Raw genomic sequence first — 118,927 nt, forward strand, 5'->3', positions numbered from 1 at the left:
TTAGTATCCAAGGCTCTGTCAAAAAATAGATGCTAGAGAAAAATGCCTGTTGTTTACTCCTTCCCCCCCCCACATTGAAACGCAAGGATAATAGCACATGAGGTAAGAATGCTGGTCTGCCTCGTTTAGGCTCGCAAGCAACGAGGTGCACAGTCTGCCAAGCCCTCTAGTTTACGAATAAGCTCAAAAGCCTGAACTGCCCTCTAAATTTGTTGGAAAAATGTGAGGTTAGACTCATTCAAAGGACGGGATGGGAGAAATCAGGACACACTGAGGAAAAAGTAGTGCAATAAGGCATTATTGTGAAATTCAGAGTGTGTAATTTTCCATGCGGTGACAATTTCCCTTGCCGTACAGCAACTGGAATGGCTGCTCTCAGGAGGTAGTTTTTGGCTAAAAGCCACGAATTTCAAGTCCCTTGTAATCCTAGCTTCCAAACAGCCTGCTGTTATCAATTAGCCCGCAAACAAAGTTAGTGTTTCATCTTGTCTTTTCTCTCTTTTTCAAGCTCCTTACAAATTGATATTTTCAACTGGCTGCAGCTGGCTCTAGATCCAACCTGTGGTCTATCCACTCACCTTTGGGGCACCTGTAGCTTGCGCATTGTCCTGGGGAAACAGATCTTTTCAATGTCATTAACTGAAGACTCAGGTAAAATCCTGAAATAATAATTTTTTTATTATTTTTTTTTTACAGCTTTCACTGAATCTTATTTTCTAAACAAGAAGTACAGAATATGGCTTTCTGTACCCTGCATTTTCTTAGGCTGAGAAACAGAGGTTGCCCAAGATTTTCCGATATTTCTTTACATGAGTAAAGCTATATAGTATAGCTCTAGTATAGTGTATAGTATAGCTATAGACTGCAAAGTTCCTTACTGCCTATGAAGGATGATGACAATGTGCAATTCAGAAATCATTTAACAAAGTCTAGCCTGTTTGCTTATTGTTGAAAGGATACCAAAGCTCAGGGATTCCTGGAAAGCAAGCTGAAGCTTTTCTGGTGAATAGGACGTTCACCAGTCACAAATAATGTTGTCCCAGTCACCCCAAGCATAAGATTTTCATCAGACTGCCAGAGGATTAGGTTTCCCTTGATCCAAGGATGGAGGCTGCTGCAGAATAAAAGCCCCTGACCATTTCCTGAGCCAGTCCCCTACAGTTCAGATACCTTACAATTCAGCTATAGACTATGTCTGTTTGCTTCCTACTCTCTCTCAAACAATACCAGACTCTGGCTGAGGACAATTTGGGGTCTTTTACTGGCAGAACAGTGGTTTGACTGAACAGCTCCAGTTGCATAGTTATATGCTATAAATTAAAAGGAGTAATTGTTACAATTGCACAGCCGTTTCATGCTTCAGAAATACCTAAGACAAGTGATAATAGCAGTAACCCAGGAAAAATATGTTATTTTCATTGCCATTACATTTCTTTGTATAGCATTTCCACTTTAAGTGCACAGGACTTTAATACAAAAGTACTAATACTTGGATATCTACCTCGGGCATGGATTAAGCCTGTCTCAACCGCAGACAAAACTGCATTCTGCCTGTGTCCTAGCTGAACAATGCTGGCGGGCATTGAGAGAGCACAGAGTGACTGCTGAAGTCCTCAAAGGGATGAATGAAGCGATCTGTAATGAACAGAGCTGTTCCAGCCTCAGCAGTAGACAGAGAACGATTCCTACAAGGGGAAAAAAAAGCTTTATCCAGTTCCAAGATAAACAGCATGGCAGCACTGCAAGGGGGCAAACTGAGATTATTTTCTTCCTAGAGGTTTTCCTTGAGAAAGGACATGCCTATAGTATTCTAAACCATTCTGGAGTTTTTAGGAGAGCATTTGATCGCTCCTGCAAATGTTCAGATTGCAAATAAATTCCTTCTGCAGAAATCATGCTAGCACCTGCCTGCAGCCCCTGAGCAAGGCGAGCAGGGCAGGCCCAGGGGTGGCAGGGATGTTCAGCCTGAGAGTCCAGATCACCAGACAAGTTTGCGGTGATGAGGCAGGTCCAAGGTCAAGGTGGGAAGTCAATCCACAGCTCAGGGTCAGGATCAGGTCTGGTGAAAGTAGCCAGGGACAGACACAGCCCAGTAATCTCCAGGCAGACCCATGGGCCAGGGCAGGGGGGGTCGGTGTGTTAGTGCCCTCAAAGCTGTGACATAGTCCACCTTATTTTAGGTAAAGAATAGAGAAAGAGATGCCATTCATGGTGTGTGCAACAGCCTAATGGCTAAATAACTCACCCAGAAATGTGTCTCTCCCCTTTTTAACCCACTCCCTCACAAGTTGGAAGTAGGAACTCTTTTACTCTCTACAAGCAAAACTCTCATTGTGCAGCAAAAGGTGCAAGATGTATTGAGCCAGAAGATGACTAAACAAGTACAGAATACTCTAGGCCATCAATTAAAGACTGGAACCAAAGACTGCTTAATGCAAAGACCATAACCAGTCCTGACAAAGGTATAGCAGACTGTATCAGCCAGCAGACAAGGGTGATTTGGGGCACCAAGCTGTGTAGCTCTTTATAGGTTATATGTAATAAGCCTATGCTCCTAAAACATAGCCAAGCTAAATGATGTGACTCTCTCAACCCTGCCAGCTTTCTGATCTCATTTTTGATGTTCTCTAGACTTTCTCCCACTACTTTTCTGCCTATGAGTCAATTGTAAACCTAGGCATTTTTTCCTAGAGGGTGAAAGCAAGAAACAGTAGTTTTCTCCAGAGCTGGATCTAGTCAAACACTTCTTTCAAAAGACTGCAAACAAAAAGGGTTGATTTGTCTTCAAGCCGTAAGGGGAAATTCTGACTCCTGAACTGAAGTAAAATGCATCCAGTATCAGAGGCATGCACTCCAAAATAAGGTAATTTCATATTGGAAACTAGGTCACCACATTGTCTAAAAATTGTCTCCTCCAGAAGGGTCTGTGAATTTATAAATGAAAATCTAAGGAGGAGCAATCTTTCTCCCAAGCACTCTTAAATGCTTATCTCTGCAGAGAAATGTGATCCCATGGACAACTGTATTGAAATTATTAACCTTGGCCTCTTTCTCCTATAACTAAGCTTCCTCCCCCCCACCTTTTGGGGGTAGGGGGGACGACTTAGAGTACTTTTACTTAGTATCCTAGTGTGTGTGGTATACAATGCATTTCATTTTCACTGTGATGCACTTGCCACGAGGGGGAGCACATTGCCACGGTTACTATTTAGCATTACTATGCACTTGACCTAGAGATTTTGAAGCCAGGAGGCTCTGCTCCCAGTTCCAGATCGGGATGGCGCTAAAAGTAGCAGACAGCAACCCAAAGGAAAAGTTCAGCTTGCCTTGAGCGCAGAGTGAGTATGGGCTATAGGGCAAAACAGGTTAATAGGGAATTAGGGAAGTGGGAAGATGCATTTGCCAGTAAATACGAGGGGCAATTATCAGCTTTTCCTGGCAGTCCTGCCTTGCCACAATTTGTTAAGACAGGTTTTAAATTTTTCTGTGCTCAGAGCTGCGCCGATCAGGTGCCAGCTCCCCAGTTAGCAGCAGATTCATATATTTTCTCATCAACTTTGTTCCATGATGATATGTTGTGAGAGGATGCTGATATACATACAAAGAAAGGAGACGACAGAAGCCCTAATGGCAGGATGAGACACAAGACAAAGATAATGCCAAGAGAGAAGCGATCAAGCCTGCTTCTCTAACTAGTGCTAACAGCTGTCTCCAAAGACCTCCCACGTGTTTCTAACTTGTCCATTTGCACCACTCCTTTCTCTTCCTTTTAACATCTGAATCTCTCCCCTTCATATCAAGATACACATCTATATCACAATTTGCTTTCACAAAAGGTCCAGTGATGCAGGATATGTGGGATTAGTTCCTTTCTCCACCACAGTCATCTTATAAAAATAAATGTCTCAACTCACATATAGTCAAACCATTTGCAAGCAGATGTTGAGACTTCTCTCCCTATAACAGGGATAGCATTTTCCCACCTCCCAAAAGGAATATGAAGATCAATGCATGGAAAAGATGTGTGAGATTAGCAGATATTGCCGTCATGGACTTACAGAAACTTCTAATCACTGCTTAATTTTTCTCTTCCCCTGTAGATCTCTTACCTTAAAACCCCTCATACTGGCAAACTGAAGTTTGTAGTCTGCACACAAAAATGTTTAAGAGTCTTCTGGTTCAGCTTGACCGTATTTAGCACTGATTTAACGGAACCACTCATCCTCAAAAGCCAGAACATCACACCATATTTAACAAAAGTGACCACTGTTTCTGAGTGCCTGATTTCAGACACCCCCTGCCTGCCTTTCTGTAGGTTTTCTTTAAAAGCCATGCAAACCTACCCTGTCCCCATGGTAGTTCTACTAGTGGGAAACATGTTAAGAGTTTGTGTAGAGACAACAGCAATTAAATTGTTTTTAGCAGATTCAGACGCCATTGCAAGAATTGCAGGACACTCCCTGGTGCATGCAGCTGATCAGCCAAAATCAGCCACAACATACTGATGGAAGAGAACAAAATAGTCAGTATGAACAAAGCAACAATGCCTCGACCTTGCTTCTAAAATCTGAAGTCATATTTAAGAACTGGCTTATCAAGACAGTGTTCCTTTTCCAGGAATCTTCTGCTCAGGAGTTGCCTTTTTGAAGACAACGAAGCAAAGGAAATTATACACCACAGATTTTCCAAGTCATACTTTCATTAAGAAAAAGTGGAAGACAAGCTTTGATTCCTGTGACCAGTCCCAGCCACACTGACACTGGGCAGTTGATCCGTGCCAAAGTAACATGCACTCCAGTCTGCACTGGGGATGCCCTGGTAGCAGGGCTAGAAGGAAGGAAGACTGGAGCTGGAGGGAATCAGATCTGCCTGGTGCTGGGGGAGAGCAGAGAGAAAAGGAGGTAACAAGATCCCTGAGACTGACAGAGAAAGGTTATGGCAACGTAGACTTAAGAGCATGACGGAGGAAAACAACCACCCAAGGAGAACCCTGCTAAGAAAGAAGAAACCGCACTGGGACATCATAGAGCTGAGCCTGGATTTCTCTCTCCGGCTGCAACAAGCAGATGAGTGGAGAAGAGCTGCTTGAGCTGGATGAAGAGGGCAACATGAGAGGGCTGTAATGGATGCTGATCAAGGCCTGAAGGGCATCATGACCTAGGGTAGGGCCAGGGCTTTTGTACAGCTCCCTGGAAGAGCCACCTACTAAGGTTTTGTTGCCATTTTCTCTGTTACTCTTGGCACAAGTTTGAAAGATCTGCAAGGAATTAGCTGGGATCTCTTGTCCTGTGCTGCACATATGATACCGGGTGTACTTGTACTAAGAAATAACCATTGATTTTCATAGAGGGAGGCTCGCACAGAAGCACCCCAACCACTTACAGGCCAAGTACATGTGTTTGAATGTTCAAGATGAGACTAGTTATATATTGCAATTGAAATGAATAAAGCTCACCCTGAAAGTAAGTAGATGATCTATACTTATTGAGACTAGGTGCTTATTTAGCACCTGTTTAGTAACCAGAACTTGAGTACTATCAACACTTAATGTTTCCAAAGGTTAAGTCTTTAAAATACAGTTTTAAAGAGAGTAGTAGGGATATTCATTCGTATAGTTATAAATACTTCATCCAATCATATCACAGAACATTGGTTAGACACCCCAAGAAATGAGAAGAATTTTCAAGTAAGCTGTAGCAAAGAATTAAAGAAAGATGTTAGCAAGTTCTGAAACAGGATAGGCAAACTGTGTTAGAAGATGTGACAATTCCTTCAGTTGTTGACCTCAGATCCACTACGTAGAACATTACCTAGATCTGAAGACCACTAGTTTGAAGTATATAGAACAAAGAGGAAAGATTATTTCTCTCTTCTGTAGAAAGCATAGAACCAACAGAAGACAGATGAATTAATAACAGCTGTAAACAGAAAAATCAGAAAGCCAGTCACAGCAAGAGCAGTAAGATCCAATCACCCTAAGAGCAACGATCAGTAGCTTAAGATCAGTGAATGTGATCAATAATGAAGTATTAACTAGTAAATGAGATGGAATAAGACTTGTTGCAAGAACTGGAACAGCCTATAATAGATAGCTTATAAAAATGGATTATGTGCAACTTAGACAAGCTTACTCAATAGGTAAATTAATCAAACTTAAGAGATAACCCCCAGCAATTGTTACTGTTTTCTTGTGTGGTAATATCTCAGTAACATCAGCTTGTAACTAAGAGCAATGGCAGCTGATGATAGTGGCATATGAGTTTATATGTAAAAGAATGTCAATCTCTTAGAAAAGTTGCTGAAAACATAGGCAAACAATCAAGACAGTTGACAAATGAAAGTCCAGTGAGTTTCTAGTCTTGGAAAACCACAACAAAGTCATAACCCCAGCAAAACCTGAGCTGGTCATAAGGCTCAGCCCATTATTAGCCCGTGGCACTACAGATAATGAAAGTGTGTAGTGCTAGATCTCAGCTGCAACAGCCATATCAGCCCAGATCTAGCCATTAGTGAAGGGCAGATATTTCTAGATTGTGAAACCCTCACAGTCAGTTCCTGGGCCAGTGTCATTGCTGATGCTTGTAGAATGATACATAACAATACATTCTCCACCCATAAGAGTATAACACCTGCAATTATTGATGAGACAAAAATATGTATTAGAACACTGTATAGAAATGTTATGAGTTAAAGAGCAGCAAGATGAAATCCATTTTTGTAATGTAAGGTTATTAGCATAGTATGATGCTAGTAAAGCAACACTTCACAATGAGACTTAAGTAGATGTAAAGCCCGACTTGCTATAACTTTAAGGTACAGATCTCTGCTTTCATTGTGCAGCATTGCAGTCATTGCACCATATTTAATATCCCAAGCCGCCAGAGTTGCAGAACAAGAAAGAGAAAATTCAGTCATTCTACAACATGACCAAAGTAAGTTGAAGTCACAGCTGAAGTTAGTCTACAACCGCTCAGCACTGGCAAAAATTCTTTTTGATACCCCCCCGACAGCTAACACATTTTTCCAGTCTGTACTTCATCCTCTATTAGTTCTTCTGCCTTTACAAGTGCTACGAGTAATGTCCTTGATATAGCTTGTTCACTAAGTCAAGAGACTTACAGCTCCATGCCCTGAGAACAAAGCAGTGTTACCCTCCTGTGTGAGCCATGGTAGCAGGAAATGACAAGATTTAGGCACAAATACTGCTACCAGAACACCAAACTCTGCTGGTGACAGCAATCACTAGGCAGGGGTGTAACTAGAGGCTTAAACTAGATACTGGATCCCAACATGAAGCATAATAATGCCATCAAAGATCAAAAGATATCAAGACCAAGGAAGAGAACTGGAGCCCATGCCTCAGTTTTGTGAAATTCAGCCATCTGAGATGCATGCCCCAGTTTGCCAAAGCACAGCTTTGCCTCCTTAGTCCATTTTTACTGAAAAAAAAAAAAAAATTGTTGTTGACTGTAAGCAAGCAAGTATAAAAGCTAGGGCCATGCAAGCCAAGAAAAGTAAAAATGAAGACAGAAGTGAAATTGCTTATAGGAACAGATAATAGCTCAAGACTCAAGAAGAAATTACTGACATGAAAAGGTAGAAAGCCCTGAAGGATAAAAGCAGTGTCAACAGATAAGAGCTCAGCAAGACTGGGGATCTGCCCACACGAAGGTGCTGCAGTGGTTGACATTTCCCTATCGGACTAATGACTGCCTAGCCAGCAATCTCCTTGGGACTGGTGAGCAGATGCTACTTTGCCTAGCAGTATGCTGGTCCCAGCCAGTTACTGCAGCATTAGACAATAAATAATTGCTGCGGACTCCTAAGGTCTGTACGACTCTGCTAGCAGGTCTCCATGCACAGTAAATACAATTCACCTACAATGTTTAGGCTTACAAGCTCTAGGTATGCCTAGAAAATTTAGACTTCACCTGGAAGACTGGGATCTCAAAGTTGGATTTAAAGGCTTCCACTCCACCTATCTCGCCCTCCTCTTTTATCCTTCATGCAACATATCTTAGACACCACTAAGTGTAAGTGGAGTCTTGCCACTTCAAAGGATTTTCCACTTTCCACTACTTCAAAGGATTAAGGAGCAGGGGCTTAAATTCAATTTTAATTGGAAGCTTTTCATCATCCACTTTATTTTATAAATCTAAAATAAATGGAGGACACAACTCATCAGAAAGAGCATGACTGCTGCAAGTTTAAACCTGCCAGATAAGGCACTGGAGGCAAAGAGGGAGGACAACTTATGTTGTTGCAAAACTGCCACAACCACCTTGTGTTAAGAAAGCTGAGAAAGAAGTTACACATAAAATAATTTATTTTTTCCTGCAATCCAGCATGCCATTCCAAACTATTTTGCCTTGCTTGGGCACACAGTGGCTTTTTACCATAAGTGGCAAACTGGTACACAAAAATTACTAAATATTTTGTAATCTACCAGGGTGGAAAGTGAGGGTAGAATAAATCATATACTGTCCAAATTACAAGTGAGCAGGCTGCAATTATCTGTGTTTAACACTGGACTTCATATTAGATTATAACCCCTTCTGCTTTTGACCATTTGTGAAAACTCCTAATTCACTGTTAATTCAGGGTTTCCCTGAGATCTGAGTCCAGAACACCAAGCAGAGATTAGTCCCCAACCATTACTACATCCAGCCTTTTAAAATAAACAAACACACGCATACATTTTAACTTGACATGGAGTAGAAAATAAAAGGGAGCTTAGATAAAGAGTGATTGCATTGGAAACAGCAAGGCATTCACTGTCTCTACTTAGGTTCTCTTTATTTGCTGCCTTCTTTGTGAATCTTTGGGTTATATTCAAATCATAGCTGAGCAAGAGAGCTTGAAAATAAAGGCAAGGACTAGAGGGCTGATTTTTTAAATTCAAAAATAAGATTGTAACATATTTGTATGATTATAGATGCTGCAACTTTAGGAAATTACTAAATGTTGTGATTATCATGACTGTTTGTGTTAGTAAATGAAAATCTAGCAGCAAGCACAGCTTACCTAGCATAAACTTAATAAAAGACTTGTTGATTATATTTGAAGTTAAATTACATGGAAATTACTGAAGTGAGGTGACAAATTTAAATGTGTATTCACACTGTATCTAAACCGCATTTTTTAACTGTGATTGCCTCTAAGCATCTTTAACAAACATCTCGTGCTACAATCTAAAATGGTATAATCATGGCAGCTCCACAGAGGGCAATAGAGTGTATAACTGTTCAGATAAATTTAGGCACAGTCCCAGTAAGTGATCATGATAAAAGTAGGATCACCTACCTGTTTTGCATTTGGGCTGAGCTGAACAGAGCACTGACTGTTTGCCTTTGTCTCCTTCAATGAGACTTCCACACCTCTTGCCTTGTGCAGGACCTTATTGATTTTAATGAAAGTCAGGAAAAAAAAAAATCAACAGGTGTTTGTTTTTTTTCTTTTCAAAAGATTAACTCAAAATGGACTGCAATCTAATCAAGTAAAGCTCGAAGTCTAAATTCTGGTCTTTCATTATCTGAATTCTGTGGAAAGAGAAATATAACTGGAGCACTGATAACATTAGCAACATGACCAGAGTTGCACAAGTTGCACTTACAGTGTTGCACTTGTCAAGGGACTGAAAATCAAAGCTGAAGGTCCTTGATTGCTGCTGATTAACTCAGAGAGACCACTAGCCTATTCATCCTGTAAGTTCTCAAATGTCAATGAGGAATACAAGGTGGAAAGTGGTTTTCAAAGTAGCTTAAATCAAACCTTTAAAGGCTTACAAGATTGATGACAACTGATATGTTGTTACACACAGAAGCCAGACAGATAACGACATACAGAGGCAACCACATTCTGTCTAGAAATGCCCAAGGTGTTAAACTCATACATACCATTGGCCTAACCAAAAGAAGTAATGTCTTAAGCATTGCATTCAACTCCTTAACAGCAGATCACACTTAAGAAAAAGTAAAATCTTAAGGGTTGGATTTAACTCTTTAACAGCGGACTATATGTGGATTCCCAACATTACTAGCTCCCTCCACTTCATCTGAAATATATGAAGTGTTTCCTCAGTTCAGATACAGCCTACCTTACCTACTTCCCTCAAATATTCTAATCTGCATGTTAATAAATTTTTACTCTTGTGGTTTCAAGTTCTCATTAGATGCTTAAAGATTAATAAAAAATTAGCATGAAACAGAACACTGTCTCCCATAATCAAACCAATGCTCAGTTCTCTGGGGTGTGCTGATTGTACTGCTAGGTCACAAGAGCATGTTGGTAGTGGTGGATTGAAGCACTACTTTGAGAAGTGCTGGTGGGGAAAAATTGTGCCTCTTAACAGCTATGGAAAGGAAGGAAATAATTCTATAGCTGTGCAGCTTACTTCTTTGTGTGTGGCTGAGCAGAAGCATAGATCCAAGAAGCATGAGAGAGACATGGCCTTCCCTTCACATCTCTCTGGAGAAGTAGGCCCTAATGTGCTATAACAGAGTAGATCATCTGCTCTTGTTTTTGCTGTGGGCCTTATATAAGCATTCAAAGCGAGGAGAGGGCTGTGGGGAGGGCCAAAAAACTTTTAGGATAGATCTAGCATTGGCTGTCAAAAAATAAAAAAAACAACCTGTCATGCATGTTCTAGCACAAATAAAAATCTTTTAATTGGGATGCAGCCCTGAAGCAAACTGTTGTTGCCAGACTTAACACTGATTCCCTTTTGCAGGAACTGTTGTTGCCACGTTCATAAAATGGAAGGGAATGAAAAGAAAAAGGCCTGAAATGGGACTGACACTCCAAAGTTCAGAGAGCAAAACAGTGGTTCACACTCTTTATTTAATTGTATGCAATAGTAGAACACCGTTTCACCTCATTGGCTGTCAGAATGTCACAGCTTCTTACTGACAGTATTCTTTTATTTAAAAGTTGATAAGGGCAATCAGAAGAAGTGAATTAATAAAAAAGGATTAAAAAGTACCCTGAGAACCTCTCTTTCATTTTCCCACACCCACACAACTTGCAACTTTAGTTGTAGGGTTAGGAAGCTTACATCATCATCCCATACGTTGAGCAAATTTTGTATGCTGCAATATCAAACTTTGAGCACATGTCCCACAGCTGACATGTAAAGCTGTTATAATGAACATTTTTATGAGCGGTACATACCTACTTTGCTTTGCTCATTCATGTGCATGGTTGACGTAGAAAAGCATTTCTGATTCAGCAAATTGGAGCTTCATAATGGTGTGTTGAAATCTCAGCAGGCCCTGATGGAGCAGCAAGATAGGACAATCTGAAACTGGTTGACTCTGCTCACCCTGAAAAAACAGGGACAATACAGGGAATTTTAGTTTGAAATCACTGTTTTTATGGCATAGCTTGCTGGTTTTAGGTAAGCTCCTACTGTGATGTAGTAGCTAAGAGTGTGCATTCTCTGAATGCACAGTCAGGAAGAAACACACGGAAACAAAGAGATGATTTTTTTCGTATATACTATTACTGTGTTGGTTGTTTTTTTTAGTGTGTGTGTGTGTGTGTGTGTGTGTGTGTGTGTGTGTGTAGCTCTAGTGCCCACTTCAACAAATTTTAAAAGGCTGAAACAAATCCTTTTTCAGCCTCAGGAGGAACTGCAGCCTGGAAAATCCATTTCTATTTTAACAGGCTGAAGTGGCTCAGGCTATTTCACAAGTTCAAGAGGAGTATAAGAAGGTCAGACTTTGGCATTCCAGCACAAGGGTGGGATTTTTAAAGGTCCTAGTAGGTCAATGGGAAGGGGATGAGTAATTCCTCAGAACAGTTACCCTTTAAATCATTGTCAGTCATTGTCTCAGGTCCCAGAGTTGTCATTATTTTCCTTCCCGCATTAGATACGACACCGTGCATCCAGTCCATAGCTGAAAATAGAATAGACATTATCATTAATCCTTATTGAAACTGATTTTATATCCTTCTTCAGGCATCCACTTTTGGATACTGGGCTAGCTGGAACATTGCTCTGATCTAACACGGTCTCTCATATGCCACCTCCTGCTTTTTTGATATGCCTATTTAGAAGGTAAGAATCAGATTTCTAGCTATTTAGGCACCTAAATAGCAGGACTGACTCATAAATATCTTTTAAGATATAACTCTAAATTCTCTGGGCCCTGAACTGACCCAAAGACTGACTCATATGTGCATATGCTTATATGTGTATATGCTTAGGGCCTAATATGTGTATATGCTGGAAGCCTAATAAATTTATAAAGAATATATTTAATGTATTGAAAACCTAAACAGCTAAGAGTGTATATTGACTATGGAAAGATCTCCTCTAGCCAGACCCTTCACTGCAGAAGTTGAAGGAATTACTCAAGATCGGTGTAACAAGCATAAACCAATATGTTATGCCTTATATTATGTAGCAGTGAGAAATAAGTCACTTAAAATCAGCTACCATATGTTAAGCTGTAAAATGCTTTACATTAAATGCATTGATGCTAGCAGTGCTGTTTTACAAATGCATCTGCCTTTATTACACAGAATTTCCAGAATGTCTAGTATGGAGGTTGTTTTCTGTCTGTGGCCATGTAGACACAGGTAGACCTGTCTCTGTGACATTGATGTAACAGGTTGTAAGTGCACAGGCAAACCCATGTAAGCAAGCCTTAGTTACATACTGAATGGTGTGCAGTCGCCACGCACAACTCTGCTCACACAAGTGGCATTATGAGTCAGAAGATAGATTACGATCACGTAGGCTTCTGTGTGCGATAAGTCTTGCAGAGCATATGGGCTTTATTTGCGTAATTAGCTTGCTCTTACTCAATGTTCTTCATGCTGTATTGGTAGAAAACTGCATACATCAGCATACCATTTTTGGCACAAGAACTGTGCTGCAGTGATAAGTAGATAATCCTAAACTGCCCAACAGTTTTAATACTAGATACTTAAACTGAAGCAGGGTGAAGCTATTCTCCCAGTTGGACATGTAGAGAACCAGTCTGAGACACCCTCTGGTATCATATGACATGAGGAACAAAGTTCCTGTTCCAGCTTTTCCTTACACAAGGACTTACACAGGCTCCTTAGTGCTCATTTGCCCAGTCTCACACATTTCGTAAGACAGAAATGTTTGATGCCGCTGCTCTCCTGTCAATTTTGATAAAGAGCAGGCAACATGAGCTTACAGGTGAGAGAGCGTACGATCAACAGTAATCATACAAGGGTGGCTTCCGCAGGAAACCAGACTTAGAAAACAAGTCTAAGATTAATTCACACTGGAGTGTGATGCTGGAGGTTTGTGTTGGGTTTCTTAGGTATTACATGCAATAAACAAAACCAGGAGGAAAGGAATAGCATTTTACAGATCTTCCCTTATTTTTCTTTTTCTAATGTAAGTAGTCTGAATCTCTCCTAACCCATTTTAGATCAGAATAACCTCAGAATAAACTCTAGCGGAGACACCCTTGAATCAATAAACTTGATTGACTGGCAAAAAGAGATAGTTTGGATCACTGTATATGTCTCCAACTGAACATACTAATGTTTCCACATACCACTTACAAAACCAAAACCTCAACTATCGATAAAGAACATACTACATGATTTAAACAATTAGTACTTGATCTATGAGAAATCATCAATGATAATGTTTCTAGTGAGTTCCAAGGGAACAGGACTGAATCTCATGTTATTCAGTATTTTCATTAATGATCTAGAAGGAAGCATAACAACCCTGCTGACAAAATATACAGATAGTATGAGTACTAATTGAGTGAAAAATGTATTCAAGGTTAGAGCAGTCAGCAGAGAGAGATTTAGATCCCCACGGTACCTAAACCACCCCAAAAGTTTGTATTTTCACATATATGTATATGTATTTTCAAAAGTTAAGTGATACTTTCAAAAAGAAGGAATGCAGGCCATATCAATAGGGAGAGGGATTATATCTTGGAAAGCAGTGACTTAGAGGAATAGTTGCTGTGCCTAGACAACAGACGAGCTCCTGAATGCTATGCTGTGGCAAAAAGCCTAGTCTGAATTTAGGAGGCAAAACAGAAGAGTGATGAGTAGTGGCAGACATGTGACTTCACCAGTGCATGTGGCGAAGCTAACACTGAATACAGAAGAACCTAAAAATTTAGATATTATATGGTAACAACAACAGCAGAGCAAATAGCAACAGAGCAAAGGTGCACAAGGCAATCTAGGTAGTCCCTTAGAGTTTTAAACACTTTGAAGATATGCAGTATACACCACCTTCAAGCTCAGAAACTTGAATCAAGATTAACATGGCTCAAAAATGAGCCCTTTCATGTAAGGTCCACTGAAGGAAAACCAAAAAGAAGGACTTCTACCTGCCATTGAATTGAAACAACTGAAGTTTAACCCAAAATTTATGTCACAGATTTGGGGGTTTACCTAATGCTTCCTAAGAAGTTGGTAGAAAGATTCTGATAAAGTTTGAAGGCCACGGGGTAAATCTAGAAACTGAAATTCAAGTATGATTACAGAGCATGGTGGCAGTCTGCCTTTACTACTTCTGCTTACCTGCCAGAGTGATCTCCTGTGATTCTTCCCCAAAGGAGAGCCAATGCACTTAAATGAGCTAGTGCAAGTAATAGAACCAGTGAAGCTATTAGAGCCAACTCTGTGTGTGTACATATATGTGTATATATTTAAATATATATAAAGAGTACCAACTTCAAACAAATTTTCTGTGTTAAGAAGCAAAGTTTTATTGTTTATTTATTATTTTATTAACTATCCAGGCATGGATAATCTACCACTTCCCTTGGTGAAATGAACAGTGTTAAAATACATTTGCATCGCCTCACTTAGGGCGTTTCTCTTTAGAGGCATCAGCTTCTATTCTATCTAGTTCTATTCTACACAGAATCTTCATAAAAATTAGGAATACCTTAACTACAAAGACATCTGACATAACAAAGTATTAGTGTGGACATTTTAGACTTTATTGCCAGGAAGAGGTTGCTGAAAAATCATAACTGTAGCTTGAACCAGGTGGCAAGTGGGGGGTGTACTACCTAAGCTGCAACCTACTGCTAATGGCACTTCACAAATTTTTCAAAATTCCATGCAAGGAACAGAAAGTTCCAGTTGTAACTGGAAAGAATGAGAATCAAGTGAAATATTCTTTAGTGACTTCACTGGCCATTAAACTGAATCTGGTGACGTATGCTCTGAAGATGATGGGATGTATATCCTCAGCCATAACAGACATGTTGTCTTTCTGATAAGATACAAATATCCTTAAGAGACCAAGGGTCCAAATGAAGACTATCGTCACAGCTCATCAAAAAAGAATACTTGTAGCATAGTGATATAATTCGTCTTCCGATACTAACCTGCCACAGTGGAAACCTCCAACCCATGGAGGATATGGAAGGTACTCTGGGAAATGCTCTTCAGTGTTTAAATGGAAGCAGCAGGAATTCATTAAGCCAGCTACCATGTGGATCTGTTTTGCTGATCGAGATTCAGCCCAAGTCTAAAAATAAGTAACAGACTCTTCCTTGTTAGGAATTGCCTCATGATTTCTTATCAGGTTGCCCAGCATTGCCCTTTGGGTAACTGTGTTGTCATAGTAAATTATCTTTCTTATTTCTATATTGTTATTATTACATTTCATTATTACTGCCAGAATTCTGAAAGTATATATATTTCCATCATCTTATCCTCTTCATAATCCTACCTAGTTTCTTCAGAAAAGAAAATTTGGGGTAGGGGAAGTGGGGGTTGGACTTAAAATGGCCTAAATACTACTGTAACTGTTTGGTTCATTCATTAAAACAAATCATTTGCTGGTTATTAATCCCTGCCAAACAGAGTATTGCAAGCTGAGTGTGTCTTGCTCTGAAGTCCAGAAAGTTCAGTCATACAGGCACCTTCCGAAATGCAAGTGTTGTCTCCTTTTTCACCTTTACTATAGCAGTATTTGTTGGTTTCTTTGACATGCAAAATCCCAGTAGTGAAAGTAGGTTTTAATTTGCAAGAACCAGACAAATTCATTTACTCTTTATTGCCATTTGCGTAACTTGTTAAAATCATAGTAAAGTGCTGAAGACATAAAAGCTGTCTGCACTCACAGATCTTGAAGCAAGCATATCTGACTTTATCTTTAGTTTACATACATTAAGCATAGAGATTATACTATTCTCCAGAAGCGCATTTGGCAAGACCCCATGCACTTCTTCAATGCAATAGTACTGCTAGTCCTGAAGGAAGGTCTAAGTTGCATAACATATCATGTTAATGTACAGTCACCACACCAGCCTCTTCATCACTTTTCTGCCCTGCGTCTGTGCAACTACTCAAACTCAACAGTTCATTAAGGAGCCCAGTACTGGCTCTTTAAGATGCTGCATGGCAAAGTTAGCATGTTCGGCACCAAATGGGTCGTTCAGAAGGAAGGGATTACAGGGCTGGCTTCATTCAAAGAAAAACTTGTAGCTGACTTTAGCAGCGCTGCATAAGAGGAGATTCCAAACACCATAACAGAGGTTTCCAAATGGCTTTTAAAACAGCATCAAAAGAGCTATCACTTTCTGCTGCACAAGCTTCTGTAGTCTTTCCATTAATCTCTGCTTCTCACTCAGAACCTGTCCTGCACTTCTGCATATAACTATTCATCCTCTAATATTCAAAGTACATTGTTGTCTTATTCTAGGTGATAGTAATGAGTACAGAGAGGGCACAGGAGAGATGCTACCCTCATTTTAAATTACTCCTTCCTCATATCAGAGATCTGTCATGGAGCTTCTCAGGCTCTGCCATGTGTGCACAGGATGTGTCTTGATAGAAATCTCCTCAAAAAGGATACCAAAAAAACAACATTTGAACAACTGGCTTGGTCCTGGCACACCATTTCCTGGTACCTTGTGGAGCCTGAACAAGAACAGGTTCTTTGTTCTTCTTTCAGAAGTACAACTTAAGGGTAATGGCTTAGATACCATAGCAGGCTTATGGATGTGGTTCTGAAGGATGGAAATTGCTTTTGCAATTATCAGCAACCACTGAATCTAAGGTGTAGAAAGTGTCTCAAATGGGAAGAGTATTCCTGCCCAAGAAGTATTCTAAGAACTAGACTAGAAATACCAAAAGAGAGAGGACAGTTCTGTTAATATATAATTCTTTGTTGCACTATGGTACAACTTGCAAGGAGAGGGGAATATATGACTATCTAGTCCATAGGTGGGTGAGAGCTGGGGAATATGGCTTTGAATCACTTTTGCAAGGGAGAGAATTGACCCTCTGCAATCACACTGCCATAACTGCTGCACTATACTATGAAAAAATGTGGAGGAGCTCTTCCAGCTCCATTTTAGAAAGAAAGGGAACATAAAAATTCTGAGAAGCACAGTGCTGCCAGTATGCCAGGAGAGCTCTGAGCATGCCTATGGCATCAGCCCCCTCTGGAAACATGGTAAACAGGAATAACTAACTTGCCCCACCCACGGTGGGTGATAAAATGAAAATTGCTCAGAGGCAGTTCTGTACATGCACAGAGGCATAACTCAGAGAGCTTTAGAATAACAGCAAAACACACCTATTGAGCCAGATGTAGGCAATGCCTGAAGAAAAGACATTTTAGATGCTAAATTGGAATATAGTCATCGATGTCCTCAAAGGCTTCTTTGTAGAGATCCTCTATTTCTGGTCCCATAATAGATATTTATTAAATATACATTGTAACTTCCTTCATGTTGGACAAAAACCAAGTTGTCTTCCAGTCAATTATTGAAGAGTCTATAAAATAACACTGAAGACTTCTAATAATTTTTTGTGGGGGTGGGTGGGAAGAGGAATCAGTGAACAAATCTCATATGGGAATCATTTTATCCTTTGGTGGGAGGAGAGAAGGTGGGTGCTGAGCTGCAGTCCTGCCACACAGAGCAAGACATCAGTAGAAAAAGGACTTGTTCCTCCCATTTCTAAATTCCTTCAGTCACCTTCCATCCAAACCATCTTATCAAATTACCTCCCTAAATCTAGAGCCTGAGTGACCAGCAAAAGCAAAGATGCCTATTTAGGAGAGGGAATGTAACCATTTATACTGCCCTTCATAACGAAATAAGCTTTGCTTAGCCAAGCTTAACCTTATCCCCAAAGTTTTGCACTCCTTTTTGTTCTGTGTAGTATATTTGCTGCAGCTTCATTGACACTATTTATCTGTACAAACAGCCACCAAGCCAGCATCCTTGAAATCTTCCAGAGAATTTAAAGAAAAGAAAGTTTGGAGTCTAACTAATCATGAGGAGATAAGAAATATTCACTAACTGAAGGCAAGAAAGAGATTGATGGAAATGCATTTGGAAAAGAATTAAAGGAGGTGATGATTAAAAAAAACATCAAGAAAGAGTTTGAGGGGAAAAGCAGAGAAGTGAAAGGGAAATACAAGAGTTGCATACTAAGAAAAGTAAGTGAGCAGAATAGAAGAGAGAACAGATTTACAACATTCTTCCTCCTTTTACTATAGCAGATTGTTTATAGTTATTACTACAATTGCCTAAACAGTATGTCACATAGATAAAAGGTTCGATGATGGAGGCAGAAAGACAGGCTCAGTGTCCATTATCAATTTGAGAGAGAAGCTGCTTGTGAGAAGTGACCCTGTTTAGTCAACTGGAAGAAGAGATGATGGAAACTTAAGAGACTTAGAAGTTGGAGTGGAAAGAGAAGGAATAAGTAGTTCAGCTCTCCCCACACATCACTTTTAAGAGTCCTTCTGGAATACTGCATTTTGCTCTGGTCACTTTAAAACTAGAGAGATTTCCAGACACATGACCTGAATCTTTACCTTTCTAATTGTTTACTCTTAGCTGCAAGATCTTTGAAATGGAGCATCCAGGAGACTGGCTTTGGTTTGATTTTTCTTCAAAACTATATTTTACAAGAGGTTGGGCTTTTGATTATGTTTCTTCTCAAGAGCCCCTGGTTTCTTTGACATTCTGGCCATTCAGAAAAGCAATGCCTGGAAACAAATATTTTTGTTATGAGATTTTTCTCATGCAATTCTAATTTTGGAGAGAAACTAGCCTTAATTCAAATATGAAAATCTTTATAGGACTCTTTACAAGAAGATTGATTTTTCAAAAAAAGGAAAATGCTTACAAATAGCATCTGTGCAATGATTAAGTACAGGTGAACTTCATAGTTCAGTCTTCTATCTCCCAGGAGAGTCTCCAGCTCCAGAGGTGGTAGCTTTAAGAGATGACTGATATGCTTAAACAGTTATTGATACAGAGACTGGAATTCAGGTTTGCCCATTCCCACATGACAGTCTGCGTGACTACAGCAAGGAAGCATCCTCATGCCTATTTTCTGTTTCTGGATCAATTTTCAGAATATAGTACACAAAATATAACAGGAAGGTACTACACTTTGCATCAGCGACAGTGTGTTAGGTACAGTCGCAGCACATGTAATGGGTAGGATTCCTCAGACAACAAGGGAGCACCTTTCGCAAAATCTAATAGAGCATAGAGAAGACAGACCAACCTTTGGGTTCTTCAGCACCTACGTACAGCAGACAGTAGTTCAGTTTCACTTAAGTATTTCCATAACAAAATCTTACTGGCCTATAAAAGCCATTTATAAATGCCTCACCAAAATGCCTCAAGATGCATCATCCCTGTTGGTATGGCTGCCAGAATGGTCAGTTAGAAGCACTGAAACTTCTTATGCCAACAATATCCTGGAGTGGCACATCTTGTAGCACCTTCACTGAACAGAGCAAAGCCTGAACCATGTAATTTGCAGGGAAGAAAACCTGAGACTACCACAGTCTGCTCAGGTGAAACGTGCATCCAGGCACTGTGCTGAAAGCACTTCACCTGCTACTCAAGCTTTTAGGTTTTCTTGCTCTTTATGCACACACATAAACCTTCTTGTTTCAGTCTCTTCAGTCTTCATGCACCTTAAAACATGGGATTAGTCATAACACTTCCTAATTCACTTACTGTCAAATATAGCTAATGCTCAGGCCACCTCTCAGGAAATCCCTTGGTCCTGTTGCTCTCAAGCTAAAGCACTATGGTAAAACCTTCCAGTCCAGACTATCTTTTTCTCTAGGGAAAGGGCAAGAAAAACTACCTATTTCTAAATCATTATTCTTTCTTTAGCTACTCATTGTAATCTGGTTATAGCCTTTTATAATCCTGTTGACTGAGCTGATGAGACATCTCAGGTGCATGTAGTTTAGGCATCATTTCCCTTTGCCTTTTCCCTGCTTTGTAGTGGGAAAAGGCTCACTCATCATAGTACAGGCTGAGTAACTGAATTTAAAATGGCACAAAAGGATTGTATTAAGGCAGAGGAACTTTGGGAATGCAAATACAGTCAGGTATACATGCCAAACAATATCAAGTTCCCATTTATTTCAATTGGAATTAAGCATTGAATTAAGCTATCAGCAGCTGGGCATAGGAATGCTGCATAATAGAAGCTGCATTATTCTGCACAATACACTTTGTTTAAATGAGCAGAACCCAGTTCCTAACAACTGACAGTGATTGTGCCACATTTCTTTTGTTGTGCTGGGCCCCTTGGTTTTAGGAACACAGAACTATTCTAGGTACTAGTTAAAGGGAATTTTCAAATTACATTCAAAGCAGATTTTGAATAACAGTACTTTTTAATCAAAATCATCTTCAGTGGCATCTGTCAACCTTGATGACAGTTGATATTTATTATTAGGAAATCACTGGAACAGTGTTATTAGTATCTCCGTATACACACATAAATTATAAGTAAAGAGAATAAATGGAGATATTCTTCAAAAACAAAAGAAAAAAATAAAAAGTCCAAACTTCTGCTTTGTGTGCTGAGATATTTAACTTATGGAATTGAAACTATTTGTTACCTAGAAGAAGACTTGTTGTCCATAGCTTGTAATGCATATAAAGTTGCTCATCAGTGGATTGCAGCTGGGTCACTTTGTCCATGGTGATATTTCACTCTAAGATGTTTCACCTTTTCCTCATCAGTGTGGTTTGTCCATTCAAGGTTGGGGGCACAGAGTTCTGGATATGAATGGCACAAGGAGAACTACTTTTCTTCCACATGGCCTTCACTTTTATGAACAATTTTTCTTATTTATTTAGCATAACAGCCTACCTTCATGGTTTTAGATCAGTCAGGTGAAAACAATACAATACAGCTATTGTCAATATGGCTCAACCTCCTCATAATGGACTATGTCAGCTGCAGGTCATACTGGAAAATGCTATCACTGAATCATCATTCATTTGCAAAAATCAGCAAGTTTAATCAGAGGCCACAAATTCTTTCTAAAAGAGGTATTTGTCTTTCAATCTAAAAGTCATGACGAGGTGCCTTATTCTTATTCCTATATTTCTATTTTATTACTGTATTCTAGCTTATTCATTCTAGCCGTGTTATCACCGCTCAGCTGTTATCCCCTTTTTTTCCCTGTTATTAATTGATATCCATACACCTCCTCTGTTCTTCCATACATCCTGCTCTATTTCTCTTGTCTATTAATCACTCCTCATCCCTCACATCTCCTCATTTCCAGTTTACCTTTCCCATAAGTTTTAAAGCTCTTCCAATGAAGATATTCCAGTGCAGGCCCACTCCTAGCTTCTTCATTTTGTTGTCTCTCTCACAAACCAAGAGCAGAAATCCAGTGTTCTTGGAGTACTACTTTGCCTTCAACTTACAGGTAGTCATTATGCCTTACACTAGCGGAAACTCTGCAGGACAACCAGCAGGAGGGCTAGATCCTTCTTGTGGCCAAGCAGCTAAGCACAAGTACAAAACCTGTAAGAGCTGGTTCCAGGAAAGGAGCTGGTTCTCGGGGATGCAGAAATAGAGAAAAGGTTTGCAAGGACCAAAGAGGTCTGCCTGGGAAGACAGAGTTAGGTATGATTTCATTTGTTTTCTGGATATAGGAACAGATCCACAAATGTACTTAGTTGCTTAACAGCTGATATAGATACCCACATATCCTTGAAAACACTGGGAGGTCAGTATTGAGATAAAAATTAATACATATAAAAGTCAATAAAAGCAAGAGTGCCGTTAATACCCTTGTGATCTGGATCTGCTCCTCAGTGTCATCAAAGTTGGTGTAATTAAATTAATAATTTAAGAAGTAGATGCTCTGTATCTCTTACTAGGCACCAATTCATATTTTTATACATTCACAGAGGCACTTGCTCTTAAAAATATGACCCTAAGTGCTAAATTGTATTGAAGATGGAGTTCACATTCACAAGACGCTCAGCCTTTTTTGCAAGTATTGCCCTAAGGCTTTAATGTTGAAGAACTGCTTAACTTGTATACCTTACATCAAAATTATACATCACACACACCTGGAACTGTGTCTTATTACAGAAACAGCATTTCATATATCTTACATGCTCTTTTTCACTCATAAAGAACTGACCAAGTAGTGCATAGTAATGGTATCACAATTTTCATAGAGGTTTCCTTTGGTACACCAAAGATTTCTCTAAATAAACCTCTCCCCAAGTTCTGGCCTCCTATTCAGAAGTAAAATATCATCAAAATTGTATGATGCATCATAGGAGAAAGCAAATCAGATAGCACACTCACCACTCAACTAAAAATATTTATATATATAAATAATACATACTATACATACTCTTTGGACAGCATTCAAAACAGCTATTATAGATGTAAAACTTAGCATCTAATTATCTGGCTCCCTGTGCAATACATGAACACTCCTAGTTGTAACACCTGAGTAAGTAGTTAGAGCAAGTGGTGTACGTATGGCCATTAGTGATGCCATCATACTCGAGACCTTCTTGTTCTTTGCATGCTTATTTTATCTATTCTAAAATATCCCTTAAAAATCCACACACCCCCCCGCAATGCACTCTGAATTCCTGCAGTTTGCTTTGCCGTATCCCATATTCACTGATTCACTGAGCCAAAAACCCTGAAAATTTCCTTTTAAACTTCTTCTATAGGGTAAGAGCTGGTCCGGTTTCAGCCCCCGATCAAACCAATACAAGAGCTACTTTTCCCAGTTTTAAAGGCCCCATTCATCATGGCTCCATGGCTCTAAATGTTGAGTTTGAAAGCAATAAAAATAGAGGTTCACAGTTCAGAACAAGGAAAAATGTGTCTTTAACCCACTTTCTCCACATTCTCACTGAAATTTGCCCAGCTCCCCAGTCTTTCACCAGAAGGCACACACACTCTCTTGGTCTGTGCTGATTCTTTGCAGAAGTCGTCTGGTGAAGAGGTCCTCTTAAGAGCTGCCAGTTTCTATCCATGCAGATAGGCTTCAAGCCAGTGTTCCCCAGAATCCTTCAGGGAGCTGCAAGAACAGAGTTAAAAAATTACTTATGGAGACACAATATTCAGCTTCAGGGGAGGCAGAGATGTGTAGTAGTTTAGATGTAAAAATAATGGTTTAGAGGGGGGACAATATACCTGACTAAGCAAAGAAGCTACTTGGAATGGGGAAGAACATGGAAAAAATGGATTAAAAACTGCACAGGCATCTCATAGACAGCAAAGTCTGTCTACGGAGAATGAGTTGCAGGGATTTAAGGCAGAGAGAAAATCTTTGAAAGGGGTTATTTTTATTCCTAGGGAGAATACTATTACAACATTAAAGGGTATAAGTGGAAGGAGCTGTGTCAGAGACTGCACCACTACCTGGAAGGGGGTCAAACACGCTGTGCCTCGGCCAACAGTGCAGAACCCAGGCTCTGGACAGCACTGTCCCCTTCCCCTGCTCCTGACAAGTGACCCATGCAGCAAGGTGTGAGGGAAGGGGAGCTCAGCCCACTCCTTTTTATGCAGGGGGCATCTATCCCTGCTTCAAACTCCCCTGAATACTCCTGAAAATGTTATTGCAGGGCAATTGTGAGATAGCTAGCAAACAGTTGTAACTAGCATCAAAAATACAAGAGGGTACCTAAATGGAATGCTGTTTCCACAACAGAAACAGTATTTCTACATATAAGGATGCTCTATTGTGACTCAAAGCAGGAGCACTGTATGACTGGACCTGATACTGTGAATTTCCCCTCCATCATACCTTGGCCTCCCTTTTCATAGCATGAAGGAGTGCAAGAAAAGCCTTTAAAAAAAATCTAAATAAATGTTGGATTTAATCTCTACATGGATGTTGATTTGAAACAGCTGTTTATGTGCATGTCCGTCACTTGCAAGCCATTACAATGTAAAACCACCCTGTTAGCTGATACTTACTATAAAATGTCCACGAAGGCTGTGAGTAAAGTCTTGCTTTTATACTCAATGCCATGCTTACCACATAGCGCTTTCACCAGAGGAGCTGCTTTCCAGTAGTTGTGTCGAGGCATTGTGGGGAAAAGGCTGCATGATTGAATGAGAGGGAACTGCTGTAAGGTTTGGGTGGTACCACCCATTGTTGCCTCTGTTCAGAATATGTCCCTACCCTCCCCATAGTTTCAGAATGAGACCAAAGGGTCTCCTAATGAATGTCATCCTGTGTGAGACTACCAGGCCTTTCTCACTTAAAAGTGCCCCAAATTATTCCCACTCTTCTCCCCATAACCATACTCACTGGTGCTCAATTTGGAAGTTCAAGTGCCCAGTGAACCAGTCATTGAACATGGATTGGTTCACGTTGCATGTTGCATGGAGCTGGGAGGAAAAAAAGACAGAAAAAACATGATTTAGCTTTTATTTTTCTGGAAGCCTGGATAACTGAACTTCAGCAATTGATCCCCACCTTTCTGTAGCCAAAAAGGCAACTTAGGGCAAGGGATTATAGCCATAATTGCCCTGAAGAATTAAACAAAATCTAGATTGAACTGGGTTGTTGGGATATAGGTTAATTTAGCCAGCTCTTGCCTCAGGAAGAACAGCCGCTTTGCTGGCACGCACACAGACCTCACTGTGGTTCTTTTGGGAGGTTGTCCTCACATCTCTCAGAAAAGATGTCTAACAAAAAACATTCTTTTGGATTCCTCCAACTAGTATAAGTGGAATCAGGTGCAAAAGCTTTAGAACAAAGACTTGTGTGCACACTGAGGATGGGATTCATGTCACCTACTCTAGATATCTTTAGTCTGAAATCCGCAGCTGAGCTCATCACCTTAGACTCCCTTTAGATTCAACAGAGAAAAACAAAGATGTTTACAGTGCCATTCATTTGACCTGTTCTAGATGCCTATTTTAGGATGAGGTGAATCATGCTCTAGGAATGCCTGTTTCTCACCAATGAATGTAGCACGTGTTCAGAAGCAGACTTCTAGATTTGGTCAGATGAGTCCCAGGCTGGGTCTTTTTCCTTTATTACAAAGAAATAAGCTTAGAAACCACTATACAGGATTATACTGCCATAGGTAGTATGGATGCAGGTAAATGGTATTTACATGCTCATTTTTATCAGACCTAAATTTTATCTCATCTGTCTTATCTGCAGTAAACCTGTAAATCTGTATAGCAAAAAATTAAGGTATCCAGTCCTCATTTGCTTCTCCTTTGCTGAGCTAAAAAGAAGATTGAATACCTTTAGTATGTATTAATAATATTACTCAAGAGAAAAGAGTTATGAAATTGTGTCAAAGCTTTTCAGTGAAAAAAATAAGATTTTCTTTTTAATCTTAGTATCCTGTTTTCCAACTAAAAATTTGAAAGGTGTCAGCTACTACAGAAATACATGCCCATTCAGTGACTGTCAAGAACAAATCTTGCTAACACAGCTTTAAAGCTCAGAGAACAACAACATTTTCTTTTCCCTGTAATTCAGAACTGCAGACCCATAGTTCCCAGAAGAAAGGAGATTCTCACCTGAGTAGATACCCAGTCTTCGTTCTTATCATAATCAATGTCCATTGGAATGTGGTTCATCTGCGAGACCCAAATAAACCAGGTACTCTCTAGGTACCTGGGCAGATAAACACAGAGACACACTCATCATATCTCCAATCCCATCCAGACTCGCCATTCAAACAGATGCTTTGCTGTCCGACAAAAAAACAGGGGACTTTTCAGTGGCAGTTACTAAGGCCCCAAAAAGCAATAGCCTGAAAACATTTATCTGCCTAGCATCTCGTAAGTCTTATCTTATGTAACAGCACTTCTACATTGTTCAGGATTTTCTGTTCCATTCCTTTGCATTTTAGCCTTTGGAGTTTCTTTCTAGCATCACTGAATTTTTAGTAGCAGATGTCCCTGAGCGGCCTCTCTGAAGTGATAACATTTCTTCTCGGCTAACTATTTACTTCTAAGAAAATTGTAATTTCATTTATTTTCATTTATTCCCATTGAAATTGAATATTGTTTAGAAACAGCAGTTGTGGGGACTCTGGGTGTGCTGTGCATTACCTGGACAGCCAGTAGTACACCATGAAATTGTTAAATCCCATTAAAGGAATATACATGAGACAGACTCTGATGTTGAAAGATACAATCAATAACAGTTCCTGTAAAAAAAAAAGAGAGATAATAAGCAAAACCCCACAATCACCTCTGGTGAGGGGAAGGCACACAGTGGCTACATTTTTGCAAAGATTTTGAAACAGTGCAAGTACTTACCAACCACTTTTTCCTCTTGATTAAGAAGTAGAATATAGACACCTGGAAGAAAGGTACAAGTGCAGCTGGGGCCAATACTGAAGGAAAGAATGAGAACAGAGAGACATTTATAATTTCACTGCATCATAAATCTTACAGAATATCAAGAGGGAAAACTAGTCCTGCTGAAAGGTTCCTCATTACAGCTGAAGGGCCAAAGAAAAATTGATCTCTTCCATTTACACTAACTTCCATTTACACTAACTTTCATGTGTCCACATAACCAGTTCCTCTTTTCATCTCAGCACCCTTCATTTCTTCATCTCCTTCCCATCTTTTTCTTCCTGGCACATGATTCACCTATGTCCAGTGCCTAACATCACACAATCCTGAGAGAGACACGTGGGGCAATTCTTCCTCGTGTGAAGCTTCCTTAATGCTGCGATTGTCCCTGAGGCTGTGACATCAGTGGGAGTATCTTGAAAACCATTATCTTGGGGAGGAAATGCAGTAGTGATTATTGGGTGGGGTTCCCACAGCACTGCAGGGAAGGGGGGGATACTCACAGCTGAAATACTTATGCTGATAATTGTAAGGCATGAACTTCTTTTTCTTTTTCCCAAGCTGAAAATAAAAGGACATTGTAATGTGTCAGTTGGAGAACTGAGACCCTTCATAAGGTGTTACTTACTCCTGTCTAAAGAACACATCAAGAACTACGTCTCTTATCTCTTATCCAACCTCTCTTCTTGAAAAGCAGGTGCTGAACTTGCAAAGCAATGGAGAGCTGATTTGAGCTTCCATATTTGGTTATCAACATATGCAGGGGTCAGAGCAGAGTAATTTTTTTTTTAGGAAAGTTGAAAAACTCAACTTAGGTTCTTTACAAAACTGTCAAAAATAACAAAAAGGCTCAGAAAGCATTTGAGGATGCAGGGGAAGTTTCCATAAGGGTAATGAAAGTCCAATCTAATTGATTCCACATACTCATCATAGAGTGCTGAGACTATGGGTGTTCAGGGAGGAAAAGTTTATTAAGATGGAAATAAAGAGAGAGATGTAGACAGGGCAGTGGCTGATGAATGCAGGATGTGGAGATGTGTTTGCTGTGAAAACTACATCTAAATTTCTGTATCAGATGGGATATGGGCTGCAGATGTCCCAAGTTTCTGAGTAATAGAGGAAAGAGTGGTCAGAAATGATGTAAGCATTTAGAGGCTATCCTGTAAAGTCTGTAAATCATTTCTGCAGGATCAAAATAGTAAATGCTATATAAAGACATCTCCTTTTCTTTTTTTGTCAAATATTTTGCTTTCAAACACCTGAAACAGCAGCAAAGGGATAGAATACTTGCAATGAACACAAAATGTTTCGTGCATAACAGTTTACTTTTTCACTAGTTGCACAAAAGGATTCCTGATCTCATCTGCAAGTGCTTCTGATTCTTCAAAGGAAAAAATAATAAGGAGGTAAAGCAGAAGATGCCAGGCTATTTCCAAAGCTCCCCTACTACTGAAAAAAAAAAACCCTAAACACCTCAAGGATGTCTTCACTGGGTCAAAACTGAAATGAAACAAGTGAACCGGACTGAAATGAAACCAATGAAATCCATTTTGTCCATACGCAGTGTGCCTGACACCTCTCTGGTATAATGCAGAAAGAGATTAGTTCTTATCTCCTACAGTCTCACCTCTATCCAACCCAGTCTAACATAGAGACAGTCACTCTACCTTAGATACTGTGTGCTCATGCTAATGTATAGCAGCGAGAGAGCGTTCAGAAGATCACTGATTGAAACCTTCCCAATTGCAGCTAACAGTTTCCTATGAATAAGCACTTTGTGTAAGCTCTCTTTACAGGAATCTTTCTGAAAGAGCAGAGCTGGAATTTCCCACATGTTTTGTAGAGTTGTAATTTCTTTGCTGATCACCGGCCTAAAGGAGAGAGATGTTATTTGAAGAGGCTGCTTGCTAAATAAGAGGTAATTTCATCACCCTGTGAGTAAACAGAATTGCTGTGGAAAGAGAAGGCAAAAGAAAACCTCACCTATCCAAACGGTGTCTGAAATCACAGTGATTCAGGAGGTTGTGCCCATGGTTTTTATTTTTGTGAAAGACAAAAAATTTGTGCTTAAGAAATATATCTGCTAAGTTTGCGTTTTGCACATAGCAACTATATTGCTCCTGAAGGATTTAGCTACCAGACAGCTCCCACAGGCAAAAGGACTCAGAGGAAACATCTGACTCACTATCTACAATATCACTAATGACATCTAACACTAGTGCAAGTGGACTGACTCATTCTCTGAAGGCCTTTGAGGTGCTTACCATGCTCTTCTAGCAACACAGGGAATGTAGGTGCTTATTTTAAGACTTTGCTTCTCAGGACTTGGTGCCCATGCATCATAATAACAAGGTCTGAGCTAGGTGCTTAAGCCAGATGCCTTGGACTTCAGCACAATGTCTCCAACCTGGTTGGAAACTTATGGGAGCATGCCAGAAAGACTCAGGACTCACAGAGTGAACAGTTGGTCCATGAGACTCTCAGATCTTAGTGCACTTTGGAAATTAGCATGAGTTTATGCAGGAAGGAGCAAACCAGATTATTACACCCCACTCCATAGCTTTCCGGCTTTAAAATCTTTTACCCCAATGTCTCTCTGTTTCTCCAGACATCCCTATACTCACCTCCACAGAGAGTGTCTTCCCCAAGCTGAACAGGAGAGGGTGCATGTTGAGATCAGGGTCTTTGCGGAAGCAGTTGGGTTTGGCATGGTGCTGGTTGTGCAGGTGATTCCACCAACTCGCAGGTAGCCCCTGCAGGACAAACCAAAGATCAGGGAGTCGAACTAGAACAATGTCAACAGCTACAACACTATTTATCCACTTATTAACAACAGCTACGCTATCCTCCCCCAACAGATGATGATGCCTGAATCTACTGATGCTCCCATTCATCGCGCTGTTCAGATTATTCCCAGAGAATATTCCCACAATGTGGCAATTACCTTCAGAACATTTATCACAACAATCTGCAGCAATCGATTCCATTTAGGCTTCCTGAAGACAGAGCAGTGTCCTAAATCATGTTGGAACCAGCTCATCTGGATCTGGAAAACAAAAGGATCACTGAGAAAACCGAATCACAGCAGTTAGTTACATTTATTTTCCCTTGGGAGCCTCCAAACCTTCATAGTATGAGTGCATCTCCATTCTGATTTGGAGAAAAAAACATCACCTGTTGTCGTCTGGGCTCAATGCTGACAGCTTCCCCTCAGGTTACTGCCCAGTAAAGCTGCTCAGTGCCAGATATTGTTTTTATCGTAGCAGCAAGAGGGTAAGCAGCAAAGCACCATTACATTTAATTTGACTGTTACAGCACAGAAGCCTATTGCTCTCACTTGCAAATATATAATTTCAAAGTTACCAGCTAGGAAGTACAAGATTTTCCAAATACAGAGTTTCACTGCATTTCATATTCCTATAGGAATACAAAAAAAGCTCCTTTTGGAATATCTGCCTTAAGCAAAGGGAACAGATGATAGCAAAAATGAGTTACTCTGCACTGGTTTAGTGAACGGCTGAGCAAACCTGGGGTTTCAGCACTCCGAAGAAAGTTTTGCTTTCTTTCTCCCCTCACTCTCCAACCCCTCTCTTCCAAGGGCCACAAAGTGCTGTTTCCTCCTTCCCTGCACTAACCCTGACATTTATCATGCCCTTCTATGAACTTATTCGGTTTACTAATCCAGCAGAAAACTATTCAGGATTAGTGGGAAGAATTGGCTCATAAAGGACTCAACAAGCATCAGAGCCATCAGGAAGCAAACAGAAAGAACTTGGAGCCAAAAGTGGAGTTAAGAATGAGATATTCCCTCTTTTGGCTGGGAAAAGTGATTAGATCAACTCTTCCCATCTTGTGAAACTGGCACCTCTAATTCCCAGCACTCCTCCAAACATAGTGAGCAGCTTGTCAGCAAAACTAGACTTGCTGGAGGCAGTGGAATTTGTGATGGAGAACATGCTTCTTGTCTTCAACCACGTTACAAAGATCTAAGAGAAGGCAGTAAAGCAATGACAAGGATAGGAACATTTCATTAATCCTCTCCATGTGGAAGCACCAAACACATCTGTGTTGTTGAATGGGTGTCAGCAGTTTACCTGAGCAATGGTGAAGAGTGCAATGCCAACAAAGAAAGGCACTAAGGATATCCCAAAATACCAGACTATGAGCCAGGATGCAGCATCCAATATCAGGATGTGAAGGAAAATCAGGAAGAAAAAGATGTGATTTGGCTTCAGAAGTCCCATCTTCTCAACAGCGCAGCGCAGCTCACGAAAATCCTCTAAAAGTGATTTCTGTGGATAAAATGAGTATTAATACACGGTCTATTCTGAAAATGTAACAGAGCAGACCCAGGAATCCCAGGCTAGCCTTGGACACTGGTGGAGATACTCTGTAAACCTTCCATCAGAGGGGTCTCTGTGCAAGAAGGAGCACAAGATCAACAGATCTTGTTTAGCTCTGACACTGGAAAACAAGGTGCTAGCATGCTCTGTTACTGAGACATCACAGTGGGAAGACCTGAACAGACTTTGAGGCTTATTCCCCAACCCAGGTACAATTTTAACTATTCTGGGACAGCACATGTTTTCATGCATGACTATTGCCAGCAGCCTCCCCACCACCTAGCACAGTGTCAGGCATGCTGTTTCAGAAATTAGATCTGTGAGCCCTCTTACTTTGCTCTCCTCCCACACAGAACCCCACTCCACTCCCACAGCTGGATTCTAGGATACTCACTTTTTTATTAGACTCAGAGCTGGGCTGATCCGGTGCCAACTCCCCAATCACCAGAGATTTCAAATATTTTTTCACCAGAGCCTTATCATTGTGAAATGCTACAAAGGCATCCTGAGAAATACACAAAGGAATGGGGTTAGAAAGGGGCTGTGTCCAAAAGCTAGATGCCCAGCCCCTACATTTTCCAAGTCATTGATACATTACATGATCCCAATTCCTTTGGTCCAGAGATTTTTAGATTTTTGTTCCTTCTAATTGCTCATGTATTTCTTTGCCATCAACTGGAGGTAGGCTCAAGGAAGCTGGAGATGTTTCAAGAAACCAGATGTCATAAAAGCAGCTGGGTGAGGCTGGTAATAAACTTGGAAGTATTTGATGAAAAGCTCTTTGCAGAGGGAAACATGCTCTTTCATCTGTTTGTTTCAGCACAGTCCTTCCTTAGAAGGTTGCAGCCAACAGCCCTGCCCTATGGATAGGACCAAGGAGTAGGAAAACAGGTCTGTGAATAAGGTGTGTCTTTGCCATGCTTGGGAGAAAAAAATGATGTCTTTAAAATACTGCTTTTATTGCACTAGGGCCCAAGGAAATGTGGGCTGAAGCTCCATACAGGACTAACACAGCAGGGTATCTCTTACAGTTCCCTCAGGTTTTAGGACTGATCGACCTTCTGGGGATCTGCGTAACACTAGTGACACAAAAAGGTCTATTCAACCGTCATTTACTGTCAACAGTTTTGAAAGGAGATCTAAACTGTGGAACTGAGGAGATGGAAAAACCAAAGCTCTTGCTTAGCCCATCTGCTTAGTGAATTTTCCAGAAGGAAGGCAAAGAGGCTAGCTATATTCCTTGTGCAGTCTGGCACTCCTGTTGAGTTCAGGGAAGACCCATCTCCAAGTACCTGAGTCTAGAAGAAGTCAGAGAAAGGTGACTTTTTGGGCAGATGAGCTTTCAATAGATATCAACTAAGTGGCACTTTGTCACAGCGAAAAATTAGAAACTCTGCCCAGACCCAGGGGACTGTGAATACCTTTCCATTATGATTCTGTGCCCCTCATCGTATAGATTTTTATGTATCTCTCTCTCTTCCCAGGCGTTCCAAAATGGAATCAAGCTACAAGTCTCTATACTGCAGCATAGACTCAGGAGCCAGAATCCTTTTACCCAGCATTTCCTAACTACACTCTCAGTATCACAGACCTTCATCAGAGAAATGCAAGCTTTTCAATCCTGCAACCTGTCCTTTCTTCTCCCCTCTCTTACATTCTGGATTAACTTTAAAGACTATCATCTGCAAAGCACCTAACCTCTAGTATCAGTGTAATGCTCTGCAATGCATATTGTCTTTATTTGCAAAGCAATGCACACAGAGGAAGCCAAGAATATGTAGAAAAAAGTCTTGGATCCTGGCTTTAGGCAAAGGCATGTACCAGATGATCTTTTGAGACACCTTCCAGTCCTGCTTTTTTATGAAAGTGTATATTTCTTAAAACAGATGAACACAACATTCAGCAGTATTTTAAAAGCAAAGATAATGTCAAAGATTAGCAGAAGAAAAATTGAGAGCAAGACAGAAGAATGTCATTATGATGCAACATAAATCTACAGTGTACCCACAAGCTTGATCACTGCATGTGGTCCTTCTCTCTTTAAAGGGACACAGTATAATTCTGTGTAGGAAACAAAAATAACCTGAGTTTTGGAACAGTTCTCATTCAAGAAGACTAGCTTGGAAAAGAAGTAACAGGGCAAAGAGTTTTAAAAACCATTAGTAGCATGGAGAAAGTGATAGAAAATTTATTCATTATTTTAATAACACAAGAATGAATGAAATTATCAGGAAGTAGGTTTCAAATGGACAAAAGTAATAATGTATAATGAGGAAAAAATAGATTGTAATATTATTGTAACAATGAGTACTAGTAATATCAAAGGCAATTCTTTAAACTCACTCATACCAGACAAATTCACAGAGCATAAGACCTCTGGTGTATATAGAACATGATAATCCAAACACAAGCTTGAGCCAGAAGTCCCTACACTGGTGATTGCAGAAGCTGGGAGGGCATAATGTGGGGACAAACCATTCCATGCATTCTGTATTCCTATACTCCTTTTGCAATAGTCCAGTAACAGAAACTGCAGGAAACAGGGTACCAGGCTATAGGGATCTCTGAGCTGCCTTGGGATGGTTGCTCTTATGTTCTTAAGAGTGGCAGCCTCAACATTTGTCCCTATTACTGCAACAAGCTCATCACTGCATGGCACAAAACATTATGCAGAAACCAAAAGGGTTGTGTTTATTTAAAACTGGCACATTGATCTTTGAGTAAGAACACAGTTTTCATGGAAAAAAAGGATTTTTAGCATGGGCAGCATGCTAAGATCTTTTTTAGAGGCTACAGTGAATTAGCATATGCAGAAGGTTTACCAGAGCAGAAATACTGGGGAAGATTACAGGATGGTGAGAGAGGTGACAGTAGTTGGTGAGCAGGATCAGTGCCCCTTCTTCAGGTGGCCCTTGGTGCAGCATTGTGCAGTCTCATATCATGCTATGCACATGCTGCACCGCAGATACACAACCCACTCTTTAGATCAGGGCTGAATCTGCTCCTCAGTGAACCTATCAGAGAGCTAGAGAAGAAAACAAATATGACTCAGAGGGGTTTTTCTTTTCATTTGAGAACACTAGGTTTTTTGCTGTCTCAGTTTCTAGCAGGATGAGAGAAATGAAATGTGAAAATAATCTATCTATCTGATCCATGAGTTAGAAAGTGCTATTCCATTTTACAAACTTAAAACTGAGGACTAGACCAGATAAGCAGCTTTCTTAAAGTCAAAAAGTCTATCATGACACGGTTAAACCAGGATCTCCCACGTCACAAGTTTATGCCCTGATCTTGGCCAGGTTTCTAATGTACATATTTCTGACTGAAAATTCAATATCAACTTTCAGTGAATAGTCTGTGAGATCTGCTTAAAATGTATTATTTCTGTCAACAAATAACAAATTATTTTAGAGAAATCCTCTATATCAAAAAATTTTGCAGGAATCTTCAGAAAATCTGCTTTTGAATAATGACTATTTGTAGATTTTTTTCCTCATCTTCTGTAGCCAAATGTCATCCCTGCTGATCTCTCAGTTTTCTCCTGTAATCTTCTATTTTTTCTCCCTCTGTTGAAATAACCTCTTTGCTCAACTGTCTTCTCCTTCACTCACCTGTACAAAAGAGTGTCCCTCTCTTGATAACCTCCTCCTCTTGCTCCACTGCCCCACAAATTACTTTCCCTTTATGTTTGGATATTACCTCCTCCTTATCCAGCCCCTTGCTCTGTCTTTGGTTACCTTTTGCTTGTCACTGATGGCACCTATGTCACTCTGAAAGAGCAGCCTTGGAGTGGCAGTTCACATCGAATGTACCACTTTCTACCTCTTCCCTTTCTCCCAGCTGCAATGCACACACTTTTCAGGCATCTGGAAGACAGCTGGCCTGATCATGCCTGGTGGCAAGACAACCTGCATGGATATGGTCTGTTTATGCCAGGGTGTAATGAGCCTAAACAGAGCTTTACAGTTTGCATAGCAGGTAAGTCTGACCTCAAGGGTATCCAGAAGGGCATTCTTAGAGACAGCACAGACCCACCCACTACATTATCTGACTAAGCAGAGTGCCAAACACCACAAGCTTTCTCTGCTGGAGTCCCACCATGTCATTCTGCCCTGATAATGGACCACCTTCCTCAGCTGACTTTCCAGATCTTACCGTAGCATCTTGCCCAGCATAATGGCTAATAACTCGGCTTCCTCCAGGGTGCCGTTTGGAAAACTCGCTGGTGTCGTAAACCTTCCTGTCAATCACCAGCCACTGCTCCCGACCTTGGCCACGGCCATTGTGGATTCTGATCTCCTCCCAAGTGAAAAGCTGTAGAAAGGCTGCAATAGGTTGTGTTTTCTTTTTGGTAGAGCCAATCTGTGGAGCCATCTGCACTGCTAAATGCATGTTCAGTACTGAGATTCAGTAGTCCAAGCTTTGTAGCACTCTGTCTAGGCGGAGGCTGAACCATGTCAGCCTGCCCGTTATACAGCCCCATTCCCAGCCGCTCCCCACATTCCCAGGGCTGGTTGGCTCCCTTCATCCAAACACACCCTTCCAAAGCTCCCGCCTCTTCCAGGTTCACACCAGGCACTTCGACACGCCCTTGAATAAAAGCCCTGTTCCTTCTTTCCCTTTTTGAGTTTTCTTTGGAAGGTCTGATTGCGCATGGGAACTGTAGGCTACTTCACCAAGTACAAATGTGCATACATACAAAGACATGAATATTTAGGAGGCTGTTATTCAGGTAAATGAGATGGTAAAATGACAAAGAGAGCTATTCAGTGAGCACCTTCACAGAGCATTACGAACTGGATAAGGTAAGCTGTTAACTTGTTTCCATAATGCTGAATGAACATGGGTGTTAGCCAGAAGAGAAATCTGAGCAAGGCTCTGCATGTCTCTGATGAAAGAAATACACAGTGACCTTGTTAGAAACCTGAAGCACTGTCAGCATCCTGTAATCCCGTAATCAGTCATTAATGTTAAGGAAGCCTGCATTTACCATACAGTGGAACTCCATAATGTCACACAGAGCCAAAATGAGATGGCTGTAAATAAGCCTGTGCAGAAAGCCAGAAGCTGCTATTAAATGTTTGCTAATTTCTCTCATTTAACTGTAATGCCTGACTTCAAGGTCTGGAGCCAACTGTGCTAGCATACTGGAAAGAGCAGACTGCTCCAAGGCCTCTAAAGGTCTTGCCACAATCCAAGCTTCAGGTTGTCCTTGGTCTTTGAAATTTGTCTTGTTGCTAAAATGACCCTACCAAGCTAAATTCACGCGTCTTTCTTAACTAAAGCATTGTCAATCAAAATACCACCAGATCACAGTGAAATTAAAGAAAACATTACTTTTCCCCGGTTAATTTAGCTTGCATATTGGCAATACTTTGCATGCAACTGTTTTCAGAGTTTCCTGTGTGTAGCCCAGGCATTTAGTCATCTCATTGTTCAAGTAATTCATTCATAAGGCAGCAGACATTAAAAGATTGTGGGGTTGAGAATAAATAACTGAAAACACCAAGTTTCCGTGCAGATTAGGAGTTTCTAAAACTATGTTTAATGGCATTGCTTACATGATTAGCCTTACTTAAATATCAGTCTTGCTGAGCCAAAAACCTAAGTATCTCTGACATGCAGAGAGTGTCTGGCATGCAGTAAAGTAAGAATTCTAAGCTCTAATAAATAGCAAGAGAAGTCAATGACATGCTTTCTTATGGAGTCCCATACAACTTTAATTAGCCCTGGGAACATGAAGCAATTTTGGAGGTGAATCAGAATCTGTGCAGACAGAGTTGAGTTTCTCTGCCCTGCTCTGGCTAGACTGAAGCCTTGTTGGAACAGCACTGTGCCTTCGTTAATATAAAATTGTGTTCCTTCATGGACTCCAGGTCATTCTCATTCAAGACTCTCCCATTTGACTATTACATGTCACACTTCAAAACAACAAGGAAACCGAAATCATTAAAAATCTTTCCTCTCCAGCATGAAAGTTCAGTGAGAATCCATCATTCAGGACAAGGCTACCTTCTGGAACATCTGCTGAATCTTTTAAAGAGACAAGAACTTTTGCAGACTGGCAAAATTTTGTTCTTAAGAAATGCTTGGAGCAAAAAATCCAGTAGTTATTTGCTTGATGTGAATACAAAAGATTCCATAGCAGTCAGGAAGAGAAAAGGATAGGGCTTTCTCTTTTCTTTAGTATATTCTAAATTAACGAGATACCACCTTTTATCTTAGATGTGGCTACATTTCAGGAAGGTCCAGCACTTTCAGAAATGTCAAGAGAAACCGAAAACAAAACCAAGCTTTTTTACACAGGGCACAGAGCCAAGTTTGCAAGTGGAGGCTCTCTTCTCTTTACTGCCTTGAGGCATCTTTTTTGCCCAAATATTCAAAGTCTTTATTAACTTTATTTCATTCCCTAAGTCAGATATTAGTAGGAAGTCAACACATTCTTTTTTTTTCTGTAAGAAAGCAATCTCCATACTTTCAGCAGAAGAGAAAAAAAAACAAAACTGTGGAAACTGTACCATTTGGATGGTAGCAAACTTGGCTTTCACTCTTAGCTTTGGATTGCATTTTGTGGGTAAACTATAAAAAGCAGGATGGATACTGAGAACTCTGCGATGTTAATTATAGCGAGGCACAAAGTTAGGTTCTGCACAAGCACCGTAAGCCTTCTCATATAAACCCTCACACAGAACAATAAGTTGCATATTGTTTTTATTGCATTTCTGAATAAGCTATTTAAAACCCCCCACACAGAAGATGCTGCAATGCTGCACAAGGAAGCAGTAAAACTTAACACGGTTTGCTAATGCAGTTCTGATGTGGCCTTCTCATACATATGTCATTTGTAATTACACACCCAGATTCTTTGTAAAAGATGGAAGATACCAATCGCTTCAACAATCACCATCTAGTTAATATTTCTATTTTGTGTTTCTCATTCAACCTGCAATTCCTAAGCAATATACCCTCTTCACATCCTTTAATTTCACAGAAGTCATATCCTCAGGGGCTTTTCTGTGGTTTTAAGATATGAACTCTAAACAGCTGCTAAAAGCCCTCTTCCCCATCCCTCCTCCCAGAAGCAAGCAGATAACATTACATATATTCTTTCAGAGAGGAATTAAGACAAAATGGTTCAAGCTAAAAGTGTCAAATGCCCATAAGAAAACCATTTCATTTTCCCACTGTCATATATTTGGGATTGACTTTTTTCAGACTACTCAGCATTTTTATAGCATTATTTATATTCAGTGGAGATCGCCCACTGATTACAGAGACACTTCTTAATGCTCTGGATGACTGAAATCCTCCATCCACAAAATAAAGACCCTGCAATAGGTGACTGGACTTGAAAGTATTTTAATACATGACTTGTGCAACACCAGTTAGGAAAAAAGTAGCATAAGCAGGGATTAAAACAACCACCATGATTCCACTGCCTACACACAGAACACCTTCTTCCTTCTGTCTTTCCCTTGGTTCTTTGGCCACCTTCCAACTTCTGCAACATATGAGGCAGATCCTGCAACAACTTGCCTCCTTCGCTATGCAGCCATAGTTCAAATCTCAAGCACTAGGCAGCTTTTGCACTGGATAAATAAAGAGACAAGAGCAAATGCAATCTAAACTCGTACAGCTAAGAAACCTCAGAGTATTGACTGCTCCCCCCCCAGTCCGGTGTAATCAGCAGACCTGATGAAGGTGCATCCATGCCATCATCCACATCACTGATGACATTAAACTCTACTGGCCCCAGTATTGATCTCTGGAGAATGCCACTTCAAATTGCTGGCTTGTTTACATTAAAATTAACTGCGAACCTGCTAAAAAAGGTTTCTCAGTTGCTAGGTTTTTAAATGTACTGCAGCCACCTGCTGTCATTGATTAGATTTGGAATAACCCACAAGATAGCCCAGAGTGCCATGTCTTTCCACATTAATACCTTATTTCCAGAAGAGAGCAAAGAATGAAGTGATTGGGATACCTTGGAAACCTTAGGTTGCTTGCATAAAAATTTGCTGCTAAGCAGCTTTTCCTTCAATCAGGGCAGCCTTTATCCAGCCACCTATTTTCAGAAAACCTGTGGGAATTGAGTATCTCTGAGATGTTAACCTTTCTATCAAATTTGACTGAAACTGGCCAACCATTATTAGGGAAGATGGGTAATCAGACATAAACATGCCTAAACTTCCTTCCAACCAACACTGGATGAAATGAGTAATTTAAGTAGTTTAAAGGCATGATTCTGCTTCCTCCCTTCCATTACCATGATGTAGATGGAGAATAATTCATTTGCCATCAGAAGAATTAAATCAGGATAAAACTACTATGAGTGACAGCACAAGAAAGCTTGTGAATGAGGAATAACCTACTTTACACAGCTGACCAGTGCACTAAAAGTGAATGTAGCATGTCATAAATTCACAGCTTTCTGCAGGAGCAAGTTCAAATGCTACATGTATGCAGGCAACTCCAACTCATTTTCTGAGATTAATCTGCAAAGCTGAATGCTGCCCATCAACAAGCCCTATGTATAATTCTAAATATGCACTTTATTCTTTAAATAAGAAATAATACTGAGATGTGACAGAAGCAGCTTAAGTTATTCTTGTTAAATTTATTTTTCCTAAGCAAAACTCAGTTTCTGCTTTCACTTTGAACAGCCAAATCTAGAGTTGTCAGGCCTGTAGCTTCACCACAGGCTCACACTGCCCTTCATGATCGCCCCTCTGCTCTGCCCCTTCCTCCAACACGTATTACTATGCATATTCTTAGCAGAACAACATATGCATTTCAACTCAGAGACATGTATCAACCTTAAACTTCTATGTCCTACCCTCTCCACAGGGAGCCCCCACTTCTTGTAGTTCATATTTTTATTTATAGGGCTGAAGAAGCTTTTGCTACTTGCTTTAATTTTTTTTTACAAGTTTTAACATTCTTTGACATTTAGCAATTCCTACTTGCCCTTCCATGACCCAGCTTAGCCTTTTCACCATTCTTTGCGGGCCCCCTGTTCCCACTCCTAGTCTGCCACAGAGATGGTTCTTTATCAATCTGAAATTCCTTCCTGAGCTTATTTCTCCTCTCCTTGCTAGGACACAGGTACCATAATGTTTTAACTCTGTGACTGGAACATCCATCTGTCAGGTGTTCAGCTTCCCAAGAATGGTTAATTCTACAGCAAATGGTCTCAGCCAGTTTATGCTCCGAAAGCATGAATAAGAAATTTAGCTCAGCATCCCCAAGATGGCCTTTGAGGACTGGGCCACTGCCAAGGCAATCCTGCTCGCCTTCCTTGTTATGGAAGCCCCAGCTCCTTTTACTCCTGGGCCAGACTCCTGGACCTCTCTCTGACAAGTTCCTCACTGAGACGAACAGCAGGCTGGAGCACGCCATGCCTCCAGCTCCTCCAATACAAAAACTTTGATCAACATAAGAGAGAAGAGGGTCCTGATGAGTCCTATTGCCCTGATATGCCTTAGGTAGCTTTGCAAACTCTCTCTTTTTTACTTTCAGAAAAATCCCTAAGTGTTCTGCCTCTAGTCTTGCATCAGATGACGCAGAGTTTAGGAATCTAGTCTAGTCTATCCCTGCCTTAACATGTTCTGCCTCACAGCAGTTACGCATGGTGGCTATCTTTGTTAAAGCAATGTTGCTCTCGCAGAAGAGAAGTTTTTTTCAAGAAAAGGAGATGTCTGTAAGACAGACTGTAACATGAACCAGCTACTCAGCATGTCTGTTCTGTAATCTGAATTAGACTCCATCAGGCCTTTTTCCCTTATTTATTCCTGTTTCCCAGTAACTTGGGAATATTTTCTCAGGACAGAAGTATCCGTAGCTTTCTAATTTTGAAGGAAGTCACACATTTCTGATTTGCCTCTTGGGTGGGGGAAGAAAATGGAATAAGACAAAGAAAACTTCAAAATCACCAAAACATAATCTGAGCTTGCTGGTAGCACCTTTTCTTTTTCTTGGGCAACATCATGCATTTATTACTCCATCTTGTTTCTTTTTCATAACTGAGATTGTGAGATGATCTTGGAAAGGAATTCAGACTCATGTGTTAGGACACTTGCACCTTTTCCTGCCAGCAGTTGTTATGATTCTATCTGGCTGTGTATCTAAATGGTTGTTTTAGAAACACCCATGTTCATCCCAAAGGATCTGTTACGCAGAAGGTGACCTAATGATAATACCAGCCACAGGACTGCCCTGAACTCTGAGTCAAAACAAACAACAGCTACACCTTACAAGGAATCATCTTTTAGAAAGTGAAGTCACTCTTGAATTTTGAGATTTGCCCTAATGGAGAATCTATCACTGCTCTTGTTATGTTGAACAGAGGGCTAATTAGCCTTGGTACTAAAAATTTGCACCTTCCCTATAGCTTGAACTGGTCTTGATTCACCTTTCAGCTACTAAGTATTTCTATGCCACTGCCAGACTGAAGAACTGCCTGCTATAAAATTTCTCATTTTATGATCAAGTCACTGCCTCTTTTTCTTGTCAGCCTCCAGAAGCTCAATCAATTATGTTCTTCTACAGTAAAGCACTTTCCTACCACTTTAGTCCACTGCTACATCTCCTCTCTAGTCGATGAACAGGCCATATCTTCTAAGCCACAGATGAGCTTTATCCTGGGAGTGAATTCCAAAAAAACAGCTCCTCCACTGTTGAAAACGTTCCTCCTTGAGGCCAGATTTGAAAGAAGTGAATTGTTCTGGGCTGGAGCCAGCTCTTTTCCCAGTAATACTCCACTTAACTGGATAATCTTTGAAGTCTGCTGACCCTCAGACTATAGTTAAGACCCCACCCAAATGCCCCATGAATTTGTCCTCCTTTGAACATCTTTGGGGATTGTATCCTTTCCCAGCAACCATGTCTCATGGAGAGGCTGAAGAGAACTGGCTTCACCTAGAATGTAAATGTTCTTTCTTCATCCCTAAACAAGCTCTGCTACAGCACTGGTTATCTTTAACAGTTTGCCTACTCATTAAATTTCTCCTTGCACTGTGCAAATTTAAAATACTTCACCGCTCAGCCTGTACCACTGCCACTACTGTGGCACAAAAAAAACATGTAAATACAGGATATGAGTGCAACAGATTCACAGCACTTCAGAAATACAGTCATAGTGGCCACTTGACTGGTGGTCTTTGAGCAACAAATGGCAGCAGAAGATTATTTAGTCTCCCTACACAATCTGATTCACTGGAGAGACCTTCAAAGAGAATGAATTTGTGTGTTCATTAAGTCTGTACTGGATATTCAGCATAACTTGTAATAATTTTTGTTTTCTAGTATAGGAGCTGAACCAAACAAGGACCTAAAAGCAAAAGGCCCTATGAGCCACTGACGGGAAAGGATATTTTAACACAGTTCTACTTATTAAGGGGGTGAGATGGGGATATAGCTCTTTAGGAGTGCTGCTCTCACATGAGCCAAAAATTGCCTTGCACTATGCATTAATTTCATATTTACTTCCTTTAAATGACCAGAACAGTAAAATAAGACTGGAGACTTTCAATACTCCTGCTTCACAGTTCTCCAGGAGGCTGTGCTGTCCTGCTTCCCTTCTGACACCTTGCTGCCATCATGTGGCTATTTCATAACATACGTTTTAATGCTCAACTGTGAAGCCAAATGGCTTCTACTACATGGTAAATTAGGGGTCTGTGGTGTTCCAGAATGGTGCATCTCAGCGCCTGTTCAGAAAACCTGAAGGGGCTTTTGGACTTGCATTTGAATACTGTTGTGAAATTTCAATACAAAAAGTCTCAGAGGAACCTACCACTATGGAATATAACAGCCCAGAGTGATGTCTTCAGCTGTCACACCACAGGAGAGTTTCTAGCAAACTCAGCGTACTCAGAACTGCTTATCTTTATTCAGGTCCCCTTTTAGTCTCACCCTTTAGGATTATGAATCAGTTTGTCATGTTATTTTTCCTGGTAAGCCAGGCAATTGACTTACTGCATCATGGATGTTTCTTCTTTAATGTGGCAGAGAAGAAATGACAAGAATCTCCAAAGTCTCAGGCACTAAAGTAGAACTTGGACACATTGTTATCTTCATAACTGTTCAGTCCTAGATGATCCTAGCCCTGGAGGTAGCTTAAACACAAAGGCATTTAAATTTTCAAAATTAAACATCCAGATGATTAATGTTCTGTTTCTGGTCATTCAAAAAAAGCCTCTCACTGGGCAACACCAAGCACTTCAATATTATTGAATACTTGCAGCCCACTCGACCTGCAAGTAGTTTTTTTTCTGCTTACCTCACTTGTGCCAATACATCTGGTAATCATTTCAAACTTCAAAGTTTTCATGAACTGAGCCAAAGCCTAGTTGCCTTCTTTGAAACACATTGGAAATTCCTGCACTTTTTTATAAAGTATCTCTGTGACTAGAGCACTCAGTATACAGTGATCAGAGAAACCTAAGCTCAGTTCCCTCTTTCATCAGAGATGACAAAAACTTGCCCTGACCTCCGAAGGAGCGCACCTTTCTTGCCTGCTGAAACGGTTCTGCTTGCATGTCGGAATTACAGGTACTGGGCCACAGAAAAAGAGCAGGAGTCAACTCCATTTATGAACCTGGCAATTACGGCACAAACATGAGATGGAAGCATTCTAGCTCCCCTTGCTACAAAGGACAGTCTGTGTGCCAATAGACAAAATTCAGACTTGTGAATCTTGAGTTAGGGAGATGGCTACCAATAGCAAAACACTTAATACCTTAATCCCTCTGGAGGATTTTTGAAGTCTTCCTTGTCTTTAGTGTTTTCTCTTGCCTAGTTTAGGCAGCTCCCTCTTTGTCCTGTTTTCGCCATGGGTATGGAGTTGAGATGTTAAACATTAGCAACATTAGCTGTCCTGACTAGCACGACAAGACTTTTGTCCCTTTGTGGCTTAGGGTCAACACTCCAAGATCAGAGAAAGGTTTTTGACAGCACTCAGCAAGAGATCTTCAAAAATGATTTCTTATTATGTGCTGAAATAATGTAAAGTCCAGTCAAACTTCCTTCTTTTCCCTACTCCCCATTCCAGAATCCTGCTACTGGGAGGAGTGAGAACAACTTCGTTAACATCCATCCTTCCAAGTTTGGAGTGATCCTGCCCGGGAAACACAGAACAGCCAAAGCCATGAGGTTGAGGAGAACCTCTGAAGGTTCACCTGAGGCCTGACAGCCTGTTGAATACAAGCCCTTACAAAAGGCTCTTAATTTCATAAAGCATGTGTACCTTGCCACATATAAAGTAATGCAACTTCCAGAAACCAGGGGTAGTTCATTTTTTCTCTCCTCATCATCATGGAGGAAGAATGTGTGCACAGTTTTGTTTTCATAGTGTTTGTTTTGGTTTGCTCATTTGTTTATACAGCATGTTTCATACTTAAGTCAAAAAGGACAATGCTGATTAATTGTTCACTTCTTTTGGGATAGAAATGCTGAGGTTTATGACAGTTCTCCTCCTACAGATGTGGACAGGCATTTGTTCCACATTTTAGAGAGTGTTGACTCTTGCACAGACATATTTTATTCTGATGACAGCAATAATTGGTCAGGTAAGGAATTTTATTATTAGACTTTCCTCCATCAGTAGTTCTAATGATAAGAGGGAAAAGAAACAGAACAAGAAAAAGGAGCCAAAAGAGTAACTAAGACTGATTTCCTTTATGGTCTTTATGAACAGGTACCCATGATATAATGATAGTTTTATTATTTCCATTAAAATTTCATTCTGTACTTAACAACAGTCTTGGTCTGAGAAGGAGTATTCCATTCCCTCACAAGCCAGTCCTCTTGCGGACATTGACCAGAGAGGGAAAGCACTGTATATTCCTGAAAAGCAACCCACCCCTTTTGAAGACTAAGCCACCCGTTACTTCAGTCTTGGAATCAGGTACATTGTGTCAGACAAACCGACTGAACACAGTTAGTGACAGGGTAAAGAAGAGAGCATAAAACAGATAGAACACCACCTTGTTCATCGACATGAGACAGTAGAAAATGGGACTGGTCCCAGAACACAGTTAAAAAAGCTAAAGGCTTAACAACAAAAAGATGATGGAGACATCTTCATCAGTGTTATGCTAAGTGCTGTGTCCAGTTTGGCATCTGTAACATTGGTGTAGCAAATAAGACACCAGGAAATGCAGTAAGGCTAATACTCCAATAGATGGCACAGTACATGCCCTCTTGGGGTGTGTTTTGAAGGCACATCATCCAACAGAGAATAGACCAGCAATGCACTGGCTGATGTGTGCCTATGGGAATGCAGCCCACTGACTTCTGCTGGTTGAAAGGTTAAATTCATTTAAACAGTATGCTAAACCCTAACACTTCTACAAATGAATTAAATTTGCTCTCAGCTCAGATAGGAACACCTCATGCTCCATGCGCCAAAAGTCCCGAGTCCTCTCCACTTAACAAACCATTCATTAGTACAGAGATTCAAAAAGAATTAAGCTTCAGGTAGCCACAGAATGATGACGCTTTTGCTTCCTCAGTAATCCATACAGGGATCCAGAGTAGGGATTTCGCATGTTTCTGTCTCTTCTGACTATCAGTAATTGGTTCAACAGCACTCAGAAGTATTGGCGCTGTGGAAACTGCTTGCAGAGACTCCCAGGGAAATTATAAATCTGCAAGTAGCCCAGAGGCCTTCACCGTAAAAGAGATGTGCAGGGTATTGGCATTCCCACTGAGCATGTCACACCCACTTGCCCAGGGAGGGGAGTAACCTGCATTTGCCTGGTTCCCTACCTCAGCAAGAGTCTCTTCCAGTTTGGTTTCTTCTTGTCACACTTATTTCTACAGAACTATCGCCTGCATCTCCTCCCCCTCACCCATATACATACATTTGGGCTCTCATGTTCCCCTCTCCCTCTCGCTTTGGGCACTTCTATTGCCTTTGTTAATTGCATATAGATATTTGGAAACATAGCACCTACACAATTTCTTCTTATTGCCTCCCCATCTCAAAAACTCTTGTGTTCTCTGATCTCACGCTGTCTCAGCTTTCTTAGTTCATTCATAATAATAGCTATCTCACAAAAATCTATGTTAAATAAGAGATTTTCCTCCTATACACTCAGTAAATGAAATATCAGCAGACAGAAAGGTATCTGTTTCCTGTCCCAAAGCTGCTTCCAGCTTGGCGGAGCCTCCTCCATTCTACTTTTCCATGTAACTCAGCACCAGAGAAGAGGAATGAAAGAAGCATGAGAAGAATTAAGAAAAAAAGAAAAAAAAAAGTCAAATTAATTACATTCATCACTGGAATTAAGCTGGGGCATCTCCCCACCTCTGGCTTAGCCAGCTCTCCCTCCTCTGTGAGGTTTCTTCCTGGTGATGACCACAGGAGGCAACAAGGGTGGGGAATTCCTCTGTAAGGATCCACTGCTTTTTATTTATGTAGATAAGCATCAAGCCAGAGTTCCCCCGAATCTTTCAGAGAGCTGCCAGGACATAAAGAGAGAAGCACAATTCCTTAGAAACAAGATAATGAGATATTGGGGGTGAGGAGGAGATTAAATTCTAGGAAATACAGCCCCATGGGGAGAACTGCCATGTTCGGATTGAGCTAAAGAGGCCCTCAGACACCAGGTGATTTAGACTACAGCTCCTTGGAAAGACAAAGGAGGAACAAATCCCTGGGCCTACACAAAACAGACTGGCAGGCTAAAGCAAACAACTCAAGCAGGACCACATGACTTTTCAAGGGAATAAGAAAAGTCTGTGGGAGGGGAGAGAAGAAAGGAAGGAAAAAGAAAGAACAGCTGAAAGTTGAGGCTTTTCTTTATGAAAACACCTCTTTCCCTGGAGCTTACTCATAGAGAAAGGCACCAGACCTAATATCCCATGGACAGAAAGCAGAGCTGATGAAAAGGAGCTCCCCATTAGGTCATTCTTGCTGACACCTTCTGCCTGCTGTTACTGAAACCAGTACTATGGCTGAACAGTTTTCCAAACCCTTTCCATAGTCATCTATGCTATCTACAGCCATTCACAGAATTCATCTGTGAATCAAGCTAGCTGCCTCTCCCCTTCTGAAGTCCATTGCTTGTTCACTCTGTGATACCAGATAGCCCTGCACCTAGGGAACACTGTGGATTGATACTTACTGCACAATGTCTGCAAAGGCGGTGAGCAACGGTTTGCACTGGTACTCAATGCCATGTTTGGCACACAGGGATTTCACGAGGGGGGCCACCTTCCAGTAGTTGTGTCGAGGCATTGTGGGAAAAAGGCTGTGGAAAAAGAATAAGGAGGTATCAATGGCATCAGTCATCATCCCACAGAATTCCTGCCCCTCTTCTGTGCCTAAAACCTAGAAGTGTCTCAACCTCCCCTGGTGACTACAGCCATCAGTGCTGTGTAGCGGTCCCTTCCACCTCACTTCACTCAACACTGGTACTAACTGGAAGGCTGTGTAATTCTCACTCACTCTCATGCCATGCTATTTACATCTGAAGTGGTGTTGGTGCTCACCAGTGCTCCAGAAAGTTTCTGCCCCATCACTTGGGGTTCCCACTCCATTCCCATACAAAAAGCACACAGTTTACCCACATTTTCCTTTGTCCTTGTATTAGTTGACAGAGAGATGGGGACCTTGTAGGCTCTCCAGGCCTAGATTAACTAGCACTCCTTGAAATTCCCTTTGCTTCCCCATCCCATGCTTCAACTCACTGGTGTTCGATTTGGAAGTTCAGGTGTCCACTAAACCAATCATTGAATAAGGAGTGATGAACATTACAGGTTGCCTGGAGCTGAGGGGAAAAAACAGATAGCACTTAAGTGTTTTTCTAGGAATGCCCCTTCCCTTGCACTTGTTGGACATGATGGTAAACAAGTACCAGTTCCTTATCATCACCTGCCCTCTGATCACCTGCCTTCTGATTGAATACAGCAACTCCAAGAGTTACAGGATCCAGTCAATACAAGAAGGCCATGCTGCAATGCATGATCAGTAGGGACACAGTTTAGGAGAACAAATCTGACTTCCCCAGTAAGATATGTCATAACAACCATGAGAGTCTTTCCTCTGTGCAGATACCCTCATACTTCTCACTTAAAAAGCTGAGCAGTGGCTTCAGAAGCAAAATGAGAGAAAGCATGAAAGAGAGCACAGGAGAGATGCATCCTTCATGCATGGGAAGATCTTTATCTGAAGAGCATTGCAACATCTCCAGTTCTTTTCAATGAGGCACTTTTGTTCAGCATTTGAGGCTTCCATCTTACTCCTGCACCTGCTTTCTTTGCACTAATCAGTAATTTCAGAGTGAGGACAAGCTGCTTATGTTTTCCACTCTCAATCCCCATCATTTCTGTGATCAGCTGTCTTGGGCATTATGTACCCTGATCTACAACTCCTCCCACTCAGAGTCACAGCTCTTTTGAAAGAGGAGGGTCTTACCTGGGTAGAGAACCAGTCCACATTCTTATCATAATCAATGTGCATCGGGATGTGATTCATTTGTGTAACCCAGACAAACCAGTTACTCTCTATGAACCTGTGCAAACAAACACACGCAAAACCATCACTGACCTTACACCTACGCCATAACAAGTCAGTACAAAATACTCATCCAAGCTAATTGTCTCTTGATAAAATGAACACCAGAAACCCCAAACATTTGACCAACATATCAGACTTACACAGACCTTCTACATTCTACACAGACACTTTTTACCTTCTAAAGACACAAGCCTGACAGAGAACAACCTCTGTCTTGCCACATAATGAGCATAATGGGACAGAAGAATAGGGAGCAGATGGGAAGGATAACCAGGAGGCTGCAGAAGAGTTGACATGAAGGATCAATGAGAAATAGGTAGAGGAACTGGAGGAATTATAATTTGAATGATACCTGACTAACAGAAAAAGCCCCAGGATACCTTTCATCTCCAGTAAGGGCAAGTAGGTGAGAAAGAATCGGACATAAAAGGTCAGCATCCAGGCCAGGTCCTATAATGTAGGGAACAGATAAGACTCAATCAAGAAGAATTAGTGGCTCCCAAATTTACCATCCTCTCTATGTGGACTCCCTTTAAAATCTCCCATAATATCATTTTTTGGTAGATTTTCCTCCCCAACCCCATCACGTGCAATCTGACACACTCCCCAGACATCCCTGTGCACTCAAGTCATCCTGCGTCTTATGAGCCCAACTTAGGTCAAACACTAGAAAGGACATAATTTGAAGCACCATGTTTTGTCTGATTCTAAAGAGAAAGAAAGCAATGCAGAAAGCAGAAACCTAGCTAGTGAAAGGGATGAAGTGCTCTAACTTATCTCCATCTCATCCTCTTTGCTCCTCTTTATATTTCTTGTGCTCTCTTATTTTCTTCATGATCATTTTCTCCTGGCTATCTCTATTCCCAGACAAGAATAGAATAGTTTAAGTGCCTGGTCTCTAACCCCCCCAACATCTCAAGAGAAGAGATTTCTCTTTTGTGCATTCCTCCTGAAGTCTCTAGAAACCACATTGTTCCTCAAGATTCTGTATTTTCCCCAAGCAAACTCTCTTCCTAACAACTCTGAAAGTCCACTACATCTCCCCTTGCTCCACTTCACACTGAACTGCTGCAGAGGTTGGTTCTAGCCTCTACCAAAAGAGGCCCAAGAGCATAAAGGGGCAATGAAAGAGAGCTCTCTCATGGCAGGTAGATGGGGCAAGACCTTTGCTATGGGGGAGAACAGGCTTTTGCAAGGAATTGTATGGTGAGAATCTGCAGGTGAGATCACTTAATGTTGGAGTGAAGGACTATGAAAAATGGGACCTTACAATTCCACCAGCTCAGAAAGAAAGCTACTTGACTTTTAATAAATCATTTTCCAAGATGAAGGGGCATTGAATCCTGCTCCAAATCCCCCTGATTTCTACTTTTCCCATTTTCCCATGACCATAAGTTTTTCTCTTATTGTTTGCAGAAACAAAAAAGAGTGGTCACTTCTACCTTAAACTAGACTCTGGCGTTATCTGAAGCACAAATTCTGCATCAACATCAACTCTGTAAAAGAAGGAAAACTTCCAGACACTCACACACACTCACCACCCCTGCACTGAGGCAAAACATCAGAGAACATCTTTTGTTACCAACTGTGAATACACCTTTTTCAGAGGAGAAGTGCTGAGTGGAAGGTATCCTCTCTCCCACAGCAAGCAATATTTCCCAGATTATATACCCACTCTCCTTGTCAGAAAGAGAAGCAGTGACCAGCTACAAATCTCCAAGTTTCTCCCAATAATGCTCCATTTCCTGCACTGACACATCTCCATAAATCTATGAAAAGTCACCATTGGCAAAAGGGAGCTCACTTACCACCCACTGTTTCCGCTGTACCACAAAGTAGAATATGTACCACTGGAAATAAAGAGGCAACAGAGCTGGAGGACCAACTAGAGTGGAAAAAGAGATTGTAGAGACATTAATCATCAAAGTGAGATGAACTGGAGAAGGAGAAAGTTGAGCAAATGCTGTTCACAGAACCACACAAGGGTAGAGTTACTCACTGATGAAGAAGTACTTGTGCTGGTGGTTGTAAGGCATGAATTTCTTCTTCTTTACACCAAGCTGTTAAAATAAGCAAGTCACTCAGGCCACAAAGAGAGATAAAAGACCCACACATTCACTCCTACCTACTCTGTCAAAGAAATGCATACTTGGACACCTCCTAACCTTTGAAAGACATGTCCTAGCAAATCATGCCAGCATCCATCATGCCATTGGCTTCATCGTTCCCTGGAACTTCCCTCAGTGACTTCTATGATAATTTTCCTAAGGAGAACCTCCTTACTCTGCCTTGGATGCACAATACGCTGTGTAGTCCGTTGCACCACAAATAATAGCAAATCGCACTGGAAGCTTTTCTCCTACAGAAGACACAAAAGCCTCATTGCCAAAGGCATATCATTTATTACTACTATGCCAATGTTACTACGAAGCTGAAGAGCTGGTAAAAGCCACAAATACCAGAGGGGACACAGTGATATCTGGTGGATGTATAAGAGGCCAACACATGATCATTCACTTGCATGACCAATTTCCTATGTGCTGCTGGGATTAACGCATTCCAGTCAGTAGACTGTGAACGTCAGCACCTCACTAGGGTTCTGACCAAAGGCATGGAGCCCACCCAAACCACGATACTGGAGTTCGTGTGACAGGAAAGTTTTGCCACACTCTACAAAAGCTTTTTACAGCCAATCTATAGCTGGCACTAGCTAAACCTCATTTTCATGGATCAGGGGTCCTACACAGAGGTCTGTCCTCATGCCACCAAGAGAGAAGTCAAGCAAAAAAAAGTCACCTGCAACTTCTGCTCATCTTGTTATCCTCCTTCATCTTCCCTCTTCTTTATGATTCCTTTCCCTAGCTTGTCTGCCTTGCTCCTCCATTACTTATAAAGCGTTGATTTTTCTGTTTTACTCATTAGCTTAATATTAAGGCTGTTAACACATATTTACATGTACCCATTCACTCTATGCCACCTGTCAGAAATTGTAATTCTGAGCTTAGGTTTTTCATTTTTAGTCATCTTTTTGTACTGAAACATTTAGACTGCAAAATTAATACAAACCTTATCAAAACCATTTCACCCCATAGGTCACTCTAATCCAGCAAGCTCTTTCTACCTTGACCTGCATGGCAGCACTAAGCATAAATTCCTTGTTAGCTCTTCTAACAAAAGGATTCTTATCTCTTATGCAGACAGAAGTAGGAGGCTGAAACTTCAGCTTAATTTTGTTCTCATGACTAGTCAGTAGAGTAACTCCAAAATAAATCAGAGGAACAGAGTGCAGGATTGGAGGTGTCTTGGATGCACTTTTCACAAAGCCACGTCCACTCCCAGAGATATTCTCTGTACACGAAGTAAAACTAGCTGGGCTTCCCATAGTGAGTTCAAAACAGAAAATTTCCAAAAAGGAAGATTTCCAAGCAAACATCAACGGCCAATTTCAAAACCTGAAAATATCCCATTAAAATGAGCAAGACAATAATTTTTGACCTTGTTTTGCAAATAACAATAAAAATAATCAAGCAGGTACTGAGAACAGTTTGCTGCCAGTGTAAAGCTACAGAAACAAAAAAACCTGTACTATTAATAAAGATGATGATGTCTAGAACTCCCACCTATTTGCAGTTAGTCTCCAAAGCAGAGAGATGAACATCTAGACATTAAACTCTATCCACAGGAACAGGGGTGAACGGATTATCCTATCTCTGAGACTGCTGATTTTTCAGTGTTCACTGTATAAGCTTAAGAGACCACGTCGCTGCCTTCCTTGAGGAACTCCATCACGTCCCTGAACCTGGCCGAGCCAATTCCAAATAGCACTCCTCTTCTTAACATTTGGGGAGTTGTTACCACAAACCACATGATTCTGCCCCTTCCTTTGTGCTGCTTTTAGTGATCATGTGGTCACAGGATAAGCTGAGTCTGACTTAAAATTAACCCTACCAAAAAAAAAAAAAAAAAAAAAAGATAATCACTTTCAAGCTGGATCAGCAGGCATGGGAATATGAGAATGGGTACGAGGGAAAGGGCAGGAAGAGATGGATATGGCCAGGAAAAAAGGACCATCATGAAAATAAGAGGGCTAGGTTTTGATTCTGAAAGCATTTTTACAACTCTCTACTGTCAAGTATGAAAGTCACTGTGTTGGCTTTAATGTGCTTAAGGCATATGAGGGTTCATCTGAAGTTAAGCATATGCCTGAAGTATTTATCCACATAATGCAAAGCCAAGAGTTAAAACATGTTGCACATCATGCTTTCAGATCTTTAATTTCAATGCAGATCACAGTATTTAAGCCAAGTGGCAATATGCACTCATATTACTATTTTTCGGAAAGAACCAGCATGTGCTAAAGCCGTTCAATTGATTTCAGAGGAGTTGTACCAGAAATAGAGTTGGAGTCCAGATGGGACCTGGTCTGACACCCACTCAGAGACTGCTACCACTGAAATAGCTTGTTTTGATCAGTAAATGTAAGAGTTCCATATAGTTCTTGTTGTTATCTGCTGCTTCGCTTCTTGAAATACTACAATTAGTCAAGCTGATCCCAAAGAGAATAACTTGCACTCGTATTTTCATCTAACTGCAAGCCTCTTATCAGAGGTATATGAATGTGTAACTGTGACAAATCTTTCATTCTTATTTTATAACATAGCAAAAATAAATTTTATTGAAAATTTAAGAATATAAAAATCTCAGAAGTATTACTAAGGAATATTAGGGTCTAGTGGAAGGTAAAACAGCATTATATAAAATAGCAGGCCAACTCAAGCAGTGTTTATTATAATACAAAAGCCATTCTCTAGAGGTACTTCTAGCTTTTACAGAAATAGTTTGTTTTTTCTTTTTTTTTAAACCTTCAGAGTAACCTTGGAAAATTTCAATCCATAGCAAGATCCTTTCAGGGCAAGAAAACATAAAAACCTGTTGTAAGATTAAGCATATGGAAGCTAGTGATGCATCAGGATCTTGTTTCTTCTTTTTTTGCAAAGGGCATTAATGTCAAGCAGCACTTTCTCAAAATTACTGAAATACTGACCAAACTACCTGGTCATTAGTCTCCCAATTCTCTGAAACTTTCTGAATTTTAATCTTCATGCTGTAACCTCCCCAGACTTCACTAGGACTCACCTCTACAGAAAGTATTTTTCCCAAGGCAAAAAGTAAGGGGTGCATGTTAATGTCAGGGTCCTTTCGGAAGCAGTTGGGTTTAGCGTGGTGTTGGAAGTGGAGGTGATTCCACCAGCTGGCTGGTGCTCCCTGCAAGAATGGATGAGAACAGAGTGACCAAAAGAAGTCAGGTCTCATGCCCTTAGTCGTCCCTCCCTAGCAGCTCCACTGCTTTCCCTTCCTTCTTCTGCTGAGGCAGTTTTGGACTGCAAAGTCTCCCTCGCTGGTCTCTGGCAACCACTCTCAGCGCTTAATGCTCACCTTCAGATGGCCAATCACAAACTTGTGAACCCAGTGGTTCCATTTAGACGTGCTAAAGACTGAAAGGTGTCCAAAATCATGCTGGAGCCAGCCAGCCTGGGCCTAGAAGGAAAGAAAAAAAAATGCTGTTGGGGAGAAAAAGAAGAGTCAGGAGTCTTTGCATCTGAAAAGATGTCCCTCCTCTCTACGCTAACCCTTCCCACTCTACACTCACAGCATACCCCCAGCTAGCAAGAGCACATTCTGCTGTTGCAGAGAATTATTTCCACTACTACCCGATCCAAAAAACATATCCAAGTTATACGAATGAAGTCCAAACTCAGTCTAAAGACCATTAGCCCCCGATAGTTGTTTTCATGGGGAAGGAAAAAAGAAAGAAAAAAAAAAAAAAAGGTCAGGGTGCTAAGAAACAGAGCATTTATTCTCTTACAAATTGAGCTGAAATCTGCAACAAAGTATCCTTTAAGGAGCGGCTTGCCTCCTCGAAGTACTTGTAATTCCAGGGGGATGGCAGGAGAAAACGCTGGGGCTTTCAGAGCTTCTGTGCCCTCTAAGTCACCGTATGTTCCCATGGGAACACAGTGCCTTAGAGATCTGGGAAGCACAGCATGGTTTCCAGTATGTGAAGAAGGCTGAGAGTAAGCAGGACGACGGAAAGCAACAACTAGTTTTGAGCCCGCTCCGCTAGAAAGCGCATCCTGGTACTGTAATTTTACCCCTTTGGTGGAACCCAGGGGAGGAGCAGAATCATGGGGAGCCCAAAAGGATCAACACTTCCTCTGTGTTTATGGTAATACGAACCTAAATCTCAAAGGACCAGCTTTAGGCGTTTCTGGGGCTTGTTTTTACCGCTTTTGCTGCCTAGCTGCTCACCTGAACGGTGCCTAGAAGTACTGCAGAGAAGAGGAAAGGCACTATGGATGATCCAAAATACCAGATGGTGAGCCAGGCTGCAACATCCAGCAGCAGGATGTGACAGAGATGCAAGATGAAAAACGTGTGGTTGGGGTTGAGAAGCCCCATCTTCTCAACAGTTGCGCGGAGTTCCCGGAAGTCTTCCACCAGCCTTTTCTGTGGGGAGACCCAGAGCTGTATATTTGCTGGTCTGAAAATGCCCCAGGAGCCCTATGAGAAGCTCAATTCCCCCTCTAAAGGGGTTACTGTGGCAAGAGGGAAAAGCTGAGGGTCATTCAGAGGCAAATGCACAGTAGCTATATTATGATCCCCAAGCAGTCAAATAACTTTGCGACACTGAAGAGTTTCTTTAGCTGGTTGCATTTACCCTCTCGACTCCCACCCACAGGTGATGGATGCTGCTGTTGGAAAGAAAATCCTTGGCCAGTCTGATTTACCCTTGCATGCCTGTGATGCTGGACAGACCCTCTACTGTGCCCTGGTCCCACACTAAATGGGGAGAGGTGTAAAACAGAAGGTGGCTAAGAGGCCCTAAAAACCCCAAACTAGCAATGACATGAAGTCAAGGCAAAGCTTCAGACTGACAAGGTAATTCCATGACAGCTATCATTTTACATATAGGAAATTCAGGCTGCCAGTAAGGGAAGTAAGTAGCACAGTTTCAACCCAAATACCAAGTTTTTAAAGGCACTTACGTTCTTGCTGGGCTCAAAGATGGGTTGATCTGGTGCTAGTTCCCCAATCAGTAGTGGACTCATATACTTCCTGACCAGTGCTTTGTCAAGATGAAATGCTATGAAAGGATCCTGAAATACAGATGTAGGATCAGGATGAGAAAAACAGCACTTTGAGGTGGCAGCAAAGGGAAGATATTTCATGGTATCCTGGACTCAGCAGGAAGTAATCCAACTAGTGGAGCTGGATAGACCCTTTTTTTTTTTTTTTTGGTTACAGATCTTACTGCTTTCTTCACACCATAAAAGATTATTTGCAGCTGAATTCTCTATTTCATTTTCTAGCTGGATGCTGTTATGTACAGGTCACCAAGAAACATGGACTAGCTCCTCTCTTCTGAATCTGAAATTTTTCTTTTCCCCGAGATATACCATCTCAACCTCATTTTCTTCTGTCTCTATTTCCTCTAAAGCTTCCATCCTATCTGTCCTCAGTCCAGCCCTTCTCAGGCCCTGTACCCTGCAGTGAAAGTCAGACTAGGGGAAAGGACAAAACGATAGCACCAAAACTGAATTGGCTAGCTGAATGGGACAAATAACAGGGCGAGAAGGAAATAGTTTGTGGGAGTTCACCCATGCCAGCCTCTCAAGAGCCCCAGGTTGTTGCAAAGGTGTTTCCTCGGCCGCCTCACCCTTCCCCATCTTCCCAGCTTAGTTCTGGTTTCTTGCTAGTTGCCTCCTATCCTCTGTCTGCTTCCACTGCACGCTCCTGAAGAGTCCCATAATTATGCCATGTTTCCTCTTTACTATTCAAGAGCTCCCAGTTAGTGAAATCAGTTCCTTTTACCATCTAAATGAAATGCTAGTCTCCAAGGCAGCCAGGTTTTATATGTATATATATATATATATATATATATATATATATATATATATATAACCAGCAGTGATTGTTATCACTGTATTTAGATTCTACCTCACTACTGAGTCCAGCTTCCCTGAGCACCCAGGGCAATTTGGCATCTAATTCCTACTGGTCTCCCATTTATCTCCTTCTGCTTATTTCTCTGCTGGTATCCACCCTAGCATATGCTTCACAATCTCCCTCGGCTTCAGGGCACTTTTTCTTTTTTTCTGCACTAAGAGCTGCCACTGCACCAGTTCAGTAAGCTTCCTGCAGTAGGTGCTGTTTGGCCCTGCAAGGACCGGCTCATCTTTACAAGCTTTTCAAATGAACTGTCCCTTTAAAAGACCTCTTGACAAGAAATAGGTTTAAAAAACAGTTGATCCAGCAAGCTCCGGCTTAGTCGCCTTCAGCAGATCTAGCCTCATCTCTGCTCGGAGTTATCTGAATACAGGAAGGAAGAGGAGAGGGGGATTTAAGTTTGCGTTTTCTTATTGGAAGTGGGAAAAAAAAAGCAGGAAGAGTATATGGGAAAGTGGGAGGAGTATGTGGGCAGAGCATCGGCGGATGGTACCACAAGTTTGGACCAATCATTACAATAGTGGCTGTAAAATCTGGCAGCACAGTCTCGACAGGAGCTTGAGGGACATCCTGCTGCACCTTCTAGAAAATACAAACGCTGTAGTGGCACTCAGCAAGCGCAGAGGAAGGATGCTCTTTCTTTACTTCCCATCTTTCTGCCTTATTTTATTTTTTTTTATTTTTTATTTTTTTAGGATCCCGGTTCTTTTCATTTACTGGACAAAACTGTGCAAAACGCTGGAATTTACTTGTCTCGGTTCAATTCTACTCCAAACAGTGATGCAGATCCTAACGCCTGCAGAATGCAGCTGGTTGCAATCCGATCATCTAAGTGCTAACATCCACCCCTACATACCAGCGGCCCCTATGACCAACCCATTTCTGATCAAACAGTGGCAACAGGGCTTACAAAACATATGTGCTTATCAGGACCTTGTGAAGGATGTGTACATACACGTATGATCTTGGGCTTTCCACTATATGCATATTATGAGCTAAAGGAAAGCACCAGGTCCCAATTTCCATCCTCTTTCTGGCCAGCGACTAACATTAAAAGGGACGACATTAAATTGATGTCAGAACACCCTGGAGTTTCAAATCCCACACTCTTGAGTCCAAGTACTAAATTCGGAAAAATGCAAGCATTTCTGACTGTGAAAAACCCAAGCAGCCAAAGGAAGGAAACCAACAACATCACTCTACGCTCCTGCTTGCAATTCTAATAATGTTTGCTTAAGTTTACTTAAGTTTACTTTACTTAAGGGTTTTCAGACAGGACTGACTTATTTTTTTTTTAAGATCTAAACATGACTTTAGTAATATTTCACACTAGCATCATCTCTCAGAAACATTCTGCAGGAATTTTAAAGTTAGAGGACGATGATTGTGTTCGTGTACTTGCCAACAATAACTCCGTGTGCGTCCTGGCGTAACTATGCAAACCTTAGATAACAGTGTTCAGATCTGGCAAGACCAGTTCAAACCAGGCATGTACAAGTCTGTGAGTGTTCTTACTCACCACCCGTGTGCAAAGACGATTGCTTTTCCCTAGATTTACAAGCCATTACAGACACCGCATCTGAACACATTTCAGTTACTCCTTCAAAAAAAAAATAAATAAATAAAAGTTACCTCCTGAAAGCAATCAGCCAGGACACAGTCCCAGAATTAACTTGCACTCAGTAGATACTTTTGCATACGTGAACTAGAACTACTACAGCTGGGTAGCCCCAGAATCAACTTGCATTCAGCAGGTATCTTTGCATACATGAACTAAAACTGCTGTAGCTGAGCATGTCTACTTTTTGTTCATTAAACAACGCCTTGTCTCCAAACATAACCTGCCCTCCCTCTCCGCTTTCCGATCCCGAGTCACCTTCCTAAACTCCGTGCCCCACCACTCCCGACGTCGCCGCCCCTCACCGTGGCGTCCTGCCCGGCGTAGTGGCTGATGACGCGGGAGCCGCCCGGGTGGCGCCGGCAGAAGTGGCTGATGTCGTACACCTTCCTGTCGATCACCAGCCAGCGCTCCTGCGGCGGCGGCCCCCGGCCCGTGCGCAGCCCGACCTCCGCCCAGGTGAAGCGCCGCAGGCCGGAGCCCTCCATGGCTGAGTGCTGCCGCCGACCCCGCTCCGCCATCTTCATTGACAAGCCGTTCCGCTAGCCCGCCTCCCATTGGCTCCCTGCGCCCGCAGGCCCCGCCTCTCCCAGAGCCCGCTGCGCCCATTGGGAGCCGCTCGCCCGGCGCCCGCCCCCTCGCCGCGGGCGCGCTGCCGGCCCGGCCCCCGCGGGCGCCGCCGCCGTCGGGGCTGGCGCTCGGCTGCCTGCAGGCGCTCGGCTGCCCCCCGCGCTCCTCTTCACCCGCCCTGGGGTTTACACGCGCAGAGCCCGTATCACCGCAGCCTCGGGGCTGGACTCCGGCAGCCACAGAAGACAAGTAAATCTGGAGCCCCCCGCTGCCCGCCTTGCAACTTCCCGGTGTGATGCACGGCAGGCTGTAACGTACTGATGCCACAGCCATGAGCCCTCCAGCGCAGGAAGAAGCGGATCTGGCAGCACCCTACAGACCCTGTCCCTTTTGGTTTGCTTCATTTGGCTTGCTCAAAAAGTAGTTTGAAGCTGAGGCAGTCAAGGGGATGTAAGTGGCATTCCTCAAGGGGTCAATACTGGCGCCAGCACTATTCAATCCCTTCACTTATGACAAGGAAAATGCACCTTGATCAGATTTGCTGCCTATATCAAGTGGCGGAAGCAGCTGATACACTGGAGGGCAGGGAAGGGTGCTTATTCAGAGGGTCCTCAGGAAGCTGGAGGAACAGGCCAACAAGAACATGAAGAAGTTCAACAAGAGCAAAAGCAAAACCCTGCACAGGGGAGGTGAGAAAACCAGCTTAGAGAGGTGCCTACCGTGTTTGAAGACAACACAGAGAAAGATCAGAAGAGCAAGTAGCCGGTCCTAAATTGCTTCCTAGTTGAATAGGACAGAGATTAGGTTGTCAGTGTCATGCGCCAGGGGAAGACCCAGCCTGGAAAATGTTATAATTCACCCATTTAAGAGTGAACCAAGCATAGGGAAAGCAGAAGAGGCCAAGGTAGCCAGGCCAGCGATAGAGGAACAATGAATAGATGCTGAGGTGCAAGGAAGGAAGATGCTGGGGCAGATTTCAGTTCCTCTTGCAGGTCCCAGTCTTGTCATCCGTGATTATAAAAGTGTCCTGTTAAGGTCACTGATCCTTCTCAGCTCATTCCTGAGCATCTTCTCTTTAGGCCAGTTTTACAACCTGCTTCTCGCTTCCGGGCTGAGGATGCCTCACCTTTTTTGCTTGGCTTTGTTTCTCTTTTTCCTCCTCCCAGCAAATCTTTCCCTCTCTTCTATCTGTCCCACTTCCCCCTTAAAGCCGCCGCTCCCGTGGCGTCTTTTGTTCCCGTGGCTACATTTGGCTGCTGCTGAATAACAATAGAAGAGTGAATTATGCTAAACTAAAGGGACAGACCCATCCCTGCGGGACTTCATCCATGTTAACATGTCTTTCTCCGCATTCAGCTCTCACCTGGCCTGGAGGCTTGGAGCTGCGAGAGCAGTTAGCTTGTTTTTCTGGCAGCAAAATCTTCTTTCTGAACTCTCAGCACTGATTCCAAATTTCCTTGCTTTATTTTTGCTCATGCCTTCAAATCTGACCTAGTTACAACAATTCTGTTGAATGCAACCATAAAAAACAAGAAGCACTAGACTGCATCCCTCCTTCTTCTAAGCATCACCCAGTCACTACAGCAAGTCTTTCCAGGTATAGTTACACCTGCAAAACACTGGATCAGACATCTTTTTTCTTTTCTTCCCTTTATCCAAAACTAAGGGCTCAAGTAAAGCATCTCATGCATATTTGCACTGCCATCCATGAAGGAAAAGGTTCTCTCCTGATCTCAACAAAAAAATAAAAAATTCCTTGTGTGTTGACTGCTGATCATCTCACAAACAACCATAAAAGAAAGATATTAATGAATAATATTTAGCATCTTCTTTTTAAATTTAACCATTATATTCAAGTTGGTGCAGTAATGATTTCTATATGCTGATTATCCATTGTGCAAAAAATAATTGTCCTATACTGAAGTGATATTTCCAAATTGATTTTTTCATCATGAACATAGCAGGGGAGACTGGTTAGTTTTCTTTTTCCTGTATACCACGTTTTTTAAAAAAACCTAACTTTCTTCCAATGCAAGTTAAACCCTTGAATACTTGCTTTAAGGGATTTTTAACAATAGTCAGAAAGCACCAGAGTCTGAAAAACTCTGCGCTTCTTTGTGACCCTTATGTCTCCTCTCATTTCAGCAGGTCCAAAAGCTGAAAGGGGTATCAACACCTTATTAACGGACTTTACAACAGATATTGTATAACACACCTTGGGAATATGCTCAAAGTTTCTTCTGGTATAAAATCGGTGACTTTGTTTCTTTTCCCTCAGCAATGATTCAACCCAAGATAAGACATCCTGAAGGCCATTTGAATCACCCAACTCGAAGCAGTGAAAGGTTTAGTGTCCTGCTAGACATTATGGGCTACATTACAAGCTGCTGTTTGTCAATAGTGGTTGGTTCTCCTGCACTTGCCATACTCAGGATCTCAATGGGCCTCACATAGGCAAGAATGAGGTCTTTGTAATAAAGGCTGCAGGGCAAAACCAGCTGCCATTATACACTCGCTCCCATCCTGCATCCAGCTGTGACGATTTGCATTAACAGAGAGCCGATCTTTGTTGCAAAGCAATTAACTAGGTAAAACCAGACCTGAGCACTCTGCTCTTCCAACAGCATTACTTCATTTCAGTCCTCTGGCCCGTTGTTTTACCTCCACTGCTCCCATTCCCATTTCTCCTTGTTCTCACGATCTGGTCGTGACTCGGCTTTGCCAGCCCAAGCTCTCAAGGATCCCTGACCACCTGAGGGGTTCTCACTCCTCCGGTCTGGCTGAAGCTCAGTGTTAACAGCCTAGACCACTGAGGATCGCCAGAGGAGAGAAAATAAAAACTCCTTATGTCACTACTCCCCTGATTTGGCTGTGACAAAGCTTCAGCTATCAAAGCAACCTACGTGACAAGGGGGTCACTAAATACCCCCCGGGTAGTGACCAAGACAGTAATAAGGAGAAATAGAAGCGATGAACTGAAAGCCTTGCAACCTTTGTCTTACCAGCTCATAGCAGGAAAAATGAGTGAGAATAATAGTTGGTGGGGACCGAACCCATGGAAACTAGGAGATTTTGAAGGGAAACTCGCCAATGCTGAAAAAACAGTTTAAAATAGCAAAGCACAGCAAAAAGAGTCAGTTCTTGTCTTTTGCTCAGCTGAAGAAAAGATTAAGATGCAAGGCACGTGGGCGTTCAGTCTAGAGGCCGAGAACAGGATCAAGGAGTTAAGGGAGAATACATTAGGATCAAGAGCTGAAGAGCAGGACAGAATGAAAAGCTGAAAATGTACCAAATACAGCCTGTAGCCAATGCAATTAAAACAGCTACTCTGATGAAGCCAAAGCAGGAGGAAACTATCAACTTCAGCACCATAACCCTCCAGGGAAGGGCTTTAAACTCTCTCAATGCACTGCAACACCACTCCTCCCTCAGCCTTAGGATTCATAGGAGCATTGGAAGGATCAGCGTAATACCAAGAAAAGGTGTAGGCACTAGAAAGGTTGCCTTTATCATTTTCAACTACAGCATTATTGGGAATGAGCTGCAATAATTGAGTAATTTGGACTAGAACTGTTAGTACTGGACCTGGTCTAATTATAACTATTTGTTTGGAGAGCTAACACTTTAGTAATGCTAACAATAAATTATTGGTTTTGCATATAAGGTGTGTTTCTTCAGCCCATCTCAACTGCATGCAGTGTTTGGTCTAGTGTTCTACCAAAAACCTGACTGTTAAAATGTAGATGTAGCTATTGTGCAAGACAGAGGGAAAGAATGAATATATTACAGCATGGGTGACTGGATGAAGATAGTGATTTGGGAGGAGTTTACTTCTTGTCAGAAAAAACAGCCAGGAATCAGTCTGTGTAAGGATAAAGGAGAAGAGATAAAAATAGGCAAAATTTTCGTCCTGTGCAACTCAAGTTCAATTGAAGCCTGAGATTAGTAACGGAGGGAGTAAGGCAGTGATTTTAGAGCTGTTCACATTTCAGTGCAAAATCTGAGGAAAGAGAGAATGAAAGAAGCCACCAATACCAGCTGCTGCTAACAGGAGAACTAAGGAAGATGGGCATTTCATTATAAATCATTACAAATGAGATTATCCTGACCAAAGGCCACGTGAAAAACAGGGTCGGTCTTTCTCTCCCAATCCCCGTCCCAACTGATGCTTGCAATGTCCACTGTTTCCTTTAATAAATAAGGTACATGTGGTCATGTGCTCGGCTTCCCTGGCATCCAGGCCGTTTTTCACCCTGCCCCTGCTAATCCCATGTGGCCAAACCCAGACCCACGGCGGAATGTGAAATTCTTGCCAGCAACGGCAGCACAGTGGGAGTTTCTGTTGGGTTTTTTGTTTGTTTGCTTACTTGCTTGGCTTGTAAGTTAGTCAGCTCTCAGCCAGGGTCCCATGACCAGAAAAAAGTGTCGCCAAATCTCTTCAGAACCTTGGAATGTGCCAAGGGATAATGTCACAGGCGCCTTTGATACAATGTTGTCTTCATTTTGAAGAACATGAAAATATGTGAACTCAATGACCAATCATTAGCCAACTCTAGCAGTGCATGGTCATGAACTACATAAGAGGCCAGAGGAAGCAAAATGAGCAGTACTATACAGAACATCTGAAAAATCTGTATCGAAAACTACATTTTTCAATAGGCATTTTTCTGATTAGAGTTGCATTCAAATGCCATGGAAATATAAAGATGATTCAACTGTGATTCTAAGACAATTATATCAATCACATTCCTTTCTGGAGATTTTGAAAGTCAGAGGACCTTTAATGGTCTAATGATCTACATGATGAGAAACAGAAATTCATCCATTTATTAACCACAGTAAGTAACATTTGATTAAAACATGTGCTTCAGAAAAGCCTATAGCCTCGACTCAAACATAATGCCTAGTACTCTTAGTATATATTCTGCTTTATTGTCTCAGGTTTGTGCCTTACAATTTTCATTTGTCTGGTTTTGACTTGGAAATATTAGTTTTTGCTTTACAGGTCACTGCTAGGCTAAAAATGATTGGTTCCAGTATTTCCTCTCTATGGAGGTACTTGTACCGTGTAACCAAGTCATTTCCTGATTTTTATTTTCCCTTTTTATAGCCTAAAAAAATAGCAGATAGACTCCAAACAGTGGAAATCTTTGTTGGGGGGTTCCTTGCACAACTACACTTTAGCATTGCATATTCCATACCACATTTCATCCACAAGTCTTTACATGTCTGTAACTAAATATCTAGATTAACAACAGATATGTTTACACACAAAAGTAATCTTGCACAGTGTGGAATCTCAAGGACTTAGATGGCAATAAAATGGTTCTACTGGGGCCGATTTTGAAACACAGCAGGACTCCAAAGGTGTTAAGAGACTGTCAAATCTGTTATGAAACTATAACCCTCCTCTCTAATTATTATTTATTAACCTCATACTTTAGTGCCAAAAGTCTTGGTCATGGCACCATTCTACCAGGTGCAGTATAAATAGCTGTTCTTAAAGAACTTTCAACCAAGTGTAAGAGAAGAGATAACATACAGATATTTGCTTGCTCACGGGAGAACAGAAGGCAATGATAAGCCAATAGCAGTGATAAATACTAGCAGTGACATTTAAATTCTGAACTGGGATCTCTGTCACTAAGAAGCACTGTTCTTAACAAGCTAAACTTCTCATGGGCTTCATGTTGCCATAAGAACAAGAGGTGAAGTAGCTTAAGATGCCTAAGGCACTTTGTAAATGGCAAGCAGTATTTCCAAACTACTTTCCAGATGGAAAGGAGGTTGAGAGATTTTATTGCAGCCTGGGATTTCATTTTTAATTTAAAATTTATATTCAGTGTGACTGCAGACCAAGGGGCCCAGAGAGAGAGAAATAGCATCCACGTGCTAAATTTCCTTATGCACACATAAATTTTAAATTCAGGAGGGAAAAAGTCTTTTTCCTCTGCTTGAAAAAGCCAAATGGAGTTCTTCTCGGGGATACAAAGAGTTATGAAATGTTCAAAGATGGTGCAGTTCCTCCTTCTTCTGCAGGGCCATGATATCCTCATGGCACTGATTACTATTTTTGTTTTCTTCCAGGGAGCAAAACTCTACCCTGAAAGCCCGAGCCAAAGATCCAGGCTTCATAAGTGAAATTATAGACAGTAGTTCATGCTTACCTCTGGAGGAGAAACTACTGCTCATCGCTTCAGTGCCTTGGGTATCTTTCTGCTTGACTCCCCTTCCTGATCCTCTGATGAGGAATTCCCCATATCATGCTTTGTTGCCCATCTGTTCCACGCAGTGACGGCCAAGCGCATTTTCCTCCTCAACACTGTTAACCAATTCCTTCTCAAGTAGTATAAATTTATTTCAGGAAGAGCTTGTGCCGGCACCTGAGGAATGGAGAAGTTCACTTCTGTTATTAAAGTGATGCTGCAAAGACCGCTCAGTTCCCTCGCCAGCGGCTCCAGCAGGTCCCCTTTCCTCAAGCCCAGGCGGGATGTCATTCGAGCTGTTTTCCACTGCATTTGAATTTATTATTCACCCATCTCAGCCCACGTTCAGAGCTCCTCAGCCTTTCCCTCTAATGAAAGGGAGGAAACAGCCTCGTGCTCCTTTAGCAAATACAAAATAGTGGCTGCTATTAAACTTCCCACAGTGGCAGCTGGTAATAGTTGGCACACTTTTCACAACAGGACTTTAGCAAAACATTGAAAATTCTTCCTCAATTGGAAATATTTCTGGAAATGAATGTTGATGCTATTTCCTCTCTCTCCAGGACCTCTTGGTCTGCAGTCACACTGAATATATCCTGAACATGGCAAAGTCATATTACCAGTAAACAGACATAAGCACTAGAGAACACAAGTTCACTTAAAAATCTACCTGGCCTGCTATGTGGATGTCCACAGAAAGTGTAAGCACCACGACCATGAGCCAGAAAGAATTATCTCCTCTCTTTCTCATTTGCACCCTAATGAAAAAAACAGAAAAACAAGTTTATAGGCTTTTCAAGGAGCACTAGTAGGACACTATAAAAGTCATCCTCCAGGCATTAATAGGGCTTCCAATCCTTTCCAAAAGGCACATTAAAAGAATCTTATCTGGTGTCACCAACTCCTACATAAAAGTCAACAAAGGGATAAAAATGCAAAAATTGTCTTTTCTATTATTTTTTTTAATCGTTTCATTGGGATCTCATTTTTTTTGCCTTTACATCAACAAATCAATGCATGATACAGCATGGAGATACCTGAACTACCTCTCTGGGAGCCACACCAGCCCGTTTGCCCTGCTCCTTCCCCGCTTCCTGCTAACCCAGCAAGACGGCCTTCACTTACGCAGGCTAGCTTGTTAAGCCACATTTCTGTGTGTTCCTCATACAAAACCTCTTTGGCTGTGCACTTCTTTTCCCCTTTTCCATACTTTCCTTCCTGCTGTGTTTCTCTTCCCCCCCCCCCCAACCTCTCCTGCCCACCCCATTAATCTCAGGGCCTCCGTGTCCCTTACACAAGCTCTTTGTGCTGTTTGAGCCACTCCATGCAACAAGTGCAGCCTTTCACCTAATTGGCCCCAGAACAGAGTCACTTCTCTTCTCACTGCCCTGGCTGTTTTGTGCCCCGGGAGCCCAGTGAAACCTAGAACAAGGGCCACATAAAGCCTTGACAGTGGTACAGAGCGAGTTGCATAAGGATGAGAGCGCTGATTTTTTTGATAGGCTCCTTTCAACGACTTTTTGCAGTTATCTCTGCAAACCCTCCAGAACATCAGATGAAAAGTTCAGTGTGTAGACTTTATATCTATCCAAAATGCACCTACTTTCTTACCAGTTTGTCTATCTTGAGAAAGTAAGTGCTCAGGCAATCATCCGCTTCTAGCCCAGAGTTTACATACATAGCCTGCTATGTTTAGGCTATCCAGTGCTTTAAGGTATCAGTTCTGAAGTGTGAGCTTCTGTGGACTGACAGGTCAAGCTTTTTGTATACAAAACTCTGCCCAATTTCAGTAACTCTAATAAATTTATTTTATGGACCAGTCACCTGATGGACTATGACCATAAACTTGTACCGTGAGTTACAAATAATCAATATCTTTATCTCTACAAGGTCATAGAAATTCATGGCTTTGAATCTAGTTCTGGGCATAGAGAACACAACCTTCAACTAGGACACTGAAAGAGCAAAAATTTTCCAGGGGTTTGCAAATTCAAGTCCTTACCAAAATCTGGCTTTGTAGTGGATCCCTCCTACTTTCTGTCTGTCAGTAAAATATCATTAGTGAAGTATTAAAAAATGCATTCTAAGATATCCAGTAGTATATTGTTTTCTCATTCCCTTCTCTGCCTTGGTCAGTGGCCCTCTCCATCTTGTTAGACAGCTCTATCTTCTTCATCTTTGCCATCTTCTTCTATATAGAATCATAAAATTATAGAGGTTGGAAGGGACTTCAGCAGGGCTCTAGTCTAAGCTCCAGCTCAAAGCAGGGCTAACATCCCTCTCAGCACAGTCACAGAATCTATAGAACCAGATCCTTAGCTGCTATTAAAACAAAAAACATCAGGATCCAGCAATTTACAGTTGTGGAAGATTTTACTTTGATGAAGCAGTGGAGCAATAGACACTGCAGGGTCTTTGTTCTAAACTGCTACCAAAAGTGGAAGTGTTAGAGTAATTCACATCCCCCAATAGATAGATTATAAATTACATCTGAAAAATAATAATAAATCTTTATATGCACTGAGCATTGATTTTCAAACTGAGGCTTGCAGACTGCTTGGAGTCCATGGACCATCGCTTAGGGGTTCAGCAAAGATAACTGGGGACAGATAACTATAGCCAAAGCATTTAAACTCACTAAGCATGGATTTCTCACTGGAAAATGTTTAGAAGACAACAAATCAAAGCAGCAATATCTATTGCAATGCAGAGCTAGTCAATATGGATTTGACTGCCAGGCTAATTTCGCTTGGGATTTCCTTCCACACAAGGAATCCTCAGAGCTGAAAGCAGCTCTCTCCTCTTTCCATTCCACCAGACTGGCACAAAGACTGTCATGAGCCATGGATGTGGTGCAAGGACAGTATTGCAGTATTTCTTAACAAATAAAGCTCAGAACAAACTGACTTTTACTGTGAGAAGCCTTGTTTCATCAGTGCTCTAGGCTGAAAGTTCAAACAATGAACAGCAAAATGATGACACTGTACCTACGAGCAGAAAAGCAGAGTGTCAGTAGATACATCACCCAACGGGATCAAAGGGGAAAGAAAATGCAGGTGTCTCAGAGTTGCACTGAAATAAAACATATTCTGAGATGTTATCTAGCCCACCTCTTTCTGTTTTCCTTCCTTGATGGAACTGTCTTATAAGAAGAACTGCAGAATGCAAAAGGTGGAGAAGCAATGATCTGAAATAAAGGATGGGGTTAATGTTCATGGCAGGGTACATGACTCTCACCACTGTTAGGAGTTTATGTTCCTTTAAACGTGATTTCTGACTTCATTGCATTTGGAGTTCTTTTAAGTGCAACTTTAACACTTAAATTCCTGTGTAGTCCTTCTACCAAGCAGGGTTCGGTAATAAATACTGAGCTCCCTTCCAGAAAATGAAATAAAATGTGCTCTATGAAATAGTTTGTTGCATTTGCAAATACTGAATCAAGTGACTTAACAAACAGTACTTTATCAAGGGGACAAAGGAAAAGAATAACAGGAAGACAAACAGGCTGAAACTGTTATGGAAAATTAAGCTCACCGGCCACCATAACAGGGTCTGACCCTAGGTTCCTGCAGAAGTTTGAAGTCAGATCAGAATGAAATAAATTTTAATGACAAGAGTGCAGTAATTACAGCTCGAGCTGGGTCCCTTCGGATAGTGACCCTGAACAAAGAAATTCCTGGGCTATTATACCCTTACAATCTAAGCTTCCCACCCCTCATGCGATAGTTTGGACCAATAGTAATATTTAGATCTGGGGTCTTCCCCTTCTTCACTGGGCTCCTTCATTGTCTCTAGGCAGGCTGCTTCTTATCCTATTTTCAAGGTTGCAGCTTCTGCTCTCGTTTGTAACTTCTTTATCTTTCCAGCTTGAACCAGCTCTGGGGCCCTCTTTCATATAACTAGGTAATATCTATCTCCTGCCTCTGACTTCCTAAAGAGATGATTACTAGGATGTTTGGTTGCTCTACGGCTCCTGTAGCAATATCTCACTGATAGCTTATTTTACTTATAGGATGATTTTGCAAAGGATGATGCACAAAGAAAGTTGGAACAGGCTTACATGCACAAAGTCTTTTTAGCAGGGTCCATAGTTGATGACATACATTGACTCCAAAGTTACCTTAGAGGGTAAAAAAAAAAAAAAAAAAAGGAGAGAGGTGAGAGAAAGAGAGAGAAAAAGGAAACCCTCTTCCCAGTGGCCAGTCAGGGAGAGAAGCAAAAGGGTTTTCCAGATGAGTGCCCTCTCCTGGGCGTTCTCCCCTGTGGAGCAGGAGGTCCCTAGGACATTTTTCCTCACAGTAACTGTGTGGTTTTTCATCAAGACCTGCTCAAACTCACTACAGGTTATTTCTGCCTAAGAGGCTGTTAGCACTGACTGGAGCATGCTTGATCAGGTGCAGGATTTGCATGCTGATTGCTTGTTCAGCTTTCTGCAGGAATATTCCTGGGTGATATCTATTGGATATTTAAATGACTTATCTACTATGCTATCTACTAGGCTCTAAAGTTAAAAGAAAAATAAAAGCTTTTTTAAAATATAAAAGCTACAAGGCAAAGGGTGAAAAAGTAGGGTAAGAAAGGGTGATTCACATATCAATGGTGATCAATATCTAGGAGAAACCATACACAACAGACAGAATAACATTTCAGAAGCCACTAGTGCAAGGCAGTAAGGATAAGAGTACAGGGGATGCCACAGTAAAAGCACAGCTACATAAGTCTCCAGGTGCAGGGTTACAAGTGAAAGACAGGCCACAGCGCTGCAGAGGGAACACCCTCAGCAACACAAAGGTTAAAGCATTTCAGGCGCTGTGCAACCACACCTGTGGGACTAATATCCCAAAATTCAAAGAACGCAGCACAGAAAGCAAGACAGCAAACTTTTCCACACTACTGATAATATAAACTGAACTTCAGGTCCACCTTAACGTAGCATCTTGTCTGACATTCATCATTACCCTTGTCAGAGGTCTATTTTGAACCAAACTAAATAAAACTAGCAAGTCTTAGGAAAACATTCCTTTCATTCCTGACTTTCACTGCCCCATGTCACAAGAAAGGCTGTTAAATATGGTTTTTAACATCTTTTAGTGCTGTGCAGCACTAAAATTGGACAGAAACAGAAGAAACTTAGAGTGTGCTTTGGCATGAGGGCACCACAACAGGATTCTCACTGGTATAGAAGGGATGTATGTTCTTTTATGTCACTCTCCATTCCTATAGCCGGTGTATGGACCCTGGATGAAGAAAAGGGAAGGAGTAAGAACCTTTTAGATCTTCAGCTCCTTCAAGCCAATGGCAACAGGCAAGAATGGAGCACCCGTGTGCCTGCTCTAAATTATAGCTGGGGTCTGGACAGGAGCACAACAGGACTAGGACTGGAGGCACTTCATGGGTTCACCGAAGGAGGTGGCCCCATATGTTATGTACAAGCTCCCTCCTTCAAGCAGTGGGATACGATAGGCAGTTAGAGAGCAAATAATCACTGTGAATTAAAGCATTTGTTGGTCAACCGTATGGGTTCCTTCCCCTGCCTTGCAGGACCATCTCAGAACACAGCGCTATTGAAACATGAGACAGGCGAATGTCTGAGCTACAGAAAGGCAGCATTGCTTCAATCCTAGTATTTGGTCGTGCAACAGAAAAACACTTATGTGCTGTAATTTTGGAGGTGCAATCTATGCCTCAGCGTATTTGAACAGCTTGTATATGAAATCTGCTTGGAATCAGCCAGTGCCACTACAGAAAGTAATAATAAACCCCCCATTAATTGATGCAAAGCAGTCACTAAGCAGAGATGCATATCAGCAGGAAAGCTGTGGGTGGTGACTGCCTTGTCCTGGAGATCTGCCACACGTATCCTCAGACACAAGAAGGATGACAGTGAAAATGCCGTTCCGTTGTTTTTGCGCTTGAACCGCAATGCCTTGCATAACCTAATGACGGGTATTATTTTATTATGAAGAGCCCCAGATGCAGATGGAAAGAGAAAAGAGGCGGGCAGGGAGGGACAGGGGCGGCCGCTCCCTCCCGCCGCAGGCCGCGCCGCCACTCGGGGCAGGGACAGGGGCAGAGGCAGGGACAAGGGCAGGGGCAGGGACAGAGGCGGCGGGTCGCGGCGCTCCCGGTGCTCCGCCTTGCTCCGAGGGTTCGCGGCCCGGGCCTGGACGGCAGCCGGCTTTTCCCTTCGAAAGATCGCGCAGGTCCAATGGCAGGGCCCAGGCCGGCGGCGGCGGGGCCGCGATTGGTGCAGGAGCTCTGCTGATCGCTGTGGCAACCCCACCGCTACTGAACGGAGAAGGATGCTTGAGCGAGGGGGCGGGGGGGCGGAGGAAGGGGCTGAGCTTCCCACAAAACAGGGCTGTGTGCGAGGAGAAAGTCCGTCAGTGCGGGGAAAACCAGCCTAGGGGGCACTTCCGAGCAAGCGGTGGAGCTGAAAGATTGCAAAGGGCCAGGCAGCCAGAGACAAAGAGAAGGGAGGACATGAGCGAAGGAAAAGGGAGGCAGCAGGGAATCAGTTGAGTTAACCCACGCAAGAAAAGCTCTTCCCCTCCCAGCACATCTCCAGGAAGCGCAGGGCCGGGGTCCCAGTTCCGCCGAGAAGACAAAGCAGCAGCTGGCCCCATGGGGAAAGGGGGGGAGAAAGGAGAGGAGTCAGGGGAGCGGGATGCGCAGCCCCGCTTCTACACCTGGGAGGAGATCCAGAAGCACAACCTGAGGACGGACAAGTGGCTGGTGATAGAGCGCAAGGTGTACAATATCACCAAGTGGGCAAACAGACACCCGGGGGGCCACCGAGTGATCAGCCACTGCGCCGGTGAAGATGCCACGGTAAGGACCTATGCGCAGACACACACGGCTGCCTCCAAGCTCCCAGCAGCAGCCTCTGACAGGTCATTTCCTTCCTTGTGGTTCCCGAGAAGTGAGTCAGTCTTTGTGCAGCCCACTGTCTGCCTCTCTCTCCCCATCTCTCTAACACCTGCTGTACATTCGGCTCATCCCTTTTGCTGCTTTAGCACCGAGGAGCAAAAACGGCTGGTACAGAGTGGTACAAATCCTTGGCAATCAGCTCCATTGATCCGTGGCGGTTTGCAGCATCTGGAAGATTGGTTGGTAGAGATGGCTTGGCTCTGCTCGAGTCCTGCTGTTTGCCTTTGTCCCTTGCTTGTGCTGGGCCTGGAGTTCTGATTTCGTGATCCAAGTGTCCCAAGTCTTCTCCTCTTTGGTGGGTAGCTTCTGCCATGCAGAGTCATAGCAGCCAAGCACAAGAAAGGGTTAAATAGGAGTCTGTTTCAAAGTCGCTTCTGTGAAGAGGGTGAGATTGAGGCTTTAAAACAAGGAGCTTTTTAGCTTTTTCCCAGGAGGGTATTCTCCTGAGATTTTTGTTACAGGTTTCTAAGGAAAAAAGAGAACCATTCGCTGCTGCTGCCACAGCTGCTCCTGCAGTTCACAGTTGGTTTGCTGCAGCTACTTCTCACGTTTCAACAACTTGGAGGGGAGGGGGGAAAAAAGCTTGAAAAAGGAACAAATTGCCTCCAAGATTTTTGTCTGCGGTTTCCCCCAAAGCCACCTTTTTCAGAAGCGCATCCAGAGGGAATGTGCTTACCTCAGGGCACCAGCCCATAGTTAATAAAAAATGAACTGCCTCAGAGCTTTTCAGATTATGTGCAGGGTAAGCAGCAGGAGAGACCAAGCTGTAACATTAACTGTTTGTCTCCCACAGCTCTTAGCACCTTACACAGGAAGGAGGCTGGGTGTGTGTGGGCAGAATTAATTATCAAGAATTACTAACACTTTCCACAAACCTGCATTTGCTTGTTGTCACCAACTCTGTGGTTATTCTCCAGTATTTTCCTTAAAGTGCTGAGATGGATTTTGATGTTCCTGCCCCCTTCCAATGAAACTGCTGAATGAATGGCTTTTCCCATCTAAAAGAAGGGAATTGGGCCAGGTTTTCCTTTTAGCTGCAGAAGTGCAGGCCTGTTGAAACCAGAGGAGTTAGCACTCCTGTCCCCAGGCATTTAACTCCAATACCTCAACTAGAAATCGAAAAGTATTTGGTCTTGCATTTGTCTCCAATCTTTGCAAGGAAGACTGAAACACAGGTTTGTGATCCTACCACTCTTGATCCTCCTTGCCTCTCCTCCCACCTCTACAGAGTACATTGTACATTTATAGTACGACTATATTCAGAGCACATGCCATGAAGGCATAGTCTTAGAGCACTCTGAAATTGTCCATCCCACACTGAGCACTAAAAGGGAATTGGTATCTGTTTTCCAGCTCCGCTATGGCGAATAACATTTTACTGCCAAAAAAAATCTCTCATTCAGGGTGAGAAAGCCTTGGCCTCAACCCTGCCAAGGCCTAACTGACAAGATTCATTCTGTGCTGCAAGATATCACAACTGGGAGAGCTTAGGGGGAGGAAAAGGCAGTGATAAAAATTTAGTTTAAAGTGTTTTACATTCTGAGTTCTTAAATGGCTCACATCCTTCTTGGGCTGTCATTAGCACCACATGCAGTCAGGACCTGCAGTCCAGCAAACATGCACCAGAGGAAGCTCGGCAGCTTGTCCATTTATATGGCCCAGTCTTCTAAAGAATCATGTCTGTCCAGAACCACAAGCTGGCACTGACGGACTCACTGAACTCTACTTCCCTGCTGGGCTACTCCTAAAGATACCCTGCTTGATGATGTGTGAGCTCTTCTGCTAATTCATCGCAGGATGTTTGCAAGAGAGCTGAGAAGCTCCCATGTTCAGCATGCCCAGCTCATGCTGATCAGGTCGAGTGCCAAGGCTAGCTTAGGCATGCATTTCCCCTACAGGCACTAATAGTACTCAGCATTCATTCATTCCAGGCCATACCTTAGCATATTGATGCAGCATGCCAGGCTGGGACAACCTGTTCTGGTATCACATCATGCATGGTTGCCTTCAGCAAATGGATAAGTTTTAGAGTATGCTAGGGTACTTTGCAACCTCTCTGTCTTTGAGAGACATGCAAGGGTGTGAAAGAACATCCTTCCTCTGATTGCTCTGAGCACCTCAATGCTCAGCTAAAGTTCATACCTCAACAAAGCAAAGCTGCTTTTACCAAAAGAAGTTGGGGTAATTCCCACTTGCATACTACCATAAGACATCTCGGCTTACCTGGCCAATAGACCACAAAGTCAGGAAGTCAGGTGTAAATATCACATGGCACTTCTCGGAGTGTATCTTCTGCCTTTTCCTCTCTATCTCCTCCAGCACAGCACTGAGGATAATTCCAAATATCAGGCAGGTGCATTGCACTCAGGACCTATTAGTTGAGGAGATATATGAGAAGCAGCTAATTAAAAAGCTACTTCTTTGTCACCATAGCTTTCTGTCCACTGATGGTAAGAGTATTCAGGAGATGACATTCTCTCTGCTGCTTAGAGACTATACTGAAAAGGCCCCTTCTTTACCTGTATCAGTTACATATATGTGTATTACTTCTTAGCCACCTCCACTACTGCCAGCATTTTCTTCATGACATGGGCTTGAGGCAGCAGTGAAGTGGAGGATCAGTAGCATCTTTCCATCCAGCCCAGAAAGAAGCAAGGCTATTAAGTCCAGAGATGGAGGAGACAATCTCTCCTTGGAAAAGTCATGACAGAGCATTTATGAGCCTGATTTGACAACAAATAGGCTGGTGGCAGGACAGCCCTAGATGGACAAAAATACCTTCCAGGCAGCCAGGCAGAAGCTGCAGTTGAATTGCCCCCCCATTAATACCACAGGAATCAGAAAGAGAGATCTCCATCACTGTGATCAGGTGGTAGCCAGACAGATTTCCAAGAACTCTTTTTTTTCCATTAATTAAACAATATTGAGTCAACATTCTTTATTGCTTGTTAGGTGTTCACCCTGTCCTTTTTTTTCCCTTTCTTCCCCTTTTTCCCTCTCAAACATTCCCTCTCAAGTTGACACAACCTTGCAGCAGGTACCATCAGATACTCACCTCTCCACTGATTCTGATTTTCCTTCCTCTTTCTTTCCCTTTTACACCATCTGCCAATGATACCAGGGAAGAAAACCAGCAACAAGACTTAAAGTTTCAGTGAAACAACCATGAAGGCTTATCTTTGGAGCAAGGGCAGAACACTACTAGTGCTGGAGGCACTAGTAAAAGTCTTACGCTGCCTACAGCCTTACTTTGTCATCTGTGGCAAGTCAGTCTTTTAGTGTCCTGTAAAAGGGAGAGAACAATATTTTTTAGCCTCAGGACTGTGAGGATAATACCAGAGAGGGTGAGACGTATAGAAATTATGGTAAAACAAACAACAGATCTTGAAAGTAAAGAAGGAAACTGATGGCTCAGGACAAGGATTCCTCCACATGGGAATCTCCAAACTGTCCACAGCACAGGGCTGTAGTGACAGCTTTGCTGGCCCTGAAGTTTTACCTTCATTTTGGCACCAATAAAGTAATACCAGTGGTGAACCCAGTGCAGTCAAAAAGCACTCGTCTCACTCAACACTTGAAGCTGGATAAGTTTTGCCAGTGGTGCAGTCCTCGTGGACAAGCTGAGCCAGACATTCCCCTGTGGTAACAGGTATCACTTTGTCTCTGAAATTGGTCCCAAAAGGGGGTGGTTTGGACACTTCAGTTGAGCATTAAAAAGAGCATTCCCACTGAGCTGAGAGTAGCTAGGACATGAAGTGCTCTACAAAAGAAGTGCACCTCAGTTTCATTTCTGGCGTTCAGGTTTTTCTCCCCCAGGCATTGAAATGACCTTTTTTTTTTCCTTTACTCCTTCCCTTATAGCCTCTGGTATTTTATGGCTTTCATAAGCCTCTAAATTATTCTGTAGTGTTTTCTTTCTCTCCTGCACCTGTAGCCAGTTTTTCCTCTCTCCCTCCCCATGTTCCATCTCTAACTTCTCATATATCATTTCTTTAACCTCAAATTAAATGACTGAGAACAGCTTTCTTTCTCCCTTCTCATACACCTCCCACAGCAAAACATCTGTGGTCAAAGTATTATTTTGGAGTTCCATCTGAAGTCTTGGTGTCGGATGAAAGTTTCTATTGCTTGGTTCCAAAGTCCACCAAACTCTTGTTGGTTGGTATTTTTTAACACCGGGGCTAGCCTTTTAATGGAAGAAAGCTCCCAGAAAGATCAGCTGGACACAGTGAGCACTTTCCAGTCTTCTCTTCCTGTTTGGAGCAATAGGCAATATTTGAGTTGGCCCCTACAGTTTTTGGGCAATGGGACAAAGGAAGATAGGCTGCAACTTGGTACTTCTGGCTTCTGTTTTTGATTCTGTTTTTTTCTGTGCCTCAGTTTTATTTAATCATAAAATGAATAATACAAAGATTTCAACAAGATGAGAGGAGACTCATTAGTCCAGATGTCTGACGAAGTTAGGAAGCCAAACTTTCTCTAACTACCCCACCTTTGAAATCATTGGCCTTCTGGCCTTCATGAGATCTGTTGGTTTGTCTCTGCGAGGAGTGAAAGGCATCAAGCATTCACTAGACAGGGTTAGAGCTTGACGCAGCGGGAGCATAGGGGGCAAAAGGAAATAAGCCTTCTTCACAGCTGGAGCTCTCAGGCCAAGTGTCATCTCATAGAGGAAGAATTTAGACATTTAAATGTAGTTTATTTTGGGGACCCATATAGCAGGCAGTCTCAGCACTTCATGGAACTACATCTTTACAGCTCTCCCAGGTGCATTTCTAGAGTTAATTCCAGTTTTGTGAAGTAAGGAAAGGGCAAGGACAAAATAAGGGGTCCTGACCTTCACCAGTTTTCTCTCCCTACCACTACCTTTGGGGTCAAAATTCAAGCCATGCCATGTGGAGGGAGGAGTGTGCAAGATTTCACTACTAGCAACAGATGCGTCAAATATATACTCCATGCAGGCATAGGTAGGATATGAGTATGTGAAAACATATAGAAAGAGGAAGGAGTAGGGTGAAAGAAGAGCCCATTGCATTAGAGGGAAAACCTCCAGACACTAAAGAGGACTAAAACATAGAGATGTGGCGAACTCATTGGTCCCAGGATCAAAACACACCACAAACAGGGCATTGTGCTTCAGTGTGGGAAAAAATATCAAAAGTCTTGAACGTATGGAAGAAAAATATTATTCCAGCAGGATTTCCTGCTTTCCCAGCCTCAAGAGCATATGCTCAAGATGGGATTTATTTCACAATTTTGCTGAGGCACCAGTTAGATTCTGCAGCTGAAACCTAACAAACTAATTATGTCTATTATCAGGTGTTTAAGAGACCACAGTAGAATACATCCAATAGTCAAGGCACGTACCGAACAACAAATATGCAAGCAGTCTCACAAGAGATTAATGGGCCTGTGACAGGGACAAGCAGCTGTACACCACAGAACAGTAGAAATGACAAGAAGTCTTATCGCATGTCTTGATAATTATCAGGTCTTCACAATTGTTAACCTACTTAGCATATTTCAGACTAATGAATAAAGCTGCTGCTTGGTTTAGGAGCTTTTTTGAATGGGGTCTTCGCCCCTGTAGGCTTTGATAGCGAGCACTTTAAAGCAATTGCTTAAAGTTCTGGTATGCAACCAAGTCTTTGCTTGCTTCTTTGAGACTTTTTAAAGACATTTCAACTTGGACTTGCAAGGAAAATCATGAAGATAGAATTACCTATGTAATATCTAGAATATGGAGGATATTCATATCCTCCATGCTATCTTGACTAGCATTCAGCTATTCATCTTATAGAACAAAAAGAGCAATGCAGTCTACCAAATGAGAAGTCAGCACTCTTTGCTCAGCTATGGTAGCGCTGGGGTCCTCAGGACTGGCCCATGCATCCACTAGTACTTCTGGTATCCACAGTCACATCTGGGTTTGGTCACCTCCGAATTTCCATACACAACCACTCCAGACAATACATTATGAAAATGGGAATAAAGACCTTCAGTTTCTACTGTAACAGCTAAAGGAAAACCATTTCCTCCATTTCTCTGCTCTTTCTGTCATTTGATCCCACCATCTCCACTTGTCAAAAATGGTTTCAAGGACCCAGACAGTCCAGATCTTGCTCTCTTATGAATGTTTCCTAAGGTCATTGCCACATCAGGTAAAACATCTGTTCGCAGTTGGAAACTTGCTCTACATCTAAGTAGGAGAGCTGTCTTTCTCTTTTCACAGCAGCACAGAGGGTTGCCATGATGTGCTTATGGTTGTCTGGTGAGAAAAAAAATGCTCCTGGGGCAGTCACTGGCCTAAACCCAAAATGAGTGGTCTAGAGATAGCTCTCTCAGGAGCACGTCAGAGATCAGTGACGTCCCTAAAAACAGGGCATTTCTCAGAGATCACCAACATGTCCTTGCCCAGAGTAGCAGAAATATGTAGAAAGGAAAAACAGCAACACAGTTCTTGAGTAGCCACAATCCATAGGATTTTTGTTTGTACCTAATACTTTCCACTTCACATTATTCAGGGTTTATAGCGTAAAAAGAGAGCTATCACAATGATGGAACCATACAGTGAATCAAGGAGGCGTACTGGATTCATAAGGTAGCCATACACACACAGTTTCTGATTTAGATTGATTTTTTGAGGGATCAGGAAGTATGAATCACATAATCCTTTTTTCTCTGTGGACAGTTGTACAGGACATGTAAACTTCCCTTTCAGATTAATACTTTTCCCATAGTCCTCAGATATGTTTAGCCTACAGGACTCCTAAACCATGTTGCAGGAAAACCAGGGTCTGAGCTGGTCAACTTTAGGAAACGTAGTTAAAAAGAAATGGAGTAAACAGAAATACATAATTGTACTTTGATGGAGTTATTTTTTTCCTGATTTAGGTCCAAAAGGACCTGTATCTATTATTAATACATTCAAGGCACACTTGGTATCTATACAGAGTAGGTCCTTCAGCAAGACCAAGACCTGCGGTGAATACCTATTCACCTATTGGGCAAATAGTCCATTCCTTCCTAGCCTGCACTAGGTGAACACCAAGCCACACATAATATGAAAACAAAAATAACCTGCTCTCTTGAATTGCCTCTTGGCAGCAGCCTTTCAAAGGATATTTATATCCTAATGGGGATTTGCACAAATTCCTATCTGCCTAGCTTCCAAGGAAATTAACAGGATTTAGGTATTTAGTTGCTTAGGAAATTTCTTGAGGTGCCTTTCACCATATGTTTAGAGAGTACCCCAAATCTCACCCTTCACTTCCTGCTAGATAAGCAATTTCAGCAGCCTCTACTAGTACCATACTGAACAGCGATCAGAGAGACAGGAATCAGAGTCCGCACCACTTGTTCAGAGTAACACGAGGGACTGTTGCAGAAAAGGACAGTGCTGGAGATGGACAGGAATGGTAGGAACCAACAGCTACTTCTGAATTTCACACAATTACTCATATTTCTACTCCAGGATGCATTCCATGCCTTTCATATCAATCCCACCTTGGTGCGAAAGTTTCTCAAGCCATTACTTATTGGAGAGCTTGCTCCAGGGGAACCCAGCCAGGACCGAGACAAGAACGTAAGTATTTGTTTCTAAACTGGGATTTATAATAGGTATGATTTTTATTTTTATTTTTCGCTCTTAGGACGTCCTCCAGGTCCCTATGTGAAAAACCGCTGGACAAATTATAAAGCCCTCTTCATTACAGGCAGCTCCAGAGAGGGAGAAAAGTGCTCAGTGACTGAGTGCCTCTATGCAGTGACGTGCACATCCCAGTAGAGATTAAAATGTGCATGGGAGGGAGGTGACACATCAGACTGGCAGTACAAGCCTTTCCTTTCCGCAGAGTCACCAACAGTTCTGTCTGTGGTAATCATGCCTCATTTCTAGCAGCCCATTGCCTGGACTGGAATGATCCCATCCTGAAGGGAAACATGGACTGAGGAATGTGCGCTGGGAAACGTGTGCCAGCTCCTGTGGCTTGCTTCCCTCCTGCTATTCCTTCTCTTGGGACCAAGCTCTAAAACACGTGTCATTGCTTGCGTGTTATGGGGGAAGGAGAGGGCGGGGGGAAAGAGAAGGCTGGAAAGACTTCCAAAGTGAAGTTGCTCACTGCCTCAACAAGACAAATCTCTTCCACTGTTTACTCCACAACTCCCCTCTGGAAGATCACCCCCAGGGAACTCTTGCTTCAGGACTCAAACTGGCTGAAGTGAAACAGTTGTCTCTTTTCAGAGGCTTAGGGAGCAGCAATCCAGCAGAACTCCCCGTCCACCCCGCATCCTCAAGGCCAGCTCTGTATCCCTCCCAGACAACCCATTCATTCATTATTCAGGCACTGGGCACAGCATGGCTAACTTCCACCCCGAAACCCAATCTCATCCTCTTATTCCTGGCTGCCTGTGATTATGGTGTATCTATATCACTCACAATAGAAGTGATGACGGTAACCGGCTCTCGCCCTGGAATGCCCTTCCTGAACAATTGCACCCTAGCTGACCCACATACTAAATAGACCATAGCAACTCTGATATTGTGCGTTCATCACCAAAGCTCAGAAATTATCCATAAGTAATGGGATTGAATTCTCTCTTTCTCCAGCTCTTTAATACTTGTAAAGCTCATTGAGACTAGCATGAGCAGCTGTTGCAGCTCTCAGTGCAGCAAGGTAGTGCTGCTGATTCAGAGCAGCAGGCTTGAATCACCCTCCTAGCTCAGGGTGCAAAAGGTCAGGATATGGGCTCAGACCAGCCAGGCCTGAGCTTACTTGTAGGGAAATGGGATGAAGAACTTGAATACAGTAGGAGTATGAAGACAGGTCCTTACTTGCTTACTGGGTAGGCCAGTGACTGCAAGAAACAGCCAGGGTCCTTAGTACGGAAGCTTAGGCTTCCTAGAGAACATTCAGACCTGTTATAAGATTCATGGTGGGTCTTGTAAATCTATTTTGCAGTCCCAGCTGGTGGAGGATTTCCGGACCTTGAAGAAGACAGCGGAGGATATGAACTTATTCAGAGCAAGCCCTTGGTTCTTCTCCCTTTACCTGGCCCATATCATTGCAATGGAAGCTTTGGCTTGGTTAATGGTTTCATACTTTGGTACTGGTTGGATCACAACTCTCATCCTTGCCTGCATCCTTGCAACTTCCCAGGTGAGAAGTAGTAGGCACAGAGCATACGGCTACCTAAAACACCCTGAAGGAGACTGGTGCATGCTGAATTTCCATGTCAGATTAATCACCAGTGCAACTGGGAAAAACATTCACAATACACCTGCCCCCACTGTGCCTTCTGGCCACCTCTACCCACTGCTGAATATCCCTCACACATACCTCCTCATACCTCTTGGGCCTTTCCTTCCACATATCCTCCACAATTGAAACAGAGATCTTCCCCTTAGCATTTCCACTGATTCTCTCTCTCTGTTTCTCTGTCTGTCTGTCTCTTTCTCTCTCACTCACACACACACACACACACACACACACAACTTGCCTTCCATCTTTGTTTCCTTTTTTGCTTAACTCTGATTTCAACCCATTTTCTAACTACTTTATTTTCCTTCCTCCCAGACACAGGCAGGGTGGCTGCAACATGACTTTGGACACCTTTCCGTCTTTAAGAAGTCTGTGTGGAACCACATAGCCCACAAGTTTGTGATTGGGCACCTGAAGGTAAAGGTCATTCTGTACCCAGGGCAGTGTAGAAGCAGCTGCATCCACTTACTTGGACTGTGCCAAAGCAGGAGACTGCAGCTCTAAGCCATTCCACAGTGAGCCAATGCATGGAGGAGAAATTAGTGGCCAATTCCACGTGGGGCTGTTGTGCAGAACAGATAAGAGAGCCCGGCCAAAGCTGTTGCAGATCACAATAATTCCACAAGCTTCAGTGGAACTGCACCAATTTATCATGGCTGAGGATATAGTTCATTAAATTGCATGAAGCTCTATTTTAACATTCTGTCATATTTCCACCATGCCCTCCACCTCCTTCACACTAAGGTTTAGTAATGTTTAAGTGCCCCATACAGCTATATCCTGTCCACTCAAGATATCCTCAGAACTTCTATCCTGGGCAAAGTCCAGTGCAGTCCAGGCTTTTCAGTGTCCACCTGCAGAAGGAACTTCTAGGGGATGGGACACATCTCTGGCCATTCTTACAAGCCCAGTTTGTCTTGCCTCACTCTTCATAGGCACAGACAATAGATGGAGACCAGTGGCAATTATTACTAAGGTAGCAAGAGGAAATAAGCCTACCATTCAGCCACAAATAACAGCTTCACCTGTGGGAAGACACAGTGACACATAATTCACTAAGGCATAGCTTTCTTGCCTGTTCTGACGATTTGGAAGATCCTTAGCCAGGGCAAAATAGCTTGGCATTACTGGTTTCAGTGGGTCCATACCAGCAGTCTCATAGCAACTGACAGTTTAACCACTTACTGTTTATTGCTATTTTAAAAGTAAGTAACAGTTTGGGCATAATCAAAGTCACACTGTTTTAGTTCCTATGAGCGAATGGGTAATCTTACCATTAGAGGAGCGGTGCTTTTCCACAGCTTAACTCCTTGTTCTTGCATCTGCCCAGGGTGCCTCTGCAAACTGGTGGAACCACCGTCACTTCCAACACCATGCCAAGCCCAACATATTCAAGAAAGACCCAGATGTGAACATGCTGCATATTTTTGTCCTCGGAGATTCACAGCCTGTTGAGGTGAGGCACAGTGGGTGTAAAGTGGAATAGCATTGCCCTAGAGGGCTTCAGAGAATGCTTCTCCAAAAGCAGCAGGAGTTGTTTAGTGTTGATAGACATACACATTGCTTGAAATGCTACAAAAAAAAAAAAAAAAAGAAGACATGCCTCATCCAGGGCTTGCATCTATATTGTCTGAAAGGAGTTTGGCCCTCATATCTTCCCAAACCTTGGGTTCAAGAGCAAGGTTGACTGTACAATTCCCTATCCATTTCCTATGTTGAGTACAATAAGGGAAATTAGTATCTTGGCTGCATTTCTGAGGGCATAAGCCAACAACGCTGAGTTGGAAGGGTAAAGTGTATGGAAACTTTTTGCTGGTATAGGCTAGCCACGAATGATTATACCCCTACTTCACTCCAGGGATAATTCAAGGACTGAGGGCCACATCTTGACCAACTAAGACAGTGGGGCTACAGTAGATGACAGTACCCGCTCCCCTGGAACAATCCTCTTAGAGTAACTATGTACCAACATGTTGCGCACAGAGTTACAGGCTATGTTAAGGTGTTTTGATTCAATCTATCCTTCCAGAGCCAAAATATTTACTGTTTACTGTATAGAAACCTGCATGAAGGAAATAATGTACTGTTCTTGGTCTTTGTACAGTGGAACAAGGATTTTAATTAAAAAAAAAAAGAAAAAAGTCAACAGGAAGTACAATACAGGGAAATACAAAATGAAAAAGCTAATGCTTTCTCAGCCAGCTTTTATACTATGAAGAAAGTAGCTCCAGACACATATTGGAGAGGCCTGGTATCTGGACACATACAGGGAATGTCTTGTAGACACAGAATTTTTAAGAGACAGAAAGGTCTGTTGTATATGATTAAAATGAAAGCCTTCTCCTGTGGTTTAAAAAGCCACTATCCAGAAGATATAAATCAATATCATGCTCTTAAATGTGTGGGTGTGTCCCATTTGAAAATCCTGTGCCAGATAACTGGGTTTAGAAGTAGCTTGTGGTTCCACCACTGAAGGAAAAACTCAGAATGCAGACATGTATGGCAACAAGGAAAACTGGATCTTCCTTCTACAACGCAGCTGAAGTATGGCCAGCATCAGCGTACCATAATATTCTTTCACACTTGCACATACCCTAGCCTTCCCTGAAATCTCACCACAGTGTGAATTGACTGGGCACTCCAGTCCAGTGCTCAAAATCATCAGGAAGCTCTTTCCACTATCTAACCAGAACTTCCCCTGGTGAAGTGTAACGTGATGGTTACAGCTGCTCACTGTGAACTACAGGGAAAATTTAAATTCCTTTTATGTCAGTGTCACTAAGCAGACTTAATCTGTCACTTATTTGTACTCCTGCCACTCTTGCTATTAGTCTCTCTTTACTTCTGTAATCTACTGATACCAGTAATCTCCTGTGATTGCAGCAGACCTCCAGTGCAATGTGTTACAGGGTTCAGGTAAAGCCCTGTATCAGCTTTCCTGACTGTAGCGCTACCAGCTCTTAGTTCCACTTGGTGCGACTGATACACCAGTGCTACAAGGCTTCCCTTTGTTGGGAAGTTGCTGTGCTGGAAGCAAAAGTGTGAGTTCCCACCAATCTGGATTCTTCATGTAAGCTTGTTGTGTGAACACTCCTGGTGCCCCAAAAAGACAATTCTACCTAGTTCTAGGTTTTTAACTAAGGGGATGAGGTTAGGAGCCCGGGTGCTCTCAGCTCCCTCTTTTCACTGAAGAGAAATGGGCACCTGCAGGAAGCAACAACCAAAGGTCCAACCTTGTCTTTGGAGAAACCTCTTGGTTTCCTGTATCTGCTGTAACCATACCAACTACTTTTTATCTTTATTGGTGTGGGAATTAGGTCAAAACTCCCCAGTTCCAGCTAAAAAGAGTTAATAAATAAAGAAGTATTGCAGAGAATATCCTCTTATATGTGGGTGTCATAATCCAAGACTGAACTTTCTCATCTGTGTCCTGCAGTATGGCAAGAAGAAGCTGAAGTACCTGCCTTACAACCATCAGCACGAGTACTTCTTCCTCAGTGAGTATCTGCACTGCACTCTTCATTTTTCCCTATGGTGAGAGGAGTTGAAGGCTCTTTACTTTCCAGACCCTGCTGTGTTAGCAGAGCAATTCCTTATATCCCAACTCATTCTTCCATCCTAAGGCTCGCAGTCCCCTTAATGGTTTACTTGTACAGGTCCCAAGGTCAGTTCAGTATATCCTCACTGATATCCAAGCACCCTTAACATTGCCAGCACAGCCATGTAAAGCAAGCAAGCAGCTGAGACTGGGAACTAATCTCAGTGTGCAAATGGCTCCACAGAAGCACTGCATGTGGCCAGTCAATGCTTTTTGATAGCTAAAGGTGAATGGGCGTGAAGCAGAGCCTTCTTTCTTCACAGAAAGGCAACCGCCACCTTGGGGTTCCCCCATCACCAGCACCTCGCCTCTCCGACCAATGCCAGGCAGGCTTTCCCTGGCATCAGTTCCTAAATCACTGGCTTGCTGTCATGTCACACACCTTTGCACTTCCTTAGATGGCTGAAACATTTCCGTTTGCTTTGCAGTCTTCCCACCTCTGCTCATCCCTGTGTATTTCCAAATCCAAATCATCTCGACCATGATCAGGCGCAGGTTCTGGGCGGTGAGTGAAATGTCCTCCCTGTTCTTGTGAGGCCCGGCTGACTCCTAAGGCATCACACTTGAGCAGGGAGAGAGGCCAATCGTCTCTCCAGTGCAAGGACAGTTGCCAGAGGGAGGATGGACAGGGCATGCTTTGCTGTACTAATTATCCAGCACCCCTAACATTACCAGCAAGACCATGTTAAGTGAGATAGGGCAAAGCAATGCCTAATGTCTTCTCTCTTCTCCTAGGACCTGGTCTGGGCCACTAGTTACTACACACGCTACTTCATCACGTACATCCCATTCTATGGCGTTCTGGGATCCCTGCTTCTCCTCACTTTTGTCAGGTAGGAGATAAAGGGCCTCCCTTCTGCTCTCCCTCCCTTCAACATCAGACTAACAGAGTCTCAGATATACTGTGTCCCATAGGTCTTCCTTCTTTAGGTCCTCTGCAGGCATCTTCCCCATTCTGTGTTACCCCAAGTATTTTCGCTCCTTCACTTTCCTCCTGTCATCACCCGATTCTACCTTCTCTCAGTAGAGCTGGTTCTGCTGCTCAGCGTCTGCTTTGGTCCTTGTGACAGCTCAGGCAGGATTCTCCTTTCTTTCCTCATTCCCTGTTCCTACACACTGCCCGATCCCAACACACTTGCTAATTTTCCACTTTCACCTAGGCTGGACCCTCCCAGAATACCTCAGGCAACCCAGTTCACTACAAAGGTAACTCGGGAGCCACCCGAAGCACTGCCAGCCTCTGTGAGTGAAACGCTTACCACTTCACAGAGTGGTAGAGGTTGGAAGGGACCTCTGGAGACCATCTAGTCTGACCTCCTTGCTCAAGCAGGGTCACCTAGAGCATGTTGCCCGGGACCACTTCTCACAGTGCAGCAGAGTGCATGGCCCATACACTGCATGCACACGTCATTACTTCCACACGCTCAGAGAACACCTCAGAAAGCTCTTTCACACCACAGAACGAACGATGTTCCTACCTCTACCCTCCAGTTTGAGTCTTCCAAAGCTACATTTCGCCCCTCCTTAAATCTATGGAGAAATGTTTCTTAATATATTTAGATTTTGACTGATCTTTTAGCCCTTTGTGATTACCAGGCCTCACAGTGTGCTGCTCCCAGTGCAGAAACAGTATTATTATGCTTATTGCTGTTTGACTGACACATGGAGAGTTCAGTGAGAGACCTAAAAACATGAACTATGAGCATGAGCTGCTAAGTGAATCGGGCATGGCAGGGCTTAGAGAGCTACTCACCGGATGGTTACAGTATTCCAGATGGCAGCACTGAATTTGTATTTCTTTCCTGCATGTAGTAGCTTCTAGTCTTCTAGCTAACAGCAAAGGGCTGCATTTAGTCCCATGGTCAGCATTAGTTTTAGGAAAATATTTTATCACAATAAAAAACACTTTCTAAAATATTTCATTTTTTGAGGGAAAGGAAACAGCAACAGATGTGCAAAAACTGTCATAAAATCAGAACTTTCCCCTCCACACAACTTAATATCTCTGTTCATGATTTAAGTTTTCACAATTGCAAAAGACTTTGGTTCTAAGAAAAAAAAAAAAGGCGCTTCAAAAGACATTGATTTGTGTAAGTGCCTAGCCAAGCTCTTTGGTGTGAAAACAAACTGAAAAACAACCAGCCTGTTATTTCTACTATTATCATATTCTGATTAAGCTAAAAATGCAAGAAGCAACACTTTCCTCTTGTAAAATTGTTTCCAGTTTCTCATGATTCATCAGGAGACATTTCCCTATTAACAGTAGTTTCCTTATAATTCAGGCAGTAAGGAGAGAGCCCCAGGAGCTTTATAAAGCAATGCAACATTGTGAGCAGCCCTCCCATTGCTCAGAGAAAGTAAGATGCTTATGGAGAGTCACCGGTTTTAATCAAAATATAAAAAGTATAAAGTCAGATAAGAGCATTTCCATTTTGTTTTGACCCCAGACATGAATAATCACTAAAAAGGTGAGATTGCTCTAATCGGTGCACCACATAACAAAACTCATCCATCCTCTAGCAGATAGATTAAAATACCAAGCAAAACAAACACCCATCAAAACCACATCTGGACTTTAAAACAATTCTGAGACCTTGCTTCACTTAGCTCACTCCCTTCTGCGGTTGTGTGAAATTACTGCTGGTGAAAGCAGAGATTGAGATCATCTGCTCTTTCAGAGGACGAGCCCAAAGACTATATCAAGGGCAGCTTCTGGACATCTGTCTTGCCAACGTACATCTCAACCCCAACATAGAGAAACTGCTTTGGGCAAAAAGAAGAAAGCGGGTTTCTATAGACTATTCTACAGGTGCTGTAAATGTGGTCATATACCACAAGAAGTAAACAAGCCACTCTAAAGTGATAAGCAGCCCAGTACAGAGTTGAGAATTATGGTAAAGGAAATGGAAAAAAAAAAAAAAAAAGGGCAGGAGAGGGGAAAGAGGGGGGAAAAAGAGGCAAAAAAATTGGGAACCCCAGTCTGCTGAACTTAATAACCAGAAAGTTAACACCAATGGGCAGGTGGATTTTGAAAAAGAATATATATCCAGCAAGTAACTGGAAAGATAAAAACAGTTCTACTGAGCATTTCTAAATCAGGACTTACTTTTCTCAAGTGATTGGATCATCTTCATTTACAGGAAGGGGAAGTAATGTAAAAGATCAATCCACTTCTGAGGAAGAGAAATCAAGCAGAGGGTTAGCCCAGTAGGACATCCTGGTTGTAGTGAACCATAGTTGCATTAGTCCCAAAGCTACAAAGAGAGAAAGGGAAATTCATTGCAGAAATGATTGTCTCCACTCTCCATAGAAAGAGATTTGTTTAATTCCATATCTTGGAGAAATACTTCCCTCACATGCAATGCCTCCTGCTGCTCCCTGTAAACCCCACTCTCTTGACCTCATATCCTGATCTGCAGCATAAAATGTCATGCTTTTTCTCTGTTGTTGAAGGTTTCTGGAGAGTCACTGGTTTGTGTGGGTCACCCAGATGAATCACATTCCAATGGAAATTGATAGCGAGAAGCACAGAGATTGGCTCAGTTCTCAGGTAACTGGGAAGGAAAAGGAAACCTCTGACTCCACTCACCCCAAAATGGATTGGAAATTTATTCAAGGAGTGGTTGCATTATCACTGTCCCTAGCCATGTCCCACGATACTATACAAAGTACTAGTCTACTGTCTCTGCCATCAGCATGTTCCCCCTAGAGCGAGTAATGCTGATTCAAGACATGGAAATCCAAACTTCTGTGACAAATATGACAACCAAAAGATTATATTTTGTCCTTCAGATTTGAGGCAGTGTCAGGCTCAAGAAGTGTGGTTTGACTTCCTTGTATGGTGTACATTGCTATAAACACGCTAAGAAATAGAAGACCCTCAATGCAACTCAGCATGATAACTGTGGCTCATGTCAATACATGTGCTTTCCATATGCTGAAAATACATCAACCCGCGTTAAAAATAGAGCTCAGTATATTTCTAAAGTTCATATTTTGGGAATAAGGTCTGAAATGAAAGCCAGCTGCTTTCAAAGTCTTTTCAATGCCTGGCCAAGCACATCCACCCTGCTGAAAGGATACCTCTTATTTGTAGCGCTCCAAGTCCCATTCAGACCTAGAGGATAAGGAGAGTAACTTTGCCACTGGTCCTATGAATATGGTAAAACTGAGCTGAGAGAAGAAATCACCTCATGCATTAATTACTCTAATTAGGAACTGTAGTTATTATTGGGGCCTTGAACACGAGCTTTCAAAGTCTGACAGTTAATTTCTCTCCTTTTGTGCCATACTTCACTAAAGTACCTTCACATTTGTTTAACGCTGAACACATGAATAGGCTCACCGAAGTCATGGGAGCATTCAGATGTTGAACGTAAGCATTTGCTTATGCACTTTTTGTAACTGGAATTTGTAGACAGACACAGAGAGTGATTTAAAGAGAGAGAAATAAAATGTGTGTGTGACAGAAAGAGAGTTGAAGTGTGAGTGTGTATGAAAGAGAGAGAAGCCTCTTTGACACTTATGTGGTTTTATGCTGTATCTTGTGGGGGTGAAGAGGGTTTATCTTCTGTGGTTACTGTGTAGGATTCACAGCTTAGACAGTCAAGAGCGTAAGAGGATTTTAAGAAAGATTACCTACTTTTTACAATCGCTAATAGCAAGAGCAGCTAAGAAAATATTTCCATGGTATTCAGATCTTGCACTTAATTCAAACACACTGGGCAATAACTAGACAGGATGGGGAAAAGTAGGCTTCCCATGCCCATCCTTTTTTTTCCTCCACCTTCCCCATCTTGGCCCTGTTGTTAACTGTCTATTTTTTAACTGGACAGCCTGAGATGGGTGTGTCTATATTTGGACTGACATGTGACTAGTCACCCTAAACTGCCACTTTATATTGGCCCCTTTACTGCTGTTGAAACCTCCAGAAGCACTAGCAATACAACAGACCCCGAGGGGATTAAAGCACCCCTTGCTGCAACCAGCTGTCTTACTGTGGCAACCTTCTGCGCTCTGACGGCTCAGCACCAGCCCCTGGCACAGGCAAGAGGAGCTTTGCGCTGATTTTAGGGTGAACATTCACTACTATTCACAGCTGCTTTCTTGCCTTCACAGCTGGCAGCCACTTGCAATATTGAGCAGTCCTTTTTCAATGACTGGTTCACCGGGCACCTGAATTTCCAAATCGAACACCAGTGAGTATGGGCCCAGCATCACTTGGCCACTACCAGCTTGCCACAACCCTGGACTTGAGGCAAGGGAAAGGCTCCTAAAGGCACATATGTGTGGGATGGGAGAGTCTTTGGAATGCTACTGAATATCAAGAAGGAAAGAAAATCCCAAACTAATTCAGATCATCTTCTCCTTCTACCACCAAGCATGGCATATTTTCCCTCTTGCTACTAAATACTTCAGCCCTCACTCTCAATTTTAATTCCAGGTTTTAGCTAGATATCAGTGGCAGGAATCTACCAATTATAATGGCCATGGACTCACATTTCTGCATTCCTACGCTAACTACTTGAACCTTAGTGTCCATTTCAGAAATTTCCCCTCCCTGACTAAAAGCACTTTCAGCGTTGTATAGTCTTGGTGCAGCCGTGTGGGGCTGCGTACATTGCTTGGTACCAGGTTTCAGGAAAGATATTGAAAACCAGAGCCCTATGGACAGTCAGTTAGCAGTGGCAATACAAAATGTAAAAGAGATGGCATTTATGGTTCTATTGATTGCTTTGGAATTTAGCCTAAAGAGAAATTAAATCCCTGTTGAACAGCACAAGGTAAGGTGATCCCAAATTCTTTATCTGCTTCTCTGTTCCATGAGCTTCCAAAAGGGGGTCACTGACAGGTCCATTCGGCAAGAGGCATTAGTTATTGCCCAAAGGAAATGTGCAGCTATTTCAGTAGACTGAGGCTGTTTCCTCACTCCTGCTTCCCTCACATCCTGCTTGTAGTGTCCTCTCTTTCCAAAAACTGACTTTCATTGTCTTTCTGAACATGGCTTTGTTTTGAGGCACGACAGACTGGTGGGAGAATCAGCACATTCAGTTTTCACAAGCCGCCTTGAAACAGAGGACTGTAAAGCATGGATTTCTCTCTCAGTTTTTCTTCTGTCTGCTTGTATAGCTTGGGTAGGAGGCAGTAATAATTAGCCACTAGGAGAAGGCAGAAGGAGATGCCCATCCCTCAGGGTTCAGGTCTAGAGTTCTCAGGCTTGTTTTCTCTCTCTCCATTCAAGCCTGTTTCCAACGATGCCACGCCACAATTTCTGGAAGGTTAAACCTTTGGTGAAGTCATTATGTGCCAAGTATGGAATCCAATATGAAGAGAAGTCTCTTGGAAAAGCATGCGTAGACATCATTGGGTAAGGGCCTTTTAATACCCTCTGCACCCCACAATTCATTATTACAGGAGCATCCTATCTTTTCTAGTACAGAAAAACTACTAGAATTCAGAACACTATAGACCCCTGAGAAATACCATGTCAGTATTTCGTAATCGGATGTAAACTAGGGTAATAACCTTCATATCACAGTCCAAGGAGCACCTGCAGAAACGTTGACTGTCAGCAGAAATGACACAGCTCCACTGACTTAGTGGAGCAATACCAGTTGACAACATATGGGAAGCTGCCTCACTACATCATGGGGCAAGAAAGAGTGTAACTGTCCACCGGAGCAGCTTCTGCAACCCAGAGCACTTCTATCCAAGAACCTGGGGAGAACTGAGCAATGATATCACTACTAAACTTCCCCAAAGGGACCTTTTTATAATATCTTTTTCAAAATGCTGTTCTGAGAGCTGGTCATTCATGCCTTAGGGAGCTGGCAGCACATCTTCAGGCTGCAAACTGAGATGAATTGAAGGGGAACAGGTTAGATCACAGCCCATGCTGTTGCCTGTTTGAACCATCCCAGCAGCAAAGGGCTATTCCCTATAGGCGCAGTTGAGTACTAGACTTAATAATCCTTATCTGACAGATTCATTGTTAATGATTCTGTCTCAGTTACTCCAAGGAAGGCTGCTTTTCATGACAGGGAACGCAGAGAAAGTATCCTGTGTTCCAGGGATCCCCAATGATATAAGCAGTCTCAGGGATACCCTTCTAAGCAAGTGCAAATGAGAGCAGACTGGCCCCACCTAGATGCCCAAAGGCTGAAAACTGGCCCAAACCCTTTGGTTCCTTGGTTCCTTTGGAAACCTTTGGTTCTCCCAACCCAGTTAGCACAGGAAACTGCACACAATACTGAGACCCAGGGGGCTTATGCTTCACGTCCTACAAGACAGGAGCCATGTCATTATACAAATTCTCAAAAACCAGCTCCACCCAGCAATTACTTGCCCACCTTATAGTAGGATCACCTCCTGTAAACCGTATCAAGCTACATTTCCAGGTAGTTCATACACAAAGAGCAGGGGGAGGACTTACCCCGCACGATGAAAACCTTTATGCATTCAGAGAGCCAAAAACAGACAGCTTCAACCTGAGCTCACTCTGGTGCAGTCGGGATGACCTTCTGTGGAATAAAGGATGCAAAATAAGAGTTTGGACACCAGGACAGCCTTGAGAGAGCGATCCCTGCCATTCCCCCCTCCTGTCCCAATTAACAGGGCCTCCAGACCAAACACAGCCCCTTCAGGATCCTATTTGTCAGTAGGACTTTGGGCCCAAAACAGCTTGGCTCTGTTGCACATTTGCAGAGCTGATGCAGATGGGAATCCTCCATGAAGATTCCCAGGGAAAAGTGGAAAAACTCCTTTGTGGGTGCAGCGTGGTGAGCCTGGGCTGTTCTGCTCAATGATGCTGCTGCTTATTCAAGAGGAGGAAAGGCAGGTCGCCACAAGGCCATTGGGACTGCAGGTGATACAAGGGGCATCAGCTGAAAATCTTACTCAGAGTCTGAAACTGGTCACCTTGGGGACCTAAAGAGGAAAATAGGTCCCTCCTCTTGCTATATCTGTCTACCACTGGGGAAAGGCATTTGGTGTCCCAAGGATTCATACCCACATTCAGTAACAGGCTCTTCCTTCATAGGAATAGAATGAGGGAGGCAAGATTCACAGGCCAAGCACATTTCTCTCCCTTTTCTTTCCACAGGTCCCTAAAGAAATCTGGAGATCTCTGGCTGGATGCTTACCTCCATAAGTGAACTTGAATCTTAATGGGGAGATGTGAGTGCCAGGGAGGGATGGGCGGGGGGGGGGGGAGGGAGTGGGTGATCACATGCGTGTCTTTTACTATCAGATTTCAGTCTGTATGTATCCATGTGCACAGTTTGAGGGGAGTTTCCTGTCTTGTGAACTGTTACTGGGATGGGCTCAGACAACCCGTTTAATCCAGACAGATTGAAAAACATGCTTGGCATAGTCTTCAGAGGATGAAACGCAACACCTTTATTGCACAAAACAGATGGAAGGGCGGGAGAGGATGGAGAGAAGGAGTGTTTAAAAAGGGGCACAATATCCACCCTCCTTCTCTCCACCAAAAAAAAAAAAAATAATAATAATAATAATAATAACAATTCTAGCTCTACCTAAAACACACAAGCCCTTGATTCACAGACCCATGTCATTTGTCAGGCTTCAGAGAACCTCTGCACCTGACCAGTATTTGCAATCTGAGGACACCCAAGCCAGTTTATGCCTCTTTTCTCTTTCTCGTCTTTGTGCAAGAGAGCTTAGAGCAGTTTCTTTTTATTATTAAGGAAAATTAAAACAGTCCCCGATCACCATCAGAACAGGAAACTCAGGTGGGCGGTGATCCCTGGCACCCCACCTGCAGAAATCACACTCCACGGGGATCAGCAGGCACTATATCACATGACTATATTGGTGTCTGCGGTCCTGCTGTGGCTTTGCCAGAGTCACCGTTTTTCCTGCCATCTTTTTCTCTCTAATCATAGCGTCACTTTAGTAAAGGCTGTGATACTGATCCTGTACCACTAATGTCCCAGTGCCGCTCAGTGAGGGTTTTAATATGGGACCATGTCCACAGCTGTATTTTTGCAGCCAGCTGCTATTTCCAGGGATCTGCAGAAGAGCTCCAGGCTGAAGCAACGAGATGTCTCCTTTGGGGAGAGGGACTATTTTCTTTTCCTAAGGAGCAGCGGGTCTGGCTTTACGAGGCCCCTTAGCAGCACTATGATTGTCAGTAACTTGCATGCAAGACACAAATAAGTCACACTGGGCAATGGGTAAGGCTTGCCCTTCAATTCATTGCAATGCTCCAGAGTAACTACAAATGACCTTTTTCTTTCACCTGAGGAGCGCAGCTGGGCAACAGGCTGCAAAAAGGCCTTATGCAGTGTGCTGCAAAACCACACGGCTCTGCCTTTTTGCACACACCTGGCAGAAACCAAAACTGTTTCTGCTTGTCAGAGGCCAGGAGTAATGCCCTGTAAAGATCTTGGGAACAAGCTCCAAAGAAAATAAGTTCTTCCTGCAAAAAAAAGGAGCTGCCCACCCATTCGACCCAGCCCCCAGGCCCTTCAGGGATGCAGCTGAGAACAAGATTGACCAGGCTGTGCTGGTGATGTAAAACCTTCTGTAGAAAGCTCTTACAATTTGTCTAAAATTCGATTTTCTGTCCAATACCTAATTACCAAAATCCGCTCGGCCAATCTAATGGCTCATCCAGAGGTGCAGTTGAGCAGCTTCCAGTTGTTTCTCTAACAGGGAACCTAATCCAAAGCCCACTCCAGATAAGGAGTGGGCTTTAGGGGGCTTTAGTTTAAAATGTAATACAGTGGAAAAGAGACAAACATATTCTTTAGTTTATGATAAAGGGCTATGGTTTCCAAAGCAGTCCCTAACTCCAGAAAACTTCAGAAAATGTATTCCCAGCCCTCAGTTTTGGAAAATAAGATGAGATTACTGTGTTTGCAGACTGGAAAGTCATAGGCAGGATTGTCACTTAACCTAGCTACTGATACTTAAGGTTTGTAAAGGGCTTATCATTTTGGTGTTCTTGCATACCTCTAAGGTAACAAAACCTAAATATCACCAGGAATGGTTAGGATGAAAAGTTATTGTCACGGGGTGTCTGAAGCTCAACCAGAGTTTTTAATAGTTGATTTCTAATAGCATAAATTATAACATCCTTCCGGATGCTGTAACTTCTCAGACAGGTAGTAATGGGTTAGTTTGGACTTGTGGCTAACACTCTAAAGACTGCCTTAATATCTCCATTTCCTTCTGACTCCCTGAATGTATCTCACTGTCACTGCACCAGCATGGGACAACCACAAAAATACTGTAGTATCAGCAATGTCACCTTCTAAATGTTCAGCTTATTTTTCTGACAGTTCATATTTTTTTCACTCCTCCAGTTCTTGTTTCCAGAGCAACTTTTTCTGAATACAGGTGCCTCTTCCTCATTAGTTCTGTCCCCCCCCCCTTTTTTTTCCTCTCCTACCTTTCTTCTTGGGAAATTGTTTGCCTTTTAACACTTAGAGAAACCGCAGGAGGCTGGTTGCTCAGCCTAGGTAAAACAACCCTCCTTCGGCAGCTTGGCTTCCTACTTGCCACTGACCAGTCTACTGGAAGGACTGGTTTTCACTAAAAGAACAAATTTCCAACCCAACAGCCTGGCCTGGCAGTGCCTGGGAGATATCAGCTACAAGTGAGGATAGCTCAAAGACTTTAAAACGTTCCAGAAGAGCAACTGTGATGGCACAATCTGCAGGAGAAAGGCAAGCTCTTCATCTAACGGGTGCTTTTTTTCCCCATGACTTTATCACAAGATATCAAAGGGAAGAAAATGGGACAGAAGAGAGGCTGATATTAGCTCTTCCTTGTGCTCCCAGACCAGCTACTTGCTTTTTTCAGACCCTTGAAAATTCCTTTTCGGTGAAGAATGTTCAGTTGCTAAAATACATAAATAAATTTAAAAAAAAGTGCAATGTTATAGCCAGAAGTGATTTCCAAGCATCATGTATTGTTCTTGCTGTTGCAAGATGAAAACATCCTTTCTGCAAAGAAGAGCAGGTCACCAACCCTTAGTAACTAGCAGCGTATTTTTCTTATTCACTGTACATATGTGCCCAGAAAGTCTGTCCTGTGAAAATGTAAGATGCTGGTTACTCTGTCAGATGAAGCCTCTCTGGCAGCCTTGCTCATATAGTTTCCTTCCCCCTTAAAAACCCAGCCCGCTATCTCTCAATTTAAATTGTTTAGATGCACCTCGATATACGAGTTCTCCGTGCATTAACCAGAGCAAGTCAAAGGGATCCCTGACAAAGAGCCCTGGAAGCCTGGAGAAATCTGCAGTGTTATAATTCCAAGTAGCACCACCCTAAAACCTGATTTAACTGGAGATGTTCTAGAAGTTTCAGTAAAACTGCAAACTTAAGACATAGGTGCATGTAAAAGTTCATATGACCTGGCTCGGCTCCAGCCAGGACAAAATGCAGCAATTCCAGATGAGCAGGAGACTTTGCAGGCTCCAATTAGCCATCAAAAGGGTATAAACAGAATTTAAGCACAGTTTTGCCCCAGCTTTCTCACAACTAATTAGTTCTCCTCTGAAAAAGGACAAGGTGAAATCTCTTCAGCTTTCTCTCTTGATACAGGTCATTCTTTTGCCCTGTAACAAGACAAACACACAAAAAAATCTCTAAAACATGCTGGGAGCTTGTCAGAGCTTGCAGATAAACCTAGCTGAATTGCAGCACTGGTTACATGAGCCCTTGGTAAAGGACAGAGACTGTGGATAGAAAACACACAGTTGTTTTAGGTCAGATAATGAAACAACAGGCAGGAAAGGGCTGTCTTTTCTTCTCTGCCATCACTCCTTAGCAGGGCTTGTGGGAGAAGTTAGAGGACCAGCATATTCAGAGACATTTGGCAGAGAAAGGCTTTCGTTCAAGCAAGCGCAAGGAAGGCAACAAAAGCCTCTGGGCAGGAGAGGGAGAGGGCATGTGTTTTTGGAAGGAGGAGTACAGAGCTGGGGAAAGCATGTGAAGGGAACAGGCTAGGGAGGAGACCATGACAGCATGGGAAAAAAAAAACACCAGGGGGGTGTGCAAAGAAGAAAAAGCAACTTGAAACCAGCTGCCTCATATTCTCCCATTCACCGCTAGGATCTAGCTGGACAACAGCTTAGGCTAGAGACACTGGTTTTGCATGGATGCCCAAGGCGAGAAAAGACAGAGCACTGGCTCAAGGCAAACAGCAAAGACCAGCTGCAGCAGCGGCAGGCAACATCACTAGACATCTCATGGCAAGCTGGATCTTGCACTGATTCCTGCTTGTAGAGCAGGGCCAGTACAGGTATAACAATGCGGTGCCTTTCAATAGCGTGTTTCCATCCCCTGCAAAGCATGGACTTCTCTCACATCCTGGCTAAACTGGCTTAGCCTAGATCCTCGGCCAACAAAAATTGTTTAACGCCATGGGTCTGTGCCAGCTTAGCAAACCAGCAAGAGGTCTCACCTCCTATTTTCAGGGAGAGGCACAAGGAGAGTGAGACACCTTGCACTGAGATTTTCTTGTTTGTGAGCATTTGAGGAGTCTAAGAGCCAGGCTTCTTACTGAAACAGGGCTTGGGAGGCTCAGAGCACCAGCAGAGCTTCACATCTCCAGATACCATCACTCCTGGCTGCAGGGGAAAGTGGAGGACTCATTCTCTTCTAGGATCAGGCTAACCAAATCTTAAGTCTTCATTAGAACAAAAGCATCTTTTCCTGTAACAAGCTGTCCTGTGCTAGCCATAGCCTCTTCTAGCAGATGCTTTTCTAAGAAGCCCATCCTAACAGAGCCCTAACACTTAGGATGTTTTCTAGTTGTTTAGACATCAAAACCACATTTCTCATAGGACAGCTGCTGATTATTTCATTCTTCAAAAAAAATATTTCAGTAACTCAGAAGGAACTATTTTTTCTAGTGTATTCTATTGCTCAATAAAATCATAACGTTTGTCGATCATAAAAATGCTTCACATGATTTATTCAGTTACACCAGAGCCACTGCTGCGCTCAAAAAAATGTTTCTTCTTGGCATACCTTCAGCAATACAGAACCACTGAAGATTAGTACAGAGAGGCCAGCGAAACTAATTAGGATGTTTCTAGGATGTAAACGTCACCATACGGGTTTGGCACTGAGGTCAAGAACATACATTCAATTTCAGAATTCTTAAAGGGTGAAGGTAGGATTTGCCATAAAGGCTGATTCAAGTCCAAATTTCAGCTTTAGTCTTGTAATTGCTGTTCTTGTTTATTACATCAATTCAAAATCAGATCCCAGGCCAGACTAAGAACTGTAAGAACACCAGAGAGGCCAACAATAGCTGCTTTGGAGAAAAGGAGCTGGAATTAGACCTATTTATTATGGCTTTCCTAGTTTTTGCCTAACCATGTGATTTTTGAGGAACAGTTTGCCAGTGATTATGGGAAGCCCTTTTTCCTCTTCACAGGGTTAAATTAGTGGAATAATTTTTATGGTTTTGACAATAGACAGGTTTCTTTGTCAGCCTTTGCAAAAGCCAGGAGCAATGCCACTGCATACCTTTGCCTTGGGAACAAGCACCAAAGAAAAAAAGTTCCTCCTGCAAAAAAAGGAGCTGCCCCCCTATTCAAGCCAGCCCCCAGGCCCTTCAGGGAGACAGCTGAGAACAGGCTGTGCTAGCGATGTGAAACCTTCTGTAGAAACCTGCTATAATACCTCAAAAATTCTATTTTCTGTCCACTGATGGCTCATCTGGAGGCATGGTAAGCAGCTTCCAGGTGTTTCTCTGACAGGGAACTTGATCCAAAGCTTGCTCCGGACAACAGCGGACTTTAGATCATCCCAGAGGCCTTAACAGAGCCACATTTAACAGAACCAGGATCCTGTCAGTTCATGCAAATAAATCCACTTGAACCGTACCATCGACTACAGGAGCATACAGTAATAGACAGAGGCTATGAGAAGGAATCACACAGGTTGTTCTAGGTCAGATAACAAAATGATAGGCAAGGAAGGACAGTCTTTGGCTATGTATTGCATTAAACCAACATACTGCAGCTTTCCAGAGTACACATTAATTGCTTCATAGGTAAACTCATTCTGCATAGGAAGCACCAGATGAGAGGTCATAGAGCTCAAAAAAACCCAACCAACCAAACAAACAAAAAAACAACCGCAACCTTACCTGGCCACAATATTAGGACTTTTACTTGATCCTAGAACAAACACATTCCCCCAATACAAACACAAGAACCTCTTACGCAAAAATAGGCTGTTGCAAATAAATACATCACCTGGCTTTCTTCCCTGGCAGTACAACTGATCCTAGAACCTCTGAGCATCTCAACACAACATAGCTTGAAGGGGAATAAGGTTCTGGTTGTTCCAAATCCGCATACTGGATTAAGATACCTACACTCAACCCATGCTCCCCAGCTGTACTAAAACAGTCTCTGTTTTAACACAAGGCTCTTACCTCTGCTGCTAATTATGTTAAATATTTGTATGCCAGACATGCAGATCCTCAGTTCCAATTCAATTTTGAGCTACCTAATGACCTACAGAGAAGAGATATTGATGATTGGCAAGATCTATACAGAAACTTTCATCCACTAGCAATATTGCTTTAAAAAAAGAAAAAAACCTCTAACTTTTTACTTACTCTGCAAAAGTCTGATTCCAGAGGTCTCATGCAACAGAGCACATTTCACAGCACACCTAGCATGGATACGAAAGGTGTTCATGGTGCTCACATGTACAGCTTTTGCCTAGATAGCGCAAAAGGTGCGTTGTCACATGGCTCCCTCCTTGCAACAGATTCTTCAAAGTCTGTTTAGAAAATTAATGACAAGTTTAGCCTTTGAAGAAACTCAAATTTTAGTTCAGCCTTTGTGCCTGGGTTACATCCCATTATCATGAACTTCATGTGTTTTACCGGGCAGCTTGATAAAACCTCAGTTGCTCAACTATAATATAGAAACATTTCCATACTGCATCCTACTTGTACCATCCCTCCCTCCTGGCACTCTTTATACACAATAGGATATAGGTCTGCAACGGGGACTACAGATAGTTAAGAAAGTTGCTAGCCTCCTGTAAGACATTTCATTCACATTTCTGCTTCCTTGAAATCCGTGAATTAAAAGTATTAGGACAATAATATAGAATTCCAGGATTCGAAAGTAAAACAGGGGGTGAATCATTCCACCACAGCAGCACTAACGCTGCCCTGGGACAGGTTTATTTAGTTCAACATGATTTTCCTTTATGTAGCATGGTGGTGATAAGAAACACTGCACAATGTTTCCAGCATCACAGAACATTATGCCGTTAAAACATATTAAGGCCTGAATCAGGGTGTTCCTCTTCTTCTTCAGGAAGATGTTCAGATGCCAATTGTTTAATAATCTGAAATCACTTTCTACTGAAAGTGTGTGGTTTTAGAGGCACCACAAACGCCAGCCTCCGCAGGGATCCAGTGATTCAGCTAGAGGGAAATGACAATCTAGACTGGGAGCTTAGCCGGGAAGTTCAAGCAAGGCACACGAGCAACGTTTTGCAGCATTCTGACTAAACTATTAACCAAAAAAAAACCCCCCAAACCCCCCCAAGTGTAAAACATTACCAAATCCTTTCAGAGAGGTGGTAGGAAGTCTTTCAGAAACCATAAGGTTTATCACGTCCTGGGCTCAGCCTCTTACAGAACTGGAACCATTATGGCACAGACGAGTGAGACAAGGAAGAGAAGAAATTAGGAAAAGGTCCCAATTGTGTACAGAAGTTATTATTTTCACATTTCTCATGCTGACAGAATTATGATGGGTGTGGATATTGTTTCCCAAACACTGACCAGAAATGTCATGAAAACAATTATTCCAATAAGAGCTACAAGGTAAATTCATTTATTTCCCATTTCAGAGTGAAAAATCTACTGAGTCTGAATGTAAATACACTACTGGTATCATTTGCATCAGTGCAGACAATTTATCTTTTTGAAGATCTAAGGACTGATCCACAGGTTGTTTAAATTCACTTTGTTGCATTGAACAATAGCAGTGTACACTGAGAACTTAATTTAAAAATAGTCTTCCATAATCCTGAATAAAGATATGTAGCAGACATTCACTTCCATGTCTTTTATAGGAAAAGCAGTGACACTAGTCCAAAAATTCACAGTTCCAGAACAGTTTCAATATACTTATATTTTTCTTTTCCCTGTAAATAGTATGTAAAATAACCAGCATCACTCCAATGATTATTACAGCATATCAATTACAGTAACACACATCTATTTGTGAGTTTATTATCATACAGTGCATTTTTAAAATGAGGTGTTTCAATAAAGTCACTCTTTAGTCTATCCAGCTCCTCAGAGAATAGAGCATCCTGCAGTTCAGCTGTGCTAGAACCAGCATGAGGCCTATCAGTGCTAAACTGCAAAATTAACTGCTGGAAATGGGAACAGAGAAGGAAAGCCTGCTGGCGAGCATAGCTCAAGGAAAACAACTACTAAAATGCATTCCAATAAGAACAAACCACAAACACCCAGCTGTGACCAGCAGGGTGAAATGCAAAAAGATCTTCCCATCTGGGATTCTGCTCTGTGATACGCAGGCCAAATCATGACGTATACAAACCTAAGTTTGTTTTCCGAAATATTTTGGTGAAAGCTTGATGGTTATGGATCTGATGAATTGACTTTTATAGCCAGAAGTACTTTGTGCAGACAACAGCATAACATTGAAGCAACAGATGAATACGTTCCACCTTTTTTTCCTTCGGTGAGTGTTTTTCTGAACTCAGTGAGAAGGGCCCCCTGTCCATCAGACTTTAGATTCAAAGCATACCTAAGTCACTGAATAAGCCCTAGATTAGTGCTTTGGTCTGGATCAAAATGCCTTAACTAGCATCTCGGGGAGACAAACTGTGCATCAGCCTGCTGCAGAATTAGATAGTCCATTTATTCTGTTCCAGATATCCAGAGGGAAGCTGAAAGACCTATAGCAAAATAAGGAGCCCAAAGCTTGGCTGTGTTGAAGAAACACTTGCGGGAGCTCACAGTCACTTCTGTTGCATATATTGAGCAGAATTAACCAGTCAGCTTGGAGGAGAGGTTTATTCCTGCCTGGGATTAACTGTGAACTATCAAGAGAAAAGAGTACTCAAGACTTTAACATGAATGACAATAGCTTGCTGCATAGTGCCCATCCGGAGACAAAAACATTATTGTTAGGATTTGCCTGTGCTCTGAGACGCCACCCACAAGAGCAAGCAGTGTTATAAATAAAGGTACTATTTAATCCATGTGGAACTTGTTAGTTGCAGATATGAGGAAGCTCCACTGATGCAAATGATGACTTTTTTTCTTAAATACCGTTGGGTTTTGAAGTAGTGCTTTCCAATCCACTGCTAACAACTAATGGTTGACTATCAGACACAGAGTACTCGGGTCAAGCTAAAGAAGCCTTCCAATGAAGGCTCACCAGGACTTTAAGACTCTCCGGAAAAGCGCTGTAGGAAAAAAAAAGCAAATAAAAAGGATCCTCACATGGCAGCACAAGCCTTGCCCGAGGCATTGTTCTTCACCCAGTCGGACAATAATGCAATTTATTGGCCAGGTGCTGAATTTGTATAATGACATTGAGAAGATTAGTCAAAATAATTGCTTGGGATTGAACAAATCCTAACTGAAATGGGTGCGGTTAGTTTACTTGCCTGACTCGTTTAATTGACTTCAATTACCTTGCTGTCAGATCTGCATTCTTCTGTTGTGGTGAGCAGTGACCCATTTTACATTAAACATAGGAAGCACATTGCACTTTCTCCTCTGTGATCTTCTTTTATGATCACAGTGACCCGCACTAGGCAGGGGCTGGTGTCATTAAATATGTCCTACCACGAAGAAGCCATGATTTTTCATAATTTTCACTGATGCCTGAAGGTGCTGTAAGGACGAGATTCTCTGCTGTTGATCCTGGTCAATGAAAAAGGAGGGGGTGGGGGGGAGGAAGCAATAGGAGCAACGGCTTTTTCTTTTTTCTAGTCCATTAATATATTTGTCTGTCTGGAAACCCATAAAGAAAAAGCAGGGAGACGTTGCATCATCACTCTGCTGTCTGACATGAGAAAAAATCACGCAAAAAGGGGAAGGAAGATTAAGATGCAGTTTCCTTTCCATGGTGTCTCTGTAACCACCCCTAGACAGAAGTCAGGACAATCGTCAAGGGCTCTGTTGAAATATTTTGTAAGTGCTCCCAATCTTCAGAAAGGCTCTCATAGCTGCGTTTGTCTGAACTCTATAACACATTGCTGAGACAGTGAGCATAAGTCACAGTGTGGGAGCACACACGTGGCAACAGCAGGTATTTTGGACTTGTGGATTTTGAACGTGTAAAGACAGGTTTTTTATACCAGCATAACTGAGAGAAGCTAGTGACACTACTGTTGACAACAGCAGAATTCCAGATTTTTCAAAACTCAGCTGGATAAGGCCCTGACTGATCTGTCCTAACACAAATTTAGCCCTGCAGGAGGTAGGACTCAATTACCTCCAGAGATCCCTTCCAGCTTAAATTTTCCTCTGATCTTGTGACATTTGCAGTGTGAAATGAAAGCACCATCTGCTGCAAAGGAGGTAAATTTTATCCCATAACTTAGTCACAGGCTCACATTATAGCAGCAGCAAGTGTGACCACTCTGCTCCCAGCCATCTTTTGATAGAAGAGTTTCCTTCCCCTCCCCCCCCCCCCCCCCCCGGCAGGTTTGTTCCTACAAAACGTTCCTTCCTAGGCTCTATCTGTCTGGAAACCTCTGAGGGAAGGGGAAGCTCTACCTAGCTCTCTGGATTTCCAATCGGCTGCTTTGCTCTCTTCCTCATACTCTGGGGAAGACTAATCACAGAGGTTTCCCTACACACAGCTGAAACATATCCAAGTCCTGCAGCATCTCAAGCACCAGCCCAGGCCAAAATATTTGGAGGACTGTTAATTCAGAACCAGAGGGATAACTCCCAAATCTTTACAGTCACTGCAGATTTTAAGAATCTCATTGCAGGGCTTGAAGTTTCTAAATCAGTTGTCCCACCAGAATCCCTTTGCAAATCAAGAGGGAAGTATGACTAAACCCATGTATATGCAATGGTCTGGTAGAATAAGGGGCTTGAAAGACAAACTAAACCGGTGGTTAAACATGAGGTCCATATTCTCCTCTCAAACACCTGCATATCATGATTTTAGTGGCAGATGAGCATATCTAGCTGGTGGTGTCTAGAGGGAAGATTTCGTCTTCATGTCCCCCTCAGTCAATATTCTCAGAAGTAGAAGACTCTTCAGGCTTAACGCAAACCAAAGTTGCCAGGCCTTTCAGGCTCTGCCAATCACTCACCTGTCCAACACCACTCTTATCATCCACTCATGGGACCATTAGACACTGCTCCAATTCCCACTGAAATAATATTTGCCGTGCCTACCACAGTGTCAGCAACTCGACTGAAATTTGGACTAGTGTCTTGTTCCTTATCACTTTTGGCAGCTGGCACTTGGCTGGTGTCCTGACAAACAGCAAGGACATCAGAGGCAATGGATAAGTCACCTCCTCCAGCCCCAGCTGTGATTCTGATGCAAAATGAGCAAGCGTTTCTTTCAGTCATGACTGACGTAGACATCTGTTGGAAAAAGGCATCTCAGATTGACTCTAAGGTGATTAACAGAGCAGAATTAGCACAATGAGCCAGGAGAATTAAGGACAGAAAAAGCCATCCTTGAACCACTACAGCTTATATGTCTGCTAGAGGAACACCAACAGCCTCAGAACTCAAGTGAAAGCACAAATAGGAAACATTAATGAAGTCTCTGATATCGCACATTCAGTTAAACAGCTCATGAAGGTCTGTGTGCCCATGAGTATATCATTCAAAGCTCTCCAAGGAGCACAAAATATGCTAGAGTGCTAGAGCTTTTCTCTGCAACACTTTCCAAGGACCACCTTCAACTTCTTTCAGCTTCCCTTTCACAGTTCCCCTGTCTAAGACAGTCCCTTAGGGAACTGCTTTGGGGCTTCTTTTCCTTCTCCACAAACAGCTGTGCACCACTTTTCAGTCACTCACATTACTTTAAGTAACCAGACACGTACCAATGACTCAACTTTTTCTCTTCAGCCAAACCAGTCTGACATCTTCTTCTACATGGGGAATCACTTCCAGTTCAATCTGACCAAAAGGGAGCTAAGAATTAACTTTTCCCTCCCAAACTTTTCCTGTTGTGTCTCTGCTCCAGCATGCTCAACAGTGCGATGATGTCTCCTGAGCCAAGGCACCACTGTCAACTCTCATCTGTCCTTCTTCCCCTCACACCCAGCCCACAACTAGATGTGGTCTCATTTTCTCTACATTCCCTTTCCCTTCTAATCCATTCCAAAAGCAGCTCTTGCACTTCTCTCTTCTTCAGGTTGTGCACAGCACATCTGCCTTCTGACTAACAAAGTTGTATTGAGCTTTCATGAACTCTCCTACCATCTCCCACCACACCAGGTATCCGGAGCAAGTCCCCTCGCAAGGTTATATGCCACTCAGTTTGCTTCCTCTCTAATCTGATCCCTTTTCACATTCCCTTCTCTGCCTGCCTGCTGACACTGCCCATTAAGTAGCCTCTTTAAAGCTGTCCCTGTTCTTCACACCAGTGCCTTCTGCCACACTGTCCGCACGGCAGGATCTCCTGGGATCTGTGCAGCGACTCACAGAATATACAATTACTCAGTAAGTACAGAGGGGTTGGTCCCTTTGGACTTGAATCTGCCAGTCTCTCTGATGAGAAGAGGATGCATCCTCTGCTGCTTAGCCAAGCTCGCATGTGCACGAGCTTTTGCAGTTACTTTACCATGGCCCAGGCCCAGCTGTTCTGCCTCGGCCCTTCCAAAATGGCCCTCACCGTCCACTGGGTGCTGGCCATTTAGCCTCACCACAAAGCACACAGCGGCACATTTGAGCAGATGTGCAACTCTGGGACTTTACTCACCACCAAAATCTGAAGGGCATCACTACAGCCACAGAGCGAGCAGGGCTAGAGGGCATCCTGCTATCCAAATGATGGCGTGCAACCAGGGGAATTACCCCATGGGGGGCCTGTTCTGGCTCCTGACAATTCTGCAAATTTTATGTAAGCCAGCACAAAGTCCATCTGCCTTCACAGGTCAGATAAAGTCAGCATTCTGGCACTTATCAACTCAGCCTGATAGCCCTCATACAAACATAGGAATATTGACATGATAAATAGGAAAACTTGACCTCTTGGCTTCCAGCAACAGTGGTACCACAGGGACTGCTCCTATAAGGAGCACGTTACCTTGGCAGAGCTGACCAGCTCCAGTCCCCAGTGCCACGTGGAACTTCAAAAGTGTGCCAGGATATTGAGTGCTTCCTGGCAGGGCTAAGCTTTCCAAATTTCCAAAATGACTGGAATTTCCTCACTGTTTATACAGTGCTACCTATTCTCCAGTAATCCTTGCTGTTTTGCTATGTTTGGCATAGAGGAGAGTTACTAGTCATGATGAAAGCTTTGAAATAGTTGACTTTTTTGAGCAATTTTAAGGCCATCTGCTTACTTCCTCCCTTCTCCTTGTCCATGCTTGAAATAAATACACACACACAAATCTTCCATTTATCGATTCCCAGAAACATACATCTTCCATGCATTTGGGGACAGCCCGACCTACTGTGCAAAGACAGCATGATTTACAGCCTCAGCAAGTCTTTAGTAAGCTTGAAGGCAGGGTGAAGGACAGGACCAGCAGTCCTGGGAAATTCCCATGAGCGGCAAAATCTCTAGGCCCATTATCCTGGTCTCTCCTTTCAAAGTCTGCTATATTCTGCACTTACAAACATATTAATGTCTAAGTGCTTAAACACACTTCATTGTGCACAGCACTAACTTCTACCAGAGGTATAAAATACTCCTTTTCTGTTCCAAATCCAGACTCCTTTGCAGGCTATGCTAAGGTGCATTATTGTGGACCTAAAACTCCCCATCCCTCCCTACCATTAATACAAGCAAAAATGCTCAAAGCCCCACGTACAAGTAGACCAAATATATCAAGCACACATACATACTTTACACACTCCAACTAGAGTTCTAGAGAGAAGCTATGGTGCATGCCAAATATGTAACGTGGAAAGGTTAAATCAAAACACACAAAATGCATTTTGTGAAGCCAAGTTCAAGTCCCAGGGATTATTAAGGGAAATATATCATTGACTTTCATTTTCACACAATGAAAGTCAAGATATTTCAGAGGCTGGCTGCTTTTCTTTAAGGGTAAGCTCCAAAGCACATGACATCCCATGCCCATGATGCTCTGTGGCACAGAGAGATTTGCTGAGAGAAGATGGAGATTAGGGTAATAAATCTTAACTCCAATATTTAGAACCCATAGAGTACCTTTCTACACAGGTGTTCAGGACAAAGCAAGGAAAAAAAATTAGTGGAAAACCAGAGACTGAGAAGACAAATGTAAAGAGGCAGGTACTTCAAAGGGGTTTCTTCTCAGCTCAATACTATTTTAGCCTCCTCCTCCCTCCCTTCTATTTTAAAGCTCCAGTATAAACATCATAAAGAGTAATCCACAAGTAATGAAAGTTGTAGCATTTAGAGGCATTTGCAGGATGTTCAATCCATCATAAAGGTAATGCCTGGAAGGCCAAGCAGAGATCAGGCCCTTCCTGCAAGTCCTACATGCCTGATAAAATAGATACCCCCTGCCCACCAGGAGTTTACAAGCCAAGTGCTCCAAGAGACAGCAAGATGTTGATAAACAGGAATCAAGGGAGGGCAAGATGACAGCAGCATAGCACTGTTCGGTGTGTCATGCATTCATCTTAGCACCTCATCCACTGATGCTGGAAACCAGGCATCTCCCCCATTTGACAGATGGCAAATGTGAAGCTCCAAAGCTGGCCTGATATCATACAGGAAAATCTACATTAGGACTGGGTGTAGAAAAAGCAGTCAGATCTCTGATCCCCATTGCCATAATTGCCAGACTATTTACATTTCAGTGCCATGCCACAACACATCAAGTCCTGTAAACTTGGTTATAGTTGTGTTATTTGCAACAACAGCAAACATCCAAGACTGTCGACAAAGATGCTGGTGGCAAAGTGTATGGCACTATGGATATGCTAGGAGGGTATGTATATGTTTGCACTTATGCATCTATATACTGCTACCGCAAAACGTCATTACTAAAGTTGGCCAAAGCTCTGCATAAACTGTCACAGGGACCACTGAGGACCACTGTTCTTACTGGAGCATCCTTCTTCAGTTCCAGTGTTACTCGCACATCCTCAGGGCAAACAGGCAGTCTGCTCCCACCTGCCCTCTCTCCCAGTAGCTCTAAGACAAGGTCGAGGACCCACACAGATCCTTTTCTGCCTACAGAGCCTGGTAGTACAAGGGAATTACAAAAAGGCTGATTTATGGATATGGAACTCCAAATATAATATAAAACCAATAAGAGCATTCTTTATGGCAGGGGAAAAGGATTTATGAGAGAGAGAGGAAAGAAAACAATCTTCCCTGATGGTTTTGCCCCCTGTCCTTCAAGCAAGGCAAACACATCTATGAAGGCAGATATTTGAACTACCGTCTCTCTGAAGCCCTTGTTTGGCTCTGAACAGGCTAGGAGGCACTAAGCTGTGAGGCAAATGGGTACAAGGAGAAAGGCTATTCATACAGCAGCAGGTACAACAGACCCAGAGACTCTGTTCAAAGGAGTTGGCATGTCTGTCCTGCCCTCAGTATTGACTCAAATTAAATCCAACTGGCCAAACTGTGCAGAGAGGGCTGTCAGTGGAACTGCAAGGTCAAACTTTCCTGCACAGGATGTGGGATTAATTAGAGTATCAGGAGAGCAGACCCCAGATCAGAGGAAATTTCTCCACGGCACTGGAGAGGTGAGCTCTGCAGAGTGGTGTAAGGTATACGAGAAAGGAGGAAGGGACTGGAGGAGACTCTTCAGGTCAAGAGCCAGACACAAAACACTTGGACAGCTAAAGGCTGTAGGAGCAGAATCCAACTGCTGTGCCAAGCTCAGAGTCTGTCTCCACATGGAGGGATGCTTTGGCACATGTTTACATACTACTCTGCAGTAGTACTCTCCTTGGGGAGAGTGGGACGCCACGGGGCTCTCCTCCCTCAGCCTGCTCACAAATTCCACAAAAATCAGGGCCAGAAGCAAGGAGTATTGAGGAAAGAGCCCTGCACCAGGCAGCCACTGCAGCAAACAGGCACCACTCACTGTCTGCACAGCTGCTGTCCTCCCCACATTTCACTTGGAAGCTAAGGAGACACCAGGTTTCCCAAAGTGCAAGGAGGAGAAAGGATATTTGGGCTACTTCATTCCTTACCTTCTTCCTTCACAGATGCAGGGGAGGAAGCCAGGCATGACTGCTCTGCTGGCCCAGGCCCAGGCCATCGTTCTGCCAGGTCCCCAGGTGCCAGGAACACAGCAAGGAGGAAAGGCAAGCGGTAATTTCCATTGCAGGAAATCCCCTAACACTCCTTCTCCTCCACTGGATTTTAGAAGGAAGTGAGTGGCCATGCGTGGGTTCAGGCAACCCTCCCGAGCCAGGCCAGGCTGGGACATTTGCAGCAAGCATACTACTTGTGCAAACTCCTAAGCTTCCCCTAGACTGAGAAGGCATCAGCTGTGTCCCTTATTCCCTTCCACAATGCCCACCTCTTCCACTAGAGTTTTCCTGCCGTTTTCCGTCTCAGAAGTGAACCATGGTCTAGTTGCTAAAGCCTCTCTGACACATTGCTCTCCTCTTCACTCCATGCTCCTTTGTGGCTTCAGTGTATCTTCCTAGGAAGCCAACCTTGTGGGTCAGCTACCACTTGCTCCCGGAGAGGTACCAGCCAGAGGAAAGTTTCCAAACAACAATCTCTACTGACTTTAGTGAGCACATAACACCCAAAGAACCAGACAGAGCAGCAAATTCAGTCTTCTACCTGGCTATCCTTACTGCTTTGCAACATTCATCAGGCTTAACCAGGAATCCCCTAAAGAGACCCAAATCCTTACTTTCCTTTCCACTCTACAGCTCCTTTTCCACATTATAGACTCTCATTTTCCTGCACCACCTCCAGCCCTCAGTGCCTCAGGGAAAACCTCCCACAAGTACTGCTTGCTTACCACAGCCTTCAGGTGATGAAAGAAAAACAGTTTCCTCTGACTAGCGCCTGGGTGCACACAGCCTCTGCTTGAACAGTCACCCACGTTTACATACCCTACGGCTGAGCCATGTACTAGGTAGAGCAATCTGTGGCTTTTATTCCATACGGAGGCGCAAGCCAGCCTGAAGTCCTTATTCAGACTGGAGTTTGCCCTCCTGTCAAGCCAGCAAGGCTTGGATCCACATGGACTTCACAAGCCATGGACAGAACCCCACCTCCGGTTGCCACACTGAGCCCAGAGCTGTGATTTGTTCTGCCAGATCCTTGCAGGGAGGGCCCAGCTAAGCTCAGGAGAGATCGCACACAGCAGCTTCATCTTGCTGGCTCTCTGTGTAGCTTCACTCGCCCATTGCGACTGCTGTCTGCGAATGAGAAATACTCCAACCCAGGGCTGCCCCTCCTGACCTTTGTTAATGGAGAGTTCCCAACGGCCGGAGCCTGGCTAGAAACTCAAACCCTACCACCAAAGAGCCAGACATCATCTGCATCATGGCAGGAGATACTCAGGACAGGTGCCTCATTCACCTGCTGTCCCAACTTAGGCTGCACCCTCTGGGGCTTATTTTCCAGCATGAGTTCCTCTGATTTCACTTCAGGGTCTTCCTCTTCCTAGGTATGTGTATCCTCCACATGCTCCTCAGTTCAACTGTCAAATAACCTCACTAGATATAATAGCTCTTCTTCCTGTCCCACAACATAGCTGTCCCTAAGGTCTCTTCATATAGAATCTACACAACTATCTTTAGAGGTCTTTCATTAAAAGCTCAGTCTATACAGTTTTACCCCTCCCAGCTCTACAGAAGGCTTCCTTGCTGGTACACTGTGATTCTGGGTTGTGGATAGGCTTATTTAGCAGTTGCTGAGCACACTTGTTCAAGAGACATGCCATATTCTTGCTTTCTCCTGTTGGCTACAGTTTCAAAGCCAACACATTCACCTGCCTTGGTCCTCTTGAGCTCCGCACCATCAGGGCACAACATCACACTAAGCACAATAGCCATCAACAGAGAACACAAGTGCTCGGAGTGTACATGTGGACAAATACGCATGACAAAACTCACTCTTCAGCAAGGCATTTTCAACAGTAACCAAAGGGCTGGTGTTGCCACACACACGGACCCAGCAAGAGGCCAGGAAGACAGTACCCATCTAACAGATTTTCACAGCTGGCAAGAAAGGAACCCTACAGAGATACACCTGTCAAACAGTTGCAGAGAACAAGTTAGCAGATGTGATGCCTTCTCAGAGTCAGAACCAGAGGTGAGGAACTAACTACCCTGGAGGAGATCCGAAATGAAATACTTGCTTTTCCCGTGTGGACTCTCTCTCCCTACCGAGGCAGGGCTGACATTGGTGAGGCAGAGCAATCTCTGTGTAATCTGTCTGTGCCCTCTTGTGGCTGCCTGGCAATAACAGAGCGATTCTACACACCGAGACCAAGAGCAGCCCCAGTTCTCAGGTGAACTGCTGCTGTTACAAGGCCTGACACTGTTTTCTGCTCTGGCTGTACCTCCATCTGGCTTCTCAAAGATCATTGATCTTTTGCTTTTTCCCCTCCACTGCCATCACAAATGGTACAAGAGATCTTCCATGTTAATCTCCAAAGCTAAAGGGAGGACACACACCATGCCAGCAACCAGCCTGCATCTCTGACTTGTGCCTGCCTCTGCTGTGGCTCTGAGAGCTGCACAAGGGCTGGAGCCTGTCAGTGTGTCCACAGACAAAGGATGACCCAGCCACAGTCCCCCTTCTTCGAGGATACAAAGGGGCTGCATCTAGCCCTTCATGAGAAAAGGCAGCCTTTTTCAAAGCAAGCTGCAGCTAAAAGCACAGGGATTACCTGAACAGCAGGAGCAAGTTCAGCCCCCAGGACTGCTACAGCTCATGCTTGCCAGCTCCCTGCCTTTGCATCCAAAGCCCGGGCCCCTGTGCAGCCCAGCCAGCACCAAGAATCACAAGCCCTGCCAAAGAATTGCCTGAACTCATATTTGGGAGGCAGAGCCACAAGCACATATGCCCCCCTCCAGCAGTCCAAGGCACAACCCTCCAGGCAAGGCACGGGCAGAGAAAGTGCAGGAGGAAGAGCCACCAGGTGCACTTTGAGGCAGTGCTAGGGCTGTCCTTGACTCTGCCAGAACCTGAGTTATTGCCTAGGGCCCAAAGGACAGGAAGAAGGAACAGAGTGACCCCAGGCTGGATCAGAGCAGTTTGCTTTATGTTCCCAAATAAAGTCTGAGTGGCCTCTCCTCCCAAATCATTTGCTGAATTAATCAAGTTAAAAGCTAAGCAGCTGGGCAACTGAGAGTCCAGTGGGGATCCAACTGTATTTGGTGTTTGAGTTACCTCTTGGCACTTCCCCAGCACTGCGGGATGCTAGGCCTCAGCACTAGGGTTAATCACTGCCCAGCAGGGAGAGCAAATTGAGAACTCCTCTGGGGAAATGCAAGTGTTGTTTCTGCATCCAGCCTGGAAGAGGGCTCAGAGCAGTATTTTGCTGCCCCAGGATCCTGCTCACCAGGTTTAGGGACTCTATAGTAAATAGTGGGCACGGAAGAAGGTCCTTGAATTAACCAGCAGGACTGAGTCACACTGTGGCCAGTGCCACAGCTGCTCCAACTCCCTTTTGGATGCAAACAGGACCAAAGATATTGGCCTAAATACTACTACTGAGACAGCTAAGCTAGGCTGCCCAAGTTAAGCAGCAGCCAGTTACAGGAGGGGCAGACTGAAAAAACAAACAAAAAAACATTAAAAAACCTAATCCCTGAGGATATACACTGGTGAGAGAGGTGTAGAGCATAAGCCTGCCTGACTCCTGTTGCCCAGAAGGGAGCATTAGCTTCCAGAGCATCTTTCAGCCCAGCAGCATGGATAAAAAGCTATTCACTGCCTTCCTGCCTATAAGGTTACAATTTCTAACTATAGAAGGAAGATCCAACTCCTCCAGCTGCTTCACATTTGAAGACAGCACTCCCCACCCTGCAGTGCCTTTAGCAGTGTCCCAGCACAAGAGCTCCACAGTGCACATAGGGCACAGGGCTTGCCACTGAGCCAGCCTTTCCCCTTAACCTTGCTGTGAACATAAGTGATTCCTGTGAGCCTGCCAGCTGAGGGGAAATGAAGTCCTAACATCTACCTTAACTGCCATGCAATCAAACTGGCAGCCCTTCTCTGCTTTATCCTCTAGCACTTCTGTTGCCTGTTCTTTCCAGGACGGCCAAGGTTGTAAATAGGGAATTTCTAAAGGCTTTTTACTACTCCCCATCACTCAACCACTCCTGCAAACTCCCACCTACTATCCCAGGTCAGACCACAAGCCAGGCAAACTCCCCTATCCAAGCGGATTTTTCTTTTCACTACTGAATGCTCACACACGCACCAGCCTGACCCTTGAACTGCAACCAGACCTCAGAAGGTTAACAGCAAATGTTTATTTTCCTTTAATAAAGAGCAGGGTGCAACCATCCCGCTGTTAATGGAGTGACTTCAGATTAATTTACAAATTGTTCTCTATGCTTTGTTTTAAATGTAAGACAACCTTATACAATGCATTTCTCTAATTCCTTTTATCCCAAAGTGCTTTACAAAGTGACACTGGTGGTGGTATGGGGGGGGGACCCACAGACCAAAATATCTCCTACACAGAGAGACCATCTCACTCCCACTGCTGCAATGCAGCTACATTTGCTGTGCAATGCAGCAGCTAATGGCACAGGGAAACATGTAGACATCGAAAGGTCTGGGGGGAGCAGATCCAAGGGGAAACTACCATGAATGGAATTTACCTGAGCTGAAATCTGCAGTTGGGGAAGGATATTTCTATTTTTTCCTCTTGAAAAGCTGATGTCTAATTGCCACAAATCTGAAGACAATGACAAAAAAGTGCAGGTTTATCATCAGCTTAAGACCCAGCCTGACTCTACACCAAAGATGTTTTCTCCACATTGTTACTCCACATTTGAAACTTATTTCTTTGGTGAAGAGTAGAGACACATGCACTCACCTAGCTATGGTGAACAGCATGAACCAGGGGTACTCAGCTGTGAATGAGGCAAAAGCAGAACCGGGATGGTAACAATCACTCTGGCTTCAACCCTTTCGGACCTGAAGGTGAGTTCCAAAGTAGCATGTATTTTCAGCAACGTGTTCTCCCAGCTCCAGGGATGACAACTCATATTTCACATGGCTATTCACCCTTGGCAAGTGACAGCATATGCCAGTACGGCTATAAAGAAAGGAGTCCCCTGAGGAGCAACTCAGCAGCGTACAGTAAAGTCTCTGCTCAGTGACAGAAAAGCCTGCACTCATGAGGGTCTTCCACAGCAAGGTTTTCTCAGATCTACTGTGAAGTTGTTCTTGCATTAGCTCCCAAACCAAAACTTGGCCTTCCCCAACATATTCCTCCCTCACCTGGACAAAACCACAGCAGCTTGGTTAGTTTTCTTCTGCTAAAGACTCCAGGAGATGAAACTCAATGGAGTTGAGGATAGTGATCCAGTTCTGGGCACCAACCTGCTAAGACAGGAGCTCTTATGACAGCAGAGAGACAGGGTAACACCCCAGAGCCACAGTGCAGAAATGCCACATGAGATGAAAGCCCCAGGGCAGTGGCAGAGATGATTCCAAAGTCACTGGAGAAGGCTAATCAGCTATCAAACGCTGTCATGGTTTTAACACAGTTCTGTATAGACAAGGCCTGGAGGTGAGCTCAAGCTATAGAGGGCATCTGCTTTCCAAAAGCTTTGACCGCATCCCTCCCAGCACATCTTGAGGCATCTTGTGGCTACAACCCTCACATGTGCATGCAAAGATGTCTCAAACTTCCCCATTGGGGATGGCAGCCTGCGAAGAGCTGGGTTTCCCCAACAGAAGTGAATCTCCAGGCCTGGTGTTATACTGGGGAAGGAATCTCTGGGTCTTGACAGAGCCCAACCTGGGCATGCACCTTCTGGAGATGGAAAGAAGCTGGCCTGGGACCATGGTTTCTATCGGGACAATGGGAACAGCAGTGCCCAAAGCTACCCTCAGAGCAGGAACAGCTCAGAGGCATTTGCCTGTGGCAGAGATTTGTATCTAAGAGCACCACAGGGGGCTTTCTGCACCTAGCACTGTCACAGGGCAACACCTATGTGGATCTGCGTCTGCCTGTGATGACTGCAACAGATTCTCTAGGCTATGCAAAAACATTCTGCACTGACTGCAGCCAAGCTGTGGCCAGCTGTGAGTTATACAATTTCCCTGCTCACTTTCTTCTGCTGAAGGCCCCAGGTGCACAGCACTGACCATTCCCCCAGCCTGGATTACAAGAACCCAGCGCCAAATCGCAAGCTAAAAACAGAAACAAAACCCTCTTTGTGACTCAGCTAGCAGAAAGCTTCTCTTGAAGGCTCTTTAAAAGGAGCAAGGAAGTACTTGGAAACAGGCTGTTCATGGCTCTCCGTAAGATTATTGTGTGCTGCTGGCATTTGCAGGGCCATCAGAGGAGTAACTGATCAGCAGGGGCTAGGTGTACGGCTGGGCAACAGCACCCTCCACCCCAAGGAATGAGTGGGCAGACAGCCAGCATCTGCCCTGAAAGACTTGCTTATAAAGAAGGGAGCTCAAGACTCCTGCCTCGCACAGGACTAGCCTAAGACTATGCCAAAGCAGATCGCATATAAAAACAAAAGTTTAAAAACTGGATATAGACTGCATAAAGGAGACTCCACAGAGAACAGCCTGTAGATGGCCACCCCCAGAGCAGCCAGGACCAGCCCGGCTCCGAGAGGGCAGCATGGTGGCTGCATTCCAGTCACAATCAGAGGAGAAGTGGGACAGCTAAAGGGGGAACTTGTGCTTCTTGCTCCATGATCAGCATCAGGCAGAGGGAGCCAGGGAGGGGAGGAAGCAAGGCCCACTGCGGGAGAGGCACCACATTCATCTGTTTGGCAAACCATGTTCAGCAGGCCATTCATACAGGAGCAGTTTCCTTCCACGTTCAGGCCTCAGCTTACATCTCACTGGGAAAAAACCCAAGTTTGGCTAGAGACATCTCCCTCCGGAGCCGCATGACTTCCCAGTACATCAGCTCCACTGCAAAGCAAAAGGGGGTGGGAAAAGAGGAAAGAAAAGAAAAAAAAAAAAAGAAAAACGGTAAGCAATACACAGCTGGACACCACCTGATTTTGTGCTCTGCTTTTGGCACAGCCCAGCCAGACTCATCCACAAGTGGGGGAAGCAGACGTGCTGGAGGGACCAGCAAGGCTTCATCAGGTTACTCCCATACCAGCTCAACCCCAGGGCAAAGCTCCCAACAAGCTGATGAGCAAGGAGGGGGTGCTCCTCTCCCTCCCAGTCATTAATCTCTCTTGCCTCTCTTCTGCCATTTAACTGTTTCTCAAGGACACAGGGAGTTCAGGGTACCCAATCTGGCCCCATTCCTGTCATGCTGAACAGGACCTTTCAATTACTCCCAATGGCCCACAGAGGGCACTCCCACCGCACACAGCCATTATCCCCTCTTACCATCCTGCCTCACCAAGCCCTGCTGGATATAGCGAATATACGTGAAAAAGTTGCACACCGCTGTGATCTGAGAGAGAGAAAGAGAAAGAAAAAGGAGTCAGTTACAGAACTGCTTGGCCTGTCAAGGGGCCAGCCACAGTACCCAGCAGGAGTACTCTCTCAACACATTCAAGCACCTGAGATACAGCACCACATGCTGTCAGAGGGAAAGAGAGAGGAAGAAAGCTGCTAAAAATAATAAAATTCTGGGCATTTGCAATCCCATCCCAAGATATTGCACCACCCAGGACAAACTGTGCAAGAACTCCAGGCTACTGACAGCTTGAGACATAACTGATGACCACTGAATATGGCTGCAAAGCCATGAACTTCCTTGGAGAGCACTGTCCCCTGCCTGAATGAAAAACTCTGGAGTTAAAGGTTTGCACAGAAAGTGTGTGTTCAGGGAGGTGAACGGAGTTCATGACATATTGCAATGTTTTGGAGCAAGTGACAAATATCAGTCAAGTTAAGGCCATGTAGAAAACCAACAGCCTGTCTCAGAAAGTTGTACATTTGCAGGGCTGGCTCTTTTGATTTGCAGCCCAGGAAAGCATTTAAGCACATGCTTAATGCTGAGAACCTGCACAGAGCACAGAGCAGACACTTTAAAGAAGTGCTCTGCTGAATCAGGGCCCCAACAGCAACATTAATAAATTGTTCACCTTCTTCCTGCCCTCTGAAAAAAAGGACAGTTTGTCCTCATAACCATATGAGTCACTGATCTGTATTGGAACAGTAACATGAGTCAGCATTTAAAGAGCTGAAAATTAGTCTTCAACAAAGGAGGGAGAAAAAAAGAAGAAAAAAAAAAGGCTCTGTGATTAATCAAACCATGGAAGATAATCACACTGAAGACAGATTGCCTGAAGAAGCATAAGCTGGAGCACCATATTCTGAGATGGACCCAAGACCTACACCCTAGGCAGCCTGACCAATAGCCACCCCGACTCCAGGAACCAAACTCAACCCTCACAGGTTTCTGTCAGTTTGAGGGCTGACCCAAGAGCTCCTCTATCTTAGGGTTTGGAACACTTTTGGAGGCTGAGGCACCCTGGGAAGGTGGAAGACTCACCCTGGCCCTGCAGGATGGTGAAATGTAGTAGTAATTCCCAGAATCCCCCAGCATGATACGGTGCTTGCAGGTCCTGGGGAGACCACTTAGAGCACACTTCCTGCAGGGAAAGAAAAACAACACTTCAGCCTACAGCAATCTAGCGGCACAGTAGAACTCGACAATTCAAAAAGCTGAAGAAAATCTCCGAAAAAAGATGAGAGTGGGAGCTCAGAAACCAGGCCTGCGTCAGCCAGCTTCCAGAAGAAAGAACAGGGCTAATACAAGCCTTTTGCTCCTCAGAAGCTTTCAGAAATAGCAGGTTTAGGAGACCTCAGACTAAATATTTGCTACCATGAATTATTCCATGTCCAAGTAAACTGTGACAGTATCCTTTCCCTGGCAGACAGCCTATGACAGAACCACAGAAAATATGAAAGAAATTAGCCTGAAGCAGTGTATAATAAATATCATCTGGGCTCTGCAGATCTCTTCTACATTCCAGGAAAGGCTTTTGCAGGAGCTTCTGCCCAAGCATCTCCGTTTCCCTGTTGGGTTACATACATGCTGCCTGGTGAATCAAACCTGGTCTCAGAACAGGTAATTCCAGCATTTGAGCAGAATCAGCCCCATCACTGGCAGGGCCCTGAAATTCATCTGGACTTGCCACCTTTCTTCAATGTCCTCCAACATGGCATTTTCCTCGAGAAGTGTCCTTGCTTGGATTTTACCATACACTAAGCCTACAAGGCTACCACACTCCAGGAAAAACATCTAAGGACAGCTGTTCACCCTGCAAGTGTTACATGGAAACTTCAAAAGAAAGATTTAAAAATGAGATCTCCTCTGTGGCACAAGAAGCAGCCAACAGGAATTGTGTGTGACCTCTCAAGCTTTTGCATCACCCTTTCTCACCATCAAGCAGCACAAACCATATTGATGCCAGCTGCTCAAACTGGGAACTCAAAAAAGCTACATAGCAGCCTTTATGCTGGACTCCTTTTAATTAGTTGGGGCCTGAATCAATGCCACTTGAAGCCACATCGAGTGGCTTTGCACTGATTTCAATGGTTTTTGGATAAGGTTTGCAGTCCCTAAGAACAAGTCAATCCCTTCCTATGTAGACAGGGTAAAAGCTTAGCTTCACAATTGCAAGATGATTTCAGATCAAGCAGAAAAAACAGAAGTCTTTTCAAGACAGGTCAGAGCCCAGGAAGACCGGCAAAGGATGTGATCAGCAAGATGCCCCTATTTTCTTGCGATTTCCTTCCATTATTCACACAAGATGATGAATGGTTCTCAGTACTAGCCACTGGCTTCCTTCATCATCATTTAATGCAGTAAAGCAGAATTTCCTGCTGCATAGTCATTAACACATTTTCAGAGACCAAGTGTCTGCATGGTGGAAGAGGAACCTGACCCCCCAGCCGTAAGAATTGCTCCAGAGGCCACAGAAGATGACAATAAGCAAATATTAGCTAACAGATAAAAGTGGAAGCATGGGCTGTAAGTGCTCAGAT

The 118,927-nt window shown here is 43.0% G+C and overlaps 4 protein-coding genes across 17 annotated transcripts in view; 1 reads left to right on the forward strand and 3 right to left on the reverse strand.

Annotated features, from left to right (window-relative positions):
• Positions 1–22,275: 22,275 nt before the first annotated feature.
• LOC106490040 (acyl-CoA (8-3)-desaturase-like) lies at positions 22,276–35,297 on the reverse strand. Its single transcript, XM_067295883.1, has 12 exons — positions 35,079–35,297; positions 31,318–31,428; positions 30,675–30,872; positions 29,525–29,626; positions 29,205–29,333; positions 27,084–27,141; positions 26,539–26,615; positions 26,329–26,426; positions 25,792–25,888; positions 24,560–24,639; positions 24,223–24,348; positions 22,276–23,320 (listed from the first exon to the last, which is right to left on the reverse strand). Exons 1-12 carry the CDS (start codon positions 35,295–35,297, stop codon positions 23,269–23,271), a joined length of 1,347 nt encoding a protein of 448 aa, XP_067151984.1. The 3' UTR covers positions 22,276–23,268.
• A 2,339-nt stretch (positions 35,298–37,636) lies between these two features.
• LOC106490045 (acyl-CoA (8-3)-desaturase) lies at positions 37,637–88,099 on the reverse strand. Of its 11 annotated transcripts, none has more exons than XM_067295874.1 (17): positions 87,743–88,099; positions 75,028–75,061; positions 74,834–74,883; positions 74,002–74,149; positions 65,519–65,606; positions 64,810–65,025; positions 55,494–55,604; positions 54,757–54,954; positions 53,884–53,985; positions 53,584–53,712; positions 50,447–50,507; positions 50,256–50,332; positions 48,800–48,897; positions 48,346–48,442; positions 47,619–47,698; positions 47,054–47,179; positions 44,481–46,387 (listed from the first exon to the last, which is right to left on the reverse strand). In XM_067295874.1, the coding sequence occupies exons 7-17, from the start codon at positions 55,554–55,556 to the stop codon at positions 46,336–46,338; spliced, it is 1,083 nt and encodes a 360-aa protein (XP_067151975.1). In that variant the 5' UTR covers positions 55,557–55,604; positions 64,810–65,025; positions 65,519–65,606; positions 74,002–74,149; positions 74,834–74,883; positions 75,028–75,061; positions 87,743–88,099; the 3' UTR covers positions 44,481–46,335. The 11 variants fall into 11 exon arrangements, 10 of the variants coding, with proteins under 10 accessions (XP_067151975.1, XP_067151974.1, XP_013804835.1 ...); XM_067295873.1 differs by lacking the exon at positions 87,743–88,099 and adding an exon at positions 82,313–82,389; XM_013949381.2 differs by having other exon boundaries at positions 74,834–75,061.
• LOC106490046 (acyl-CoA 6-desaturase-like) lies at positions 67,275–92,796 on the forward strand. The gene is made up of 12 exons (XM_013949387.2): positions 67,275–71,679; positions 79,253–79,363; positions 80,739–80,936; positions 81,354–81,455; positions 82,369–82,494; positions 84,475–84,535; positions 85,065–85,141; positions 85,372–85,469; positions 88,090–88,186; positions 89,755–89,834; positions 90,878–91,003; positions 92,738–92,796. Exons 1-12 carry the CDS (start codon positions 71,473–71,475, stop codon positions 92,787–92,789), a joined length of 1,335 nt encoding a protein of 444 aa, XP_013804841.1. The 5' UTR covers positions 67,275–71,472; the 3' UTR covers positions 92,790–92,796.
• A 21,474-nt stretch (positions 92,797–114,270) lies between these two features.
• Positions 114,271–118,927, reverse strand: part of RAB3IL1 (RAB3A interacting protein like 1) — a 22,209-nt gene continuing 17,552 nt past the window's right edge. For 3 of the 4 annotated variants that reach the window (XM_067295881.1, XM_067295880.1, XM_067295879.1), the window contains 3 exons: positions 117,429–117,528; positions 116,315–116,381; positions 114,271–115,882 (listed from right to left, as the gene is read on the reverse strand). In XM_067295881.1, the coding sequence (XP_067151982.1) occupies positions 115,800–115,882; positions 116,315–116,381; positions 117,429–117,528 (250 nt within the window). In that variant the 3' untranslated portion in view covers positions 114,271–115,799. The remainder of the gene's footprint in view (positions 115,883–116,314; positions 116,382–117,428; positions 117,529–118,927) is intronic. The other variant, XM_067295882.1, reaches the window with a different exon arrangement.

Source organism: Apteryx mantelli, chromosome 4, assembly GCF_036417845.1.
Source record: "Apteryx mantelli isolate bAptMan1 chromosome 4, bAptMan1.hap1, whole genome shotgun sequence".
NCBI lineage: Eukaryota > Metazoa > Chordata > Aves > Apterygiformes > Apterygidae > Apteryx > Apteryx mantelli.

Bases quoted from the DNA above. Each gene is read 5' to 3' on its own strand.
- LOC106490045 (XM_013949377.2), bottom strand. From the start codon at position 58,560: ATGGAGGGCTCCGGCCTGCGGCGCTTCACCTGGGCGGAGGTCGGGCTG. The intron at 54,955-55,493 runs GTAAGTGCCTTT...GTCTCCCCACAG, and splicing joins TCTTTGAGCCCAGCAAGAAC to AAAAGGCTGGTGGAAGACTT. The intron at 48,443-48,799 runs GTATCATTCAAA...TTGTTTGCACAG, and splicing joins GGGCTTTTTCTGTTAGTCAG to GTTCATAGAGAGTAACTGGT.
- LOC106490040 (XM_067295883.1), bottom strand. From the start codon at position 35,297: ATGGCTCCACAGATTGGCTCTACCAAAAAGAAAACACAACCTATTGCA. The intron at 31,429-35,078 runs GTAAGATCTGGA...TGTATTTCTCAG, and splicing joins ATGCTGGGCAAGATGCTACG to GATGCCTTTGTAGCATTTCA. The intron at 29,334-29,524 runs GTAATTGCCACA...TTTGTCCTGCAG, and splicing joins TTGTGATAAATGTTCTGAAG to GGGCTACCTGCGAGTTGGTG.
- LOC106490046 (XM_013949387.2), top strand. From the start codon at position 71,473: ATGGGGAAAGGGGGGGAGAAAGGAGAGGAGTCAGGGGAGCGGGATGCG. The intron at 85,470-88,089 runs GTAGGAGATAAA...CTGTTGTTGAAG, and splicing joins CTTCTCCTCACTTTTGTCAG to GTTTCTGGAGAGTCACTGGT. The intron at 91,004-92,737 runs GTAAGGGCCTTT...TTCTTTCCACAG, and splicing joins GCATGCGTAGACATCATTGG to GTCCCTAAAGAAATCTGGAG.